The sequence below is a fragment of the Pristiophorus japonicus genome, chromosome 27 (assembly GCF_044704955.1).
Source record: "Pristiophorus japonicus isolate sPriJap1 chromosome 27, sPriJap1.hap1, whole genome shotgun sequence".
NCBI classification, from domain to species: Eukaryota; Metazoa; Chordata; class Chondrichthyes; family Pristiophoridae; genus Pristiophorus; species Pristiophorus japonicus.
In genome coordinates, this window is record NC_092003.1 from 9,215,545 (window position 1) to 9,359,723 (window position 144,179).

Consider the following 144,179-nt stretch of genomic DNA (forward strand, 5'->3'; position numbering starts at 1 on the left):
ATCCCTAGGAGTGTGTCTGTATTTATAGGGGGTCCCCGGGAATGTGTCAGTATTTACAGGGGGACCCCGGGAGTGTGTCAATATTTACAGGGTATTGCTGGGAGTGTGTCAGTATTTACAGGGTATCCCTGGGAGTGTGTCTGTATTTACAGGGGGTCCCCGGGAGTGTGTCAGTATTTACAGGGGGTTCCCGGGAGTGTGTCAGTATTTACAGGGGTTCCCCCAAGTGTGTCAGTATTTACAGGGGGTCGCCGGAAGTGTGTTCATATTTACTGGGGGTCCCCAGGAGTGTGTCAATATTTACAGGGGTTCCCTGGGTGTGTGTCAGTATTTACAGGGGGTCGCTGGGACTGTGTTAGTATTTACAGGGGGTCCCCGGGAGTGTGTCAGTATTTACAGGGGGTCCCCGGGAGTGTGTCAGTATTTACAGGGGGTCCCCGGGAGTGTGTCAGTATTTACAGGGTATTGCTGGGAGTGTATCAGTATTTACAGGGGGTCCCCGGGAGTGTGTCAGTATTTACAGGGTATTGCTGGGAGTGTGTCAGTATTTACAGGGTATTGCTGGGAGTGTGTCAGTATTTACAGGGGGTCCCCGGGAGTGTGTCAGTATTTACAGGGTATTGCTGGGAGTGTGTCAGTATTTACAGGGTATCCCTGGGAGTGTGTCTGTATTTACAGGGGGTCCCCGGGAGTGTGTCAGTATTTATCAGGAACGACACTAAACGCTCCCCACTACCTCCCCCTGAAGGTGCTGACTGTAACTGGGCTCTGGGTTCAAGATTCACTCGACCAAATGATCATTCTTGGGCCAAGAGAATGATGGTTGGCTATTGGACCATGGAGGGCAACACAGCCTAGCCCGATGCGATGCTCACCAACATACAAAGCTCTCGCATTGGAGGAGCACAGGGAGAGGAGGAGGCCATTCAGCCTCTCGAGCCTCTTCTGCCATTCAATCAGATCACAGCAAGATTGACGTGTGAGCAATTGGGATGGGGACAAAAGCGAGGGGCACTGGGGCTAATATTAGCAGCCCTGACCACCCGACAGTACTGTTTGATGGGACGGTCTCTCTGCATTATAACAGTCCAGTCACCATCCTGTTCCAGAGATACAGATCAGTCGAGTCAGCACATACCAGGGGATATGAATTTGTGAAATAAGCACTTTCATGAATGTTTAAGGGATTTACAATCTCTCTTTGTGGTCATTAATCTTAGTCTTCATGTTTCTTCGACACTGACAGCTCCACAGTTCTTATTGAGGCATCCTGCCCACAACACACTTCCTGAAATGAGCTCCACTGTATCCACTGCCAGGGGAACAAATAAATGAACGGACTGGAACCCAGCCCACACACTATCTCACAAATGAAAATCTTGCCGTGTCTGGACAATTTCTTACAATCCTGCCTTTAATGGCAGAGCTTTAAGTAGTTGGTTCACTGTGTATTGTTAACAGAAACTCCAGTGAATTACCCGTCCCTGAATAAACAGTGACTCTGTACAGTTACACAGTGAGTGACCCTTACCCTGAATAAACAGTGACTCTGTACAGTTACAGTGAGTGACCCTTACCCTGAATAAACAGTGACTCTGTACAGTTACACAGTGAGTGATCCTTACCCTGAATAAACAGTGATTCTGTACAGTTACACAGTGAGTGACCCTTACCCTGAATAAACAGTGACTCTGTACAGTTACAGTGAATGACCCTTGCCCTGAATAAACAGTGACTCTGTACAGTTACAGTGAGTGACCCTTACCCTGAATAAACAGTGACTCTGTACAGTTACAGTGAGTGACCCTTACCCTGCTGAATAAATAGTGACTCTGTACAGTTACAGTGAGTGACCCTTACCTTGAATAAACAGTGACTCTGTACAGTTACACAGTGAGTGACCCTTACCCTGAATAAACAGTGACTCTGTACAGTTAGTGTGTGACCCTTACCCTGAATAAACAGTGACTCTGTACAGTTACAGTGAGAGACCCTTACCCTGAATAAACAGTGACTCTGTACAGTTACAGTGAGTGACCCTTACCCTGAATAAACAGTGACTCTATACAGTGACAGTGAGTGACCCTTACCCTGAATAAACAGTGACTCTGTACAGTGACAGTGAGTGACCCTTACCCTGAATAAACAGTGACTCTGTACAGTTACAGTGAGTGACCCTTACCTTGAATAAACAGTGATTCTGTACAGTTACACAGTGAGTGACCCTTACCCTGAATAAACAGTGACTCTGTACAGTTAGTGTGTGACCCTTACCCTGAATAAACAGTGACTCTGTACAGTTACAGTGAGTGACCCTTACCCTGAATAAACAGTGACTCTATACAGTGACAGTGAGTGACCCTTACCCTGAATAAACAGTGACTCTATACAGTGACAGTGAGTGACCCTTACCCTGAATAAACAGTGACTCTGTACAGTGACAGTGAGTGACCCTTACCCTGAATGAACAGTGACTCTGTACAGTTACACAGTGAGTGACCCTTACCTTGAATAAACAGTGACTCTGTACAGTTACACAATGAGTGACCCTTACCCTGAATAAACAGCGACTCTGTAAGTTACACAGTGAGTGACCCTTACCCTGAATAAACAGTGACTCTGTACAGTTACAGTCAGTGACCCTTACCCTGCTGAATAAATAGTGACTCTGTACAGTTACAGTGAGTGACCCTTACCTTAAATAAACAGTGACTCTGTACAGTTACACAGTGAGTGACCCTTACCCTGAATAAACAGTGACTCTGTACAGTTACAGTGAGTGACCCTTACCCTGAATAAACAGTGACTCTGTACAGTTACAGTGAGTGACCCTTACCCTGCTGAATAAATAGTGACTCTGTACAGTTACAGTGAGTGACCCTTACCTTGAATAAACAGTGACTCTGTACAGTTACACAGTGAGTGACCCTTACCCTGAATAAACAGTGACTCTGTACAGTGACAGTGAGTGACCCTTACCCTGAATAAACAGTGACTCTGTACAGTTACAGTGAGTGACCCTTACCTTGAATAAACAGTGATTCTGTACAGTTACACAGTGAGTGACCCTTACCCTGAATAAACAGTGACTCTGTACAGTTAGTGTGTGACCCTTACCCTGAATAAACAGTGACTCTGTACAGTTACAGTGAGTGACCCTTACCCTGAATAAACAGTGACTCTATACAGTGACAGTGAGTGACCCTTACCCTGAATAAACAGTGACTATATACAGTGACAGTGAGTGACCCTTACCCTGAATAAACAGTGACTCTGTACAGTGACAGTGAGTGACCCTTACCCTGAATAAACAGTGACTCTGTACAGTTACACAGTGAGTGACCCTTACCTTGAATAAACAGTGACTCTGTACAGTTACACAGTGAGTGACCCTTACCCTGAATAAACAGCGACTCTGTAAGTTACACAGTGAGTGACCCTTACCCTGAATAAACAGTGACTCTGTACAGTTACAGTCAGTGACCCTTACCCTGCTGAATAAATAGTGACTCTGTACAGTTACAGTGAGTGACCCTTACCTTAAATAAACAGTGACTCTGTACAGTTACACAGTGAGTGACCCTTACCCTGAATAAACAGTGACTCAGTACAGTTACAGTGAGTGACCCTTACCCTGAATAAACAGTGACTCTGTACAGTTACACAGTGAGTGACCGTTACCTCAATAAACAGTGACTCTGTACAGTTACACAGTGAGTGACCCTTACCCTGAATAAACAGTGACTCTGTACAGTTACAGTGAGTGACCCTTACCCTGAATAAACAGTGACTCTGTAAGTTACACAGTGAGTGACCCTTACTCTGAATAAACAGTGACTCTGTACAGCTACAGTGAATGACCCTTACCCTGAATAAACAGTGACTCTGTACAGTTACAGTGAGTGACCCTTACCCTGAATAAACAGTGACTCTGTACAGTTACACAGTGAGTGACACTTACCCTGAATAAACAGTGACTCTGTACAGTTAGTGTGTGACCCTTACCCTGCTGAATAAATAGTGACTCTGTACAGTTACAGTGAGTGACACTTACCCTGAATAAACAGTGACTCTGTACAGTTACAGTGAGTGACCCTTACCCTGAATAAACAGTGACTCTGTAAGTTACACAGTGAGTGACCCTTACCCTGAATAAACAGTGACTCTGTACAGTTACAGTGAGAGACCCTTACCCTGAATAAACAGTGACTCTGTACAGTGACAGTGAGTGACCCTTACCCTGAATAAACAGTGACTCTGTAAGTTACACAGTGAGTGACCCTTACCCTGAATAAACAGTGATTCTGTACAGTTACACAGTGAGTGACCCTTACCCTGAATAAACAGTGACTCTGTACAGTTAGTGTGTGACCCTTACCCTGAATAAACAGTGACTCTGTACAGTTACAGTGAGAGACCCTTACCCTGAATAAACAGTGACTCTATACAGTGACAGTGAGTGACCCTTACCCTGAATAAACAGTGACTCTATACAGTGACAGTGAGTGACCCTTACCCTGAATAAACAGTGACTCTGTACAGTGACAGTGAGTGACCCTTACCCTGAATAAACAGTGACTCTGTACAGTTACAGTGAGTGACCCTTACCCTGAATAAACAGTGACTCTGTACAGTTACACAGTGAGTGACCGTTACCTCAATAAACAGTGACTCTGTACAGTTACACAGTGAGTGACCCTTACCCTGAATAAACAGTGACTCTGTACAGTTACAGTGAGTGACCCTTACCCTGAATAAACAGTGACTCTGTAAGTTACACAGTGAGTGACCCTTACTCTGAATAAACAGTGACTCTGTACAGCTACAGTGAATGACCCTTACCCTGAATAAACAGTGACTCTGTACAGTTACAGTGAGTGACCCTTACCCTGAATAAACAGTGACTCTGTACAGTTACACAGTGAGTGACACTTACCCTGAATAAACAGTGACTCTGTACAGTTAGTGTGTGACCCTTACCCTGCTGAATAAATAGTGACTCTGTACAGTTACAGTGAGTGACACTTACCCTGAATAAACAGTGATTCTGTACAGTTACAGTGAGTGACCCTTACCCTGAATAAACAGTGACTCTGTAAGTTACACAGTGAGTGACCCTTACCCTGAATAAACAGTGACTCTGTACAGTTACAGTGAGAGACCCTTACCCTGAATAAACAGTGACTCTGTACAGTGACAGTGAGTGACCCTTACCCTGAATAAACAGTGACTCTGTAAGTTACACAGTGAGTGACCCTTACCCTGAATAAACAGTGACTCTGTACAGTTACAGTGAGTGACCCTTACCCTGAATAAAAGTGACTCTGTACAGTTACAGTGAGTGACCCTTACCCTGCTGAATAAATAGTGACTCTGTACAGTTACAGTGAGTGACCCTTACCTTAAATAAACTGTGACTCTGTACAGTTACACAGTGAGTGACCCTTATCCTGAATAAACAGTGACTCTGTACAGTTACACAGTGAGTGACCCTTACCCTGAATAAACAGTGACTCTGTACAGTTACAGTGAGTGACCCTTACCCTGCTGAATAAATAGTGACTCTGTACAGTTACAGTGAGTGACCCTTACCCTGAATAAACAGTGACTCTGTACAGTTACAGTGAGTGTCCCTTACCCTGAATAAACAGTGACTCTGTACAGTTACACAGTGAGTGACCCTTACCCTGAATAAACAGTGACTCTGTACAGTTACACAGTGAGTGACCCTTACCTCAATAAACAGTGACTCTGTACAGTTACACAGTGAGTGACCCTTACCTCAATAAACAGTGACTCTGTACAGTTGCGCAGTGAGTGACCCTTACCCTGATTAAACAGTGACTCTGTACAGTTACAGTGAGTGACCCTTACCCTGAATAAACAGTGACTCTGTACAGTTACACAGTGAGTGACCCTTACCCTGAATAAACAGTGACTCTGTACAGTTACACAGTGAGTGACCCTTACCCTGAATAAACAGTGACTCTGTACAGTTACAGTGAGTGACCCTTACCCTGAATAAACAGTGACTCTGTACAGTTACACAGTGAGTGACCCTTACCCTGAATAAACAGTGACTCTGTACAGTTACAATGAGTGACCCTTACCCTGAATAAACAGTGACTCTGTACAGTTACACAGTGAGTGACCCTTACCCTGAATAAACAGTGACTCTGTACAGTTACAATGAGTGACCCTTACCCTGCTGAATAAACAGCACGCTCTGTGACTGGCCCTGTCTCTGTTTTCCGGCTGTACTCTCAGGGGATAATTCATGGGTCATTCTGGGAGTATCTGTGTCGTGCTTTACTTTGTGTTGTCCTCAAATCTGGTTCTTGCTCTTCCTGCCTTAGGTGGTCCCTCTCACTGACTGGTTAATCTGCCCCGCTCCGTGGCGATGATGTATTCTGGGGTGGCCGGTCGACTTCGCAAGCAGAGGCAGAAGGAGCTTGGGGCAGGCAAGCACGACCAGGCGTTCAAGTACCTCGGGCAGGACTACGAGGTGCTCCGCGACGACTGCCTGGGCCGAGGAGCTGTGTTCGAGGATCAGCACTTCCCTGCGGGCCCCTCCATCATCGGGTTCAAGGAGCTGGGGCCTCAGTCCTCGAAAACCTTCGGAATCAAGTGGAGAAGGCCGTTGGTGAGTGTGGGCAGGTGACGGAGTGTGGGCAGGAGACGGAGCGTGGGCAGGAGACCGAGTGTGGGCATAGAGCGTGGGCAGGAGACGGAGTGTGGCCAGGAGATAGAGTGTGGGCAGGAGACGGAGCGCGGGCATAGAGCATGGGCAGGAGACGGAGTGTGGGCATAGAGCGTGGGCTGGAGACGGAGTGTGGGCATAGAGCATGGGCAGGAGACGGAGCGTGGGCAGGAGACGGAGCGTGGGCAGGAGACCGAGTGTGGGCATAGAGCATGTGCAGGAGACGGAGCGTGGGCAGGAGACGGAGCGTGGGCAGGAGACGGAGTGTGGGCAGGGCACGGAGTGTGGGCACGGAGCGTGGTGCAGGAGATGGAGTGTGGGCAGGAGACGGAGCGTGGGCAGGAGACGGAGCGTGGGCAGGAGACGGAGTGTGGCCAAGAGATAGAGTGTGGGCAGGAGACGGAGCGCGGGCAGGAGACGGAGTGTGGGCAGGGCACGGAGTGTGGGCACGGAGCGTGGTGCAGGAGATGGAGTGTGGGCAGGAGACGGAGCGTGGGCAGGAGACGGAGCGTGGGCAGGAGACCGAGTGTGGCCAGGAGACAGAGTGTGGCCAAGAGATAGAGTGTGGGCAGGAGACGGAGCGCGGGCAGGAGACCGAGTGTGGGCAGGGCACGGAGCGTGGGCACGGAGCGTGGTGCAGGAGATGGAGTGTGGGCAGGAGACGGAGCGTGGGCAGGAGACGGAGCGTGGGCAGGACACGGAGTGTGGGCACAGAGCGTGGGCAGGAGACAGAGTGTGGGCAGGAGACGGAGTGCGGGCAGGAGACGGAGTGTGGTCAGGAGACGGAGCGTGGGCAGGAGACGGAATGTGGGCATAGAGCGTGGGCAGGAGACGGAGTGTGGCCAGGAGATAGAGTGTGGGCAGGAGACGGAGCGTGGTCAGGAGACGGAGTGTGGGCAGGGCACGGAGTGTGGGCACAGAGCGTGGGCAGGAGACGGAGCGTGGGCAGGACACGGAGTGTGGGCACAAAGTGTGGGCAGGAGACGGAGCGTAGGCAGGAGACGGAGCGTGGGCAGGACATGGAGTGTGGGCACAGAGCGTGGGCAGGAGACGGAGCGTGGGCAGGAGACGGAGCGTGGGCAGGAGACGGAGCGTGGGCAGGACCACTCTCGCACATGCACTCTCACACTACCCCAAGCTGATGTGGCTGCCCATGTCCGGTATGAACCGCACGTTGTTTGTGAGCAGGTATCCTTGGCTTGGCATCACAGAACTTTACAGCCCATTGTTCCTCTGCCTCTCTCTCTGAACGAAGAGAGAAAGATGTGCATTTTGCCCCCAAAGTGGATAACCTCACATTTATCCACATTATACTGCATCTGCCATGTATTTGCCCACTCACCTAACCTGTCCAAGTCACCCTGCAGCCTCTTAGCATCCTCCTCACAGCTCACACCGCCACCCAGTTTAGTGTCATCTGCAAACTTGGAGATATTACACTCAATTCCTTCATCTAAATCATTAATGTATATTGTAAATAGCTGGGGTCCCAGCACTGAGCCCTGCGGCACTCCACTAGTCACTGCCTGCCATTCAGAAAAGGTCCCGTTTATCCCTACTCTCTGCTTTCTGTCTGCCAACCAGTTCTCTATCCATTTAAATACATTACCCCAATACCATGTGCTTTGATTTTGCACACCAATCTCTTGTGTGGGACCTTGTCAAAAGCCTTTTGAAAGTCCAAATACACCACATCCACTGGTTCTCCCTTGTCCACTCAACTAGTTACATCCTCAAAAAATTCCAGAAGATTTGTCAAGATTTGTCAAGATTTCCTTTTCATAAATCCATGCTGACTTGGACCGATCCTGTCACTGCTTTCCAAATGTGCTGCTATTTCATCTTTAATAATTGATTCCAACATTTTCCCCACTACTGATGTCAGGCTAACCGGTCTATAATTACTCGCTTTCTCTCTCCCTCCTTTTTTAAAAGTGGTGTTACATTAGCTACCCTCCAGCCCATGGGAACTGATCCAGAGTCGATAGACTGCTGGAAAATGATCACCAATGCATCCACTATTTCTAGGGCCAATTCCTTAAGTACTCTGGGATGTAGACTATCAGGCCCTGGGGATTTATCGGCCTTCAATCCCATCAATTTCCCTAACATAATTTCCCGCCTAATAAGGATATCCTTCAGTTCCTCCTTCTCACTAGACCCTCGGTCCCCTAGTACATCGGGAAGGTTATTTGTGTCTTCCTTCGTGAGGCCACACCTGGAATATTGTGTTCAGTTTTTGTCTCCTAATCTGAGGTAGGACGTTCTTGCTATTGAGGGAGTGCAGCGAAGGTTCACCAGACTGATTCCAGGGATGGCTGGACTGACATATGAGAAGAGACTGGATCAACTGGGCCTTTATACACTGGAGTTTAGAAGGATGAGAGGGGATCTCATAGAAACCTGTAAGATTCTGATGGGACTGGACAGGTTAGATGCGGGAAGTATGTTCCCGATGTTGGGGAAGTCCAGAACCAGGAGACACAATCTTAGGATAAGGGGCAGGTCATTTAGGACCGAGATGAGGAGAAACTTCTTCACTCAGAGAGTTGTTAACCTGTGGAATTCCCTGCCGCAGAGAGTTGTTGAGGACAGTTCATTGGATATATTTAAGAGGGTGTTAGATGTGGCCCTTACAGCTAAAGGGATCAAGGGGTATGGAGAGAAAGCAGGAAAGGGGTACTGAAGGAATGATCAGCCATGATCTTATTGAATGGTGGTGCAGGCTCGAAGGGCCGAATGGCCTACTCCTGCACCTATTTTCTATGTTTCTATATTTCTATTTCTACAGTGCCTTTCAAGACCATGGGATGTTCCAAAGCGCTTTACAGCCAATGAAGTACTTTTTGAGATGTAGTCGCTGTTGTAATGTGGGAAACACGGTAGCCAATTAGCGCACAGCAAGCTCCACAAACAGCAATATGATAATGAACAGATTTTAGTGATGTTGATTGAGAGATAAATATTGGCCCCAGGACAACAGGGAGAACTCCCCCTGCTTTTCTTCAAAATAGTGGCCATGGGATCTTTTACATCCACTTAAACTGAGGCCCCATCTGCTCTCTTAACGTCTCACCCGAAAGACTGCCCCTCCGACAGTGCGGCGCTCCCTCAGTACTGCCCCTCCGACACTGCAGCACTCCCTCAGTACTGCCCCTCCGACACTGCAGCACTCCCTCAGTACTGCCCCTCCGACACTGCAGCACTCCCTCAGTACTGCCCCTCCGACACTGCAGCACTCCCTCAGTACTGCCCCTCCGACACTGCAGCACTCCCTCAGTACTGCCCCTTCGATAGTGCGGCGCTCCCTCAGTACCGCCCCTCTGACAGTGCAGCACTCCCTCAGTACTGCCCCTCCGACAGTGCGGCGCTCCCTCAGTACTGCCCCTTCGATAGTGCGGCGCTCCCTCAGTACCGCCCCTCTGACAGTGCAGCACTCCCTCAGTACTGCCCCTCCGACAGTGCGGCGCTCCCTCAGTACTGCCCCTCTGACAGTGCGGCGCTTCCTCAGTACTGCCCCTCCAACAGTGTGGCGCTCCCTCAGTACTGCCCCTCCAACAGTGTGGCGCTCCCTCAGTACTGCCCCTCCAACAGTGTGCAGTGTGGCACTCCCTCAGCACTGCCCCTCCGACAGTGCGGCACACCCTCAGTACCGCCCCTCCGACAGCGCGGCGCTCCCTCAGCACTGCACTGGGAGTGTCGGCCTGGATATTTGTGCTCGGATCCCTGGAGTGGGACTTGAACCTACAACCTTCTGACTCCGAATTGAGGGTGCTAGCCACTGAGCCACTGGTAGACACAAGAGCTCTCCTCTTTGTCCCCAATCTCCGTCCTGTCCCCATTCGCCCCATTGTTCCTGTGCCCTCTCTCCGACAGAGATTTCCCCTTTGTCCCATTGTCCGACCGGTTCCCATACCCCTTTAAAATTTTCACCAAATTGATCGACTTCCCTTTTAAAAGCAGTTGTTGAATCTGCTTCTCCCAGTGTTCCTGGCCGGCCATTCCTAGTCCTAATGGCCCTGAATTGATAGCCCTTTGTTGGGTATTAAGAGATGCAGTGAAGGTACAGAGTAGCCCTGATCGCTTTGAATGGCGGAACAGGCTTGAAGGGCTGAATGGCCTCCTCCTGTCCCTGTGTTCCTGTAATCCTAAGCTCTCCCTTTTTTCTTGAGGTGTTGACCTTTAATGGACAGCTCACGGACTGATAAAAATAGTTATATTGATCACTCAGCCAACAGTCACTAAAACAGAAGATCTGGGCCATTATCACATTTGTGGGAGCTTGCTGTGCGCAAATTGGCCGCCGCCTTTCCTGCGTTACAACAGCGACCACACTTTAAAAAGTGCTTCATTGGCTGTAAAGAGCTTTGGGGCGTCCTGAGATGGTGAAAGGCGCTATAGAAATGCAAGACCTTTCTTAATTGCCCCACCGTCTCCTCAAACACCCACCGACTGGTTTAGTATGGAGGGGGTGGGTCTTGTATCAGGGGCAGGATCCTAACTCCACTCCGCCTGTTACACACAGACCCCGACTCCCCCTGAACTCCATGGCCAGATCTCAATGCCCAGACGTGCCGTGAAGGAGGGTCCTGGGGGTTTCCATGCACCCAGGGCATCCTACCCCCCCACCCCCCCTCACTCCCTCCGAGGAAGGACAAACAGGACTCTGCCCTGTTTGCTTAACCGGGAGCCGATGTAGGTCAGTGAGCACAGGTGGTGATGGGTGAGCGGGACTCGGTGCGAGTTAGGACACGGGGCAGCGAGCACAGGGGGTGATGGGTGAGCGGGACTCGGTGCGAGTTAGGACACGGGGCAGCGAGCACAGGGGGTGATGGGTGAGCGGGACTCGGTGCGAGTTAGGACACGGGGTCAGTGAGCACAGGGGGTGATGGGTGAGCGGGACTCGGTGCGAGTTAGGACACGGGGCAGCGAGCACAGGGGGTGATGGGTGAGCGGGACTCGGTGCGAGTTAGGACACGGGGCAGCAAGCACAAGGGGTGATGGGTGAGCGGGACTCGGGGCGGGGGTGATGGGTGAGCGGGACTCGGTGCGAGTTAGGAAGCGGGGGCGGCCAAGTTTTGGATTGGCTCGGCTTGACGGAGGTGACAAGTTCTCCCCGGCCTTTCTTCAAACCTACCAAGTCTTCACCTCTTCAGCTACCTCCAGGTCAGCTCCAGCAGAGTCCTGTACTGCAGTATGCTGGTGGGCTGGAGCTGACCTGGAGGTAGCTGAAGAGGTGAAGACTTGGTACATCCCCAGCATCGAAGCACTGACCACACTCGACCAGCTCCGCTGGGCAGGGCCACATTGTCCGCATGCCCCAGACACGAGACTCCCAAAGCAAGCGCTCTACTCGGAACTCCTTCACGCCAAGCGAGCCCCAGGTGGGCAAAGGAAACGTTACAGGGACACCCTCAAAACCTCCCTGATAAAGTGCAACATCCCCACTGACACCTGGGAGTCCCTGGCCCAAAGACCAGACCGCCCTAAGTGGAGGAAGTGCATCCGGGAGGGTGCTGAGCACCACGAGTAAATGGCTGACAATGTGGGACTGATGGACACTACAAATGGCTGACAGTGGGGACTGATGGACACTACAAATGGCTGACAGTGGGGACTGATGGACACTACAAATGGCTGACAGTGTGGGACTGATGGACACTACAAATGGCTGACAGTGTGGGACTGATGGACACTACAAATGGCTGACAGTGTGGGGACTGATGGACACTACAAATGGCTGACAGTGGGGACTGATGGACACTACAAATGGCTGACAGTGTGGGACTGATGAACACTGCAAATGGCTGACAGTGTGGGACTGATGGACAATACAAATGGCTGACAGTGGGGACTGATGGACACTACAAATGGCTGACAGTGGGGACTGATGGACACTACAAATGGCTGACAGTGTGGGACTGATGGACACTACAAGTGGCTGACAGTGTGGGACTGATGGACACTACAAATGGCTGACAGTGTGGGACTGATGGACACAACAAATGGCTGACAGTGGGGACTGATGGACACTACAAATGGCTGACAGTGGGGACTGATGGACACTACAAGTGGCTGACAGTGTGGGACTGATGGACACTACAAATGGCTGACAGTGTGGGACTGATGGACACAACAAATGGCTGACAGTGTGGGACTGATGGACACAACAAATGGCTGACAGTGTGGGACTGATGGACACTACAAATGGCTGATAGTGGGGACTGATGGACACTACAAATGGCTGACAGTGTGGGGACTGATGGACACTACAAATGGCTGACAGTGTGGGATTGATGGACACTACAAATGGCTGACAGTGTGGGACTGATGGACACTACAAATGGCTGACAGTGGGGACTGATGGACACTACAAATGGCTGACAGTGTGGGGACTGATGGACACTACAAATGGCTGACAGTGGGGACTGATGGACACTACAAATGGCTGACAGTGTGGGGACTGATGGACACTACAAATGGCTGACAGTGGGGACTGATGGACACTACAAATGGCTGACAGTGGGGACTGATGGACACTACAAATGGCTGACAGTGTGGGGAATGATGGACACTACAAATGGCTGACAGTGGGGACTGATGGACACTACAAATGGTCTGGTGAAGGTTTGTCCAGGGACTAGGTGCATAATTGTTCAGTTAAATGTGCAAAATATTAACTGCCGTTTTTTGTTCCCACAGGAGATATGTTCCAACCCGCAGTTTATACTGGATGGAGCAACTCGCACTGACATCTGCCAAGGAGCTTTGGGTGAGAATGCGGTTCTTTTTGCGGGAGAGGGCGAGGTTGTTCGTTAAAGGATCGAGTTCCTCCCTAATACCCTTCCACTTCTCACAAAGTCCTTGCTTCTGGTTCCCATGTACTGGCAGCACCTATCTATCCATTCACCTCCTCACACACATACCCCTTTACGCGACACTGTGTAATACAGCGCTCACAGTGCTGGCCATTTCTGTCGCTTCACTAACCACTGCCATTCCATCCACAGTGTTGTTTGAGACATAAACATTGATCCCAAGACACTGGGTAGAAATCCCCCTACTCTTTCTCAAATAGTGCCGTGGGATCTTTTATGCCCACCTGACAGAGCAGACAGGGCCTCAGTTTAACGTCTCATCCAAAAGATGGCACCTCCGACAGTGCGGCGCTCCCTCAGTACTGCCCCTCCGACAGTGCGGCGCTCCCTCAGTACCGCCCCTCGGACAGTGCGGCGCTCCCTCAGTACCGCCCCTCCGACAGTGCGGCGCTCCCTCAGTACTGCCCCTCCGACAGTGCGGCGCTCCCTCAGTACCGCCCCTCCGACAGTGCGGCGCTCCCTCAGTACCGCCCCTCGGACAGTGCGGCGCTCCCTCAGTACCGCCCCTCCGACAGTGCGGCGCTCTTTCAGTACCGCCCCTCCGACTGTGCGGCGCTCCCTCAGTACTGCCCCTCCGACTGTGCGGCGCTCCCTCAGTACCGCCCCTCCGACAGTGCGGCGCTCCCTCAGTACTGCCCCTCCAACAGTGCAGCGCTCCCTCTGTACCGCCCCTCTGACGTTATGGCGCTCCCTCAGTACCGCCCCTCCGACAGTGCGGCGCTCCCTCAGTACTGCCCCTCCAACAGTGCAGCGCTCCCTCTGTACCGCCCCTCCGACAGTGCGGCGCTCCCTCAGTACGGCATTAGATGGAACATAAGAGAAATGGAGAAATAAACAGGGCCCTGAGTGACATCACCCACACAAACCCATCGGCAAAACTCCGTCAGTGACGAAGACTGCCCCAACCCGGCCCCCTCCCCAGGTAGTGGGGTCTCAAAGGACACTAGTGCCAGACTCGGCTTCTCTGCCCGTTAGAGCAGCTCACGGCCATGAATGCAAAGCCCCAAGTCTGAGGCCATTGTTTCGCCTGTTTGCTTCACCTCGATTTCTGTGTGAATCAGTCCTGTACCTTGTACAACAATTTCCACAGCATCTTTTTATTGCCTCATTCGGACAAGCAACGGGTTTGGTTGTCAGTTTCCTTTGCGACAGCCTGACTTGACTTCCGCCTCGCTCTGTGTTCAGTCCGACAAAGTGGTTTCCCCACCCTCGGCTCAGCTGTGGCACAGTGGGCAGCACACTCGCCTCGGAGTCTGAAGGTTGTGGGTTCAAGTCCCATTCCAGTGACTTGGGCACGTAATCCAGGCTGACACTCCCAGTGCAGTGCTGAGGGAGCGCCGCGCTGTCGGAGGGGCAGTACTGAGGGAGCGCCGCGCTGTCGGAGGGGCAGTACTGAGGGAGTGCCGCACTGTCGGAGGGGCAGTACTGAGGGAGGGCCGCACTGTCGGAGGGGCAGTGCTGAGGGAGCGCCGCGCTGTCGGAGGGGCAGTACTGAGGGAGCGCCGCACTGTCGGAGGGGCAGTACTGAGGGAGCGCCGCACTGTCGGAGGGGCAGTACTGAGGGAGCGCCGCGCTGTCGGAGGGGCAGTACTGAGGGAGTGTCGGAGGGGCAGTGCTGAGGGAGTGCCGCACTGTCGGAGGGGCAGTACTGAGGGAGCACCGCACTGTCGGAGGGGCAGTACTGAGGGAGCGCCGCACTGTCGGAGGGGCAGTACTGAGGGAGCGACGCACTGTCGGAGGGGCAGTACTGAGGGAGCGCCGCACTGTCGGAGGGGCAGTACTGAGGGAGCGCCGCACTGTCGGAGGGGCAGTACTGAGGGAGCGCCGCACTGTCGGGGGGGCAGTACTGAGGGAGCGCCGCACTGTCGGAGGGGCAGTGCTGAGGGAGCGCCGCACTGTCGGAGGGGCAGTACTGAGGGAGCGCCGCACTGTCGGAGGGGCAGTACTGAGGGAGCGCCGCGCTGTCGGAGGGGTGGTACTGAGGGAGCGGCGCACTGTCGGAGGTGCTGTCTTTCGGATGAGACATTAAACCGAGGCCCCGTCTGCTCTCTCGGGTGGATGTAAAAGATCCCACGGCCAGTATTTTGAAGTTGATTTCGGTGTCCTGGGGCCAATATTTATCCTACAACCAACATCACTAAAACAGACGATCTGGGTCATTATCACATTGCTGTGTGTGGGAGCTTGCTGTGCGCAAATTGGCTGCCGCGTTTCCCACATTACAACAGTGACTGCACTTCAAAAAGTACTTCATTGGCTGTGAGGTGCTTTGAGACGTCCGGTGGTTGTGAAAGGCGCTATATAAATGCAAGTCTTTGTTTCTGATGAAGGTTGAACTCCGCCCCCTCCCCCACCCCACTCTGCACTTAGTTCAGCCCAGGAAGCTGCTTGCCCATTGGTTGCTTGTTGTTTTGGTCGCTGCTGGATCTTGGCGTGGGGGGGGGGGGGGGTGTTGTGCAGCCGGACAGTTTTCCAGAGAGTTTGGGCCCAGGGCCACAATCACAGCGTCATTCTCGGGCTGGCAGCACCTTCCTCAACTCTGGGCCCCTTTGATTAAGGAGACCCGACATTCCTGATCTCGCCCTTCAGGCACTTGGACAATGCATTCCTGCAGGATCTGGGCACCCAGCACTGCAGGCAGTCCACAGAGGTGTCAGCAGGACGGTGTGAATGCAACGCTTTGTGCTAAAATCCTCACGCTGGGTTCATCATCGCGGGCAGTCCCTCGCAATCGAGGAAGACTTGCTTCCACTCCTGAAGTGAGTCCTTAGGTGGCTGAACAGTCCAATACGGGAACCACAGTCCCTGTCACAGGTGGGACAGACAGTGGTTGAGGGAAGGGGAGGGTGGGACTGGTTTGCCGCACGCTCCTTCCGCTGCCTGCGCTTGGTCTCTGCACGCTCTCGGCGACGAGACTCGAGGTGCTCAGCGCCCTCCCGGATGCACTTCCTCCACTTAGGGCGGACTGGTCTTTGGGCCCAGGGACTCCCAGGTGTCGGTGGGTGATGTCGCACTTTATCCGGGAGGCTTTGAGGGTGGTCCCTTGTAACGTTTCCTCTGCCCACCTGGGGCTCGCTTGCCGTGAAGGAGTTCCGAGTAGAGCGCTTGCTTTGGGAGTCTCGTGTCTGGGGGGCATGCGGACAATGTGGCCCCGCCCAGCGGAGCTGATCGAGTGTGGGTCAGTGCTTCGATGCTGGAGAAACTCTCAGCCCTCCAACTACACGTGTCGCTCTCCCAGAGCTGGGCTGTGTCTGGAGATCTCTGATGTGGTCCAGGAACGCCTGAATTGTAAAATTCTCATCTTCAAATCCCTCTTTGTCCCCCCCCCCCCGCTCGATCTGTATAACATCCTCCGGCCCCACAACTCCCCGAGATCTCTGCGCTCCTCCAATTCTGGCCTCTTGCCCATCCCCCCCCCCGATTTCCATCGCTCCGCCATTGGTGGTTGCCTGGGCCCCGAGCTCTGGAACTCCCTCCCTAAACCTCTCCGCCTCTCTCTCCTCCTTTAAGACGCTCCTTAAAACCCACCTCTTTGACCCAGCCTTTGGTCACCTGTCCCTATTATCTGCTCATGTGGCTCGGTGCCAGATTCTGTTTGATAACGCTCCTGTGAAGGACCTTGGGACGTTTTACTCCGTTAAAGGCGTCATATAAATGCAAGTTGCTGTTGAATACACGGCTTCCATTTGTGGGACATTTTCGCTGGAGAATTTGCGATCATGTCGACACATTGTCAGTGGGTTCAGGACAGAGACAGGGACTCGGCTAAATGACCCATCTGAAAGATGGCCCCTCCGTCAGTGCATCACTCCCTCAGCACTGCCCCTCCGACAGTGCGGCACTCCCTCAGTACTGCCCCTCCAATGGTGCAGCACTCCATCAGTACTGCCCCTCTGACAGTGCGGCGCTCCCTCAGTCCTGCCCCTCCGACAGTGCGGCACTCCCTCAGTCCTGCCCCTCCGACAGTGCGGCACTCCCTCAGCACTGCCCCTCTGACAGTGCGGCGCTCCCTCAGTACTGCCCCTCCGACAGTGCGGCGCTCCCTCAGTACTGCCCCTCCGACAGTGCGGCGCTCCCTCAGTACTGCCCCTCCGACAGTGCGGCGCTCCCTCAGTACTGCCCCTCCGACAGTGCGGCGCTCCCTCAGTACTGCCCCTCCGACAGTGCGGCGCTCCCTCAGTACTGCCCCTCCGACAGTGCGGCGCTCCCTCAGTACTGCCCCTCCGACAGTGTGGCGCTCCCTCAGTACTGCCCCTCCGACAGTGCGGCGCTCCCTCAGTACTGCCCCTCCGACAGTGCGGCGCTCCCTCAGTACTGTCCCTCCGACAGTGCGGCGCTCCCTCAGTACTGCCCCTCCGACAGTGCGGCGCTCCCTCAGTACTGCCCCTCCGACAGTGCGGCGCTCCCTCAGTACTGCCCCTCCGACAGTGCGGCGCTCCCTCAGTACTGCCCCTCCGACAGTGCGGCGCTCCCTCAGTACTGCCCCTCCGACAGTGCGGCGCTCCCTCAGTACTGCCCCTCCGACAGTGCGGCGCTCCCTCAGTACTGCCCCTCTGACAGTGCGCCGCTCCCTCAGTACTGCCCCTCTGACAGTGCGGCACTCCCTCAGTACTGCCCCTCCGACAGTGCGGCGCTCCCTCAGTACTGCCCCTCTGACAGTGCACCGCTCCCTCAGTACTGCCCCTCCGACAGTGCGGCACTACCCACTGAGCCACGGCTGACAACTTGATCGGGTCCCCAGTCGGTGATGTCTTGAGCTGTGGCAGCAGGTGGCAGGCCGCGGGGCCCTGGGGGGGGGGGGTTGAGGGAGATGGGACGGGGCCCGGGTTCCCGCTCCTGATCCGGATTCAGCGGGCCCTGCTGTGAAGGGTGGGTGTCGGGGTGGGGGCAGGATCAGGGGGCGATGACCCGCTGGCACTCAGCGTCTGGAGAATCTGCTGCCTTTAGAATCACAGAAATTTACAGCACGGAAGGAGGCCATTCGGCCCATCGTGTCCACTCCGGCCGACCAAGAGCTACCCGGCCTAATCCCACTTTCCCGCTCTGGGTCCGTAGCCCTGTAGGTTACAAGCGCACATCCAAGTACTTTTTAAATGTGGTGAGGGTTTCTGCCTCTACCACCCTTTCAGGCAGTGAGTTCCGCCCCAGACCCCCACCACCCTCTGGGTGAAGACATTTCACCACAAATCCCCTCTAAACCTCCCCCCGATTACTTTAAATCTGTGCCCCCTGGTTGTTGACCCCTCTGCCAAGGGAAACAGGTCTGTCCTATCCACTCTATCCAGGCCCCTCATCATTTTATACACCTCAATCAGGTCTCTCCTCTGTTCCAAAGAAAACAACCCCAGCCTATCCAATCTTTCCTCACAGCTAAAATTCTCCAGTCCTTAGAGGGGCCGTCCTCCTGAAGTTCAGTTATTTCTCAAGTGATTTGGGAGTTGGCTCCGCACCAGATTCTCAGCCCTATGTTGTGGCGGTTTTGCAACGATCGTTTCAAACAGAAAGGGGCGGCCCCTGTGATCCTCTCGGCCTGGAGGGGGTAAGGCCTGTCTTGTGGGCAGAACCGCAGCCTGGCGCTCTCTCTCTCTGACTGGAGAACCTGGGCTGTGAGGCCTAGGCCGAAGCCTGAGGCCTACTGGTGTGTGTGTGTGTGTGTGTCGGGGGGAGGGGGAGGGGAGGGGGAGTCAGGCACCTGTTGTCACAGGCTGGACTCAGGCCAGGCAACGCAGCCCGACTTGGACCTGGCATGGCCTGTTCCGTTCCCTTATTTGTTTGCTTGGCAAGTTTCTTTTTAATTTTCAGTCAGCGTTGAGGGAAGGAACACCCCCCCGGGGCAGGTACAGGGGGTTAGATACAGAGTAAAGCTCCCTCTACACTGTCCCCATCAAACACTCCCAGGGCAGGTACAGCACGGGGTTAGATACAGAGTAAAGCTCCCACTACACTGTCCCATCAAACACTCCCAGGACAAGTACAGCACGGGGTTAGATACAGAGTAAAGCTCCCTCTACACTATCCCCATCAAACACTCCCAGGGCAGGTACAGGGGGTTAGATACAGAGTAAAGCTCCCTCTACACTGTCCCCATCACACACTCCCAGGGCAGGTACAGGGGGTTAGATACAGAGTAAAGCTCCCTCTACACTGTCCCATCAAACACTCCCAGGACAAGTACAGCACGGGGTTAGATACAGAGTAAAGCTCCCTCTACACTATCCCCATCAAACACTCCCAGGGCAGGTACAGGGGGTTAGATACAGAGTAAAGCTCCCTCTACACTGTCCCATCAAACACTCCCAGGGCAGGTACAGGGGGTTAGATACAGAGTAAAGCTCCCTCTACAATGTCCCATCAAACACTCCCAGGGCAGGTACAGGGGGTTAGATACAGAGTAAAGCTCCCTCTACACTGTCCCATCAAACACTCCCAGGGCAGGTACAGGGGGTTAGATACAGAGTAACGCTCCCTCTACACTGTCCCATCAAACACTCCCAGGGCAGGGACAGCACGGGGTTAGATACAGAGTAAAGCTCCCTCTACACTGTCCCATCAAACACTCCCAGGGCAGGTACAGGGGGTTAGATACAGAGTAAAGCTCCCTCTACACTGTCCCATCAAACACTCCCAGGGCAGGTACAGGGGGTTAGATACAGAGTAAAGCTCCCTCTACACTGTCCCATCAAACACTCCCAGGGCAGGTACAGGGGGTTAGATACAGAGTAAAGCTCCCTCTACACTGTCCCATCAAACACTCCCAGGGCAGGTACAGGGGGTTAGATACAGAGTAAAGCTCCCTTTACACTGTCCCATCAAACACACCCAGGGCAGGTACAGGGGGTTAGATACAGAGTAAAGCTCCCTCTACACTGTCCCATCAAACACTCCCAGGGCAGGTACAGGGGGTTAGATACAGAGTAAAGCTCCCTCTACACTGTCCCATCAAACACTCCCAGGGCAGGTACAGCACAGGGTTAGATACAAAGTAAAGCTCCCTCTACACTGTCCCATAAGCTGCTTGCTTTGTCGATGTGTGGCAGGGGGAGTTTTTTAAGTCATTCATGGGATGGCATCGCTGGCATTTATTGCCCATCCCTAATTGCCCCGAGAATATGGTGGTGAGCCGCCTTCTTGAACCTTGGTGTCGTGGTTTGGAACAACTGAGTGTCTCGCTGGGCCATTTCAGAGGGGCAGATAAGAGTCAACCACATTGCTGATGTCTGGAGTCACATAGCGGCCAGACCGGGTAAGGGCGGCAGATTTCCTCCCTTCAAGTTCATTAGTGAACCAGATGGGTGTTATTCTCACTTTTACTGAGGGCGGGTTTGTTTTGTGCCAGTTCTAGCAGCTCCGCCTCTCCCTGGGCTGAGCAATGCTGGCCCAGCCCAGGGCAGGTCCATCCTGAGGCCTTCTGTCCACTCCAGGCCCGTGGAGCAGCCACTGCCTGGTGTCCAGGCCCGCTCACAACGGGACAAAGACACTGTCGGCCTTTCTCTCTGTACACCTCGCTCGCCCGCCGTGGTTCTCTGAGGAGAGCGGTGGCCCTCACAGGCTGGGCCTGGCTCAATGGAGGAACCCAGGGTTACACAGGCCACAGGCTGGGCCTGGCTCAGTGGAGGAACCCAGGGTAACACAGGCCACAGGCTGGGCCTGGCTCAATGGAGGAACCCAGAGTAACACAGGCCACAGGCTGGGCTTGGCTCAATGGAGGAACCCAGGGTAACACAGGCCACAGGCTGGGCCTGGCTCAATGGAGGAACCCAGGGTAACACAGGCCATAGGCTGGGCCTGGCTCAATGGAGGAACCCAAGGTAACACAGGCCACAGACTGAGCCTGGCTCAATGGAGGAACCCAGGGTAACACAGGCCACAGGCTGGGCCTGGCTCAATGGAGGAACCCAGGGTAACACAGGCCACAGACTGAGCCTGGCTCAATGGAGGAACCCAGGGTAACACAGGCCACAGGCTGGGCCTGGCTCAATGGAGGAACCCAGGGTAACACAGGGCCTAGGCTGGGCCTGGCTCAATGGAGGAACCCAGGGTAACACAGGCCACAGACTGAGCCTGGCTCAGTCAGGATTTATCAGCAACCTGTTGCCGTTAGTAACACAGGCCGAGAACAGGAGCCCGAGGAGGACAGCCCCGGGCTTAGAGTGAGACACACACAGTGACGCTGGGACAGACTCCCCTACCTCACGCACCCTCCTCTCGTCTCCCCTCCCCCCATCCCTCCACCCACCCCTCCCCCATGCCCCACCCCTCCCCTGACCCCATCCCACACATCCTCCTCTTGCCTCCCCTGCACCCACCCCCTACCCCTCTCCTCGCCCTCCTCCATCTGCTTCCCCGTCTCCAACCATCCCCTTGACCCCACCCCCTCCCCTCTCCCACAATTGCCGCTGCCCCTCCCATCCAAACACCCCCTGCCCACCCCCCACTTCCCATCTCCCCATCTCCCCTCTCCCATCCACACACCTCCCCCTCACTCCCCCCGCCCGGTCCCTGACCCGCCTGCTCTGTTTTCCAGGGGACTGCTGGCTGTTGGCGGCCATTGCCTCGCTGACCCTGAACGAGAAGATCCTCCATCGAGTGGTGCCCCACGGGCAGAGCTTCCAGAACCGGTACTGCGGCATCTTCCACTTCCAGGTAGGCTGGGGGGCGGGGAGGATGGTGGGGGTGGTGTGTGAGAGTGGGGGGAGAAATGGAGGGCGCGGGGGGGGGTGGGGGTGGGGGAAAGGAGTGGGGAGGAGGTGTGAAGGGGAGGTGGTGGGGGTGCTGGGGGAAGGGGTTGGGGTGCTGGTGGAGGGGGTGTGGGGGTGCTGGCGAGGGGGTGGGAGTGCTGGGGGGAAGGGGTTGGGGTGCTGGTGGAGGGGGTGTGGGTGCTGCGGGAGGGGGATTGGGGAGGGGGGAGTGGGGTTGGGGTGCTGGGGGAGGGGGTGTGGGGGTGCTAGGGAAGGGGGTGGGAGTGCTGGGGGTTGGGGTGCTGGGGGAGGGGGTGTGGGGGTGCTGGGGGAGGGGGGTGTGGGTGCTGCGGGAGGGGGTGGGAGTGCTGGGGGAGGGGGTATGGGGTGGGGGAGGGGAGAGTGGGGATTGGGGGGTAAATCCTGTCAGCTCCCGGTCGGTTTGAAGGGGAAGATGTGCATCATTACTGTTACGTATGTAAACATTGTAACTGTGTAATACTTGCCACCAGAGGGCGCAACTGTTGGAGGCCCAAGGGTCACCTGCACGCCCCGAGCAAGGGAGTATAGAAGGTTGTCTCCCAGGCGCTCTGGAGTTGTATTAAAGAGACGAGGGTCACATCAGTTTTAGCTCACGGTACTCAGTCTTGTGGAGTTGTTTTGTACTCACCACCTCCCCTCTCGCCCTCCCTCTCTCTCTCTCTCTCTCCCCCCGCAGTTCTGGCAGTTTGGTGAGTGGCTGGATGTGGTGATCGATGACCGGCTCCCGGTGAAGGACGGGAAGCTGGTGTTTGTGCACTCTGCCGCGAGGAACGAGTTCTGGAGCGCGCTGCTCGAGAAAGCCTACGCCAAGTGAGTCCGTGCGCTCTCCTCCTCCCCCTCGCCCCCTCCTCATCCCCCTCCCCCCTCACTCTCCTCTTCCCCCTCCCCCCCTCTCCTCCATCCCTCCCCCCTCCTCCACCTCCACCGCCCCTCCCCCCTCCCTCTCCCTCTCTCACTCCCCCTCTCCCTCTCTCACTCCCCCCTCACTCTCCTCTTCCCCCTCCCCCCCTCTCGTCCACCCCTCCCCCCTCCTCCACCTCCACCGCCCCCTCCCCCTCTCCCTCTCCCTCACTATCCTCTTCCCCCTCCCCCCCTCTCCTCCACCCCTCCCCTCTCCTCCACCTCCCCCTCTCCCTCTCTCACTCCCCCTCTCCCTCTCTCACCCCCCCTCGCCCTCTCTCACTCCCCCCTCACTCTCCTCTTCCCCCTCCCCCCCTCTCCTCCACCCCCTCCCCCCATCTCCACCTCCCCCTCCCCCTCTCTCACTCCCCCCTCCCTCTCTCACTCCCCCCTCACTCTCCTCTTCCCCCTCCCCCCCCCTCTCCTCCACCCCCTCCCCCTCCACCACCTCCCTCTCTCTCCCTCCCCCTCCCCCTTTCCCCCTCCCTCTCTTACTCTCCCTCGCTCACTCCCCCTCCCCCCTCCCCTTCTCCCACTCCCCCTCGGCCTCTCTCTCCCTCTCCCCCTCCCGCTCTCGCTGTCCCTCTCTCCACCTCTCTCCCTGGAGAATTTTAGCGATGAGGAAAGATTGGATAGGCTGGGTTTGTTTTCTTTGGAACAGAGGAGGCTGAGGGGAGACCTGATTGAGGTGTATAAAATGATGAGGGGCCTGGATAGAGTGGATAGGACGGACCTGTTTCCCTTGGCAGAGGGGTCAACAACCAGGGGGCACAGATTTAAAGTAATTGGGGGGGGAGGTTTAGAGGGGATTTGAGGGGAAATGTCTTCACCCAGAGGGTGGTGGGGGTCTGGGGTGGAACTCGCTGCCTGAAAGGGTGGTAGAGGCAGAAACCCTCACCACATTTGAACAGTACTTGGATGTGCGCTTGTAACCTACAGGGCTACGGACCGAGAGCGGGAAAGTGGGATTAGGCCGGGTGGCTCTCGGTCGGCCGGAGTGGACACGATGGGCCGAAATGGCCTCCTTCCGTGCTGTAAATTTCTGTGATTCTGTCCAGACACCTCATGATTTTGAACTCCTTGGAGCAGAGAAGGCCAAGAGGAGATTGGATAGAGATGTTCAAAATCATCTTCTCCAGACTGTCCACGTAACTACAGTCCCTCATCCGCGGAACTATTCTGGTCAATCTCTTCTGTGTCCTCTCCAAACTGCGTCCAGTTGTGGGCCCCGCGCCCCAGGAAGGATATATCGGCTTTGTAACGGGTGCAGTGCAGATTCACCTGAAGAATACCGGGGTGGGAGGACAGACAAACCAACGTCAGCGTCCTCGACCAGGCCAACATCCCCAGCATCGAAGCACTGACCACACTCGACCAGCTCCGCTGGGCAGGGCCACATTGTCCGCACGCCCCCAGACACGAGACTCCCAAAGCAAGCGCTCTACTCGGAACTCCTTCACGGCAAGCGAGCCCCAGGTGGGCAGAGGGAACGTTACAAGGGACCACCCTCAAAGCCTCCCTGATAAAGTGCAACATCCCCACCGACACCTGGGAGTCCCTGGCCCAAAGACCAGTCCGCCCTAAGTGGAGGAAGTGCATCCGGGAGGGCGCTGAGCACCTCGAGTCTCGTCGCCGAGAGCGTGCAGAGACCAAGCGCAGGCAGCGGAAGGAGCGTGCGGCAAACCAGTCCCACCCTCCCCTTCCCTCAACCACTGTCTGTCCCACCTGTGACAGGGACTGTGGTTCCTGTATTGGACTGTTCAACCACCTAAGGACTGATTTGGAGTGGAAGCAAGTCTTCCTCGATTCCGAGGGACTGCCTATGATGATGACTAATGTGGGCTCTAAAAGGGTTAAATTATGAGGACAGGTTAACCCAGCTCGCAAGTAATAAACTGTCTTTTAATAGCTCATATTACCTGCACTAACGAGCTGGAGCACAAACAAAGCATAATCACGAACAAGTCCATTTAAAAGGTGCAAGTGGGCAGAGAGAGGGAGCGGAGAGAAGGGAACTGAGCTTCACTGTACACTGACTTCTGCAATCTGCTGGAACAATCTGCCGGTGATGTGATGTGCCTCTTGTTTTCGCGGCCTGCTTGCAAGAATGCAGCAGTTGTCCTCGATTGGGGAACCATTTAGTCACTGACGTTTTTTCACTTTCATGTCAACTATAATTACTCATTTCAGTAAGTCCCCATCATCACACATCCGCTTTCCTGCAAGACAAGGATCAAGAGGTGTGAAGGGGCAGGATGTGGGCGTCGCTGGCAAGGCCCAGCGTTTATCGCCCATCCCCAATCGCCCCTCGAGAAGGTGGGGGTGAGCCGCCTTCTTGAACCGCTGCAGTCCCGTGTGGTGAAGGTGCTCCCACAGTGCTGTTAGGGAGGGAGTTCCAGGATTATTATCCAGCGACGATGAAGGAACGGCCGATATATTCCCAAGTCGGGATGGTGTGTGTGTGTGTGAGACTGGGAGGGGAACGTGGAGGTGGTGGTGTTCCCATGCGCCTGTTGCCCTTGTCCTTCGAGGCGGGTAGAGGTCGCGGGTTTGGGAAGCCTTGGCGAGTTGCTGCAGTGCGTCTTGTAGACGGTGCACACTGCAGCCAGGGGGCGCCGGTGGTGGAGGGAGCGAGTGTTGAAGGTGGTGCTGATCTCGCGGAACATATACTATTTATACTTTAAGACAGTGCATCATGACTTTAACTTGGGCGTCCAAACTGCCCCTCGAAATTGCTGATAATTTCGCCCCTGAGCCTGGAGTCAAACATCGATTGAATCTCCCGTCGAGCGTGACAGGCATAAAATCATCGAGTGTGTTTGCAAACCGATACCTGCGGCCTACAGATGCAAATAGAATCCAGCCCAATCTGTTGTGCCCTGTGGACCTGAGAGATTAGTGATAACAAGGGGAGTAATACCTCACTCTGGCTCATCACAGTCCCCAGATCTATAACTGCAACTTCCTCAATGTGTCAGTTGTCTAGAACTTCAAGAATGAGTTTTTTCTATGTCTCTCTCTCTCTCTCTCCCTCTCCCTCTGCCCCTGACTCTCTGACACTGACGTTCTCACCCTCTCTCTCCCTCCCGCTCTCTGTCTCTCTCTCTCTCTTCCTCTCTCTCCACCCTTCTCTCTCTCTCTCTGACCCTGACTTTCACTTCCCCCCCGTTTCTCTCTCACTCTCCCTCTGCCCATCTCTCTCTCTCTCTGCCCTCTGTTTCTCTCTCTCTCTCTGCCCCCTTCTCTCTCTCTCTCTGCCCTTCTCTCTCTGCCCATCTCTCTCTCTCTCGGCCCTTATCTCTCTCTGCCCTCCTCGCGCTCTCTCTCTCTGCCCCCCTCGCTCGCTCTCTCTCTCTCTCTCTCTCTGTCCGTTTCTCTCTCTTTGCCCCCTCGCTCTCTCTCTCTGCCCCCCTCACTCACTCTCTCTCTCTGCCCGTTTCTCTCTCTCCCACTGCCCGTCTCGCTCTCTCTCTGCCCTTCTCTCTCTCTCTCTCCCTCTGCCCCTGACTCTCTCTCTCTCTCTGCCCCGTTTCTCTCTCTCTTTGCCCCCCTCGCTCTCTCTCTCTCTGCCCCTGACTCACTCTCTCTCTCTCTCTCTCTGCCCTGTTTCTCACTCTCTCTCTGCCCTGTTTCTCTCGCTCTCTCTCTCTCTCTGCCCTGTTTCTCTCTCTCTCTCCGTCTGCCCATCTCTCTCTCTCTCTCCCTCTGCCCATTTCTCTCTCTCTCTGCCCCCCTCGCTCTCTCTCTCTCTGCCCTGTTTCTCTCTCTCTCTCTCTCTGCCCTGTTTCTCTCTTTCTCTCCCTCTGCCCATCTCTCTCTCTCTCTGCCCATCTCTCTCTCTCTCTCTCTGCCCATCTCTCTCTCTCTCTCTGCCCTGTTTCTCTCTCTCTCTCCGTCTGCCCATCTCTCTCTCTCTCTCTGCCCATCTCTCTCTCTCTCTCTCTGCCCCGACTCACTCTCTCTCTCTCTGCCCACCTCTCTCTCTCTCTCTCTCTCGCACACTCTCCCCACCCCCACAGGTTGAACGGCTGCTATGAAGCCCTCTCGGGTGGAAGCACATCGGAAGGCTTTGAAGATTTCACAGGAGGGGTGACGGAGATGTACGACCTCAGAAAATCCCCTCCGGAGCTGTACGGAATCATCCAGAAGGCACTGGAGCGAGGGTCCCTCATGGGCTGTTCCATCGATGTAAGTGCCAGGTCCGATTTACGTACCTGGGCAGACTCGGGAACGTTTGCGATGTTCCTGCTCTGAGTCCCGATTCCCAGGAGTTCGCAGTCTGTGATTACCGCCACCACGCTCGGAGATCACCTTAGGGACCCGCCAACTATTTAGCAACTGTTCCATATTATACAATAATAAATAATATTGTTTCACTCCCACAGCCTCTTCCTGCTCCCTGTACCCGGAGTTAGAATCTGAGCAGTGTAGGGAGAGAAAGACTTGCATTTATATAGCGCCTTTCACCCCCTCAGGACGTCCCAAAGTGCTTTACAGCCAATGAAGTACTTTTGGAGTGTAGTCGCTGTTGTAATGTGGGAAACGCCAATTTGCGCACAGCAAGCTCCCACACACAGCAATGTGATAATGACCCAGATCATCTGTTTTAGTGATGTTGGTTGAGGGATAAATATTGGCCCCAGGACACCGGGGAGAACTCCCCTGCTCTTCTTCCAATAGTGGCCCCGGGATCTTTTACATCCACCTGAGAGGGCCTCGGTTTAACGTCTCATCTGAAAGACGGCACCTCCGACAGTGCGGCGCTCCCTCAGTACTGCCCCTCCGACAGTACGGCGCTCCCTCAGTACTGCCCCTCCGACAGTGCGGCACTCCCTCAGTACTGCCCCTCCGACAGTACGCCGCTCCCCCAGCACTGCCCCTCCGACAGTGCGGCGCTCCCTCAGTACTGCCCCTCCGACAGTGCGGCGCTCCCTCAGTACTGCCCCTCCGACAGTGCGGTGCTCCCTCATCCCATGAATGAATTAAAAGGAAGAATCAGCCGGGGTTCCTGCTCCTGATTTCTATCACTCACCCCCTGCTGGGGGTCGGGTGAGGGTGAGTTGGGCCGACGACCGACACAGCGATGCCCGACCCCTGAGCTCGCCGAGGGGTCGGGGAGGTACCCTGCGACCTCGGATACAAAGGGGTTTCGGCCTCTCAAACCCGGCACAGACCCGGCTCTCTGCACCTCTCGGTGAATCGCCCCCCGGTAATCCCAGCTGCTGATTTGTCCCTGTGTTTCCCCCCCAGATAACCAGCATGTTCGACATGGAAGCCGTGACTTTCAAGAAACTGGTCAAAGGTCACGCCTACTCCCTCACCGGGGCCAAGGAGGTCAGACTCTACCTGCTACACCTATCATAGGCATCGACACACAGACTGACACTCACACACATATACACAGTAACACACTCACTCACTCACTCGCTCACACTGACACACACACTCACTCACACTGACACACACACTCACTCACTCACTCACACTGACACACACACTCACTCACTCAATCACACTCACTCACTTACACACTCACTCACTCACTCACTCACTCACTCACACTGACACACACACTCACTCACTCAATCACACTCACTCACTTACACACTCACTCACTCACTCACTCACTCGCTCACACTGACACACTCACTCACTCACTCACACTGACACTCACTCACTCACTCACACTGACACACACACTCACTCACTCAATCACACTCACTCACTCACATACTCACAGACTCACTCACTCACACACTGACACACTCACTCACTCACTCCCCTCAGTACTGCCCCTCCGACAGTGCGGCGCTCCCTCACACTGACACACTCACTCACTCACTCACTCGCTCACACTGACACACTCACTCACTCACTCACTCACACTGACACACTCACTCACTCACTCACTCACACTGACACACACACTCACTCACTCAATCACACTCACTCACTCACATACTCACTCACTCACACACTGACACTCACTCACTCACTCACTCACTCACTCACTCACTCACTCACTCACTCACACACTGACACACACTCACTCACTCAGTCACACTCACTCACTCACATACTCACAGACTCACTCACTCACAGACTCACTCACTCACTCACACTGACACACACACTCACTCACTCAATCACAGACACACTCACTCACATACTCACTCACATACTCACTCACATACTCACTCACAGACTCACTCACTCACTCAGACACACTCACTCACTCACAGACACACTCACTCACAGACTCACTCACTCACACTCTCACTCACTCTCACACACTCTCACTTACTCACACACTCACTCATTCACAGACACACTCACTCCCTCACTCTCACACACACTCACACACTCACAGACACACTCACAGACTCACTCACACATTCACTCACACTCACTCACTCACTCTCGCACACACTCACTCACAGACACACTCACACACTCACTCACTCACAGAGTCACTCACTCACAGATTCACTCACTCACAGACACACTCGCTCACACTCACTCACTCACACTCACACTCACTCACTCTCTCATACACACACACAGACTCACACACACACACACACACACACACGGGTTTGGGGTTGTGTGCGGTTTATCAGGACTGGCTCACGACCCTCTCTCCTCATTCCCAGGTGTATCACCGAGGAGCTTTGGTGAAACTGGTGCGTGTGCGAAATCCCTGGGGGGAGGTGGAGTGGACAGGAGCCTGGAGTGACAGGTAGGTGGGACTCCCAGCGATGAGCCCGTCAGGTTAGAGCACAGTGTGTGGCCTCACGCTGATGGAAGGCATGACCGACTCCACTGATTGAGCGCCGGTGATGAAAAAACATCAACGTGTATTTATATAGCGCCTTTAACGTAGTGAAACGTCCTGATGCGCGTCCTTCTCTGCCGCTCGAGCGCCTCTGGCAGCAGACAATCGGGGTTCACAATCGTACCTTCAGTTTCTAATTCCAACCTTGGAGCTCGTAGCGAAGGCAAAGTTGTTATCATCACAGTCTCTGCCCTTGGAGAACAGCGAAATAGTGGATGGAACTACATCGAATACAGGGCGTAGGAGCAGGCGTTTATACACAACAGCCTCCTCCTATTCCGTTTACTTCATCTCAGTATTCCACCATAACCCTCTATTCCTCTCTCCCTCATGTGTTTATCCATCGCATCGATACTGTTCGCCTCAACCCCTCCCTGTGGCAGCGAGCTCCACATTCTCACCCCTCTCCGAGTAACTAAAATCCCTCCTTACTTCCCTGGGGGATTTATTAGTAACAATCTTATTTATGTCCCATGGTTTTGGCTTTGCCGGGCCGATTAGCAGTCTGGTAAGGTTGTTGATTTTGTATCTTTATACTCTTAGAATGAGACAGCACAGGAGGCCATTCAGCCCCATCGTGCCTGTACCAGCTCTGTGACCGAGCGATCCGATTATCCCCATACACTCCCCCACGCTCTTTCCCCAGTACCCTGCCAATTTTTTCCCTTCCGGTATTTATCCAATCCCCGTTTGGAAGTTTCCATTGAATCTGCTCCCACCGCCCTTTCAGGCAGCGCGTTCCCGATCACAACAACTCGCTGCGTACAATAACTGTTTCCTCGTCTCCCCCTCTGGTTCTTTTGCCAGTGACCTTTAATCTGTGTCCTCTGGTTACCGGCACTCTGCCAATAGGAACAGTTATTTACTCTATCCAAATCGTTTATGATTTTGAACCCCTCGATCAAATCTCCTCTCAACCTTCTCTGCTCCAAGGAGAACAACCCCGGCTTCTCCCAGTCTCTCCACGTAACTACAGTCCCTCATCCCCGGGACCATTCTGGTCAATCTCCCTCTGCACCCTCTCCGAGGCCTTCACATCCTTCCTAAAGTGCGGTGCCCTGAATTGACATTACTCCAGCTGAGGCCGAACCAGTGTAAAGGTCTAGAAACATAGAAACATAGAAAATAGGTGCAGGAGTAGGCCATTCGGCCCTTCGAACCTGCACCGCCATTCAATAAGATCATGGCTGATCATGCAACTTCAGTACCCCATTCCTGCTTTCTCTCCATACCCCGTGATCCCTTTAGCCATAAGGGCCACATTTAACTCCCTTTTGAATATATCTAACGAACTGGTCTCAACAACTTTCTGCGGTAGGGTATTCCACAGGTTCACAATTCTCTGAGTGAAGAAGTTTCCCCTCATCTCGGTCCTAAATGCCTTACCCCTTATCCTTAGACTGTGACCCCTGGTTCTGGACTTCCCCAACATCGGGAACATTCTTCCTGCATCCAACCTGTCCAATCCCGTCAGAATTTTATATGTTTCTATGAGATCCCCTCTCATTCTTCTAAATTCCAGTGAATATAAGCCTAGTCGATCCAGTCTTTCTTCATATGTCAGTCCTGTCATCCAAAGTTTAACATAAATATCGCAGCTTTAATGTAGTGAAATGTCTCAAGGGGCGATTATCAGACAAAAATTGACACCGAGCTACAGAAGGCGATATTAGGGACAGGTGACCAAAAGCTGGGTCAAAGAGGTGGGTTTTAAGGAGTGTCTCAAAGGAGGAGAGAGAGAGGCGGAGAGGTTTAGGGAGGGAGTTCCAGAGCTTGGGGCCCAGGCAGCTGAAGGCACGGCCACCGATGGTGGAGCGATTATAATCAGGGATGCTCAGGAGGGCAGAGTTAGAGGAGCGCAGAGATCTCGGGGGGTTGTGGGACTGGAGGAGATTACAGAGATAGGGAGGGGGGCGAGGGCCATGGAGGGATTTGTAAACAAGGATGGGAATTTTAAACTCGAGGCGTTGTCGGACAGCGTTTGACGTGAGAAGACGAGGCCGTCTGTTGGCTCGCAGGGCGAAATCGCACGGTTCTGCCTCGCGACCGAGAGCTTCATTAACCAGAAGATCAAGGTCTTGAACCCACCTCTCCGCTCGTTCAAACCTCAGTCCCCTTTCAGATGCAAGACCGCGTTTGGTTCCTTCTGGGGGACCCTTCCAGTTTGACCTTTGACCTGGCAGTTTGCGCCATGGTGGGGGTGGGGGGGGGGGGGGGAGGGCGGGAAAACCATTTCCCGTCAGGCGAGGGGTTAGCGTGAGCTCCACCTTGCGCTCGGCGCTTCCCCCCAAGTCCGAGCAGCAGAGACCAGGGTCTTGGGACGGATGGCTGGGCTTTTCATAGCACGCCGCCGCCACCTGGTGGCAGAAAGAAATATAGACGCGAATCAGCCAGGGAAGTGGGAGACTGACTGGGGACTCGGTATTAACCCCACCATCACCGGCGGGAGCTGGGGGGGGGATTGAAGACTTCAATATGGGGAATCACTCCCCCGCCCACCCACCGCCCTATGATCTTTTGACGGCCACGGAGGGGGAGCAGCGCAGATTCCCCAGAACGATACCGGGGTTTACAAAGGGTTAAATTACGAAACAATTTCTTCTGGTGGGGGGGAGGGGGGGGGAGTCCAGAACAAGGGGGTGTCACCGGAAAATTAGAGCCAGGCTGTTCAGGGGTCATGTCAGGAAGCACTTCTTCACAAAGGGTGCTGGGAATCTGGAATTCTCTCCCCCCTCAAAGCCATTGAGCCTGGGGGTCAGTTGGAAATTTCATAACTAAGATTTTTGTTGGGCGAGGGTATTAAAGGTTACGGGTCAAGGCGGGTGCGTGGAGTTAAGATACAGATCCGCCGTGATCTGGTTGAATGGAGAAACGGGCTCGAGGGGCCGAATGGCCTGTGATCCTAATGCATCCACTGCTGTTATGTAGTCATGCGGAATAGATAATTTGCACATGGTACAATCCCACAAACAGCTGTTTCTTGAGTCTGTTTTTGGTGGAGTTGGTTGAGGGATAAATATTGGCCCGGGGGGAACTCTCCACTTTTTCTTCCAATAGTGGCCGAGGGATCTTCAACATCCACCTAAACAGGCAGACAGGGCCTCGGTTTAACGCCTCATCTGAAAGACAGCACCTCCGACACTGCAGCACTCCCTCAGTACTGCCCCTCCGACAGTGCGGCGCTCCCTCAGTACGGCCCCTCCGACAGTGCGGCGCTCCCTCAGTACTGCCCCTCCGACAGTGCGGCACTCCCTCAGTACTGCCTCTCCGACAGTGCGGCACTCCCTCAGTACTGCCCCTCCAACAGTGCGGCACTCCCTCAGTACTGCCCCTCCGACAGTGCGGCGCTCCCTCAGTACTGCCCCTCCGACAGTGCGGCGCTCCCTCAGTACTGCCCCTCCGACAGTGCGGTGCTCCCTCAGTACTGCCCCTCCGACAGTGCGGTGCTCCCTCAGTACTGCCCCTTCGACAGTGCGGTGCTCGCTCAGTACTGCCCCACCGACAGTGCGCCGTTCCCTCAGTACTGCCCCTCCGACAGTGCGGCGCTCCCTCAGTACTGCCCCTCCGACAGTGCGGCGCTCCCTCAGTACTGCCCCTCCGACAGTGCGGCTCTCCCTCAGTACGGCCCCTCCGACAGTACGGCGCTCCCTCAGTACTGTCCCTCCGATAGCGTGGCGCTCCCTCAGTACTGCCCCTCCGACAATGCAACACTCCTTCAGTACTGCCCCTCCGACAGTGTGGCGCTCCCTCAGTAGTGTCAGCCTGGATTACATGCTCAAGTCTCTGGAGTGAGACTCGAACCCACGACCTCCTGACTCAGAGGCGAGAGTAGATTTTTAATTAATTCCCGGGATGTGGGCGTCGCTGGCAAGGCCCAGCATTTATTGCCCGTCCCTAATCGCCCCTTGAGAAGGTGGTGGTGAGCCGCCTTCTTGAACCGCTGCAGTCCGTGTGGTGAAGGTGCTCCCATAGTGCTGTTCGGGAAGGAGTTCCAGGATTGTGACCCAGCGACGATGAAGGAACGGCCGATATATTTCCAAGTGGGGATGGTGTGTGTGTGTGTGACTGGGAGGGGAACGTGGAAGTGCTGGTGTTCCCATGCGCCTGCTGCCCTCATGGTGACGGCTGTGACCAGTTTTGAACCAGTTACACTGCAGTGACCGTGTACTTGCCTCTTGTTTTTGTGCAGTGCAAATGAATGGAACCAGGTGGACTCTGCCCAGTGCAGCCAGATGCGTGTGAAACTGGAAGATGGCGAGTTCTGGTGAGTGTCCTGTGTGACGGAGGGGGTGGATCCATGGGACGCTTTTTCAATTTGAGGGGCTGTCATGAAGCGCAAATGAGTGTCTCTTATTATGAATCGTTCTTTCCAGTTTCGTCCAAGTCAGTCCCAATGCACCTGGCCCTTGAGCGCGTCTTCGATCGCTCTCTGTGATCCCAGATATACGACCATGAGGGCCCTCACCCTATTATCCCACACAAGCACCTCATCCCGAACCCCAGGGGACATGCAGACTAATTGTAATGCGTGACGTTCCCTCTACACTGTCCCATCAAACACTCCCAGGGCAGGTACAGCACGGGGTTAGATACAGAGTAAAGCTCCCTCTACACTGTCCCATCAAACACTCCCAGGGCAGGTACAGCACGGGGTTAGATACAGAGTAAAGCTCCCTCTACACTGTCCCATCAAACACTCCCAGGGCAGGTACAGGGGGTTAGATACAGAGTAAAGCTCCCTCTACACTATCCCATCAAACACTCCCAGGGCAGGTACAGGGGGTTAGATACAGAGTAAAGCTCCCTCTACACTGTCCCATCAAACACTCCCAGGGCAGGTACAGGGGGTTAGATACAGAGTAAAGCTCCCTCTACACTATCCCCATCAAACACTCCCAGGGCAGGTACAGGGGGTTAGATACAGAGTAAAGCTCCCTCTACACTATCCCCATCAAACACCCCCAGGGCAGGTACAGGGGGTTAGATACAGAGTAAAGCTCCCTCTACACTGTCCCATCAAACACTCCCAGGGCAGGTACAGGGGGTTAGATACAGAGTAAAGCTCCCTCTACACTGTCCCATCACACACTCCCAGGGCAGGTACAGGGGGTTAGATACAGAGTAAAGCTCCCTCTACACTGTCCCATCAAACACTCCCAGGGCAGGTACAGCACAGGGTTAGATACAGAGTAACGCTCCCTCTACACTGTCCCATCAAACACTCCCAGGGCAGGTACAGGGGGTTAGATACAGAGTAAAGCTCCCTCTACAGTGTCCTGTCAAATAGTCAGATACCGGGCGGTGACAACACAGTGAGGGATGGAAGTTGGCGGGAGGTGGGGGAGCGGGGGAGGGGGGGTCGCGGAGACACCGCTGCGATGACGTCATCACGGCCCCTTCACTTAAAGGGGAGAGCCTCTGCGATTTTGAAACATCGGCCTACTGGGCTAACAGGGAGGGTTTCAGCCGGTCCAGCGGCCTGGCACCCAGCGGCTGAACCCCGGGGACATAATTGTCGGGCCGACCTGGCAGTGGGCCGGCAAAAAAAAAAAAACATGGCAGCAGGGGCAGTGCGCCCTCCCCTTTCAGGGCCGCTGCAGAAGGCCACAGCCTCACTGGACCGCCGGGGAAAAGCTTGTTTTGGCACCGCGCGGTGGACCGAACATTTCCCCAGGGGAATGTCGCTGTCTGGTGGCGGGGATCGGGTGGTTAGATCAGCGGTGCGCACAGTGATGACGCGATTGAGACGGATTGGCCGTAGAGGAGCGGTAAGGTGGGGGGAGCGGGGGTGACCGGGGTGGGGGGGAGCGGGGGTGACCGGGGTGGGGGGGAGCGGGGGTGACCGGGGTGGGGGGAATCGGGGCACCGCTGGTAAACCTCGGAAAGGTTGTTGGACCAGCAGCGGCCATTCCACCAAACTTCAACGGTCACGCCACTCCGCAGCCTGGCCGCTGATTTGCGGTGGCAACAGGCCTTAAGGAAAGGAGCAATTTTGGCCCCAGTCTTGCGGCAATTACACAGGGCCTTGGTGAGACCACACCTGGAGTACTGTGCACCGTTTTGGTCTTCTTCTCTGGGAGGGAATGCGACAAAGGTTCACTAGATCAGGGATTGTGGAGAATGGGCCAATACTCTTTGGAGTTTAGGAGAATGAGAGGTGATCTGAGGGGGCTTGACAGGGTAGATGCAGGGAGGGTGTTTCCCCCCCCCCCCCCCCGAGGCTGGGGAGTCTGGAACCAGGGGGTCACACAGTCTCAGGATAAGGGGGTCGGCCACTTAGGACTGAGATGAGGAGGGATTTCTTCACTCAGAGGGTGGTGAATCTTTGGAACTCTCTGCCCCCAGAGGGCTGTGGAGGCTCAGTCGTTGAGTGTATTCAAGGCTGAGACCGGTAGATAAGAAAATCAGAAATAGGAGCAGGAGTAGGCCATACAGCCCCTCGAGCCTGCTCCGCCATTTAATACTGATGGCTGATCCGATCATGGGCTCAGCTCCACTTCCCCGCCCGCTCCCCATAACCCCTTATTCCCTTATCGGTTAAGAAGCTGTCTATCTCTTGTCTTAAATATATTCAATGTCCCAGCCTCCACAGCTCTCTGAGGCAGCGAATTCCACAGATTTACAACCCTCTGAGAGAAGAAATTCCTCCTCATCTCAGTTTTAAATGGGCGGCCCCTTATTCTAAGATCATGCCCCCTAGTTCTAGTCTCCCCCATCAGTGGGAACATCCTCTCTGCATCCACCTTGTCAAGCCCCCTCATAATCTTATACGCTTCAATAAGATCATCTCTCATTCTTCTGAATTCCAATGAGTGGAGGCCCAACCTCCTCAACCTTTCCTCATAAGTCAACCCCCCTCATCTCTGGCCCAGTGACGTTACCACTATACTACCGCGCCCCCCTCTGAATGTGATCAGAACTCTCGGGGAATCAAGACAATGGGGAACGGGCAGGGAAGTGGAGTTGAGATCGAAGATCAGCCAGGATCATATTGAATGGCGGAGCAGGCTCGAGGGGCCGAATGGCCGACTCCTGCTCCTACTCCTGATGTACTTGTGTTAACCTTCCCCACACATTCTTCCTCCCAGGATGTCCTTCTCTGACTTCCGAAGAGAATTTAACCGTTTGGAAATCTGTAACCTGACAGCAGACACGCTAAAGGCGGATAAGGTGCGTAAATGGAGCACCGCGCTGTACGAGGGAGCCTGGAGACGGGGCAGCACCGCGGGAGGCTGCCGGAACTTTCCAGGTAGGGGCTCGTTGATGAGCGACAGTCACATCGGGCTACTCGGCCCAAAGGATTCATGCTAGCATTAACCCTCCGCCCAAACAAGTCGTCCTGATCACATTCAGAGGGGGGACGGCAGCATATTAGTAACGTTACTGAGCCAGTAATCCAGAGATCTCGGGGGCTTTGGGGCTGGAGGAGATTACAGAGCTAGGGAGGGGGCGAGGGCCATGGAGGGTTTTGAAAATAAGAATGAGAATTTTGAAATTGAGGCGTTGCTTATACGGAAGCAAATGTAAGTCATCGAGCACAGGGGGTGATGGGTGAGTGGGACTCGGTGCGAGTTAGGACACGGGGCAGTGAGCACAGGGGGTGATGGGTGAACGGGACTCAGTGCGAGTTAGGACACGGGGCAGCGAGCACAGGGGGTGATGGGTGAGCGGGACTCGGTGCGAGTTAGGACATGGGGCAGCGAGCACAGGGGTTGATGAGTGAGTGGGACTCGGTGCGAGTTAGGACACGGGGCAGTGAGCACAGGGGGTGATGGGTGAGCGGGACTCGGTGCGAGTTAGGACATGGGGCAGCGAGCACAGGGGGTGATGGGTGAGCGGGACTCGGTGCGAGTTAGGACATGGGGCAGCGAGCACAGGGGTTGATGAGTGAGTGGGACTCGGTGCGAGTTAGGACACGGGGCAGTGAGCACAGGGGGTGATGGGTGAGCGGGACTCGGTGCGAGTTAGGACACGGGGCAGTGAGCACAGGGGGTGATGGGTGAACGGGACTCAGTGCGAGTTAGGACATGGGGCAGCGAGCACAGGGGGTGATGGGTGAGCGGGACTCGGTGCGAGTTAGGACATGGGGCAGCGAGCACAGGGGTTGATGAGTGAGTGGGACTCGGTGCGAGTTAGGACACGGGGCAGCGAGCACAGGGGGTGATGGGTGAGTGGGACTCGGTGCGAGTTAGGAGACGGGGCAGTGAGCACAGGGGGTGATGGGTGAGCGGGACTCGGTGTGAGTTAGGACATGGGTCTGTGAGCACAGGGGGTGATAGGTGAGCGGGACTCGGTGCGAGTTAGGACACGGGGCAGCGAGCACAGGGGGTGATGGGTGAGCAGGACTCGGTGCGAGTTAGGACACGGGGGCAGCGAGCACAGGGGTTGATGGGTGAGCGGGACTCGGTGCGAGTTAGGACACGGGGCAGTGAGCACAGGGGGTGATGGGTGAGCGGGACTCGGTGCGAGTTAGGACACGGGGCAGCGAGCACAGGGGGTGATGGGTGAGTGGGACTCGGTGCGAGTTAGGACACGGGGCAGCGAGCACAGGGGGTGATGGGTGAGCGGGACTCGGTGCGAGTTAGGACACGGGGCAGCCAAGTTTTGGATCACCTCTAGTTTACGTCGGGTAGAATGTGGGAGGCCAGCCAGGAATGCATTGAAGTAATCGAGTCTAGAGGTAACGAAGGCATGGATGAGGGTTTCAGCAGCGGATGAGCTGAGGCAGGGGCGGAGACGGGCGATGTTATGGAGGTGGAAATAGGCGGGTCTTGGTTATGCTGCGGATATGTGACCGGAACCTCATTTCAGGGTCAAATATGATGCTAAGGTTGTGAACAGTCTGGTTGGGGAGAGGGATGGAGTCGGGCGATAGGGAACGGTGTTTGTGGCGGGGGCCGGAAACAATGGCTTCGGTCTTCCCAATATTCAATTGGAGGAAAGTTCTGCTCATCCAGAACTGGATGTCGGACAGGCAGTCTGACAATTTAGAGACCGTGGAGGGGTCGAGAGAAGCGGGGGAGAGGTAGAGCTGGGTGTCGTCAGTGTACATGTGGAAACTGACTCTGTGTTTTCGGATGATATCGCCAAGGGGCAACATGTAGATGAGAAATAGGAGGGGGCCAAGGACAGATCCTTGGGGGAACACCAGAGGTAACAATACGGGTGTGGGAATATCTCAGCCTTGAATATACTCAGAGACTGAGCCTCCACAGCCCTCTGGGGCAGAGAATTCCAAAGATTCACCCCCCCTCTGAATGAAGAAATTCCTCCTCATCTCAGTCCTCAATGGCCGACCCCTTATCCTGAAACTGCGTGACCCCTGGTATTTGTCAACCTGAGGTGTTGCCTTTAATATCTCCCCAAAATCCCACTGATCAGGTTTTCCCCCTCCCTTCCTCGGGAATATTGAGTCCACTTGTGCAGCCACTCTCGCCCTGTACTGTTACTGGTGGGCTGTCAGTGTCCGGCTGATAGATTTGGTTGAGTGCAGTTACCAAGCAGGCCAGCAGAGGGAGCCAACGTCACTGTTTAAGTTGCCTTATCTCCTTCACTTCACATCTTCAAAACACTTTCTATTGAAAGAAAGACTTGCATTTATACAGCATAACCTCAGGATGTCCCAAAGTGCTTTACAGCCAATGAAGTACTTTCTGAAGTGTAGTCACTGTTGTAATGTTGGAAACTTGGCAGCCAATTTGCGCACAGCAAGCTCCCACAAACAGCAATGTGATGACGATTTGATTAGCTGAGATAATTATTGGCCCCAGGACAACGGAGCGAACTCCCCCTGCTCTTCTTCCAGTAGTGGCCGTAGGATCTTTTATGCCCACCTGAGAGGGCAGACGGGGCCTCGGTTTAACGTCTTATCGAAAAGGTGGCACCTCCGACAGTGCGGCGCTCCCTCAGTACTGCCCCTCCGACAGTGCGGCGCTCCCTCAGTACTGCCCCTCCGACAGTGCGGAGCTCCCTCAGTACTGCCCCTCCGACAGTGCGGCGCTCCCTCAGTACTGCCCCTCCGACAGTGCGGCGCTCCCTCAGTACTGCCCCTCCGACAGTGCGGCGCTCCCTCAGTACTGCCCCTCCGAAAGTGCGGCGCTCCCTCAGTACTGCCCCTCCGACAGTGCGGAGCTCCCTCAGTACTGCCCCTCCGACAGTGCAGCGCTCCCTCAATACTGTCCCTCCGACAGTGCAGAGCTCCCTCAATACTGTCCCTCCGACAGTGCAGAGCTCCCTCAATACTGTCCCTCCGACAGTGCAGCGCTCCCTCAATACTGTCCCTCCGACAGTGCAGAGCTCCCTCAATACTGTCCCTCCGACAGTGCAGAGCTCCCTCAATACTGTCCCTCCGACAGTGCAGCGCTCCCTCAATACTGTCCCTCCGACAGTGCAGAGCTCCCTCAATACTGTCCCTCCGACATTGCAGAGCTCCCTCAATACTGTCCCTCCGACAGTGCAGCGCTCCCTCAATACTGTCCCTCCGACAGTGCAGCGCTCCCTCAATACTGTCCCTCCGACAGTGCAGAGCTCCCTCAATACTGTCCCTCCGACAGTGCAGAGCTCCCTCAATACTGTCCCTCCGACAGTGCAGAGCTCCCTCAATACTGCCCCTCCGACAGCGCGGAGCTCCCTCAATACTGTCCCTCCGACAGTGCAGCGCTCCCTCAATACTGTCCCTCCGACAGTGCAGAGCTCCCTCAATACTGTCCCTCCGACAGTGCAGAGCTCCCTCAATACTGCCCCTCCGACAGCGCGGAGCTCCCTCAATACTGTCCCTCCGACAGTGCAGAGCTCCCTCAATACTGTCCCTCCGACAGTGCAGAGCTCCCTCAATACTGCCCCTCCGACAGCGCGGAGCTCCCTCAGTACTGCCCCTCCGACAGAGCGGTGGAAGATTCTGGGCTGTATTCGCTGATCTGAATAGAGACACTTCAGTTGGCCTGTCGGGGAGAGTAGCGAAAATAATTCTTGTGTTTATATATAATATTGTCATTCATCCTTCACCTGCAATACAAGTTCGAGAAATAGATAACATTGAAATGTCTGCTGAATACTCTTTATTAAATCAAATCAATTATGTAATAAAACAGAACCTCTTACTTACAATGCGTATGAGATCATTATTGATTATAACTCACTTGCAAAGGGCTCTTCATAACATTTCATCTTGATTGCTGCATCAGTGCAAGTTCAAAGCTTCCCCAAGGAGCTCCAATATCGTTTATATGAAGTTCAACACAGATAAGTGTGAGGTATTACATTTTGGTCGGGAGAATAGGGAAGGTCACTTATTACTGGGAGGGAGCGAGTCTCGGTGGGACAGAGGAACAAAGGGATCTCGGAGTACAGATACACCAATCGCTAAAAGTTGCGACACGGGTTAGCAAGGCCATAAAAAAAGCAAACCAAGAACTAGGGTTTATTTCCAGCGGGATAGAATTGAAACGTACAGAAGTTCCGCTGAACCTATATCGAACCTTGGAGCACTGCGTACAGTTCTGGTCACCGTATTATCAAAAGGATATCGAGGCACTGGAGAGGGTGCAGAGAAGATTTACAAGGATGATACCAGAAATGTGAGGGTATACCCATCAGGAAAGGGTGAACAGGCTGGGTCTCTTTTCTCTTGAAAAAACAAGGCTGAGGGGTGACCTAATAGAGGTCTTTAAAATGAGGAAAGGTTTTGATAGAGTGGATACAGAGAGAATGTTCCCACTTGTGGGGAAGGGAATAACTAAGTGTAATGTATGCACCTATGAGTATGCTCACAGGCTGGTTCACCACCTTGCCGTCGGAGGAGGTGGGGGTCCCCAGTGGAGTGCCCTCTACGCGGGAGTCCTCCCACTATTTATCGGGGACTTGGCCTGGAGGGTGGTGCACGGGGCAGTCCCCATGCAATAAGTTTTTAAGTCGGGTCACGGGCTCCCAGGCCGTCTGGAGGAGTCCGTGTTCCACGTGTATGTTCGGTGTGTGAGGGTTGCAGCCCCCTCTTCCAGTATCTGAAGGGACTGCTCCTCAAATTCTGGCTGCACTTCAGTCCCACGCTCCTGATCTTTGGGCACCCTGTGCGGAGGGGAGCGGGCAGGTCCGAGGGCCTCCTCGTGGGACGGCTCCTGGGGCCTGGCCAAGGGGGCCATCAGCCGGTCCAGGCAGCGGGCGGTGGAGGGGAGTCGTTCAGCCCGACTGCCTGCCTCTCTACCGCGATTACATCCGAGCCCGGGTGTCCCTGGAGATGGAGCACGCGGTGTCCACTGGTACGCTCGCGGCCTTCCGCGAGAGGTGGGCACCGGAGGGACTGGAGTGCGCCATCACCCCCGGCAACCAAATTTTAATTTGATCCTTTTAATGTCAAAAGTTTAATTTGTTTAATGTGTCGGTTTTAGTGCCCCCTTTAATCAAGGGGCACTTGATTATTGGGTGGGACTCTGGGGCAGTGGGCGGGGCCCTGGGGCTGTGGGCGGGGCTGCCCTGGGGCTGTGGGTGGGCCCTGAGGCAGTGGGCGGATGCTGTGGGCGGGGCTGCCCTGGGGCTGTGGGCGGGCCCTGGGGCTGTGGGTGGAGCCCTGGGGCTGTGGGCGGGGCTGCCCTGGGGCTGTGGGCGGGGCTTCCCTGGGGCTGTGAGTGGGACCCTGGGGCGGTGGTTGGGTCCCTCGGGCTGTGGGCGGGGCTGTCCTGGGGCTGTGGGTGGGCCCTGAGGCAGTGGGCGGGTGCTTTGGGCGGGGCTGCCCTGGGGCTGTAGGCGGGGCTTCCCTGGGGCTGTGGGTGGGACCCTGGGGCGGTGGGCGGGTGCTGTTGGCAGGGCTGTCCTGGGGTAGTGGGCAGGGCCTGCCCTGGGGCGGTGGGCGGAGCCCTAAGGTTATGGGCGGGGCTGCCCTGGGGCAGTGGGTGGGGCTCCTGGTTGACTGACGGCTGCTGTCGTTCCTCCAGCCACTTTCTGGATAAACCCGCAGTTCAAGATCCACCTGAAGGAGGAGGACGATGAGCGGGATGATGTGGACTCGGGCTGCAGTTTTCTGGTGGCCCTGATGCAGAAGGACCGCCGCAAGCTGCGCACCGCGGGGCAGGACATGGAGACGATCGGCTTTGCCATCTACGAGGTAGGGAGGCCGGGGCGGGGGAGAGGCGGGGGGGAGGAGGGAGGAGGGAGCGGTTTCTATGCCAACGGAGGGTTGTCTGTCTGTTGGCTGCCCTCCCCTGATTGGCCGACTCTCGCGGGGTGCCTCGCGCCACCCAGCCCGAGCCTCGCTTTCGTCATGTGCAGGCCGGCCATTTGACCACAGAAGGAATCACGGCCCAGTCCCATCCCATCCTCGCCCGACAGCCACACACCCCCACGTCTCCCAGCGGGAAGTCACTGCGGAGGGAAGAGGAGCAGGGACACCCTGGCCCAATTCTATCGACTTCAAGCGAGCTGGTGAGGCTAATTGGATAAGCATAGGTTATATTGACAGTGAGATGAAGTAAGGGGTGCACAAACACCAGCCTGGTCCTGACGGGCTGTAAATCCTCTGGCTGAAGTCAGCTAACTTGGCACGGATTGAACGTGGGCCTCCACTCGGTCTGTGGGACTCTGGTCCCCCGAGCCATTGGGGGAGGGGGAGTTGCCGCAAGGGACTGAGGGAATAGAATGGGCCTGGGCACACAGCAGGGTCGTCTTGTACTGCGGCAATTGAGAAGCTGCCAGCCCGGTTTGCATTGTTGGGGTGATCTTGGGGCATGCATTTATTTTCCTGTCATCGTAAACTCTTTTCCTGTTTCTCTGCAGGTCCCAAATGAGGTAAGTCCGTCCTTGCAGTTGCCGAGAACAGGTAAAGATCCCACAGCATCTGTTGTGGGGGGGGTGGGGAGGATGGTGGGAAGGTTCAGAGTGTGGGGGAAGGGGGTAGAGTGAGGGGGTTATAGAGTGAGGAGTATTGGGTGAGGGGGTTATAGGGTGAGAGGGTTATAGGGTGAGGGGGTTATTGGGTGAGGGGTATAGGGTAAGGGGGTTATTGGGTGAGGGGGTTATTGGGTGAGGGGGTATAGGGTGAGGGGGTATAGGGTGAGGGGGTATTGGGTGAGGGGGGTATAGGCTGAGGTGGGTATAGGGTGAGGGGGTATTGGGTGAGGGGGGTATAGGCTGAGGTGGGTATATGGTGAGGGGGTTATTGGGTGAGGGGGTATAGGGTGAGGGGGGTATTGGGTAAGGGGTTATAGGGTGAGGGGGGTATAGGGTGAGGGGGGTATTGGGTGAGGGGGTATTGCGTGAGGGGGGTATTGCGTGAGGGGGTATTGGGTGAGGGGGTATTGGGTAAGGGGTTATAGGGTGAGGGGGTTATAGGGTGAGGAGGTATTGGGTGAGGGGGGTTATAGGGTGAGGGGGGTTATAGGGTGAGGGGGGTTATAGGGTGAGGGGGGTTATAGGGTGAAGGGGGTTATAGGGAGAGGGGGTTATAGGGTAAGGGGGTATAGGGTGAGGGTATAGGGTGAGGGGTGTCTCAGTCCCGTTGCTAAGAGGTGATGGGCCCCAGAGCACAGAACTTATTACAGAGCGGCACTAGTTAACAGTTTCATTCAGTGAAGAATGTGGGAAACGGGATAATGTCACACTGCTGCTGCCCAGGGAGTTTTTTTCGGAGACTGAGGCTGAGGCCCATTGGCCAAGGTCGGGACACGAGGCCAGACTACGCGTGGTGTCCAACGACCAAAGCGTGAGTGGCTGGAGAGAGAGCGGAGAAAGCGCGGAGAGTAGCGTGTTGGAGCCGGGGGCGGTCCAGGGTACAGTGTCAGTATTTTATGGACAAATACTCAAGTTGCTCCAAGGTCAATGCCGCTCACCCACACTGCCATCGCTGGAAACCAGGGAGAGAGGACCTGAGGGAGGGAGGAAGGCAGTCAGTTGGAACATGTGTGTGTGTGGGTGTGTATTGGGCCCATGCAGCAGAGCTGGTCTCCAGTCGTCCTGGTTAACCCTTGCCACTGGACCAAGACCTCGCTCTGTCAAGCCCCGTGTGGTGGCTGGTGTGCAACGGTCACCCCGCGTTAAAAAAAACCCACCCACAGGCGTCTCCCACCCTTTAAAATGAAGTCGGGACCTGGCCCTCATTGGTCTCCTCAGTCACCTTAGAACTCATGTTAGTGGGGAAGCACGTCATCCTCGGCTGCAGGGGGCTGCCTAAAAGCAGAAGAATAGTCAGGTGCAACAAGGTCAAAGGGCAAGCGGTAATCGGACCAGGCCGAACAGGCATGATTCATCCCCCATTTTACAAACAGACGCTCTGTCCTTACTTTGTACGCTAGTTATATTTTTATCGGATCATTTAGTTAAGCAGCGAAACTGACAGGAATGTGGGTGGAGTCGGACTGGGTTAGAGGAAAGGCTAAGGAACTAGGAGAAGCAAAATGAAGCGCTATAGCACCGCCACAGGCTGGAGGGTGTAATTGCAACATGACACGCTTACATAGGAAATTTCAATGATAAATGTGGACATGATAACGGAATCCACGGACAGCTGGGTTTGGTAGATCAGAGTCTCACGAGTACAGGCGTAAGATTTTAAAAGTATATATTATAGATGCTTTTATATGTAATTTCTCCTCCACGTCTCCTGATTCTTGCGGGGTCTGATTCCACAGGCACTCTTCCCAAGTGGCTCTCCTGCACGTCTGGGCCAATAATGGCCAGCTATTGGGGCATGGGGGGCATCACAACTGAACCCGATCCTTTCCTCACCCAATCTCCATTGGTGCACGCTTTTCCAGCAAAGAAAGAACCCACTGGATAGCAGTGAGAAGTGGGAGCCTCCCTGCTAATTTCATTCCCTCCCGCTGGTTTGGAGGTGTCCCCATGAAGTTTAGGAACCTTGAACGAGGCCAGCACTGGAGGCCAAGACCTCCCTGGTGTGTACGGCTTGGACTTATCGACCGCCAGTGAACCCGAGGTGCGGAGTATGGTGGGTGTTAGTGACTGAATCGTACAGCACAGAAATTGCAAAATGCTACAGTACAGCGGGACCTGGGGGTACTTGTGCATGAAACACAAAAGGTTAGTATGCAGGTACAGCAAGTGATCAGGAAGGTCAATGGTATCTTGGCCTTTATTGTAAAGGGGATGGAGTACAAAAGCAGGGAAGTCTTGCTCCAGTTATACAGGGTATTGGTGAGGCCACACCTGGAGTACTGGTGAGGCCACACCTGGAGTACTGTGTGCAGTTTTGGTTTCCATATTTACGAAAGGATATACTTTCTTTGGAGGCAGTTCAGAGAAGGTTCACTCGGTACTTATTGGAATTCAGAAGAATGAGGGGTGATCTTATTGAAATGTATAAGATTATGAGGGGGCTTGACAAGGTGGATGCAGAGAGGATGTTTCCACTGATGGAGGAGACTAGAACTAGGGGGCACGATCTTAGAATAAGGGGCCGCCCATTTAAAACTGAGATGAGGAGGAATTTCTTCTCTCAGAGGGTTGTAAATCTGTGGAATTCGCTGCCTCAGAGAGCTGTGGAAGCTGGGACATTGAATATATTTAAGACAAGAGATAGACAGCTTCTTAACCGATAAGGGAATAAGGGGTTCTGGGGAGTGGGTGGGGAAGTGGAGCTGAGTCCATGATCGGATCAGCCATGATCGTATTAAATGGCGGAGCAGGCTCGAGGGGCCATGTGGCCGACTCCTGCTCCTATTTCTTATGTAAGGAGGCCATTCATCCCATTGTGCCTGTGCTAGTTCTTCGAAAGAGCTCTCCAATCTGCCTGCTCTTTCCCTAAAGTCTTACAAATATTCCCCTTCAAGTATTTTTCCAATTCAGTTTTGATAGTTACTATTGAATCTGCTTCAGGCAGCGCGTTCCCGATCACAACTCGCTGTGCATAAACCATTTCTCCCCCTCTGGTTGGTTCCTTTTCCAATTATCTTCAATCTGTGACCTCTGGTTACCGACCCTCCTGCCACTGGAAACCGTTTCTCCTGATTTACTCTATCCGAACCCCTATTAAATCTCCTCGCAACCTTCTCTGCTCCAAGGAGAACAACTCCAGCTTCTCCAGGTAACTGAAGTCCCTTGGTCCTGGTTCCATTCTGGTTAATCCCCTGCTATATTGACTATTATGTCTGTAATGTACCTATGAATGACTCCACGAGGCAATGTGTTGTACCCAAACTGTAGTGACTTTGGTCCTTTAGTCGTAGCTCCAGAGTGAGGCAGGCACATGGTGGCTGCCCTTTTATACAGCCCCTGCCACCAGGGCAGGAAACCCTGGTCTCCACCAGTTGCACCCTCTAGTGGTGCCGGCATAGTATATACACAGTGTAAACCTTATTGATAGTACATCAGGTAACAAGTCTCCATCTTATACAACTATACAGTGACTACACAGAGAGAATATCTATGGTCTGCATATATAACACTGATCTACATCGGCTCCCGGTTAAGCAACACCTCGGTTTCAAAATTCTCATCCTTGTTTACAAATCCCTCTGTGGCTCTCGCCCCTCCCTATCTCTGTAATCTCTTTCAGCCTCACAATCTCCCCGAGATGTCTGCGCTCCTCAAATTCTGCCCTCCTGAGCATCCCTGATTATAATCGCTCCACCATCGGTGGCCGTGCCTTCTGTTGCCTGGGCCCCGAGCTCTGGAACTCCCTCCCTAAACCCCTCCGGCTCTCTCTCCTCCTTTAAGACGCCCCTTAAAACCGACCTCTCTGACCCAGCTTTTGGTCTCCTGCGTTTCTTCTTATGTGGCTCGGAGTCAAATTTATTTGTTTTGTCTTGCAACACTGCTGTGAAGCACCTTGGGACGTTTTATTTTGTTAAGGGCGCTATACAAATACAAGTTGTTGTTGTTGTATTATTCGGTGCTCTGGCTGTGTTGCAGTGCGTCGGACAGTCTGCGATCCACTTGAAGCGCGATTTCTTCCTATCGCACGGCTCGAGAGCCCGGTCCGAGCTGTTCATCAACCTGAGGGAAGTCAGCAGTCGCTTCAAGCTGCCCCCCGGCGAATACATCATCGTCCCGTCGACCTTCGAGCCCAACAAGGAGGCCAACTTCTGCCTGCGGGTCTTCTCGGAAAAGCACGCCGACTCTGAGTAAGTAACGGCCTGAAAGGAGACAACCCAGTGTGAAAGGAAAATCCTTGCATTTATACGTCAGCGCCTCATCCTGCCTCGTCAAGGCAATGACCGACAATGACGTGCTTTGAAGGGCAGCCATTTTCCATTGGACGTGCAAAGCACTGTCCCGTGATGTGAGATGAGTTTCTGATGGTGAAGTGGACCCAGGATACCACCCTGCTCTTTGAGTAGTGCTGTGGGCTGTCGAGCGCCCTTTGGAGGAGGCAGATGAGGGCCTAGGCTTAACAACTCCTCCAAAGCTCTGACCGTGCCGCACTCGCTCAGCACCGGAGGAGAACTCGCGGCCGATGTCAAAACCTGGCAACGGACTGGGTGACCTGGGCCAGATTAAGCGCAGAAGTTCTGGAGTGGGGAACGCAGGAGGAATGGGCCGGATTCATCCGTGGCTCAGTGGGTTGCACTCTGTCGCCTCTGAATCAGAAGGTTGTGGGTTCGAGACTTGAGCTCATAATTCAGGCCGACACTCCCAGTGCAGCACTGAGGGAGCTCTGCGCTGTCGGAGGGGCAGTACTGAGGGAGCTCTGCGCTGTCGGAGGGGCAGTACTGAGGGAGCTCTGCGCTGTCGGAGGGGCAGCACTGAGGGAGCTCCGCACTGTTGGAGGGGCAGTACTGAGGGAGCTCCGCACTGTCGGAGGGGCAGTACTGAGGGAGCTCCGCACTGTCGGAGGGGCAGTACTGAGGGAGCGCCGCACTGTCGGAGGGGCAGTACTGAGGGAGCGCCGCACTGTCGGAAGGGCAGTACTGAGGGAGCGCCGCACTGTCGGAGGGGCAGTACTCCTCTTCCGCGGAGCTCCCTCAGTACTGCCCCTCCGACAGCGCAGAGCTCCCTCAGTCCTGCCCCTCCGACAGTGCAGCGCTCCCTCAGTACTGCCCCTCCGACAGTGCAGCGCTCCCTCAGTACTGCCCCTCCGACAGTGCAGCGCTCCCTCAGTACTGCCCCTCCGACAGTGCAGCGCTCCCTCAGTACTGCCCCTCCGACAGTGCGGCGATCCCTCAGTACTGCCCCTCCGACAGTGCGGCGATCCCTCAGTACTGCCCCTCCAGGCAGCACAGAGCAATAACAGAGAGGCCGCTCCTTCGCACGTGGAGGCTCCCTGTGTTTCCTGGGCTCTGCTGCTTGTGGTTGTAACCCGCTTCACGTCTAGTTCCCCAATGTGCTGGTGCCCAAATTCGAGCCGTAGGTAACTGCACGCCGGTGAGTTCATCTGGTGGTCAGTTATTTGGCTTTACTCTCCTTCAATGGTGTAATATATGCACCTGTGACTAGGCTCACAGGTTTGTAGAGCTGTTCCTCTTCCGCGGTTACATCCGAGCCAGGGTGTCCCTGGAGATGGAGCACGTGGTGTCCACCGGTACGTTCGCGGCCTTCCGCGAGAGGTGGGCACTGGAGGGGCTGGAGTGCATCATCACCCCCGGCAACCAAATTTTAATTTGACCATAGATTTTCAAAGGTATCATTTGATTATTTGTCGGTTTTAGTGCCTCTTTAACAAGGGGGCACTTGATTTAAAGTTTACTTTAAATAGTTGTGGAGCTGTTGCATTATGAGTGGCTTAGCTAGTCACGTGATGTTCACAATACTCAATAAAACCCCAGCCAGTTGGGTTTGGGGGATCCACGATGAAGTATGCAGTTGTGAGCCAAGTGGATGAACCGGTAATGTGTCGTGTGATTGTTAGAAGTTTTGCTAAGAAACCAACTAGTTCTTAACAGCAATGTGTTGCTATGAATTCTTAAGCAAAGAACCCGTGAAGCGAGTGCATTACAAGTGGGTTATCTGAGCAAATGGCCACCATGTGGGCCACAGGAGCCATAGCCTTCGAGACAGGAGGGCAGAGATTGGCAGGGGGACTGGTTACCCTGCGGACGGTATTCCCATCCGCAGACTGGGAGCAGTGACCGTTTCCAACCTCGTCTTTTACAGGGAACTTGATGACGAAATCAGCGCTGACCTGGGCGTGGAGGTAAGATGTCAGCGGTTTAAAGGTGGAGTTTGTTGGGGTCAACAGACTATTACTGCCCACGCTCCCTTCCTTCCCATTGTATGGTGTTTGCAATCCTGAGGCTGAAGGATGTCAGGGGAATGCTGCACTTCCAAACCTAATGTCAGCATCATGCACCCTACAGCACAGGGTTAGATACCGAGTAACGCTCCCTCTACACTGTCCCATCACACACTCCCAGGGCAGGTACAGGGGGTTAGATACAGAGTAAAGCTCCCTCTACATGTCCCATCACACACTCCCAGGGCAGGGTTAGATACCGAGTAACGCTCCCTCTACACTGTCCCATCACACACTCCCAGGGCAGGTACAGCACGGGGTTAGATACAGAGTAAAGCTCCCTCTACACTGTCCCATCAAACACTCCCAGGGCAGGTACAGGGGGTTAGATACAGAGTAAAGCTCCCTCTACACTGTCCCATCAAACACTCCCAGGGCAGGTACAGCACGGGGTTAGATACAGAGTAAAGCTCCCTCTACACTGTCCCATCAAACACTCCCAGGGCAGGTACAGCACGGGGTTAGATACAGAGTAAAGCTCCCTCTACACTGTCCCATCAAACACTCCCAGGGCAGGTACAGCACAGGGTTAGATACCGAGTAATGCTCCCTCTACACTGTCCCATCAAACACTCCCAGGGCAGGTACAGCACGGGGTTAGATACAGAGTAAAGCTCCCTCTACACTGTCCCATCACACACTCCCAGGTCAGTACAGGGGGTTAGATACAGAGTAAAGCTCCCTCTACACTGTCCCATCAAACACTCCCAGGGCAGGGTTAGATACCGAGTAACGCTCCCTCTACACTGTCCCATCACACACTCCCAGGGCAGGTACAGGGGGTTAGATACAGAGTAAAGCTCCCTCTACACTGTCCCATCAAACACTCCCAGGGCAGGGTTAGATACCGAGTAACGCTCCCTCTACACTGTCCCATCAAACACTCCCAGGGCAGGTATAGCACAGGGTTAGATACCGAGTAATGCTCCCTCTACACTGTCCCATCAAACACTCCCAGGGCAGGTACAGCACGGGGTTAGATACAGGGTAAAGCTCCCTCTACACTGTCCCATCACACACTCCCAGGGCAGGTACAGCACGGGGTTAGATACCGAGTAACGCTCCCTCTACACTGTCCCATCAAACACTCCCAGGGCAGGAACAGCACGGGGTTAGATACAGAGTAAAGCTCCCTCTACACTGTCCCATCAAACACTCCCAGGGCAGGTATAGCACAGGATTAGATACAGAGTAAAGCTTCCTCTACACTGTCCCATCAAACACTCCCAGGGCAGGTACAGCACGGGGTTAGATACAGAGTAAAGCTCCGTCTACATTGTCCCATCAAACACTCCCAGGGCAGGTACAGCACGGGTTAGATACAGAGTAAAGCTCCGTCTACATTGTCCCATCACACACTCCCAGGGCAGGTACAGCACGGGGTTAGATACAGAGTAAAGCTCCCTCTACACTGTCCCATCAAACACTCCCAGGGCAGGTACAGGGGGTTAGATACAGAGTAAAGCTCCCTCTACACTGTCCCATCAAACACTCCCAGGGCAGGTACAGCACGGGGTTAGATACAGAGTAAAGCTCCCTCTACACTGTCCCATCAAACACTCCCAGGGCAGGTACAGCACGGGGTTAGATACAGAGTAAAGCTCCCTCTACATTGTCCCATCAAACACTCCCAGGGCAGGTACAGCACGGGTTAGATACAGAGTAAAGCTCCGTCTACATTGTCCCATCACACACTCCCAGGGCAGGTACAGCACGGGGTTAGATACAGAGTAAAGCTCCCTCTACACTGTCCCATCAAACACTCCCAGGGCAGGTACAGGGGGTTAGATACAGAGTAAAGCTCCCTCTACACTGTCCCATCAAACACTCCCAGGGCAGGTACAGCACGGGGTTAGATACAGAGTAAAGCTCCCTCTACACTGTCCCATCAAACACTCCCAGGGCAGGTACAGCACGGGGTTAGATACAGAGTAAAGCTCCCTCTACACTGTCCCATCAAACACTCCCAGGGCAGGTACAGCACAGGGTTAGATACCGAGTAATGCTCCCTCTACACTGTCCCATCAAACACTCCCAGGGCAGGTACAGCACGGGGTTAGATACAGAGTAAAGCTCCCTCTACACTGTCCCATCACACACTCCCAGGTCAGTACAGGGGGTTAGATACAGAGTAAAGCTCCCTCTACACTGTCCCATCAAACACTCCCAGGGCAGGGTTAGATACCGAGTAACGCTCCCTCTACACTGTCCCATCACACACTCCCAGGGCAGGTACAGGGGGTTAGATACAGAGTAAAGCTCCCTCTACACTGTCCCATCAAACACTCCCAGGGCAGGGTTAGATACCGAGTAACGCTCCCTCTACACTGTCCCATCAAACACTCCCAGGGCAGGTATAGCACAGGGTTAGATACCGAGTAATGCTCCCTCTACACTGTCCCATCAAACACTCCCAGGGCAGGTACAGCACGGGGTTAGATACAGGGTAAAGCTCCCTCTACACTGTCCCATCACACACTCCCAGGGCAGGTACAGCACGGGGTTAGATACCGAGTAACGCTTCCTCTACACTGTCCCATCAAACACTCCCAGGGCAGGAACAGCACGGGGTTAGATACAGAGTAAAGCTCCCTCTACACTGTCCCATCAAACACTCCCAGGGCAGGTATAGCACAGGATTAGATACAGAGTAAAGCTTCCTCTACACTGTCCCATCAAACACTCCCAGGGCAGGTACAGCACGGGGTTAGATACAGAGTAAAGCTCCGTCTACATTGTCCCATCAAACACTCCCAGGGCAGGTACAGCACGGGTTAGATACAGAGTAACACTCTCTCTACACTGTCCCATCAAACACTCCCAGGGCAGGTACAGCACGGGGTTAGATACAGAGTAAAGCTCCGTCTACATTGTCCCATCAAACACTCCCAGGGCAGGTACAGCACGGGGTTAGATACAGAGTAAAGCTCCCTCTACACTGTCCCATCAAACACTCCCAGGGCAGGTACAGCACGGGGTTAGATACAGAGTAAAGCTCCCTCTACACTGTCCCATCAAACACTCCCAGGGCAGGTATAGCACGGGGTTAGATATAGAGTAAAGCTCCCTCTACACTGTCCCATCAAACACTCCCAGGGCAGGTACAGCACGGGGTTAGATACAGAGTAAAGCTCCTTCTACACTGTCCCATCAAACACTCCCAGGGCAGGCACAGCACGGGATTAGATACAGAGTAAAGCTCCCTCTACACTGTCCCATCAAACACTCCCAGGGCAGGTACAGGGGGTTAGATACAGAGTAAAGCTCCCTCTACACTGTCTCATCAAACACTCCCAGGGCAGGTACAGGATAGATTAGAGAGAGAGAGGGAGTTGGCAATGTAGGTGTGTGTTTTACTGAGTGGGTTTAGGAAAAAATTGCGTAATTGTTTAATATTTCTTTCTTGTATCTCCCTCAGGAGGATGTACCCGAAGATGAAATTGATGAAAAATTCAAGAGCCTCTTCAAGCAGCTGGCTGGAGCAGTGAGCATGCGGGTCTGAGCGTGTGGGTCTGAGAGTGTGGGTCTGAGCGTGTGGGTCTGAGCGTGTGGGTCTGAGAGTGTGGGTCTGAGAGTGTGGGTCTGAGAGTGTGGGTCTGAGAGTGTGGGTCTGAGAGTGTGGGTCTGAGAGTGTGGGTCTGAGAGTGTGGGTCTGAGAGTGTGGGTCTGAGAGTGTGGGTCTGAGCGTGTGGGTCTGAGAGTGTGGGTCTGAGAGTGTGGGTCTGAGAGTGTGGGTCTGAGAGTGTGGGTCTGAGCGTGTGGGTCTGAGAGTGTGGGTCTGAGAGTGTGGGTCTGAGCGTGTGGGTCTGAGCGTGTGGGTCTGAGAGTGTGGGTCTGAGAGTGTGGGTCTGAGAGTGTGGGTCTGAGAGTATGGGTCTGAGAGTGTGGGTCTGAGAGTGTGGGTCTGAGAGTGTGGGTCTGAGAGTGTGGGTCTGAGAGTGTGGGTCTGAGAGTGTGGGTCTGAGCGTGTGGGTCTGAGCGTGTGGGTCTGAGCGTGTGGGTCTGAGCGTGTGGGTCTGAGCGTGTGGGTCTGAGAGTGTGGGTCTGAGCGTGTGGGTCTGAGCGTGTGGGTCTGAGAGTGTGGGTCTGAGAGTGTGGGTCTGAGAGTGTGGGTCTGAGAGTGTGGGTCTGAGAGTGTGGGTCTGAGCGTGTGGGTCTGAGCGTGTGGGTCTGAGCGTGTGGGGTGTGGTTCTGAGCGTGTGGTTCTGAGCGTGTGGGTGTGGGTCTGAGCGTGTGGGTCTGAGCGTGTGGTTCTGAGCGTGTGGTTCTGAGCGTGTGGATCTGAGCGTGTGGGTCTGAGAGTGTGGGTCTGAGCGTGTGGAGTGTGGGTCTGAGCGTGTGGGTCTGAGCGTGTGGTTCTGAGCGTGTGGGTGTGGGTCTGAGCGTGTGGGTCTGAGCGTGTGGGTCTGAGCGTGTGGTTCTGAGCGTGTGGGTCTGAGCGTGTGGGTCTGAGCGTGTGGGTCTGAGCGTGTGGTTCTGAGCGTGTGGTTCTGAGCGTGTGGGTCTGAGCGTGTGGTTCTGAGCGTGTGGGTCTGAGCGTGTGGGTCTGAGCGTGTGGGTCTGAGCGTGTGGTTCTGAGCGTGTGGGTCTGAGCGTGTGGGTGTGGGTCTGAGCGTGTGGGTCTGAGCGTGTGGGTGTGGGTCTGAGCGTGTGGTTCTGAGCGTGTGGTTCTGAGCGTGTGGGTCTGAGCGTGTGGTTCTGAGCGTGTGGGTCTGAGCGTGTGGGTCTGAGCGTGTGGGTCTGAGCGTGTGGTTCTGAGCGTGTGGGTCTGAGCGTGTGGGTGTGGGTCTGAGCGTGTGGGTCTGAGCGTGTGGGTGTGGGTCTGAGCGTGTGGGTCTGAGCGTGTGGTTCTGAGCGTGTGGGTGTGGGTCTGAGCGTGTGGGTCTGAGCGTGTGGGTCTGAGCGTGTGGTTCTGAGCGTGTGGGTGTGGGTCTGAGCGTGTGGGTCTGAGCGTGTGGGTCTGAGCGTGTGGGTGTGGGTCTGAGCGTGTGGGTCTGAGCGTGTGGTTCTGAGCGTGTGGGTGTGGTTCTGAGCGTGTGGTTCTGAGCGTGTGGTTCTGAGCGTGTGGGTCTGAGCGTGTGGGTGTGGGTCTGAGCGTGTGGTTCTGAGCGTGTGGGTCTGAGTGTGTGGGTGTGGGTCTGAGCGTGTGGTTCTGAGCGTGTGGGTGTGGGTCTGAGCGTGTGGGTCTGAGCGTGTGGTTCTGAGCGTGTGGTTCTGAGCGTGTGGTTCTGAGCGTGTGGTTCTGAGCGTGTGGGTGTGGGTCTGAGCGTGTGGTTCTGAGCGTGTGGTTCTGAGCGTGTGGTTCTGAGCGTGTGGGTGTGGGTCTGAGCGTGTGGATCTGAGCGTGTGGGGTGTGGGTGTGTGGGTGTGGGTCTGAGCGTGTGGGTCTGAGCGTGTGGGTCTGAGCGTGTGGGTCTTGTGGGTCTGAGCGTGTGGTTCTGAGCGTGTGGGTCTTGTGGGTCTGAGCGTGTGGTTCTGAGCGTGTGGGGTGTGGGTGTGTGGGTCTGAGCGTGTGAGTCTTGTGGGTCTGAGCGTGTGGTTCTGAGCGTGTGGGGTGTGGGTGTGTGGGTGTGGGTCTGAGCGTGTGGGTCTTGTGGGTCTGAGCGTGTGGGTCTGAGCGTGTGGGGTGTGGGTGTGTGGGTGTGGGTCTGAGCGTGTGGGTCTGAGCGTGTGGGTCTTGTGGGTCTGAGCGTGTGGTTCTGAGCGTGTGGGGTGTGGGTGTGTGGGTGTGGGTCTGAGCGTGTGGTTCTGAGCGTGTGGTTCTGAGCGTGTGGGGTGTGGGTGTGTGGGTGTGGGTCTGAGCGTGTGGTTCTGAGCGTGTGGTTCTGAGCGTGTGGGGTGTGGGTGTGTGGGTGTGGGTCTGAGCGTGTGGTTCTGAGCGTGTGGTTCTGAGCGTGTGATTCTGAGCGTGTGGGTCTGAGCGTGTGGTTCTGAGCGTGTGGTTCTGAGCGTGTGGTTCTGAGCGTGTGGGGTGTGGGTGTGTGGGTGTGGGTCTGAGCGTGTGGTTCTGAGCGTGTGGTTCTGAGCGTGTGGTTCTGAGCGTGTGGTTCTGAGCGTGTGGGTCTGAGCGTGTGGGTCTGAGCGTGTGGTTCTGAGCGTGTGGTTCTGAGCGTGTGGGTCTGAGCGTGTGGTTCTGAGCGTGTGGTTCTGAGCGTGTGGGTCTGAGCGTGTGGTTCTGAGCGTGTGGGTCTGAGCGTGTGGGTGTGGGTCTGAGTGTGTGGTTCTGAGCGTGTGGGTCTGAGCGTGTGGTTCTGAGCGTGTGGGTCTGAGCGTGTGGTTCTGAGCGTGTGGTTCTGAGCGTGTGGGTCTGAGCGTGTGGTTCTGAGCGTGTGGGTGTGAGTCTGAGTGTGTGTGTCCGAGCGTGTGGATCAGAGTTTGTGACCCCCTGTGAGCTGCCTGGTTTGAAACAAACCTACCTCTCTGAGAGAGGTCCTTCTCCTGAGGAATCTCACACCATTGTGACAGAGAGGCGTTAGCACTGACTGGTTCGCAGCAGCTGTGGGACCCAGTTGCCCGCTGGTACTGGTACTGCTACTGCCGTGAGGACCCATGCATCAGCTGTGCTGTCTGCAGCTGGATGCAGCGGTCGGATTCTGAATTTTATTTCCTCCCTTCTTGTTTAGAAGTGTCGACTCTTGCTGGTGTGTACAACAGCAACCATTTTCATTTATATAGCGCCTTTAACATAGTAAAGCATCCCAAGGGCGTAATCGACAAAAATTGTCACCAAGCCACATAAAGAGACATTAAGGCAGGTGACCAAAAGCTTGGTCAAAGAGGGAGGTTTTAAGGCGCGTCTTAAAGGAGCAGAGAGAGAGAGAGGCGGAGAGGTTTAGGAGGGAGTTCCAGAGGTTGGGGTCCAGGCAGCTGAAGACACGGCCACCAATAGTGGAGCAATGGAAATCGGGGGATGCTCAAGAGGCCAGAATTGGAGGAGCGCAGAGATCTCGGAGGGTTGTGGGGATGGAGGAGTTTACAGAGATAGGGAGGGGTCGCACACCATATTGATGCTTGTTCCTTGTCGCAGTGAAAAAGACCCATTTCCCTGGGTTTATCAGCAATTAAGGTGACTGGATATTCAGGGTGCCTAAAGCTCTCCCTAACCAAATGATGAGATGTACATTTTTTTTGGGTCTTTCCGCAGAACATGCAGATCACGGTGAAGGAGCTTCAAACAATTCTTAACCGAGTAGTGGGCAAACGTAAGCATCACGCCCACTTCTGTCGCCCGCAGTCACTTTCGGAGCCAACGTTCAGGTGCCACTCACCCATAACCAACCGCTCTGTTGTGTCTTGTTTCTAGACAAAGATCTGAAGACAGATGGGTTCAGTATGGAGTCCTGTCGCTGCATGGTCAACCTCATGGACGTATCCTCATAAAGAACGCCTCATGTAACACAAGTTACACGTTGCGGGTCTGCAATAGATATTCCCTTGGGTTCAGTGTCACACATGTAAATAAAGAGAAACTGTTTTCAATGGCTGAAGGGTCGGTAACCAGAGGGCACAGATTTAAGATGATTGGCAAAAGGCGACATGAGGAAAAACTATATTATGCAGCAAGTGGTTAGGATTTGGAATGCGTTGCCTGAGAGGGTGGTGGAGGCAGACTCAATAGTCGTCTTCAAAAGGGTTAGTTGGATAAATACTTGGAGAAAAAAGTGCAGGGATATGGGAACGAGCCGGGGTGGGGGGGGGGGGGGGGGAGGGAAGTGAGACTAACTGGAACGCTCTTCGAATGAGCTGGCGCAGATTCGATGGGCTGAATGGCCTCCTTCTATGCTGTATTGTTCTCTGATTCTATGCAAGCGAGCATCTGAGGGTGGGTGAAGTGGCCTCCAGGTGTGGGAGCTGGAGGTCGGATGTGTACAGTTGTGAGGCCTGGGATTGAGAAACTGCACATTGTCAATTCAGAAGTGCAAGGACTGGGGAGCAGGTGGCATCATTTGGTCCATATTGGACATCCAAATAATCCTACAGTTTTCCTTAAATGTTGTTGCTGTAAACAGCGAGATGGAGACGCAAAGCTCGGTCTTAAGGAGTTCAACGTGCTGTGGAATAAGATACGCAAGTGGCTGGTAAGAGTTTATTTTCAGCACTTTTCCCGAAATTCCCCCCTCCCCTCTTGAGGGTGCTGACTCTTGCTGGGGTGCAAGTCACCATTGGTGGCCGTGCCTTCATCTGCTGGGGCCCTAAGCTCTGGAACTCCCTTCTTCATCCTTTGAGACTCTCCTTAAAACCTACTTCTTTGACCAAGCTTTTGGTCACCTGTCCTAATATCTCCTTATGTGGCTCGGTGTCCAATTTCTGTCTGATAACATCTTGGGATAGTTGTCTTTTGGATGAGACGTTAAACTGAGGCCCCATCTGCCCTCTCAGGGGGACGAGAAAGATCACAGGGCCACTATTCGAAGAAGTTCTCCCTGATGTCCTGGCACTATTTTGAAGAAGAGCAGGGGGAAGTTCTCCCCGGTGTCCTGGGACCAATATTTATCCCTCAACCAACCTCACTAAAACAGATGATCTGATCATGATCACATTGCTGTTTGTGGGAGCTTGCTGTGCGCAAATTGGCTGCCGCGTTTCCCACATTACAACAGTGACTACACTTCAAAAGGTACTTCACTGGCTGTAAAGTGCTTTGGGACAGCCTGAGGTTGCAAAAGACGCTATATAAATGCAAATCTTTCTTTTACTACGTTAACGGCACTGCATAGATGCAGGTTGTAGTTCCTCCAAGCGCCCTCTGGTATCTCGTCCAAAGGGCCCCTCTTCATACGTGAGCCCAGCCTGTCTTCACCCAGCATCTACACAGTGCATTCTCCAGTAGGGGGGTTAGTGGATGGTGAACAGGAGTAGGAATAATGGGCGATAGTTTCCCCTTCCTTATCCCCAGGTCTGAGCTGACGTGATCAACACAGACCTGGGGATCGAACCTGTAATCCAGTCCCGCACAAGTGGTGCACTTGCCCACTAAGCCATCGGTCGCGGAGGGGAACGTTGATAATAAACGGAGATTTGGCTATTTTTCCGCAGGGAGTTTTCAGACAGTTCGATTTAGATAAATCTGGAACGATGAATGCCTACGAGATGAGACTGGCCTTGGAGTCTGCAGGTACTGCTCCGCACACAGATTCGCACTGTCAATGTTGCAGCATGATCTTTTACAGGTTGCCTTTCGAAGGAAGGCCTTGATTTTTTTCCATTCATTCTTGAGAAGGTGGTGGTGGGCAATTAGGGACGGGCAATAAATGCCGTGAACTGCGAACGGTTTGATGCGACTGAACGTCTTGCAAGACCGCTTAGTTTAGAGTCAATCACTTTGGTGGAGGACTGGAGTCACCTATAGGCCCAGACCAGGTAAGGACAGCAGGTTTCCTTCCTGACGGGACATCAGTGAACATCAGTTGGGTTTTTACTCAAATTCTCAAACTGATACTGTGGGATTTGAACTTACATTCTCTGGAATATTAGTCCAGGGCAATTACCTGTAGTAGTAATATAACCACTACACTACCATAGCCTGCAGGCCTGTAACACCATATTCAGTAACTCACTGAGTCTCCTTTTTAAAATCACCTTCTCCAAACTCCTTTCTGAAAGTGCAGACATCTGTTAGGATACAACAGAGGTCCTGGGGAACCCTGGAGTTGTACTCGGCTCATGACTGTCTGACTGGAGCTACTAGCATAAGATGAGGTAAGGAGTGGTGAGAGATTGCAGAGCGACGTGATCGGGGCCCAGGAGAGGCGTGAGTTCGGGGACCCAGCAGAGGCGAGGGGCCCAGGGGCAGCACGGGCCCAGCCCACACTGTGCGATATGTGCGCGCACTAGGCCCGTGCAGCAGAGCTGGTCTCCAGTCGTCCTGGTTAACCCTTGCTACTGGACCAAGACCCAAGATCTGTCAAGCCCGTGTGGTAGCATGGTCGCCAGCATTGAAGTACTGACCACACTCGACCAGCTCCGCTGGGCAGGGTCACATTGTCCGCATGCCTGATACGAGACTCCCAAAGCAAGCGCTCTACTCGGAACTCCTTCACGGCAAACGAGCCAAAGGCGGGCAGAGGAAACGTTACAAGGGACACCCTCAAAGCCTCCCTGATAAAGTGCAACATCCCCACCGACACCTGGGAGTCCCTGGCCAAAGACCGCCCTAAATGGAGGAAGAGCATCCGGGAGGGTGCTGAGCACCTCGAGTCTCGTCGCCGAGTGCGTGCAGAAACCAAGCGCAGGCAGCGGAAGGAGCGTGCGGCAAACCAGTCCCACCCACCCCTTCCCTCAACGACTATCTGTCTTACCTGTGACAGGGACTGTGGTTCCTGTATTGGACTGTTCAGCCGCCTGAGGACTCATGTTAAGAGTGGAAGCAAGTCTTCCTCGATTCCGAGGGACTGCCGATGATGATGATGAATCACTTCCAGCCACAAAACCCCCCGACATTTCTGTGCTCCTCTAATTCTGCCCTCTTAAGCATCCCTGATTATAAGAAGAACATAAGAAATCAGAGCAGGAGTAGGCCATACAGCCCATCGAGCTTGCTCTGCCATTTAATACGATCATGGCTGCCCGCTCCCCATAACCCCTTAATCCCTTATCGGTTAAGAAACTGTCTATCTCTGTCTTAAACTTATTCAATGTCCCAGCTTCCACAGCTCTCTGAGGCAGCGAATTCCACAGATTTACAACCCTCTGAAGAAGAAATTCCTCCTCCGTTTTAAATGGGCAGTCCCTTATTCTAAGATTATGCCCCCTAGTTCTAGTCTCCCCCATCAGTGGAAACATTCTCTCTGCATCCATCTTGTCAAGCCCCCCTCATAATCTTATACATTTCGATAAGATCACCTCTCATTCTTCTGAATTCCAATAATCGCTCCACCATCGGTGGCCGTGCCTTCTGTTGCCTGGGCCCCAAGCTCTGGAAATCCTTGCCTAGACTTCTCCGCCTCTCTTTCCTCCTTCAAGACACTCCTTTTTAACCTACCACTTTGACCAAGCTGCTGGTCACCTGCCCTAATTTCTCCTTATGTGTCTCGGTGTCAAATTTTTAAGATCTCTTAATACTCCTGTGAAGCGCCGTGGGACGTTTCACTCCGTTAAAGGCACTATATAAATACAAGTTGTTGTTGAAATGTTAACATCTACCTGTTCAATGGACGTTAAAAATGCCGCAGTACGATTAGAAGAGCAAGGACGTTCTCCCGGTGTCCTGGCCAACATTCCTCTCTCAACCAACACCACCAAATAAAACAGATCGTTCACCTCATTTGTTGCTTGCAGGATCTTGCTGTGTGCAAGATGGCTGTACAACAGTGACTGCACTTCACAGCAATGTGTAGTATGTGAGGTGCTTTGAGACGTCGCTGAGGGATGTGAGAAGGTGCTATATAAATGCAGATTCTTTCTTGTATATCTGGTGGCTGTTGCATCCAGGGTTCAAAATCTAGCAATTCAGCCCAGAACCGTCCTAACATAAGAAATAGGAGCAGGAGTAGGCCATATGGCCCCTCGAGCCTGCTCCGCCATTTATGGCTGTTATGTTTAGAATAACTCCACAAGACTGAGTACTGTATGCTTAAACTGATGTGATCTTAGTCTCTTTAATAAAACTCCAGAGTGCCAAAGCAGCATGGCAGACAGCCTTTTGTACTCGCATGAGATGTGCAGGTGACCCTTGGACCTCCAACAGGTACGCCCTCTGGTGGCAAGTCTTACACAGTCATAATGTTTATATGCATATAATGGCTGATCCAACCATGGACTCAGGTCCACTTCCCCGCCCGCTCCCCTTATTCCCTTATCAGTTAAGAAACTGTCTATCTCTGTCTTAAATTTATTCAATGTCCCGGGTTCCACAGCTCTCTGGGGCAGCGAATTCCACAGATTTACAACCCTCAGAGAGAAAAAATTTCTCCTCATCTCAGTTTTAAATGGGTGGCCCCTTATTCTAAGACCATGCCCCCTAGTTCTAGTCTCCCCCATCAGTGGAAACATCCTCTCTGCATCCACCTTGTCGAGCCCCCTCATAATCTTACACGTTTCGATAAGATCACCTCTCATTCTTCTGAATTCCAATGAGTAGAGGCCCAACCTACTCAACCTATCTTCATACGTCAACCCTCTCATCCCCGGAATCAACCGAGTGAACCTTCTCTGAACTGCGCCTTTTATTGTTTAATGAAGCGGAATTGTGTGGAAAGCTTTGGGATGCCTTTCGGAGACATGATAAGGTGCCATGTAATTGGACGTTCTTAATGAGCACAGGCTAGTTTTCATAGTGATCGCGATGAGGCTGCGGGCCAGATGTAGGGCCCGGCCAGACAGGAGCTTGACCTCAATTGGCCTGCGGGCCTACTCGCCGAGGCTCCACGCCGGGACTGCAGCCTCGAGGAATTCAAACTTTCATCTTCCATACCAGGACATTTGGTTGAGGAACAGCAGGGTCCCACTTGACTCGGTATCCTGTTTTGTGTTTACTGTGTGTGTGTGTGTGTGTGTGCATGTCTCACCGGTTTCATTTGATTGTTTTCTCTCTCTCTCTCTCTCTCTCAGGGTTTAAACTAAACAACCACATGCACAATCTGCTCATCACGCGATACTCGGAGCCGGACCTCGCCATCACCTTCGATAACTTTATCTGCTGTCTAATCCGTTTGGAGAGCATGTATAGTGAGTCCCGCATCGGCACTGCTTTATTGTTGTGTTTCACAAGTTCTGACTCTCTCTCCCCCCCGCCCCCCCGGCCACTGTTCCCGTGATGCGGCCTCCTCTGGTACCTTGCCCACGTACCATTCTGTGAGCCGAATAGCGAGTATGGCTGGTCCATTTGAGAATCCAATCCAATTCAATTCCACGGTTCACAGCATGAGTCAATGGATGGAATTCAGGAGCGGGATACCCCGGCTGATTTCATTCCCCTCCACCGAGGCTCAGTTGGTAACACCCTTCCCTCTGAGTCAGAAGGTTGTGGGTACAAGTCCCACTCCAGGGACTCGAGCACATAAATCTAGGCTGACACGCCAGTGCTGTACTGTCGGAGGTGCCGTCTTTTGGATGAGACGTTAAACCGAGGCCCCATCTGCTCTCTCAGATGGATGTAAAATCTCCCGTGCCACTATTGGAAGAAGAATTCTCCCCGGTGTCCTGGGGCCAATATTTATCCCTCAACCAACCTCACTAAAACAGACGATCTGGCCATTATCACATTGCTGTTTGTGGGAACTTGCAGTGTGCAAATTGGCGTTTCCTACATTACACCAGTGACTATACTTCAACAAGTGCTTCATTGGCTGTATAGTACTTTGGGATGTCGGTGTTCGTGGAAGGCGTTGCAGAAATGCAAGTATTTTTTTTCCACAGCCCAATAACACTGAAGCCCGTTCTTATCCCCTACCTTGCCTGAGGTCAGCTAACACAGCATAGACTTGGGTCTTGCTGGCCTGTGTGTATTTACCCATTGATGGGGAGCTATGGCTTTCATGTGGAGGGTTTGCTCAAGAACCATTCTCAGGAACACTTTGCTCCTTGCTTTCTAAAAAGACGGGGAGGTGTGTGTGTGTCTCACAGTCTGCTGACAACTAGGTCCTAAATCTTGGGGTTTATAATTTGAGCAATTTCAGTTAACGAGCTACTTTCTCGCTACAGGATCCTTCTTAATGCTGGATACAGACCGGGACGGTGTTGTGACCTTTGATGTGTTTCAGGTGAGCGTTGATAGTCTCCCTAATCTCTCCCTATAATCACTGTCTATGTAATCTCTCTCTCTCTAATACAGCTCCCACCACTTAAAATGGTCATGTTTAAAACGGACAGTCGCTTATATCAGCCAGAAAGCGCTAACCATTATCCATTTGCATTAACGTCAATTGCTGGTTATGGAATCTTACGTGTTCCCATTTATCTCGAGCAGAAACTGAAATGCTGTTTCTTTCTTGCTGGTCTAAATGTATTTTTTTATTCAATCCGATACCCTCCAAGAAAAGCAAAATGCAATCATTTCACCAATTCAGTGTTAATGTTTGATAGACGTTCTAAGAACATAAGAAATAGGAGCAGGAGTGGGCCCTACGGCCCCTCGAGCCTGTTCCGCCATTCAGTGAGTTCACGGCTGATCATCGACCTCAACTCCACTTTCCCGCCCGATCCCCATATCCCTTGATTCCCCTAGACTCCAAGAATCTATCTATCTCAGCCTTGAATATATTCAGAGACTCAGCCTCCACAGCCCTCTGAGGCAGAGAATTCCAAAGATTCACCACCCTCGGAGTGAAGAAATTCCTCCTCATCTCAGTCCTCAATGGCCGACCCCTTATCCTGAGACTGTGTGCCCCCTGGTTCTTGGCACTCCAGCCCGGGGGAAACAACCTCTCAGCATCTACCTTGTCAATCCCCTTCAGAATCTTGTATGTTTCAATGAGATCGCCTCTCGTTTTTCTAAATTCCAGAGAGTATCGGCCCATTCTACACAATCTCTCCTCATAGGAAAACCCTCTCATCCCAGGAATCAGTCTGGTGAACCTTTGTTGCACCGTCTCCAAGGCAAGTACATCCTTCCTTAGATACGGAGACCAAAACTGTGCACAGTACTCCAGGTGTGGTCTCACCAGGGCCCTGTACAGTTGTAGCAAGACTTCCTTACTCTTATACTCCAACCCCCTTGCAATAAAGGCCAACATACCATTTGCGTTCCTTATTGCTTGTTGTACCTGCGTGCTCGCTTTCTGTGTTTCTTGCACAAGGGACACCCAAATCTCTCCGAACACCAACATTTAAACTGTTCTCACCATTTAAAAAATATTGTTTTTCTATTCTTACTACCAAAGTGAATAACCTCACATTTCCCCACATTATACTCCAGGTGCCACCTTACTGCCCACTCTCTTAGTCTATCTATATCCCTTTGCAGACGTTTTGGGGCCGAAATTCACATCTGCAAGAGAGCTGGCACACCTCCCGACTTTTTGGGGCCACCACTGCCGAAATATTTTCAGCCGGCCCCCGATCAAAATTCACCCAAAAAAATGGGTCCCTGCGCTAATGAGCGGCTGAAAACTCGGTACCTCCTTTCTAAACCTGAGCCTTCGCAGGCATTGCTCATCACTGAGCTCCAGGAAGGAGAAGTGACGTCTGTAGACCCTTTGACGGTAGGGCCTCCATCCCCCATCATCATCATGGGCGGTCCCTCGAATGAGGATGACTTGCTGCCACATGAGTTCACGGATGTTTCAATGAAGGGCCCGATGTTCGAGTTCTGAACTCCAGTTGAGGGGGTGGAAGATGCCTGTGGGTGGATTTTTTTAACGTGGGGTGACCGTTGCACAATCAGCCACCACACGGGCTTGACAGAGCGAGGTCTTGGTCCAGAGGCAAGGGTTAACCAGGATGCCTGGAGACCAGCTCTGCTGCACGGAGCTAGTGTGCACACACACATATCGCACAGTGTGGGCTGGGCCCGTGCTGCCCCTGGGCCCTCGGCTCTTCTGGGCCCCCGTACCCTCATTCGCCGCACCTCCGCCACGATCTCTCGCCGCTCCTCCGCCGCAAACGTTCGCCAAACCTCAGTCACGATCACCCACCAAATCTCAGCCACGATCCCTCACCGCTCCTCCGCCTCGATCACTCGTTGCAAGTCCGCCACGACCTTCCCGCTCCTCTGCCGTACCAGGGCCCCGCCGATGCTCCTGCACACGCTCCAAACGGCCACCTGGGTCCTGGTGACCTCACCCCGTCGCCCACCTCGAAGCCGCCGCACATTTGTGTCAGCTCGCGCTGGGAAGCTGCAGTGGCATGCTCCTTCCCCCCCGCCCCCCCGGTCTGTGCTGGCTACCTCCCATGGCAGCTGGATGATCGCCTTCTCCCTCTTCCTCCTCATGTTCGGGAGCCTCCGCAGGCTGTTGCTGGCAAGGCTCCTGGCCCAGAATGTGGTGTGGGGGGGGGTCAGCGTACCTGACCCTACTCCTCATGCCATCGCCCTCCTGGCCACCCTCGCTACGTGGAGGCCTGCGCGCATCTGCAGGCCCTTCTGGATGTGCTGCAGCCATGGCTGCTGCCTCCCTTTGCCCGCTGCCTCTCTGCACGTTGCTGACGGGCGACGCCTTGTCCTGCGTCTGACAAGGTGTACAAGGCGTTCCCCTGCCAACACTGATCCCATTGTGTGTGAAGGTTGCATCCTGACACGCAGGCCTCTGTGGAGCACAGTATGAGGCCTACAGGCCTCCACTGAGCAACCAGAGCTGAAAGTCCTGAAAACTCTCGCCAAACTGATAAACATGACTCCGCAGCTTACCCAAATGCACGAAAGTACCAGCAAAAGTTTGCACCAAAAACACCCCCGATCGCGGGAATCCTCCATTCTCCTCCTCCAGCGGTGTCGAGTAGCACGGCAAAGTGTACAGACCCAAAAAGCTGGCGGGGGGGCACTGTCAAAGAAAAACCTCACCTTTTACAGGTGAAATTGGGTGGCGTGGCCACGAAGCAGCGGTGCCCCCTGATGATGCCCCCACGGCAGCAAGCCCCTTACCACGGTGGAAGTCGGAAGTCCTCACCACTGAAAAAAACCCCACGCTGAATATGCGTCGCGGGGGGGTGGGGGGCAATGGATCGGAACATGGCGGCCAGTCAATTTTGCAGAATGGCCGCCGAAAACCCTCAGTCACGGTCCTTCCCCGGACCCTGAATTTCAGCCCTTTTGTGTTCTCCTCACAGCTTACTGTCCCACCTAGCTTTGTATCGGCAGCAAACTTGGCTACATTATACTCGGTCCCTTCATCTAGGTCATTAATATAGATGGTAAATAGCTGAGGCCCCAGCACTGATTCTTGTGGCACCCACTAGATACAGCCTGCCAACCTGAAAAAGACCCGTTTATCCCTACTCTCTGTTTCCTGTCCATTAACCAATCCACAATCCATGCTTAATACATTACTTCTAATACTATGAGCCCTATTTTTGTGTTCTGACTTTTCATGAGTTGTCACTGCCCGAAGGACATTAAAGCCTGGAGCTAGGTATAATCATAGCCGCCGGAGCTTTCTACTCTGACTTGCAAGTCACTGTGAGTGCCTGTAGCAGATGGCATCATGAAAGAAACGGTTGATTTACCATTGTGCAAATTATGCCGGCATGAATTTGCACAGTTGGATGTGCGGTGGCAGTTCTCGATAAAGTACTTGCTGATCCCTAAAGGATGGGGTCTGTCCCAGGAATAAGGATTGGGGGAAATTCACAGACTTGCCTTGCCTATAAAGTTTGTTTAATGAGTCGCTCTCCAGACCCGACAATCTGGGAGCAATTTAGATGAGTTGCTGAGGGGGAGATCTCATTGAGCCGTATAAAATTATGAGGGGCCTAGATATAATGGATAGAAAGGACCTATTTCCCTTAGCAGAGGGGCCAACAGCCAGAGGGCATAAATTTAGAGTAGTTGGTAGAAGGTTTAGAGGGGATTTGAGGGGAAATTTCTTCACAAACACACAGGATTGTGGGGGTCTGGAACTCACTGCCTGAAAGGGTGGTAGAGGCAGAAACCCTTACCACATTTAAAAAGTACTTGGATGTGCACCTGAAGTACTGTAACCTGCAGGGTTACGGACGGTAGAACTGGAAAGTGGGAATAGGCCGGATAGCCTCTTGTTGGCCGGCATGGACACTATGGGCCAAAATGGCCTCCTTCTGTGCTGTAAACTTCTATGATTCTATGATTCTAAGAATCAACTCTTTCAACATCCCACTGTGCAAATTATATCTGGCATAATTTGCACAATGCTAAATCAACTGTTTCTTTTATTATGTCATCTGTTGCAAGCACTTTACAGTGCTTGTGTGTACAAAGCAGAAACCTCTGCCAGCTATGACTACACCTAGTTGTCGGCTTAAATGTCCTTCAGACAATAACGTCTTATGCAAACCAGTGCTCATCTGCCATAACGTCTGTCAAACGTAAACACTGAACTGGTGAAAGAATTCCTTTTTGCTTTTCTCGGATTTAATTATGTCGTCGCAGGCAAACCCAGTCTTGTCTTCTTCTGACATCCAGAGGCAAGCACTTTGCACCAGACATCATTGGATAGAAGTAATCCAACTTAGATTTTTTTCTCCCTCTTCCCGAACTCAGAGGCTAATTGTAGCCCAGCTAACTGATTAGTGAATTGAACCTGGGGCCTTCCAGTATGGCCGCACATTTCCCAACTCAGCCTCCATCTGTCATGGCTCAGTAGGTCACAAGCTCGCCTCTGACTCAGTAGGTCATGGATTCAAGTCCCACCCCAGAGACTTGAGCACCAAACAGTGACCGACAGTTTCAGTGCAGTGCTGAGGGAGCGCCGCACTGTTGGAGGGGCAGTACTGAGGGAGCGCCGCACTGTCGCAGGGGCAGTACTGAGGGAGCGCCGCACTGTTGGAGGGGCAGTACTGAAGGAGTGCCGCACTGTCGGAGGGGCAGTACTGAGGGAGCGCCGCACTGTCGGAGGGGCAGGACTGAGGGAGCGCCGCACTGTCGGAGGGGCAGTACTGAGGGAGCGCCGCACTGTCGGAGGGGCAGTACTGAAGGAGCGCTTCACTGTCGGAGGGGCAATACTGAGGGAGCGCCGCACTGTCGCAGGGGCAGTGCTGAGGGAGCGGCACACTGTCGGAGGGGCAGTACTGAGGGAGCGGCGCACTGTCGGAGGGGCAGTACTGAGGGAGCGCCACACAATAGGGGGGGCGGTACTGAGGGAGCGCCGTACTGTCAGAAGGACGGTACTAAGGGAACGTGCACTGTAGGAGGGACAGTACTGAGGGACTGTTGGACGGGCAGTACTGAGGGAGCGTCGCACTGACGTAAAAGATCCCATGGCCGCTATTGGAAGAAGAGCAGGGGAGTTTTCCCTGGTGTCCTGAGGCCAATATTTATCCTTCAACCAACAGCTATAAAAACATGATCTGGTCATTATCACATTGTTGTTTGTGGGAGCTTGCTGTGCATAATTTTCTGCCGCATTTGCATAAAAACATAGAAAATAGGTGCAGGAGTAGGCCATTCGGCCCTTCGAGCCTGCACCGCCATTCAATGAGTTCATGGCTGAACATGCAACTTCAGTACCCCATTCCAGCTTTCTCGCTGTACCCCTTGATCCCCCGAGTAGTAAGGACTTCATCTAACTCCTTTTTGAATATATTTAGTGAATTGGCCTCAATTACTTTCTGTGGTAGAGAATTCCACAGGTTCACCACTCTCTGGGTGAAGAAGTTTCTCCTCATCTCGGTCCTAAATGGCTTACCCCTTATCCTAGACTGTGACCCCTGGTTCTGGACTTCCCCAACATCGGGAACATTCTTCCTGTATCTAACCTGTCTAAACCCGTCAGAATTTTAAACGTTTCTATGAGATCCCCTCTCATTCTTCTGAACTCCAGTGAATACAAGCCCAGTTGATCCAGTCTTTCTTGATAGGTCAGTCCCGCCATCCCTGGAATCAGTCTGGTGAACCTTCGCTGCACTCTCTCAATAGCAAGAATGTCCTTCCTCAAGTTAGGAGACCAAAACTGTACACAATACTCCAGGTGTGGCCTCACCAAGGCCCTGTACAACTGTAATAACACCTCCCTGAACCTATCCAAGTCACTCTGCAGCCTCATAGCATCCTCCTCGCAGCTCACACTGCCACCCAACTTTGTGTCATCCGCAAATTTGGAGATACTACATTTAATCCCCTCGTCTAAATCATTAATATACAGTGTAAACAGCTGGGGCCCCAGCACAGAACCTTGCGGTACCCCACTAGTCACTGCCTGCCATTCTGAAAAGTCCCCATTTACTCCTACTCTTTGCTTCCTGTCTGCCAACCAGTTCTCAATCCACGTCAGCACACTATCCCCAATCCCATGTGCTTTAACTTTGCACATTAATCTCTTGTGTGGGACCTTGTCGAAAGCCTTCTGAAAGTCCAAATACACCACATCAACTGGTTCTCCCTTGTCCACTCTACCGGAAACATCCTCAAAAAATTCCAGAAGATTTGTCAAGCATGATTTCCCTTTCACAAATCCATGCTGACTTGGACCTATCATGTCACCTCTTTCCAAATGCGCTGCGATGACATCCTTAATAATTGATTCCATCATTTTACCCACTACCGATGTCGGGCTGACCGGTCTATACATTGCACCAGTGACCACACTTCGAAAACGACTTCATTGACTGTAAAGTGTTTTGCGATGCCCTGAGGTGGTGAAAGGTACCAATGCAAGTCTTCCTTTGTGTGGAGCAGACCGCTGCTGCTGATTGCTGTAACATGTAAAACTGTCCATCCCCTGTTCGTGAACTCTAACCTTGTTTTCCTGTTGTTCCCACAGTGGCTCACAATGACCATGTTTGCTTGAATGACATGACGTGCCATGCCCCAGCTCTTGCTGACACTTCCTCTGCCCGCTTTCCACGTCCAAGTGCCTTTGCTGTTCAGACGACGGACACATATCCACTTCTCTTGCGGGCGGTAGCCTTACGCAACCGTAACAGACCTCCTCCCACCAACCTTCCCGCCAATGCCACCTACCTAGAGCTGTTTTATGTTGGATTCGGTGACATCGCATGCCGGCTGAGCTGTGTTTGAGGACGCTGTTTTAAGATTATGTATGTGTTTTTTTTTATTATTTCTGAAGGGCTGCCAAACTTTTTAATGGGAAATAAAAAAAAACATAATCAAAAAAGGTTGAAATGCTTGTAGTGTTCTTTGGCGTCAGTGACCTCTAACCTGTCTCCTTGTGCCCAACACCCTCTGCATTTCGCAAAGGATTCCCTTAAATTTTACGTAACAATGTAGCAAGCTGCGTGGGGAGAAGGAATCTGGGCAGGAAGTAGGGGAAGATGATGGGGTCAGTCACGAAGGGATGAAGAGGCTTTCGAACATGGGGAGACATGTAGCAAGGTGGAAGGGATTTAGGGAAGCTGCACGAGGCTACGGTGTGTCAAGGTGTGACTGATGGCGGGCGGGAGGGAATGTGCAGACTGAGCTGTTCCCCCACAGGGTGAGGTGGATCCTTCTCTCTGTTCCCCCACAGGGTGAGGTGGATCCTTCTCTCTGTTCCCGCACAGGGTGAGGTGGATCCTTCTCTCTGTTCCCCCACAGGGTGAGGTAGATCCCTGTTCCCCCACAGGGTGAGGTGGATCCTTCTCTCTGTTCCCGCACAGGGTGAGGTGGATCCTTCTCTCTGTTCCCCCACAGGGTGAGGTAGATCCCTGTTCCCCCACAGGGTGAGGTGGATCCTTCTCTCTGTTCCCCCACAGGGTGAGGTGGATCCTTCTCTCTGTTCCCCCACAGGGTGAGGTGGATCCTTCTCTCTGTTCCCCCACAGGGTGAGGTGGATCCCTGTTCCCCCACAGGGTGAGGTGGATCCTTCTCTCTGTTCCCCCACAGGGTGAGGTGGATCCTTCTCTCTGTTCCCCCACAGGGTGAGGTGGATCCTTCTCTCTGTTCCCCCACAGGGTGAGGTGGATCCCTGTTCCCCCACAGGGTGAGGTGGATCCTTCTCTCTGTTCCCCCACAGGGTGAGGTGGATCCTTCTCTCTGTTCCCCCACAGGGTGAGGTGGATCCTTCTCTCTGTTCCCCCACAGGGTGAGGTAGATCCCTGTTCCCCCACAGGGTGAGGTGGATCCTTCTCTCTGTTCCCCCACAGGGTGAGGTGGATCCTTCTCTCTGTTCCCCCACAGGGTGAAGTGGATCCCTGTTCCCCCACAGAGTGAGGTGGATCCTTCTCTCGGTTCCCCCACAGAGTGAGGTGGATCCTTCTCTCTGTTCCCCCACAGGGTGAGGTGGATCCCTGTTCCCCCACAGAGTGAGGTGGATCCCTGTTCCCCCACAGGGTGAGGTGGATCCTTCTCTCGGTTCCCCCACAGAGTGAGGTGGATCCCTGTTCCCCCACAGGGTGAGGTGGATCCTTCTCTCTGTTCCCCCACAGGGTGAGGTAGATCCCTGTTCCCCCACAGGGTGAGGTGGATCCTTCTCTCTGTTCCCCCACAGGGTGAGGTGGATCCTTCTCTCTGTTCCCCCACAGGGTGAGGTGGATCCTTCTCTCTGTTCCCCCACAAGGTGAGGTGGATCCCTGTTCCCCCACAGGGTGAGGTGGATCCTTCTCTCGGTTCCCCCACAGGGTGAGGTGGATCCTTCTCTCTGTTCCCCCACAGGGTGAGGTGGATCCCTGTTCCCCCACAGGGTGAGGTGGATCCCTGTTCCCCCACAGGGTGAGGTGGATCCTTCTCTCTGTTCCCCCACAGGGTGAGGTGGATCCTTCTCTCGGTTCCCCCACAGGGTGAGGTGGATCCCTGTTCCCCCACAGGGTGAGGTGGATCCTTCTCTCTGTTCCCCCACAGGGTGAGGTGGATCCCTGTTCCCCCACAGGGTGAGGTGGATCCTTCTCTCGGTTCCCCCACAGAGTGAGGTGGATCCTTCTCTCTGTTCCCCCACAGGGTGAGGTGGATCCTTCTCTCTGTTCCCCCACAAGGTGAGGTGGATCCCTGTTCCCCCACAGGGTGAGGTGGATCCTTCTCTCGGTTCCCCCACAGAGTGAGGTGGATCCTTCTCTCTGTTCCCCCACAGGGTGAGGTGGATCCTTCTCTCTCTTCCCCCACAGAGTGAGGTGGATCCTTCTCTCTGTTCCCCCACAGAGTGAGTGGATTCCTCTCTCTGTTCCCCCACAGGGTGAGTGGATCCTTCTCTCTGTTCCCCCACAGGGTGAGTGGATTCTTCTCTCAGGAGGGCATCTCGACCTTACCCTTAGCCCACGTTCACTTTCCACTTCATCATCTGCAGCGTGTTTTTCCAGTGGGGAGGCGGGGTGGGGGGGTTTGCATGAAAGGGCTCAGGAGCATGATCCATCTCCTCCTTTAATCTTGGCTGTATCATTGTAGCACCCACTACCATTCCCCGACTGATGCCTGCTAACTCAGCATGGCTCGGGGATCAGGCCTGGGGCCTTCCTGCTCTGTGTTGTTCAGCTACTCACTGGGTAAACTCACGGAACCATAGGTGCGGGGGTGGGGGCAGCTAAAAATGTTCTTTTACACAGCCGCTTAGTTGGATTGGCAGCTGTGAGCTCAGTGAGGGGCTGCTGGCCCCCTCCATTGGTGAAGTGACATTTAATAAATCGCTCATTAACAAAAATACTGAAGCCCAAGGAGTCATCCCCGTCACCCAGAGAGGGATTTAACTTACCCAACATTATGTTCTGCTACATAATCTGTTAGAGAATAAACTTTTTTCCAGGATTGTTCACAAGGGAGCGACTGTAACAGGAATGTCACTGCTGCCTAGGTTATAAATTAATCAGCTGCTGGAGAGATTCCGTGATGAGCTGTAACATATTTTTCTGCTCGTTCACAAGGCCGCAGACTGCTCTCGTGTCTTCAAATCTCTCCTAATTTGCGCTGAAGGAGATGGGGGCATGGGCACTTCCAATCGTGGGCACTTGGCCTGAATGTGCGAGTCTTGGCAGTGAGTGCCCACAAGCTGAGCTTCACTGGTACCCACACGCTTGTAGCCACAATAAACAACCATAGCTGTCCCTCTCATTCTGCAGCTTTTTTCAGCAAGGGTCAGCTATTTATGGTTGGGGGCTGCAGGGACTGAGGGTAACCTTCACCCTTGTCTCTGCACGGCTGAATTGGCACAATGGAGAATAAGTTACAGTTTGCTGGTCTTGTTTTGACATGCTGTGTTTCTTATTCCATCAGTGTCGGTTAAAGTGCCCACACCTACAGCGTGCGGGGTGATTCTGTGACCCCTGCAAGAGCCAGATCACGGTATCGCCCCCCCTCATTGGCTCTTTTACACTGAAGCAGTGCAGACACAACCCATTGGCCTCGGTATGTTGGCCATCTTCCTGGTTAACGCATTGTTCCGCCTCGCTCTCCGAACAGCCTACTTCTGGCGATAATGATGGGCGAACGCATAATGCGTTCGTGTGGCATTGTTGTCTATCATATTTTAAGCAAAGCATAACTCATTTAAAAATAAACAGGTTAGCGCTGTTATATATGTGGACTTGTATTTACTCTGTACAGCCACCAGAGGGCTCATCCCCCGAAGTCCCAAGGGATCCCATAATCCCTTGGGAGCACAGGTATTTAAGAAGGCTTCACAGGTTGGAGAAGCACTCTGGAGTAAAAGACTAAGGTCACACTTTACTTTGAGCTCACAGTGTTCAGTCTGACTCTTCATACACAACAACTGGCGACGAGATACAGATAGCGAACACAAAGATGCAGAGAACAGTGGGCATCCTGGAGAAATTTTCGGAGGAAGATGATTGGGAAATTTTAGTGGAGCGACTCGACCAATACTTTGTGGCCAATGAGCTGGATGGGGAAGAGAGCGCTGCCAAACGAAGGGCGATCCTCCTCACTGTCTGTGGGGCACCAATGTATGGCCTCATGAAGAATCTGCTCACTCCAGCGAAACCTACGGAGAAATCGTACGACGATTTGTGCACACTGATCTGAGAGCATTTGAACCCGAAGGAAAGCGTTCTGATGGCGTGGTACCGGTTCTACACCTACAAAAGGTCTGAAGGCCAGGAAGTGGCGAGTTATGTCGCCGAGCTAAGACACCTTGCAGGACATTGTGAATTTGAAGGACATTTGGAGAACATGCTCAGACTTTTTTGTACTTGGCATTGGCCACGAAACCATACTTCGCACACTTTTGACTGTAGAGACCCCAACCTTGAATAAGGCCATAGCGATAGCTCACACATTCATTGCCACCAGTGACAATACTAAGCAAATTTCTCAGCACACAAGTGCTGCTACAAGTACTGTGAACAGAGTGATGTTGTTTTTGAATCGTACAGGGCAGGTCACACATACCTGCAGTTACACGTCCGCAGATGACTCAGAGTCCACCATCAAGGGTGATAAATGCAAGGCCATTAACACCTTGTTGGCGCTGCGGGGGTGATCATCGTTTCCATTCATGCCGATTCAAAGAGTACGTTTGCAAGGGCTGTGGAACAATGGGACACCTCCAACGAGTGTGCAGGCAAGCTGCAAAGCCTGTTAAACCTGCAAACCACTATGTTGCAGAGGAGGACAGATCCATGGAGGATCACAATGAACCAGAGCCTGATACCAATGAGGCAGAGGTACATAGGGTGCACACATTCACCACAAATTGTCCCCCGATAATGCTGAATGTTGAACTAAATGGACTTCTGGTGTCAATGGAGCTGGGCACAAGGGCGAGCCAGTCCATCATGGGCAAAAAGACTTTTGAAAGGTTGTGGTGCAACAAGGCCTCAAGGCCAGTCTTAACTCCAGTTCGCACGAAACTAAACTTAAACGAAAGAACTGATTTCTGTAATCGGCAGTACTACCGTAAAGGTCTCCTACGATGGAGCGGTGCATAAGCTACCACTCTGGGTGGTACCGGGCGATGGTCCCACGCTGCTCGGCAGGAGCTGGCTGGAAAAGATACGCTGGAACTGGGACGACGTCCGAGCGCTATCGCCCGCTGTCGACATTTCGTGTGCCCAGGTCTTAAACAAACTTCCTTCGCTGTTCGAACCAGGCATTGGGAAATTCCAAGGAGCAATAGTGTAGATCCACCTAATTCCGGGGGCGAGACCCATCCATCACAAGGTGAGAGCAGTACCGTACATGATGAGAGAAAGGGTAGAGATTGAGCAAGACCGGCTGCAACGAGAGGGCATCATTTCACCGATCGAGTTCAGCGAGTGGACCAGTCCTATTGTCCCTGTCCTCAAGGGAGACGGCATCGTCAGAATCTGTGGCGATTACAAAGTAACTATCAATCGTTTCTCCTTGCAGGACCAATACCCACTACCAAAAGCCGACAACCTCTTTGCAATGCTGGCGGGAGGAAAGATGTTCACGAAGCTGGATCTGACTTCAGCCTACATGACGCAGAAACTGGAGGAATAATCGAAGGCCCTTACCTGCATCAACACACACAAAGGTCTCTTTGTTTATAACAGATGCCCATTTGGAATCCGATCAGCACTGGCGATATTCCAGAGAAACATGGAAAGTTTACTGAAGTCGGTCCCACACACCATGGTCTTCCAGGATGACATCTTGGTCACAGGTGGGAACACAGTCGAGCATCTGCAGCACCTGGAGGAAATTCTTAGTCGACTCAACCGCGTGGGGCTCAGGTTAAAACGCCCGAAGTGTATTTTCCTGGTGCCTGAAGTGGAGTTCCTGGGAAGGAGGATTGCGGCGGACAGCATCAGGCCCACCAACGTGAAGACGGAGGCAATTGAAAACGCACCGAGGCCACAGAACGTGACGGAGCTGCGGTCGTTTCTGGGACTCTTGAACTACTTTGGTAACTTCTTACCGGGTCTCAGCACACTGCTAGAACCCACTACATGTCTTACTACGAAAAGGAGGCAAATGGGTTTGGGGCAAAAGCCAAGAAAATGCCTTTGTAAAAGCGAGAAAATTGTTATGCTCAAACAAATTGCTTATGTTGTATGATCCATGTAAGCGTTTGGTACTAGCATGTGATGCGTCGTCATATGGTGTCAGGTGTGTATTGCAACAAGCTAATGATTTTGCGAAACTGCAACCGTTTGCTTATGCATCCAGGAGTCTGTCTAAGGCTGAGAGAGCCTACAGCATGATTGAAAAAGAAGCGTTAGCGTGTGTCTATGAGGTAAAGAGAATGCAACAATACCTGTTTGGCCTAAAATTCGAATTGAAAACTGACCATAAGCCACTTATATCCCTGTTTTCCGAGAGTAAATGGATAAATACCAACGCATTGGCCTGCATCCAGAGATGGGCACTCATGTTGTCCACATACAACTACGCCATCCGCCACAGGCCAGGCACAGAAAACTGCGCCCATGCTCTCAGTAGGCTGCCATTGCCCACCACGGGAGTGGAAGTGGCGCAGCCCGCAGATCTAGCCATGGTTATGGAAGCATTTGAGAGTGAGCAATCACCCGTCACTGCCCGGCAGATCAAAACCTGGACAAGCCAGGACCCCTTATTATCTCTAGTCAAAAGCTGTGTGCTTCACGGGAGCTGGTCCAGTGTCCCAGTGGAAATGTAGGAAGAGATAAAGCCGTTCCAGCGGCACAAAGATGAAATGTCTATTCAGGCAGACTGCCGTCTGTGGGGCAATCGAGTAGTGGTCCCCAAGAAGGGCAGAGACACCTTCATCAATGACCTCCACAATACACCCAGGCATCGTAATGATAAAAGCGATAGCCAGATCCCACGTGTGGTGGCCCGGTATCGATGCGAACTTAAGAGTCCTGCGTTCACAGATGTAATGCATGCTCGCAGTTAAACAATGTGCCCAGGGAGGCGCCGCTAAGTTTATGGTCTTGGCCCTCCAAACCGTGGTCTAGGGTTTACATTGACTATGCAGGCCCGTTCTTGGGTAAAATGTTCCTTGTGGTTGTAGACACGTACTCCAAGTGGATTGAATGTGAGATAATGTTGGCTAGCACCTCTGCTGCCACTACTGAAAGCCTGCGGGCCATGTTTGCCACACACGGCTTACCCGATGTCCTGGTGAGCGACAACAGGCCATGTTTTACCAGTGCTGAGTTCAAAGAATTCATGACCCGTAACGGGATCAAACATGTCACATCTGCCCCGTTTAAACCAGCGTCTAATGGTCAGGCAGAGAGAGCAGTGCAAACCATCAAGCAAGGCTTGAAGAGGGTAACTGAAGGCTCACTGCAGACTCGCCTATCCCGAGTCCTGCTTAGCTACCGCACGAGACCCCACTCACTCACTGGGATCCCATCTGCTAAACTGCTCATGAAAAGAGCACTTAAGACAAGGCTCTCGTTAGTTCACCCTGATCTACATGAACAGGTAGAGAGCAGGCGGCTTCAACAAAGTGCATACCATGATAGCGCAAATGTGTCACGCGAGATTGGAATCAATGATCCTGTATTTATATTAAATTATGGACAAGGTCCCAAGTGGCTTCCCGGCACTGTCGTGACCAAAGTGGGGAGCAGGGTGTTTTGGGTCAAACTTTCAAATGGACTCATTCACCGGAAACACTTGGACCAAATCAAACTCAAATTCACGGACTATCCTGAGCAACCCACCTTGGACCCTACCTTTTTTGATCCTCCAACATACACACCAGTGGCAACCGGCACCACGGTTGACCACAAAGCAGAACCCATCATCCACAGCAGCCCTGCAGGGCTCAACATACCAGACAGCCCAGCAAGGCCAGCTGCACAGCAGCCCAGTGAGGGCCCAACAAATGATTCAACAACACCAGCTTTCACACCGAGACGATAAACCAGGTCAAGAAGGGCCCCAGATCGACTCACATTGTAAATAGTTATACTATTGACTTTGGCGGGGGGGGGCGTTGGGAGGGGGGTAGTGTTGTTATATATGTGGACTTGTATTTACTCTGTACAACCACCAGAGGGCTCATCCCCTGGAGTCCCAAGGGATCCCATAATCCCTTGGGAGCACAGGTATTTAAGGAGGCTTCACAGGTTGGAGAGGCATTCTGGAGACCTGCAATAAAAGACTAAGGTCACACTTTACTTTGAGTTCACAGTGTTCAGTCTGACTCTTTCTCCATACACAACAAGCGCCTCTCCATGGGGCCAACAACACCTTGCATTTATATAGCACCTTTAACATAATAAAATGTCCCAGGGCACTTCAAAACCAAAACCCGAGCTACGTAAGGAGATATCAGGACAGGAGTCCAAAAGCTTGGCCAAAGAGGTAGGTTTTAAGGAGCGTCTTCAAGGAGGATAGAGAGGTGGAGAGACTTAAGGAGGGAATTCCAGAGCTTAGGGCCCAGGCAGCTGCAGGCACAGCCGCCAATGGTGGAGCGATTAAAATTGGGGATTCACAAGAGGACAGCTTTGGAGAAGCACAGAGATCTGGGCGGGTTGCAGTGGTCTGGAGGCTGTGCAGGCTGCTCAACAGCTTTTAAATGGAAAAAAACGCGCCTGCGCGGAAATCTGAATGGGTCGCGCAGCCCGTTAAAGAGACCGGGTACCCCTCAAAAAGTTAGAAGGAACATTTGGTTGTAGGGCTGGAGGAGATTACAGAGATAGGGAGAGGTGAGACCATGGAGGGAACCAAGAATCACAACATTAAAACTGAGGAGTTGCTACACTGGGAGCCAATGGAGGTCAGCGAGCAGACCAAAAGAAGGGCAAGAAAATCAGGCTCAGCCTGACCCTGTCGGTTACCTGGTGAACCCCTCCCCAGTTATGTCGTCAACCCTCCAGGATTGTCCTGGAGTCTCCAGGAATGAAAGATTAATCTCCTGCATGTAACCCAGACTAAAAGCCATTGGGCCATTAAAAATGGTGTGCTTTTTCTTTGAATACTCTTGTTTATTGGTTATAAAATTATTGGAGATGGGGATGGTTTGACTGGGCGCGGCGGTTGGACGCAGAAGGCCATTGTAATGAAACCTCCAGGAATAGGTCCAACTGGAATTGGCAACCCTGCTGCCCAACCGCCAGTAGTACCAACTCCTGGAGGGAGGCAAAAGAAAACCGGCAGGCAACTTCGGCAAAAACTCTGGCAAATCGCTCCCTGGGTCCCTCAGATAAGGAATTCATCAGCATCATAGGCCGTCCCTCGGAATCGAGGAAGACTTGCTTCCACTCTAAAAATGAGTTCTTAGGTGGCTGACCAGTCCAATACAAGAACCACAGGTGGGACAGACAGTGGTTGAGGGAAGGGGAGGGTGGGACTGGTTTGCCGCACGCTCCTTCCGCTGCCTGCGCTTGGTCTCTGCACGCTCTCGGCAATGAGACTCAAGGTGCTCAGCGCTCTCCCAGATGCACTTCCTCCACTTAGGGCGGACTGGCCTTTGGCCAGGGACTCCCAGGTGGCAGTGGGGATGTTGCACTTTATCAGGGAGGCTTTGCGGGTGTCCGTGTAACGTTTCCTCTGCCCACCTTTGGCTCGTTTGCTGTGAAGGAGTTCCGAGTAGAGCGCTTGCTTTGGGAGTCTCGTGTCTGGCATGTGAACAATGTGGCCTGCCCAGCGGAGCTGATCAAATGTGGTCAGTGCTTCAATGCTGGGGATGTTGGCCTGGTCGAGGACGCTAACGTTGGTGCGTCTGTCCTCCCAGGGGATTTGCAGGATCTTGTGTTGGTGGTATTTCTCCAGCGACTTGAGGTGTCTACTGTACATGGTCCATGTCTCTGAGCCATACAGGAGGGCGGATATTACTGCAACCCTGTAGACCATGAGCTTGGTGGCAGATTTGAGGGCCTGGTCTTCGAACATTCTTTTCCTCAGGCAGCCAAAGGCTGCACTGGCGCACTGGAGGCAGTGTTGAATCTCGTCGTCAATGTCTGCTCCCGAGATAAGGGAAGTGATCCACATTGTCCAGGGCTGCGTTGTGGATCTTGATGACTGGGGGGCAGTGCTGAGCGGCGAGGACAGGCTGGTGGAGGACCTTTGTCTTACAGATGTTTAGTGTAAGGCCCATGCTTTCGTATGCTCCAGGTTGCCAGCGGCGGGTTAACCGAGAACCAAAGACCCGTGAAAATCTCAGTCTACTATTCTGCTGTTGGGTTAAGCTTTGCTTCTTACAGCAAAGGGGAGCTCGTCCTGGGCGAGGGAGCGGGAGAATTAGCTATCTGGGACTCTGTGGGGACCGGCTTCTGAAGCAAGTGTAAAATGTGGAGTGAGAGTAGCACAAAAGTTGCTGTCACGAAGCGGGAGTAATGACCTGATAAATGTCACAGTGCCTTGTGCCCCAGTAAACTTTTCCCTGGTTCAAGAGTGCTGTACACCTGTAAATGTTTCACCAGTGCGTGCTCTCTCCCTGCATGTTTAATGCTTGGAGTGTGTTCGGTTTAGTTCTACAGGACTTTTATAGCTTGCAACGATCATATCTTGGCAATAGTAGGAACAATTATACGAACAATGACTGACAGATAAAGACCCTTTGGTCCATCCAGCATGTTCCACATAATCATGATATCTTGCGTATCACAGGATATTCACTCTCCACTGTAATATATACAGCTCCACCCAGTGGACTACTGTGACATTGCAGCCATTGCTGTTTACAACAATAATGAGGGAGTTACCTGATTGGCTCCCTATAGTTATCAGCTATCTTAAAGCCTATGTTTCTTTGCGAGGTCATACCGAAAACATAACATCCATCCCATCCAAAACCATGTGATCTCCGGGAGAGGCAAAAAAACAGGTAAAAAGCCAGGACGAAATGGAGGGGGGGGGAAATCTTGGCGATCGAAACTAGACCAAGAGATCACTCTAGCCCTGAATTCCCTGCAGTGTCCACCTTCTGTAAGAGGTGATCTCAGCCCCAGCCAGAAACAGGTCCAGCTCTCGCTTGAAGGAACTCAGCGAATCATCGTCCACTGTTTTCTGGGTGAAGAATCACCTTCTGACATCTAACCTAGATCTAGCCTTATACAACTTAAAATTGTGATCCCTTGTCCTCCTTAACCTATTTAATTGAAACAAACTGTCAGCTAGAGCACAATCTATACCCTTTATTATCTTGTAAACCTCAATCAGATCACCTCTAAGTCTACGCTTTTGTAAAGTGTAGTGTCCCAACTCTTTTGGCCTGTCTTGATAACTAAGATACTTTAAACTGAGAATTAGTCCAGTGACCCTCCTCTGTACCCTTTCCAGAGTCTCAATATCACGTACCATATGAGACCAAAACTGGACACAGTATTCCAAGTAAGGCCTGATGAAGGTCTTGTACAAGGACAAAATTGTAAGCCTTGTCTTATAATCAATTGTCATAGGAATGCACCCCAACACCCTATTCGCTCTAGCTATTGCTTTACGGCATTCATTGCTCATGCACGTTTAGAGATGTACGCACCAGAATGCCCAGGTCTCTTTCTTTAATGCTTTTCCCTGCAGGGTGTATGAATGTTGAGCATTTGCCCTGCCAACATGCATTACACTGCATTGATCCACATTAATCACTATTTGCCACACAAGCCTAATCTGCCAACACATCAAGATCTGCCTGAAGCCGTGAGCATCGCCTGGAGTCCTAACACTCACACAGATCTTAGTATCATCTGCAACACCTACAGCCAGATCATTCATAAAAATAGTTAAACAGCAACGGACCCAACACCGATCCCTGCAGGATGCCACTGATGACCGATCTCCAAATAGATCCAAATCCATCTATAGCTATTTGTTGCCTATGTCCTTCCAGTCAATTCTCAATCCAGCTCAATATATTACTACTAATACCCGAGGCTTCAATCTCGTGCAGTAGCTTAACAAAAGCTTTTTGGAAGTCTAAGTAGACAATGTCTACTGGGCTTCCCTCATTCATCATCTTGGTGACTTCTTCAAAAAATACAATTAGATTTGTAAGACATGACCTTTTTTATGGAGCCATGTTGGGTGTCCCTCTCTATCCAAGCAAATCATATATTACATCACTAATGATTTTCTCAAGCATCTTGCCTATTACTGATGTCAAACTAATGGGCCTATAGTTACCCAAGTCCGTCTTGTCACCTTTTTTGAAGATGGGGACTACATTAGCCTCCTTCCGGTCTACGGGAACACTCTCAGAGTGAAGCGAGCTAATAAAAATACGGGCTAGGTTCTCACACACTACATGTTCCATCTCCCTGAGGACCCTCGTGGGATAGTATCCAACCTGGCTGCTCTATCTATTTTCAAGTACTCATTTAATATTTCCACCATACCCAGTTTGAAATCTGTCCTTGAACATCTTTCAATGACCCAAAATAGTCTTTGATAGTCCTCTGGCTTCACATAACTGAAGAAGCTGTTCCCATTATTTCTATAATTGTCTACAATCCTCTTTTCCATTAACCTTTTCACTGATCTAATAGCAGCTTTCGTTTTCTTTCGCTGTTCCTTGTACTCAATTCTGTTTAGTTGAGTATTAGATGCTTTTAATTTGCAGAAACATTTTTGTTAACATCCTATTTGTCTTTGTACATAATTAGTCAGCCACCTTGACTTTTTCTTACCACGCTCCCTTCTTTTGACATATTTGTTTTCTACATTTTTACATTTCTTCTTAAAAACTTTCCGTTTATATTCTACATCGGTCTCTACACCACCTAGTAGGATTAGCTAATTTACCTGTTCCAAATCACCTGCCATTTTAGTGAAGTTTGCTTTTCTGAAATCTGGTACAAGTTGTAGATTCTCCAATACCTTTAATTGTCCCAGCCAATTGAAACCCTATGTTGTGGTCACTGTTGCCCAGGTGTTCCCCCACATGGTGGCCTGATACGGGGTCAGGCTCACTACTGAACAGCAACAGTGTACTTTCACCACAGCCGATGAGAATTGGCAGTTCACAAAGCTTCAGCCCTGACAGGCCCTTGTTCCCAGCCATCCACAGGCCAGTGGTTGTGCTATATTGGCAGTCTGACATCTACGGATCTTGCTCAGTACTTGTGCTGTTGGAATCACCTAGCAATATCCCATTGAAACCGGATCTTTCAGATAAGGCGTTGTTCCGCTGGCTGGTCTTCGACCTCAACTCCACTTTCCTGCCTGATCCCCATATCCGTTGATTCCCCTAGAGTCCAAAAATCTATCGATCTCAGCCTTGAATATACTCAACTGAGTGCCTGACCTGCTGAGCATTTCCAGCATTTTCTGTTTCAGATTTCCAGCATCCGCAGTATTTGGCTTGTGTTGTTGTAGGTCATGGTGTGTGCAGGTTCCTGATTTACATATTTTGTTATATAATAAGCATAGTTTAGAGAAAACCATCTTGCAATTTTTGCACATTTTTTGTAATCCGAGGATGAATTTGAAGGAACCGAGGATGCGATGTCACATCTGGCTATTGTCAGTGGCACTTAAAACCAGATGTTCAGGGAAAGTGAACGGAGCCTTTGGTTGTCATTTCTATCTTTTAACTTAAGCAGGATTTTACTTCCAAAAAAGAATATTTATTCATTAACCACGTCATTACTTGTAATGATACCAGTTATTTTAGGAAAAACATTTTTTAACAAAGAGAATCAGCTAACTTGAAATTTGTGATTAGAAGCTGCCCCGTATCCGGCAGGGGTTAACTGTTCTCTCCGAGGAACAAACAATTTAACATGTACACTGCAAAAAGGGGCAAGAAGTTGGTTTAAAGTATTTAGCCGAGTCCCGTGCTTTTGAATCGGTTCCGTGCTCTGTGCCTAGTGGGATGATTTTTTTAATAGCTGGTCATAAATGGGATAGTTAAAGATTGTAAAACCTGATTGATTGGTAAAGTACTGCTGCCCGTGGTCCAAGGTCAGAAGGTATCACTTGGGAGATTATTACAGAAGATTAAGGGGTATGCAAATAGCGGGAGGATAGCAAACTGGATTAAAGTGAGTTCAAAGAGAATAAACAGAAGCTACGATTTGAGGGCAGTTTTCAGAGTGGTTGGAGCTTAAGTGGGTAACGGTGTCCACAGGGTTCAGTTAAGAACATAAGAATTAGGAGCAGGAGTAAGCCCTATGGCCCCTCGAGCCTGCTCCGCCATTCAATAAGATCATGGCTGATCATCGACCTCAACTCCACTTTCTCGCCCGATCCCCATATCCCTTAATTCCCCTAGACTCCAAAAATCTTTGTATCTCAGCCTTGAATATATTCAGAGACTCAGCATCCACAACCCTCAGGGGCAGAGAATTCCACAGATTCACAACCCTCTGAATGAAGAAATTCCTCCTCAACTCTGTCTTAAATGGCCTACCCCTTATCCTGAGACTGTGACCCCTGGTTCTAGACACTCCAGCCCGGGGAAACAACCTCTCAGCATCTACCCTGTCAATCCCCCTCAGGCTCTTGCCTGTTTCAATGAGATCACCTCTCATTCTTCTAAACTCCAGAGAGTATCGGCCCATTCTACACAATCTCTCATCATAAGACAGCCCTCTCATCCCAGGAATCAATCTAGTGAATCCCCGTTGCACTAGATTCTTGGGTCACCTCTGTTCAATGTGCACATCAATTATTTCTAGAGGTCTAGGTCTCGTAATTAGCCGCTGATACCAACATAGGAGGTATTGTTAATTCTTCAGAAGACCAAAGGGATATTGCTAATTTTTTTTTGGGGGGGGGGGGTGGCTAAAAAGAGACAGATGGAATTCAAATGTCAGTAAGTGATACATTTGGTTAACAAAAAAGCCCTCAGTAATTATACGGTGAAAGGAAATAGGCTCGGTGTTGTGGAGAGCAAGTTTACGGGACATTAAAGGAGGCACCACTGGCCAATGAGGCTGTAAGAAGAAGCGAATGAAATTCAAATTTTTATCACAAGCGGTATAAAATATAAAAGCCGGAAGAAAATGATGACCTTATATAAAACTGTAATAAGATCTCCATTAAGAATACCATGCGCAGTACAATCCCCACCATGTAAACCGGTCAGTCGCTTATATCGGCCTAAAAGTGGTAACCATTTGCATTGGCGTCAATTTTAAAGTTACCGGTTATAGCTTCTTAAAGGTTCCGTTTATTTCAGGCGAAAACAGCTGTGATTACTCACTAGTTCTCACCTCGCAGGCTTGAGCTACAACATCCTTGGTACATGTTTGTGTGCTACACACATCTTCAGGGTCGGGCACTCATTGCATAACAAATTGAATGGTTCATGTCAAAAGAGCAAAATAAGTATGTGTAAGAACTGTGCCATATTCGGTGGTTTCTCCCACATTGCTGGTGACAATCTGCTGACTTGTGGCATCCCTCAGGCTCCCTGACTGCACTTCAGGCCCTCCGAGCGGACCATCAATTACATGCTCTGTGCTCTACTTTGTTGCATTGATAACATTTATTAAAATCAATCCTTTGTGATTTGTTGGGTTATAAAGTCTAACTGGCTATTAGCCAATCACTCAGTTCGGCGATGCACCAACCCAACGACAGCTGTGAGATATCAGGATCCTCATCTTCTCATTGGAATTCTGGTGTTTGTGAAGCTGAATAATGCTTGGCTTGTTCAAGCATCAGACTTGGGGTCCTACTTTCTTGGTCAAGCAAACATATCCTCAAGTCAAACGCAAAATACTGCTAGCTACACTACAAATGGTTTTCAGTGGTGGACTAATAGGTACACTGCAAATGATTGACAGTGGTGGAGTAATAGGTACACTGCAAATGGCCGACAGCGATGGAGTAATAGGTACTGTCATGTATGTAGACCATGAATACTAACTGTATAGTCACATAAGGTGTGCCACCAGAGGGCACTGCGGTGGGAGACCTGAGGGTCACCTGCATATGTGTGCAGGGCCCAGTATAAAAGACTGCCCACCATGCTTGTGCCTCACTCTGGAGTTACAGTAAATGGGACTAAGGTCACAACAGCTCAAGTACAATACTAGACCTGGTGGAGTCATTCATAAGAGCATTAAAGACTTAACAACTGGCAATGAGGTTATGAACTTTCACGCAAAAATGACTAACATTGGTGCATTAGAAAAGTTCTCAGAGGGTGAAGATAGGGAAGCCTTTACGGAGCGGCTTGACTAATATTTCGTAGCAAACAACCTGGTAAGTACAGAGCTATCCTGTTGACCAGTTGTGGGCCCGGGGTCTATGGTCTCATTAGGGACTTGCTTGCACCAGAGAAAACAACGACCAAGTCATACGAGGAGCTGGAAGTGCTAATTCGGGACCAACTCAAACCGAAGGAGAGCATCCTCATGGCCATGCATTGATTTTATACACACCGCTGCCCCAAGGGCCAGGAAATCGCGAAGTAAGCTGCCAACCTCAGGAGGCTGGCAGGACCGTGTGAATTCGACGCATCCCTCGCCAATGCGTTGTGGGGCGTCTTCATAATTGGCATCGGTCATGAGGCCCTTCTTCACAGGCTACTGTCTGCCAAAACCACCGTCACTCTGCAGAAGGCCATCAGCCTCAGCCAGGCGTTCATGACCTCAAGCTGCAGCTCCAAGCAAATGATGACTCACTCTCGGGACTCAAACCCAACAAGTCCTGTAAATAGAATGGTGCCTTTCACAGGCAGAACTGTTGAACCTGAATCTGCCCAGGGCAGAGCGTACAGGCCACCGAATCCTTTAACTCAGAGTCCGCCGAGGGGTGCAAACAAAAGTTGAGCAGCACCATGCTGGCGTTGCGGAGGTAATCACAGGGCTCATCAGTGTCGGTTCAGAGACTGTGTGAGCGAAGTCTGCAGCACAAAGGGCCATCTCCAGCGAATGTGCAAAAGGGCTGTGACTCACCACGTGGAATAGGAGTCAGCAGATGGCCGTGAATCCAGCGCGGATTACAAGCAGATGGTTAGAGAGGCAGCTCAGTCCCAGGACGAAGTGCATGGAGTATACACCTGCACCACAGATTGTCTTCCAGTGATAATGGAAGTCGAGATAAATGGCGTTCCAGTCTTTATGGAAGTGGACATGGGGGCGAGTCAGTCAGTAATGAGCCAGGAAGCCTTTGAGAGGCTATGGAACAATCAAGCTGAACAACCCAAGCTGATCCCGGTTCAGGCAAAGCTGCGCACCTACACCAAGGAACTGATATCAGTTGTTGGTAGTGCGGATGTAAGTGTATTCCATGATGGCGCGGTGCACAATTTACCATTGTGGATTGTTTCAGATGATGGACCAACGCTACTTGGAAGAAGATGGATGGGGAAGATTCATTGGAACTGGGAAGACTTCATCCATCCAGCGATCGTCCCCCATGCTCAGAGGCAGAGCAAGCCCCCACCTTCGGTTGGACCAGGTACTGGAGAGCAGATCCGCCCAGCCCCCGAAGCACAGACTGCTCATCACGACTGCGTGGTGATGATCCGGCCGAGGCGGCCCGAACGCATCTTCCCGGATTCAGTGGCAGGACTCCTGGGGAGGAAGGTTGGATCCGAGGGCGCCTTCCCAGCTTCAGTGGCAGAATCCCTGGGAAAGAAAATCGCGGCGGTCGACAGCATGGACAGGGAAAATATGGCGTCCAAACCACGAGGTGCAGCGCCAATGGGGCAACGACACGTGGTTCCACGCAAGGAAGACCATTGGGGCAAAAGTAGTAAGGCCATTTTAAAGGAGGCCAGCAACCCGCCATTTTTGAATGAGCTGCTTGAAATTGGTAACCAATGTAAAAGTCCAGCTGTAACGAGCAAAATGTTGTTGAGCGATGTCGGGTGCAAATTGCAATTAGCCAATGTAGCGGGCGAACACCTAACGGTCGTATACAGGTCCAGCGGGTAACCCAATGCTGTAGCCTGCGTCCCCGGTAACAGAACTATGTACCACAGCTGACAGAAGAAGACAAGCCACAGAGTAAACGATCCCCGGAGATCAGAGGCACCGGTAACGATACCCTGCCTCAGATCGGTTTAACATTGCAGGCACCCGATGGCATGAACTACCACGGGCCAGAAACAGTAAACTGTGCCTATGCTCGCAGTCGCCCACCATCTGGGTGGAAAAGGCGCAGCCCACAAACCCACCACGGCAATGTCCAAGAGCGAAGGGTCACCTGCAACGGCTCCTCCGAATGGGACCTGGACCAGCCAGGATCCCAAACTAGAGAGTGCTCACAATGGTGCCCTCAAAGAAAGTGAGTCAGCAGTCCCCTGCGAACTGTTAGATAAGACAAGGCAGCCCCACCGTCGCTTAGATGAAACGCTCAATCGTTCAGACTACTTCCCAGGGAGCAGCAGCGACACTGTGCAAATGAAAAGGACAGGGAGGTCACAGACACATCAGTTGTCTTTGGGCCTGCCCAACACTAGAAGTAACGGCAAGAGCCCCGAGCTCCAGCAACTCGAGCAAAATGAGCTCACCTCGCCCACAGACCCACCAGACGACCCGGATCTGATCCGGCCGTGCTGGAACTAGACTGTCCTTGAGTACCTGTACTGATATACCTGTACTGATCATGTAAATGTACCACACAAAAAGAAACGCAACTGTAATCCACCCAACAAATGTACCAAGATGTAAATGTAAAACCCATGTGATGAACTTGAATACAATTTGCATGCAACGGGCCATTAGCATGATCACTGTGTGGGGGGGGGGGGGGTGCGGAGAATGGAGTAGTCATGGACTCACAACCAGAAACCACGGGGACCTCCATTGGCAACAAATCTCACTACCAACCACCCAAGTTAGAAACGACCCTCCAATGGTCAACCAGGAAGAGCAAAACCCAGGTCACCGTCAATGTACGAGTCAATTTGCATTAAAGACTTGGGGGGGGGGGGAAGTGATGTCATGTATGTAGACCATGTATAGTCACATAAGATGTGCCACCAGAGGGCACTGCGGTGGTAGACCTGAGGGTCACCTGTATAGGTGTGCTGGGCCCAGTACAAAAGGCTGCCCACCATACTTGTGCCTCACTCTGGAGTTACAGTAAATGGGACTAAGGTCACAATAGCTCAAGTACAATACTGGACCTCGTGGAGTCATTCAGAAGAGTATTAAAGATATAACAGGTACACTGCAAATGGCTGACAGTGATGGAATAATAGGTACACTGCAAATGGCCGACAGTGATGGAATAATAGGTACACTGCTAATGGCCAACAGCAATGGAGTAATAGATACACTGCAAATGGCCGACAGTGAAGGAATAGGTACACTGCAAATGGCCGATAGGGATGGAGTAATAGGTTTTCAGGATCATAGGCAGTCCCTCGGAATCGAGGAAGACTTGCTTCCACTCTTAAAATGAGTCCTTAGGTGGCTGAACAGTCCAATACGAGAACCACAGTCCCTGTCACAGGTGGGACAGATAGTCATTGAGGGAAGGGGTGGGTGGGACTGGTTTGCCGCACGCTCCTTCTGCTGCCTGCGCTTGGTTTCTGCACGCTCTCGGCGACGAGACTCGAGGTGCTCAGCGCCCTCCCGGATGCACTTCCTCCACTTAGGGCGGTCTTTGGCCAGGGACTCCCAGGTGTCGGTGGGATTGTTGCACTTTATCAGGGAGGCTTTGAGGGTGTCCCTTGTAACGTTTCCTCTGCCCACCTTTGGCTCGTTTGCCGTGAAGGAGTTCCGAGTAGAGCGCTTGCTTTGGGAGTCTTTGGGAGGCATGCGGATAATGTGGCCCTGCCCAGCGGAGCTGATTGAGTGTGGTCAGTGCTTCGATGCTGGGGATGTTGGCCTGGTCGAGGACGCTAATGTTGGTGCGTCTGTCCTCCCAGGGGATTTGTAGGATCTTGCGGAGACATCGCTGGTGGTATTTCTCCAGCGACTTGAGGTGTCTACTGTACATGGTCCATGTCTCTGAGGGTGTGTATTACTACAGCCCTGTAGACCATGAGCTTGGTGGCAGTTTTGAGCGCCTGGTCTTCAAACACTCTTTTCCTCAGGCGGCCAAAGGCTGCACTGGAGGCGGTGTTGAATCTCGTCGTCAATGTCTGCTCTTGTTGATAAGAGGCTCCTGAGGTATGGGAAATGATCCACGTTGTCCAGGGCCGCGCTGTGGATCTTAATGACTGGGGGGCAGTGCTGTGCGGTGAGGACAGGCTGGTGGAGGACCTTTGTCTTACGGATGTTAGGCGTAAGGCCCATGCTTTTGTACGCCTCAGTAAATACGTCAACTATGTCCTGGAGTTCAGCTTTTGTATGTGCGCAGACTGTAGCTCGACGACAGAGGTTGGGGTGGTCTTGGACCTGGCCTGGAGATGGCGAAGGTTGAACAGGTTCCCACTGGTTCTGTAGTTTAGTTCCACTCCAGCGGGGAACTTGTTGACTGTGAGGTGGAGCATGGCGGCGAGGAAGATTGAGAAGAAGGTTGGGGCGATGACGCAGCCCTATTTGACCCCGGTCCGGACGTGGATTGGGTCTGTAATGGATCCATTGGTAAGGATCACAGCCTGCATGTTGTCGTGGAGCAGGCAGAGGATGGTGATGAACCTTTGGGGGCATCTGAAACGGAGGAGGATGCTCCATAGACCCTCGTGGTTGACAGTATCAAAGGCCTTTGTAAGGTTGAAAAAGGCCATGTATAAGGGCTGGTGCTGCTCCCTGCATTTTTTCTGTAGCTGTCGTGCTGCAAAAATCATGTCCATTGTGCCCCGTAGGGGCCGAAATCCGCACTGTGACTCTGGGAGGAGCTCCTCGGCCACAGGGAGAAGACGGTTGAGGAGGACTCTAGTGATGACCTTCCCAGTGGCTGATAGCAGGGAGATTTCCCTGTAGTTACCGCAATCGGACTTGTCCCCCTTTTTAAAAATGATCACGATCACTGCATCTCTGAGATCTCCCGGCATGCTCTCCTCTCTCCAGATGAGAGAGATGAGGTCATATATCTGCGCCAACAGTGCCTCTCCGCCATACTTCAGTGCCTCAGCAGGGATTCCATCCGTTCCCTTAGCCTTGTTGTTCTTAAGCTGTCTTATGGCTTTTTCTACCTCATGCAGTGTTGGGGTTTTACTGAGGTGGAGTTGAGAACACTCGAGTCAAAGGCCAAGTCTCGATTGAGGAGATCTTCGAAGTGCTCCTTCCAGCGGGCCCTGACTGCCTCGGTGTCCTTGATGAGTGTTTCCCTGTTCTTGGCCAGGAGTGGGTTTGGACCGTAGGTGGCCTTGACTGCGATGAAGAATCCTCGCACATCATGGCTGTCGGGCAGCTGCTGTATCTCCTGTGCTTTCTCCATCCACCACCTGTTCTTTAGGTCCCGAGTTGTTTGTTGGACCTCAGCCTTGGGCCGTCTGTAATGCTGCTTTGCTGCTCCATGTTATTTAAGGCTCAGAAATGCCCTGTGCTTGTGCTCTATTAACTCTTGATCATTCTCATCAAACCAGTCCTGGTGTTTCCTGGTTGAGTGAGCGAGCATCTCTTTGCAGGCACTGGTTATGGAGGCCTGGAGGGCAGACCAAGCGCTGTGGGCATTCTGTGTCTCAGGTCACGGCAGGTTAGCTGTGAAGCGCTGACTGTATAGGGCTCTCTTAGCTGGTACACTTAGTAATAGGTACACTGCAAATAGCCAACAGCGATGGAGTAATAGGTACAATGTGAATGGCTGACAGCGATGGAGTAATAGGTACAATGTGAATGGCTGACAGCGATGGAGTAATAGGTACACTGCAAATAGCCAACAGCGATGGAGTAATAGGTACACTGCAAATAGCCAACAGCGATGGAGTAATAGGTACAATGTGAATGGCTGACAGCGATGGAGTAATAGGTACAATGTGAATGGCTGACAGCGATGGAGTAATAGGTACAATGTGAATGGCTGACAGCGATGGAGTAATAGGTACAATGTGAATGGCTGACAGCGATGGAGTAATAGGTACAATGTGAATGGCTGACAGCGATGGAGTAATAGGTACAATGTGAATGGCTGACAGCGATGGAGTAATAGGTACAATGTGAATGGCTGACAGCGATGGAGTAATAGGTACAATGTGAATGGCTGCTCGTCTGACCTGCTGGTCTGTTCTGTGTCCACAAGTCTGGTTTAGGAAGTGTTAACTGCTCAGTGGGAGATAATATTAAGGATTAATACATTCCTGTTTCCTTTCATTAGTCCAATTTAAATCCTGATTATGATGTTGCTATGGTTATTTTGCAAACTGCTTCAATTAATTAACCCCATCACAGATGCACAACCTTCACTGACTGTATGCAGATTTCATGTATGGCCACAAATGCCTGGTTTGCACTTACCAGATCCATGCGAATGAGACTGGCTAAAATCACTATGTTGTTCTCTTCCAATTCTCTCTTCCTGAAGATGTCGACTTGTCCTGGGGCGCAGTTCCATGGGCCCAGGCAGTACCTTGCCTGAACCTGTGAGTCTCGGCAGTTGGTATAGGCCAGGTAATCGTCCATGTTAGGCATCAGTGTGGCCTCACTCTGCCTTGGCCAATGGCCACACACACACACACACACACATACTTACCACCACGGATCACTAGATAGCAATCAGCAGCAGGAACCCTGGCTGAATTTTCCCTTTGTGCTCACAATGTTGAGCTCAATTATAGAGATCCAACTGCAGTTCCAGCTGAGAACAGCTTAATGTGGAAATGTCCAACATGCTGTTCATGGGGCCCCTTTCGTTCAGGTGGTTTCAACTAAGAGATTGTGTAGAATGAGCCTATATTCCCTGAAGTTTAGCAGAATGAGAGGCGATCTTATTGAAACGTGTAATAACAACAAATTCAATGCCCTTCTTGTTGCTGTATAAAATTCTTAGAGGGCCTGACAGGGTAGATGCTGAGAGGCTGTTTCCCCTGGCTGGGGAGGTTAGAACTAGTGGGGGTGGGGGGCATAGTCTCAGACTAAAGGGTCGGCCATTTAGGATTAAGATGAGGAGGAATTTCTTTACTCAAGAGGGTTGTGAATCTTTGGAATTCTCTACCCCAGTGGGGTGTGCATGCTCAGTCTGTGAGTTTATTCAAGGCTGAGCTAGAGAGATTTTTGGGCACTAAGGGTACCAAGGGATATGGGGATCGGGCAGGAAAGTGGAGTTGAGGTAGAAGATCAGCCATGATCGTATTGAATGATGGAGCAGGCTCGAGGGGCCGTATGGCCTACTCCTGCTCCTAATTCTTATGTTCAACTACAGTTCGTTTCACTGGGAGCTGAAACTATCCTTGGCTGAAAGCAGCTTAGCGTGAGTAGAAGCTGTAGCTGGATGGCAGGGTCAGCTGCAGCCCTTGAAACATAGTGGACGACAAAAGGCTGCTGCTTGATTGGTGGATTTAGACCAACCAAAGAACAGCCATTTTCCAGGAAGTTTAAGGAGTTGAGGTGGAAGCGTTCCAGTCTTCCCGCTCTGAGAGGGGATGGGTGGGAGTGAGGACGGGGTGGGCAGCAGGCAAGGATGGAAGTGAGGATGGGGGAAAGGATGGGGTAAGGGAAGAGAAGGATGGAAGTGTAGAGGTGGAGAGCTGGATGGGTAAATTGGTAGGATGAGAAGGATGGGGGCAGAGAGAACGATGGCAGTGAGGATGAGGGAAAGAGGTGGGGAGAAGAATGGAAGTGAAGAGGGTGGGAGAGATGGATGGGGAAAGGATAGCGTAGCGAGAAGGCTGGGGGGAAAGAATGAGGTCGGGGAGAAGGATAGGGCGAGGATAAGGAAAAGAATGAATGAGATGAGGGTGGGAGAGATGGATGGGGGAAGGACAAGGTAGAGGAGAGGGGAAGAATGGGGTAGGGGAGAGAAGATTGAAAGTGGAGGGGGAGAGATAGATGACAGAAGGATTCAGCACAGAGAAGAATGGGAGTGAGGATGAAGGAATGAATGGGTTGGGAAGAACAGGGTGAGGATAATGGGAAGGAGTTGAATATTTTGTGTATGAAGCTTTTGTGCACAGGGTCTTGCTTTCTGTGTCTGGTCTTGTGTGTGTGGGTGATGCATTTGTGAGTATAAGAGTCCTGTTTGTATTTTGGCAATGGGATGGTGGTGGGGAGGTTTGCAATGTTTGTGTATGGACGAGATTGAATTTTTAGTGTATCGGGACTCACCAGCCCACTCACTGGATTTGACTTATGAATATTTGGTCCCCAGCTCTAAACGAACCCCTGGCTCAAGCAATTACAGCACAGGCTAAATAAAGCCAGGCGGCTGGTGAAAATCCTTTGGGTGCCTCTCAGTTAAATCCATAAGCAATACTTTTTGAACATTGAGACTATGGGGGTGATTTTAACCTCACTCGCCAGGCGAGAAACCCACAGGATCAGGTGGTATGCTGACATTACACTCTGCCAATATTGTTCTCAGTCTCCCTCTTTCCCCCCCCCCCCCCCGACTGTTCCCGGTGCATCAGCTGGTCCCAGTTCCCTCCTTTTTCCCCCCCACTCAAATGGAGAGTAAAACCAGGAGGGGTGTAAAACCAGTGTTGCACCTGATCTCGTCAATCTCCTGATGGGCGGGTTATGTTAAAGTTGTCCCTTATGTCAGGGGTTCTCAACCTTCTTGCTTCTGAGGCCCGCCTCTCATGTTATGAAATCCCATGGGCCCCTTGTAAAGCCTTTTTCCTGCGTAAAAATTCTCTCAGCACCATTCCCACTCACCATGTTACTTCTGCTATTGCTATTCCAGCACTGCACTGGTCCCTCTGCCCATCCCACTCCCTCGTTCCCTTCACATCAGCCCCAATCACATGACCCCCAGTCTCCCTCTTTCCCCCCCCCCCCCCCCCGACTGTTCCCGGTGCATCAGCTGGTCCCAGTTCCCTCCTTTTTTCCCCCCCCATCTCCAATATTTTCATAACAAACAAAAATGTACAATGAAAATGAAAAAAAATCCACAATTTTTTAATGATTTTTCTCCCAAATTGCTCGCAGCCATGTCCAGATTAATGTTTTATTCCTGACAACTCCAGCTCAATCCTGGAAGGCTGAAATCCTAGCTGGAGGCCAGCACTGGGTGTGAACAACTGGGTTTCCCACATTACAACAGTGACTACACTCCAAAAGTACTTCATTGGCTGTAAAGCGCTTCGAGACGTCCGGTGGTCATGAAAGGCGCTATATAAATCCAAGTCTTTCTTTCAGGTCTGTTTGTGATGCCCTCCTTGGTAGAACAAGACTGCCAACACTCGCAGGTGAAGAATGAATGAGCTTAGGCACTAAAGAGCAGCCAGCACCCTTGTAACTATACTACAGTGTGCGTCAATATGCTTGCTAAAATCTGTCGGCTAACCAGGAGTTTCCGAAATCGCACAGAGTAAGTTAAGGGTGCAGTTGGATGTTTTTGGTCACGAATCTAGATGTTGAATCGGTTGCACCCGTAGGTGGTTCCAGTTTGCTCAGCTCAATCCCACTTTTAAGCAATGGTGTATTGTTATTTTTTTTAAATCTTGGAGGTTATTTGTGGTGGACACCCTGAAACCCTCTTGCAGACCCCTAGAGGGCCATGGATCCCTGGTTGAGAACCCCTGCCTTTGTGTCATTTAATGCAGGGGTACAGAACCTAACCTCACTCTGGTATCGACGGTCTTCCTGATTCCACCTGCCCCTCATCGCTCCACATTCCTCTCCGTACAGTCAAATATTTTGGAAAAAAATGTTTAATGCAAATCCTTTTTGCTGGCACACTGAAAGGCTGTTAATAGGTGCCAAAGCCCAGATGGTAACGTGCCACAGTTGAAGTGGTAGGAGAGAAGATAAGTGCATTTAGAGGACACCAGGTTTAGAGTCCAATAGCACACTCATTGAGATCAGGTGACTCAGCACAGATCAGGGATGAAGTTTGTTGTGTTGTTTGTCTGTTTGGCTAAGTACTGGGGGCAGGCAGTAAGGAAAGGAGGGGCAAGGGAGTGCATTTATGCATCATTCGGGATGCTCATGCCTCAACTTTCTGGCATTTACGTGGCCGCCCATCTGAGAATTGACTGGCTAACTCAGAAGTGATATTGGAATGGAGAGACAGACAGCCAGTTGCGTTGTATCTTTCTTGGCTATTTGAGTCATAGAGAGTTGCCTGCGAAAAAAGACTTGGGGGCCGAAATTGACCCTTTTTTTAAGGCCTTTTAAGGCCTTTCCGTCCCATCCACCACCTTAAACACTCACTCCCTCCACCACCGGCGCACCGTGGCTGCAGTGTGCACCGTCTACAAGATACACTGCAGCAACTCGTCAAGGCTTCTTCGGCAGCACCTCCCAAACACGCGACCTCTACCACCTAGAAGGACAAGGTCAGCAGGCGCATGGGAACACCACCACCTCCACGTTCCCCTCCGAGTCACACACCATCCCGACTTGGAAATATATCGCCGTTCCTTTATCGTCGCCAGGTCAAAATCCTGGAACTCCCTCCCTAACAGAACTGTGGGAGCACCTTCACCACATGGACTGCAGCGGTTCAAGAAGGCGGCTCACCATCATCTTCTTAAGGGCAATTAGGGACGGTCAATTGCCTTGCTGGCCTTGCTGGGGGAGGAACATATTATGTAACATGAAAATGCATTTGGCTACTTTAGATATTATACAAAATGTCTACTGTTACAATAGTCTCTGCGTTAGTAAGGCTCAGTCAGTTTGCTGGGAGCGAATGCTAGCAATGGGCTTCTCTGATCTCCTGGAGAAGGTGGGAAGCTGAGGAAAATCCCACATCATACAAGCTGCTTTGCTGGCTATCCCACTTTGTGTGCTGGCGTGCCACAACCTGCTCCAGAACTTCACCGGGGCCACACCCGGCCACCACTGTGGGGTTCAGCCGGAATCGAATGGCTGAAGGGACGATGAGCCGCAAGCGAAGGAGCTTCTCTGGTTTTCATCCCTCTGGACCGCAAGCAACATCCAGAGAAATGCCGTGTGTATTCCTCGCCTCAGTGGCCCCTTCTGGATCTCAATGTGACACAGGATTCCGAGACTGATTATGATATGGAACTGTGCACAGACGGATGGACGTATGACACCTCAGAGTTTCCGTCAACCATTGTTACAGAGGTATGGGTGAAAAATCTGTTTGGGCCTGAATATTTCCTCTCCTTCCAGCTTTTTCCCTTCCCTTCCTGAAGGCGCTGAGTGATTGCTTAGAAGTTACAGCACGGGAACAGGCCATTTGGCCCAACAGGCCTATGCCGGTGTTTATGCTCCACACGAGTCTCCTCCCACCTTACTTCATCTCACACTATCAACATATCCTTCTATTCCTTTCTCCCTCATGTCATAAGAACATAAGAACACAAGAATTAGGAACAGGAGTAGGCCATCTAGCCCCTCGAGTCTGCTCTGCCATTCAACAAGATCATGGCTGATCTGGCCGTGGACTCAGCTTCATTTACCCGCCTATCCTTACCTAGCTTCCCCTTAAATGCATCTATGCTATTTGCCTCACCACTCCCTGTGGTAGTATGTTCCACATTCTCACCACTCTCTGGGTAAAATCATTTCTCCTGAATTCCTTATTGGATTTATTAGTGACTATCTTATATTTATGGCCCCGAGTTTTGGTCTCCCCCACAAGCGGAAACATATTCTCCCTACGTCCAACCTATCAAACCCTTTCATAATCTTAATGCTATCTATTAGGTTCCTCACCCCCCACCACCCCAGCCTTCTCTGGAGAAAGGAGGTATATCCTCTCAGCTCTGCTATAATCCTTGTAAATCCCTTTTGCACCTTCTCCAGTGCCTCAATATTCTTTTTGTAATATGTTACGACATGCCCATTTTTTCCTAATCTATACCTAGATGAGTGGTGGGATGGGGGTGAATCCACTGATATCCACATTGAGATGACAGGCAGTTTGTGTAAGCCTAGTTGAAATTTAATTCAATGTGTAACTGTTCTGCAATTTCAGTGTTTGTTTTGAACTGTGTTGGCTTATGTTCCCTCCTGTTGGACCTTGAAGCTTTCACTCAATAATATAATGCTTTGACAATTTTGTCTGCAATGTGCGGGATGAGAAAACAAACCATAGCAGATTCAATTCATTTTCAGAATGGCTCTCCCTTCAGTGATTCTCCTCTTAACCCTCGTCTCCTTCTCCAATGCCAGATATCTAGCTCCAATTTCTTCATCTTGCTTTACATCTTGTTGTATATTCTCAGTGTTGAAGATGGTAAGTAATGAAATATTATGTATATACCTGTATAGGTAAAGAAATATATATGTAAAAGCCACTCGTTTATGGCTTTCACGCAATAATGGTTAAGAGTCAGAGAATTTGATCACCAGAGAACCGTGTCATGAAAACAGAATTTCACTTCTTCAGTCCCTGTAAAATCAATGGCCCTACATGGCATAACCATTCCTACTGTTGTAAAACAGCCTATCCATCCACTTATGGCAAGCAATGGCATGGGACATCTACTTGTAATATAAGTCCCGCATATAATCCTTCACACTTTCCCCTTTGTACTCCGTTGATTATAAAACGTCTTTCGGATGAGATGTTAAACCGAGGTCCACTCTGCTCTCTCAAGTGAACGTAAAAGATCACACGGCACTATTTCGAAGAAGAGCAAGGGGAATTATCCCCGGTGTCCTGGCTAATATTTATCCCTCAATCAACATAAAAACAGATTATCTGGCATTATCACTTTGTGGGAGCTTGCTGTGCGCAAATTGGCTGCTGCTTTTCCCACAGTACAACAGCGACTACACTCCAAAAGTACTTAATTGGCTGTAAAGCGCTTTGAGACATCCGGTGGTGGTGAAAGGCGCTATATAAATCCAAGTCTTTCTTTCTAACCACGAGATCTGCCAGTGTGTAATATGTACACACACGGCACATTTACCTCACCGACTTCCTGCCCTCCCCTCCAGCAGGCACTGACTGTAATATATATAGCTCCAGTTGTGGACTCCTGTAGCACCGCAGCCAGTGCTGTTTATAATAAAGGGAACAGGTCACCTGACTGGTGACTTCTGGAATGTTCTGCCATCTTAAGGTGTGTGTTTCTGTGAGTACTGAAAATATCTCATTGACTCATTGCTTGGATATGACTGCAGTGCCATCAGGGGCCCTCTGGTACCTCACCCAAGCGGCCAATATTTACACCTGTGAGCTGTGGCAGTAAGAACCAGCAGGCTGGTTGATCGCAAATGAGTCACATCTGAACCCCAACCCATCCTCAACCAATGCCGAACAGGGACAGGATAACGATCAGAAGCTAGAAACCTGTCTGCTTTCCCCCTCCCTTGCCCAGAGTTACTGAATGCAATTTAGAGCTCCAAGTAAGTCCTCGTTGGTCAGGGATTGAACCTGGGATTTTCGGGTTCATGTGGCTCAGCTACTCCCCGGATAAGCTCGCTGAACCACTATTTGGTGTTACATGGTTAAGACACAGCATTTAATGGTTAAACATGGACGCTATCGAGCTGAGGTTTGGTTTTTGGGTAATAACGCGATGACTTTGAAGAAAGTGATGCTTCTCATCTGAGACGAGATTTCAAAGAACAGTATCACAATTACAAAGTATTACATAGTACTTGCAGCACAGAAACAGGCCATTCGGCCCAGCAGGTCAATGCCAGCGTTTATGCTCCACACGAGCCTCCTCCCAACTATCCTCAAGAACATCTCTTTCTATTTATTTCTCCCTCATATGCTTATCCAGCTTTTTCTTAAATGCATCGATACTATTCGCCTCAACCACTCCCTGTGGTAGCGAGTTCCACACTCTCAACAAGTGGAAGCATCTTCTCTACGTCTACCCTTCCATAATCTTAAAGACCTCCATCAGGTCACCCCTCAGCCTTCTCTTTTCTAGAGCAAAGAGCCCCAGCCTGTTCAATCTTTCCTGGTGGGTATAACCTCTCAGTTCTGATTCAAAGAATAACTGAGGATCGAAACGTAACAAGAGAATGGCCAAAGGGGCCTGAAGGTTAGCAAAAGCCAAGTTCACATTTTTTATGCCCCTAAAGGTGAGGGATATTATTGCTGGGGAATAGAATGAGTCCCCCTACTGCCACCTAGTGTCAGCAGCAGTAGTTACATTTGGAGAAAGAAGAATAAAGGAACTTGCATTCATATTGCGCCTTTCACGACCTCCGGACGCCCCAATGCACTTGTCAGCCAACTAATTACATTTGATTTGCAGCCACTGTTGTTGTGTAGGGAGACGTGGCAGCCGCTTTGCACACATAAAATCCCACGAGCAACAAATGAGAGGAGCAACCAGTTAATTATCAGTTTTAGTTGAGGAAGGAATATTGTCCAGGACAATGGGTGAACTCACTGCTCTGCCTTTGAACAGTGCCGCGGAATCTTTTACCTCCACCTGAGCACGCAGACCAGGCCTCAGTTTAGCGTCTCATCCAAAAGGTGTGACAGTGCAGCACTGCCTCAGTACTGCACTGGAGTGTCGTCCTAAGTTATGTGCTCAAGTTTCTGGAGTGGGGCTTCCAAGCACAACCTCTGACCTCTACCAGTAAGCCAAGGTGACATGTCAAGAGAAAAGGCCTCCCTCTGCTCTACACCAACATTGTGCCTCAGTCTCAACCTGTGAAGAGCACCAACGTGAGATGTTATTCCATCAACCACAGCAACCATCCTGCGGCCTCGCTCAGCGAGATTACCCATTTGTATTCAACTCGGGGCAGTTTTGCATTTGGGTCTATGCCAGTCCTCCGCAGGGGTAGAGAGATTTTCCTCCATCAGTCTAGTCTGGATTGGAAGCCAGATTCCAGAGGTGAGTAGCAGATTTAAATTTTCCATCTTCTTCCGACAATACATCTGTAAAACAGTACGACTCCCACACACTTCCCATCCAAACACATCATCTTACCCCTCCCATTGCACAAAGTTCCAGATCTAATCACAACACAATGTAAATTCAGAGCTCAGGAAGTTACATTTTTACTTTCTTTAACGGTCATTTTATTTTTATCCAGCCCTTTTCTTCCTACCTCCTCCTCCCTTGGCCTCATCGTCATCATAGGCAGTCCCTCGGAATCGAGGAAGACTTGCTCCCACTCTTACCATTAGTTCTTAGGTGACTGAACAGTCCAATATGGCAACCACAGTTCCTGTCACAGGTGGGACAGACAGTGGTTGAGGGAAGGGGAGGGTGGGACAGGTTTGCCGCACGTTCTTTCCGCTGCCTGCGCTTGGTCTCTGCACGCTCTCGGCGACGAGACTCGAGGTGCTCAGCGCCCTCCCGGATAAACTTCCTCCACTTGGGGCGGACTGGTCTTTGGCCCAGGGACTCCCAGGTGTCAGTGGGGATGTCGCACTTTATCAGGGAGGCCCTGAGGATGTCCCTTGTAATGTTTCCTCTGCCCACCTTTGGCTCGTTTGCCGTGGACGAGTTCCAAGTAGAGAGCTTGCTTTGGGAGTCTCGTGTCTGGCATACGAACAATGTGGCCTGCCCAGCGGAGTTGGGCGAGTGTGGTCAGTGCTTCGATGCTGGGGATGTTGGCCTGGTCGAGGACGCTAACGTTGGTGCATCTGTCCTCCCAGGGGATTTGTAGGATCTTGCGGAGACATCATTGGTGGTATTTCTCCAGCGACTTGAGGTGTCTACTGTACATGATCCATGTCTGTGAGCCATACAGGAGGGCGGGTATCACTATGACCCTGTAGACCATGAGCTTGGTGACTGTTTTGAGGGCCTGATCTTTAAACACACTTTTCCTCAGGCGGCCAAAGGCTGCACTGGAGGTGGTGTTGGATCCCGTTGTCAATGCCTGCTCTTGTTGATAGGAGGCTCCCAAGATAGGGGAAGTGGTCCACGTTGTCCAGGGCCGCGCCGTGGATCTTGATGACTGGGGGCAGAGTTGTGCGGTGAGGACAGGCTGGTGGAGGACCTTTGTCTTACTAATGTTTAGCGTAAGGCCCCTGCTTTCGTACACCTCAGTTAATACGTCGTCCGCATATTGTAGCTCGACGACAGAGGTTGGGGTGGTCTTGGACCGGGCCTGGAGATGACGAAGGTTGAACAGGTTCCCACTGTAGTTTAGTTCCACTCCAGCGGGGCCTACTGTTCCATTGGGAACGAACCGTTCTCCAGTACCTCACCCAAGTGGTCATTCTTTACGTATGGGCCTAGAAAGTGCATGTTGGCAGAGTAGTCGGTGGTGTAGGACACTGCTGCCAAGCCTGTTACTGTCCTCACCCATGATCAGGAGCAGGAACCATAGCTGATTTTCCTCTCTCTAATCCAAATATGTTGAGCTCAACTGCAGTGCTCCAACAATGATCCCAGCTGAGATCAGGACTGTATCCTGCAGCCCAACAAGCCTTCGACATCTCTGCGTTCCTCCAATTCTGGCCTCTTGCGCATCCCCGATTTTAATCGCTCCATCATTGGCCTGGGCTCTAAGCTCTGGCATTTTATCCCTAAACCTCTCAGCCTCTCTCTCATCCTTTAAGATGCGCCTTAAAACCTACATCTTTGGCCAAGCTTTTGGTCATCTGTCCTCATATCTCCTTATGTGGCTCGGTGTCAAACTTTGATTGATAACGCTCCTGTGAAGCGCCTTGGGACGTTTTGCTATGTTAAAAGCGCTATATAAATGCAAGTTGTTGTTGTATGGCTCATTGGGGAGTGCACCTATTATATTTCGACACTCTTGTTCAGTGTGAACTCTTGTGCAGTGCACACTTGAGCTTTGATGGAGATACTTAACTGGCCAGGAATTGCAGTCATTCCAACATAAATCTTCTTGCCCCTGTAGTGGGACCTGGTTTGCGACAAGAAGTCTCTGAAACCGATGACGCAGTCTGTCTACATGGGTGGTATGTTAGTGGGATACCTGGTCCTTGGTGGTCTTTCGGACAGGTAAGAAGCTCAGATGAAGATAAATCTTATTGGCTCCTCTGCTGGTTTCGTGAGTTTATTCAGTGAATTGTTGAGCTAGAGAGACCGATGAGTTGCCAGGTATGAATCTTGGCCTGTGCTGAGTTGGCTGATCTCAGTTGGGGTACTACGATTACCCTGGTCTGCGAAAGAGAAAGTCAGCCAGGTTTGCTCTCCTGTCCACTGGCCACGTGTGGACACCAAGTGAGGACAGGATTGGTCAAGGTCTCCCACAGTTGAATTGTCAGTTGACACTTACAGGGGAGGTGGAAGAGGGTATGATAGTACCAGTGCAGTCAACACCTTTAAAAGAGAGGAAAAGATAAATCTCAAATCATTCTTCTGATGGCTCTTCTGTTGTATATTTTTGTCTATACATTTTCCAGCCTTCTTCCCAAGCCCAGCAGTATTCTCTAGGGAGATAGGGTTATATTTATGTACATTTGTATATATAAAAGTCTTGAGGTGAGCTAAGAAAGATAGTATGAAAAAAGAAAGATTTACATAGCGTCTTTTACAACCTCAGGATATGCCAAAACACTTTGCAGCCAATGTAGTAATTTTGAAACACTGTTGTTATGTAGGGAAATGTGGCAGCTAATTTGCACACAGCAAGCTCTCACAAACAGCAATCAGAGAATGACCAGATAATCTGCTTTAGTAATGTTGGTTAAAGGTTAAATTGGCCAGGACACTGGGGAGAATTCCCCTGCTCCTTTTTGTCCACCAGAGAGAGCAGACGAGGCCTCGGATTAATGTCTCATCTGAAAGACAGCCTCTCCGACAGTGCGGCACTCCCTCAGTACTGCCCCTCCGACAGTGCGGCGCTCCTTCAGTACTGCCCCTCCGACAGTGCGGCGCTCCCTCAGTACTGCCCCTCCGACAGTGCAGCGCTCCCTCAGTACTGCCCCTCCGACAGTGCGGGGCTCCCTCAGTACCGCCCCTCCGACAGTGCGGCGCTCCCTCAGTACTGCCCCTCCGACAGTGCGGCGCTCCCTCAGTACTGCCCCTCCGACAGTGCGGCGCTCCCTCAGTACTGCCCCTCCGACAGTGCGGCGCTCCCTCAGTACTGCCCCTCCGACAGTACGGGGCTCCCTCAGTACCGCCTCTCCGACAGTGCGGCGCTCCCTCAGTACTGCCCCTCCGACAGTGCGGGGCTCCCTCAGTACCGCCCCTCCGACAGTGCGGTGCTCCCTCAGTACTGCCCCCCTGACATTGCAGTGCTCCCCCAGTACTAGCACTGGGAGTGCCCGCCTAGATTATATGCTCAAGCCTCCAGCATGATACTTGAACTCACTACCTTCTGACTCAGAGACGAGAGTGCTACCGCTGAGCTAAGGCTGACACCCAATTAAGGAATACATTCTTGTCTTCCCTGTGCCTCCAATTTTCTTATTTCCTCCCCTGAAGTAGGTGGCTCATGCTGGGGTACAGTTCCACATGTACCAGCCTAGACAGCCTGGCCTAGAAATTGGGTCCTTTAACGCCGGCCATTAGGGCCAGCTTTGAAGAAAAGATGGTGCCACCTTGCTTCTGCCCACTTCCAGCGTGGAACGTGGCAGCTGCCATATTGGGCAGGTCGGCAGCGCTGCCGTTGCCTGCACTCACCTCAAATATGTTAATGATCACGATCGTAACGTCAATCGGCATGCAATGCCGGCGTGACGCATGCTGAGCAATTTTGGGTATCGCTGTTCCTTTTCACATCCTCTCCAAAGCGCGCCCATGCAAGCAGCTGTTGTGTCGATACGGGAGAAATCTATCGATCTTTGAGTCTTCAGTAACTGTGCAGAATATGTGCAGCCCTGCCGAACCCAGACTCTGTGACAGGTTTGCATTCTTAACTGATCATGGTTCAAATAATGTTGACATTGTTTGAACTAGATAATGTAATCAGGAATTTGATGACACATGTAGCAAGAGTTTTCATTACCAAGTATTTGGAATCTCAAACTGCTGGAATGATTCCACCCAAATTCCAGTGATTTAATCAGTTATTGATGACTTTTTTTGATGAATAATTGTACTTGACAAATTAGCCGGCTAAATATTTGAGAGTGTCAGCAGTTGAATTAAACATAGATTTCAGCTCAACTGCAGGTTGCATTGTTAAAAATCGGACAGCTTAGTGTACTTTTAGGCTTTGATTTATCTTGTATACCTATGAGTGTTTTCAGTTTGCTGTCAACCTATAAAACACGAGAAACATAACAAAAAAATTCCACTTCAGTTTCATAAAGCTTGATTTCCTGATCACACAGCACAGATAGTTAGACCAGACCATCGGCCTCCGGCTGAGCACACCGCCTGAACCAGCTTGTTACACGATGGCTTATGCACTGCGCTGATTTAAATCAGCAGGCAGCACCAGAATAACCGTGCCGCCTGTGCTGTTTTTACAGGCGCGAGTTAACCTCGCCCGTTTTCAGGCTTTAGTGAATTTTTAGGCCTCAACGTCAGCAGGGAATTACAGCTAAGCCTGGTCTGCTCCTCGTTTGACACCAATGTATGTATATTCTCCAGCATTGGGTAACAAACAGGAGCAGGAGCCCTGGCTGACCTTTCTCCTCACTAGCCCAAGAGCATTGAGGCCAATTACCACCTTGACTAATATTAGGTAAATAGGTACAGACCAGGGCTTGAACCTAGGTACTTTTGGTCTAGTGACCACCCAACGTAATGCCTTTGCCCACCAAACCTTCGGGCAAGTTATTTCTGCATGACTTTGACATCAATGTTGTTCTGCATTGAGCCAGCAGCAGGTCTTCAAACCAATGGGCGGGGCATACCGGCCAGGATTCTACCCCACAATCCTGCCCAAAATCGGGCAGGATCATGGCAGAGATTGATGGAAAATTTGGGCAGTGAGGCCTACAGTTGCCTCACCACCACCACAACTGGGATTTCCCTGCCCTTGCTGGGACTTCCACTGGAGGCTCCTTCCTTGCCTGCTGTGTGCAAATGGTGGTGAGGGGGGCTGTGGCCCGGGTCGCTGGTGGGTTTTCCTCCCGTCCGCCCCACTTACTGCCGCTGCCTGGGGCTGGCATGGATAAGGTGACAGTAAGCCCTGGGAAGAGGTGATAATGCCCCTGAGGTCCCGTCCTGGTGGGAGAGAATCATGTAGCAGCTTCTTCCCCCCTCTATATAGGCTTCCAGGAGGACCACTCAAATGCTGATCTTCCGGCACTTTTACCCCATAACTGTCGCTTCTGGTGCTGCAGTGTCAGTCCCGCTGGGGTTTTGCAGTCAACCAAATGTGAGCTCCCACTTGGCAGAGGAAATCCCACCAGCAGCCCATCATGTATTGGGAGTGAAATCTGGCCCAGGATACTGGGGCAGCGTTCCGGTCATGTCAGATGGGTGAATGAAGATCCCATCCCGTCGGAAGACTGCCGTTGGGAGAATAGCAGCTGGAGAGCAGCTTTGTACATGATGCTCACTCCACCTAGGGCCCGGTCGTCTCCGAGGGGGCCCCGAACGTCTGGGCGCCGCCGGGGAGAGGTCTGGACACCGCCGGGGAGAGGTCTGGACACCGCCGGAGGCCTGGTGCATCGTGGGAGTGCACTCAGCAGCTTCTGTCCCTGGCCGAAGTGACCTCGTACCGGCCGCTTCTGTCCCTGGCCGAAGGGGCTCCGTACCGGCCGCTTCTGTCCCTGGTCGTAGGGCCCGGGCCAAAGGACTCTGCACCGGATTCGGGGGACGTCTAACCGGCCGATGGGACTCCGGGACGACCTGCCAAGGGGACCCGAGGACATGGAACTGGCTGAAGGGACTCCAAGGCCGACGCTGAACCAGCTGAAGGGACTGAGGCATGGCGTCGTCTTGTACCCACAACCAACTTTTAATTCATTTTTAAACTTTTAACCAACTTTTAAACTTATTAAACAATCTGGGAGAACTTTTAAAACTTACATTTTAGACTCTCAATCGAAATACTATTAAATATCTATTATTAATCTACATCTTTGACTTTTAACAACTTTTAGAAACTTTTTAAATTGGGGAAACTTTTATAATCTATTATTGATTTACAGCTTAGATTTTTAACAACTCTTGAAATAAATTGGGAATCTTTATCAACTTTTAACTTTTAAAATAACTTTGGAAGTCACCTTCCGAATGCCGGCCCCCAGCCTAGCCTCGGGCCATCTACCATCAATGGCGCTACTCGGTGTCGAGCTTGCGGCCAACACTTCGCCGTAAGGCAATTAGGCTTATAGTGCTGTGCCTGGTCTCCAGTTGTCTTGGACCCCCCCTTGCCACTGGACCAAGACCTTGTTCAGCTAAGCCCGTGTGGTTGCCGGTGTGCAGTGGCCACCCCATGTTAAAAGAACTCACGTACAGACATCTTCCACTTCGTCAGTATGAAGTTCAAGACCTGGAACGTCAGGACCCTCACGGACAATCCCAACAGCGACAGGCCGGAACGCCGCACCGCCATAGTTGCCCAGGAACTCAGACATTTTGACATCCACATCGCCGCCCTAAGCGAGACCCGGCAGGCAAGGGGAAGTCAGTTGAAGGAACATAGATTTTACACCTTCTTCTGGAAAGGGAAACCAGAGGCAGAATGCCGCCTTCATGGAGTCAGCTTTGCCGTCAAGAATGAGCTGGTCGACCGCCTCAAAGACTCCCCTTGTGGGGTCAACGAACGCCTCATGACTCTCCGTATCACCCTATCTCAGAACCAATGTGCCACAGTCATCATTGCGTACGCCCCTACACTCGATGCAACGGAAGAGGCTAAAGAGGGATTTTATTCCAACCTCGAGACATCCTCGTCCCGCGTCCCCACGGGCGACAAATTGATCCTCCTGGGTGATTTTAATGCCAGAATTGGCAAAGACACAGCCCTCTGGGGAGGCGTGATTGGCAGAGATGGGTTAGAGAAGGCCAACTCCAGTGGTACCCTACTCCTGGCAAAATGTCTAGAACATGAACTCCTCATCACCAACACCCTGTTCCGCCAGAGGGACAAATACAAGGCATCGTGGCAACACCCTCGCTCCAAACACTGGCACCTGCTTCACTATGTCATTGTCCGAACCAGGGATCGCAAGGATGTAAACATCACCCGCGCCATGACAGGAGCTGATGACTGCTGAACGGACCACCGCCTAATCCGATCAATCATCAACATTAACATTGCCCCAAAGCAGAGGGGATAGCAGAAGCAGTTCCACAAAAAAGTTAATGCCGGGTCACTTAGAGACCCAGCTAAGAGAGCCCTATACAGCCAGCACCTCACAGCCAATCTGGCGTGCCTTGATGACCCTGAGATGCTGAATGCCCACAGCGCTTGGTCTGCCCTCCAGGCCTCTGTAACCAGTACCTGTGAAGAGACACTTGGTCACTCAACCAGAAAACACCAGGAATGGTTTGATGAAAATGATCAGGAGATCAAAGAACTAATAGATCGCAAGCGCAAAGCATTTCTGAGCCTCAAGCAACAACCCAACTCGGGAGCTGCAAAACAACATTACAGACGGCTCACGGCTCAGGTCCAACAAAAAATTCGGGACCTAAAGAACAGGTGGTGGGTGGAGAAAGCACTGGAGATACAACAACTGGCCGACAGCCACGATATACGAGGATTCTTCACTGCAGTCAAGGCCACCTACGGTCCAAACTCCCAAGGCCCAACCCCACTCCTGGCCAAGAATGGTGTAAGGTTCTGCAACACCAACCACGGAGACAAGTGGCAGGGAGAATGGGAAGATGCCATGTTTAAAATGACCAACTGCAGCCAACAGCCTGTAAACCGCGGAGGATGATGGGACTCTGGCCATCCTGTACAGTACCAGACAGTACTGCAGGGGCACAGAACCGGACGGGGGATGAGCCAGCTACCGTAAGGGGGAAGAGTGTACATTCGGTTCTTCCAAGAAAATGGATACAAGGCAACTTTATATTTTAAAAGGACATTTCTCCAGCTTTTCATGTAAAACCCTCACAGAAGAGGCTACATGCCCAGGCAAAATCTCCCCAGTATTACACAAGGCAACACAAAGGGTATCAGTTTGAATAATTAAACAAAGGCCCACAGGTCTGAGGCAATCATTTTGGCCAGCCCAGACAGAGTGGCACCTCTGTCGAGATAGTGAACAATCCTCTTCATTCACCCCATCAGCGAGCGACAGGATACAGGAGGTGTGGCTAATCTCCCATTCCAGACAGATCGATACACATCGAACTGCCATTCACACCCCATTTTATTCAAGGAAGACCCAAGACAATGACATGCAATTTTGGCGCGAAGATGAACGGACTATAAGAAAAAGCTGCAAAAACACACGAAGAGGTTGGAGGTTGGAGGTTTTGGAGGTTGGAGGTTGGAGTCAGCTTTTGCATTGAGTTGTAGAGTTGAGTTAAGAAGGTGGGAGTCAGTTTTTCGTTGTGGTTGAGTTGAGTTAAAGGGGAGTTGAGTCAGCTTTTCACAGGGCCCTCGCTCTGGGGAAGGGGTGCTTAATTCCAGCAGCTTTTTGCTTCGGAGCCAACTGAGAGGCAAATAGAAGAAACCGACACAACATCGAGGAGGAAAACCGAACCGACCGACAACGTAAAACCCACCCCAGAGGGACCCCGAGCTGAAATAAGTGCCCCCAGAACCCCGGAGTTGATAGGATTGTGAGTACAGCACAAACCCCCTCACAGACTCAATTTAAGATAGGAATTGGTAAGAAGGGTGGAAGTGGGAGGTGGGGTTGTGTGTGAGTGAAATGTTTCAACCTCTTATCTTCCCCTTCCCTGTTGCGAGGATTTTTCGTGTTGTTGAGTGAGATTGTGCCATTACTGCTATTTACGACCTCTTCCTATGCCCTCTATCTTTGTGTTTACTATTCTAAATAAACAACATTAGTCATTTTGCACTCTTACCCACTGTGTCTGGTGCCTCATTACTCACTCATCCTCATAAATCACACGTACAGAACCTCAGGGGAGTGTGGATTCGAATCCACACCCCAAGCTCCCCTTACAATGACACTCCCGGTGCAGTACTGAGGGAGCGCCGCAATGTTGGAGGGGCAGTACTGAGGGAGCGCCGCACTGTCGGAGGGGCAGTACTGAGGGAGTGCCGCACTGTCGGAGGGGCCATACTGAGGGAGCGCCGCACTGTCGGAGGGGCAGTACTGAGGGAGCGCCGCAATGTTGGAGGGGCCGTACTGAGGGAGCGCCGCACTGTCGGAGGGGCCATACTGAGGGAGCGCCGCACTATCAGAGGGGCGGTACTGAGGAAACGCCACACTGTCGGAGGGGCTGCACTGAGGGAGCTCCACACTATCGGAGGGGCAGTACTGAGGGAGCGCCGCACTGTTGGAGGGGCAGTACTAAGGGGGCGCTGCACTGTCGGAGGGGTAGTACTGAGGGAGCGCCGCACTATCGGAGGGGCAGTACTGAGGGAGCGCCGCACTGTTGGAGATGCCGTCCTTCGGATGAGACGTTAAACCTAGGCCCCGTCTGCTCTCTCAGGTAGACATAAAAGATCCCATGACACTATTTCGAGGAAGAGCAGGGGAGTTATCTATATTGTCCCGGCCAATAATTATCCAACAACATCACAAATAGATCATCTAGTCACTTAATTCATTGCTGTTTGTGGGAGCTTGCTGTGCACCAACTTAGCTGTAGCGTTTCCCACATTACAACAGTGACTACACTTTAGAAGTACTTCATTGGCTGCAAAGTGCTTTGGGACGTCCTGAGATTGTGAAAAACGCTATATAAATGCAAGTCTTTCTTTTAATCCTGGTCACCGTGTCAGCTTCTCTCCACAAGTTAGTGAAGGTGAGGAGTGTGCCTGGGAGCATTTGACTTGGAGGAGTCGGGGGGGTTGTGGGGGCAAGGATTTGAGTACTGAAATTGTAACTGGATGATTGATTGCTGGGAATGGGTCTATTGGGATTTAAGTGATGTGATAATGTCTGACATTGCTGGTCGGGAGTGGGTCTGGTGGGGGCTACTCAGATTGGAACCTGAGATGACAGAATTTATAGTTTTTTTGTCTCCTTTCTTTGGAAAGCATTACTTAATTTGATGTGACTAAATTGACTTTTGCCAGATTGTAAGAAGGTAGCTGACAAAAATTTTACCAGGCTATTTTGAGCAGTGTATCAAAAGGTGAGAGAAGAGATTGAGGGGTTTGGTGAGAAGGCAGGTTCATAGAACCATAGAAACATAGACAATAAGTGCAGGAGTAGGGCATTTGGCCCTTCGAGCCTGCACCGCCATTCAATGAGTTCATGGCTGAACATGCAATTTCAGTACCCCCTTCCTGCTTTCTCACCATAACCCTTGATCCCCCTAATAGTAAGGACTACATCTAACTCCTTTTTGAATATATTTAGTGAATTGGCCTCAACAACTTTCTGTGGTAGAGAATTCCACAGGTTCACCACTCTCTGGGTGAAGAAGTTTCTCCTCATCTCGGTCCTACATGGCTTACCCCTTATCCTTAGACTGTGACCCTGGTTCTGGACTTCCCCAACATTAATAAGAATATAAGAACATAAGAACATAAGAATTAGGAACAGGAGTAGGCCATCTAGCCCCTCGAGCCTGCTCCGCCATTCAACAAGATCATGGCTGATCTGGCCGTGGACTCAGCTCCACTTACCCGCCCGCTCCCCGTAACCCTTAATTCCCTTATTGGTTAAAAATCTATCTATCTGTGATTTGAATATATTCAATGAGCTAGCCTCAACTGCTTCCTTGGGCAGAGAATTCCACAGATTCACAACCCTCTGGGAGAAGAAATTCCTTCTCAACTCGGTTTTAAATTGGCTCCCCCGTATTTTGAGGCTGTGCCCCCCTAGTTCTAATCTCCCCGACCAGTGGAAACAACCTCTCTGCCTCTATCCTGTCTATCCCCTTCATTATTTTAAATGTTTCTATAAGATCACCCCTCATCCTTCTGAACTCCAACGAGTAAAGACCCAGTCTACAATCTATCATCATAAGGTAACCCCCTCATCTCCGGAATCAGCCTAGTGAATCGTCTCTGTATCCCTTCCAAAGCTAGTATATCCTTCCTTAAGTAAGGTGACCAAAACTGCACGCAGTACTCCAGGTGCGGCCTCACCAATACCCTGTACAGTTGCAGCAGGACCTCCCTGCTTTTGTATTCCATCCCTCTCGCAATGAAGGCCAACATTCCATTCGCCTTCCTGATTACTTGCTGCACCTGCAAACTAACCTTTTGGGATTCATGCACAAGGACCCCCAGGTCCCTCTGCACCGCAGCATGTTGTAATTTCTCCCCATTCAAATAATATTCCCTTTTACTGTTTTTTTTCCCCAAGGTGGATGACCTCACATTTTCCTCATTGTATTCCATCTGCCAAACCTTAGCCCATTCGCTTAACCTATCCAAATCTCCTTGCAGTCTCTCTGAGTCCTCTACACAACCCGCTTTCCCACTAATCTTTGTGTCATCTGCAAATTTTGTTACATTATACTCTGTCCTCTCTTCCAGGTCATCTATGTATATTGTAAACAGTTGTGGTCCCAGCAGCGATCCGTGTGGCACACCACTAACCACCGATTTCCAACCCGAAAAGGACCCATTTATCCCGACTCCCTGCTTTCTGTTAGCCAGCCAATTCTCGATCCATGCTAATACATTTCCTCTGACTCCGCATTCCTTTATCTTCTGCAGTAACCTTTTGTGTGGCACCTTATCGAATGCCTTTTGGAAATCTAAATACACCACATCCATCGGTACACCTCTATCCACCATGCTCGTTATATCCTCAAAGAATTTCAGTAAATTAGTTACACATGATTTCCCCTTCATGAATCCATGTTGCGTCTGCTTGATTGCACTATTCCTATCTAGATGTCCTGCTATTTCTTCCTTAATGATAGCTTCAAGCATTTTCCCCACGACAGATGTTAAACTAACCGGCCTATAGATACCTGCCTTTTGTCTGCCCCTTTTTTTAAACAGAGGCGTTACATTAGCTGCTTTCCAATGATACCTCCCCAGAGTCCAGAGAATTTTGGTAAATTATAACAAATGCATCTGCTATAACTTCCGCCATCTCTTTTAATACTCTGGGATGCATTTCATCAGGACCAGGAGACTTGTCTACCTTGAGTCCCATTACCCTGTCCAGCACTACCCCCCCTAGTGATAGTGATTGTCTCAAGGTCCTCCCTTCCCACATTCCCGTGACCCACAATTTTTGGCATGGTTTTTGTGTCTTCCACTGTGAAGACCGAAGCAAAATAATTGTTTAAGGTCTCAGCCATTTCCACATTTCCCATTATTAAATCCCCCTTCTCATCTTCTAAGGGACCAACATTTACTTTAGTCACTCTTTTCCGTTTTATATATCGGTAAAAGCTTTTACTATCTGTTTTTATGGTTTGCGCAAGTTTACTTTCGTAATCTATCTTTCCTTTCTTTATTGCTTTCTTAGTCATTCCTTGCTGTCGTTTAAAAATTTCCCACTCTTCTAGTTTCCCACTAACCTTGGCCACCTTATACGCATTGGTTTTTAATTTGATACTCTCCTTTATTTCCTTGGTTATCCACGGCTGGTTATCCCTTCTCTTACCACCCTTCTTTTTCACTGGAATATATTTTTGTTGAGCACTATGAAAGAGCTCCTTAAAAGTCCTCCACTGTTCCTCAATTGTGCCACCGTTTAGTCTGTGTTCCCAGTCTTTAGCCAATTCTGCCCTCATCCCACTGTAGTTCCCTTTGTTTAAGCATAGTACGCTCGTTTGAGACACTACTTCCTCACCCTCAATCTGTATTACAAATTCAACCATACTGTGATCACTCATTCCGAGAGGATCTTTTACTAGCAGATCGTTTATTATTCCTGTCTCATTACACAGGACCAGATCTAAGATAGCTTGCTCCCTTGTAGGTTCTGTAACATACTGTTCTAAGAAACAATCCCGTATGTATTCTATGAATTCCTCCTCAAGGCAACCCCGTGCGATTTGATTTGACCAATCGATATGTAGGTTAAAATCCCCCATGATTCCTGCCGTTCCTTTTTCACATGCCTCCATTATTCCCGTGATTATTGTCCGCCCCACCGTGAAGTTATTATTTGGGGGCCTATAAACTACGCCCACCAGTGACTTTTTCCCCTTACTATCTCTAATCTCCACCCACAATGATTCAACATTTTGTTCATTAGAGCCAATATCATCTCTCACAACTGCCCTGATATCATCCTTTATTAACAGAGCTACCCCACCTCCTTTCCCTTCTTGTCTATCTTTCCGAATTTCAGATACCCCTGTATGTTTAATTCCCAGTCATGGCCACTCTGCAACCACGTTTCAGTAATGGCCACCAAGTCATACCCATTTGTAATGATTTGTGCCGTCAACTCATTTACTTTGTTTCAAATGCTGCGTGCGTTTAGGTAAAGTGTTTTAATACTAGTTTTTAAACCATGATTTTTAGTTTTGATCCCTCTTGCAGCCCCTTTTATATTCATACTTATTGTCCCTTCCTATCACCTTGTGGTTTACACTTACCCCAGTGCTACTCTGCTCTGTTGCCTCCTGCCTTTGGCATTCTTTCTTGGGGTTCTGTTCATCTGAGCTCTCACCCACTCTAACTAGCTCAGAGCTCTCTCCTGGGTTCCCATCCCCCTGCCAAGCAATTTCAAAGCCCTCCAAACCACACTATCAAAACCACCCGCGAGAACATTGGACCCGTCTCTGCTGAGGTGCAACCCGTCCGACCGGCACAGGTCTCACCCTCCCCAGAAGCAGCCCCAATTGTTCAGGAAACCAAAGCCCTCCTTCCTACACCAACGGGAGAGTGGAGAGCACCATTTCCAACTGTCACAGGACAGAGAGTGGAGAGCACCAGTTCCCACTGTCACAGGACGGGAGAGTGGAGAGCACCAGTTCCCACTGTCACAGGATGGGAGGGTGGAGAGCACCAGTTCCAACTGTCACAGGACAGAGAGTGGAGAGCACCAGTTCCCACTGTCACAGGACAGAGAGTGGAGCGCACCAGTTCCCACTGTCACAGGACAGAGAGCGGAGAGCACCAGTTCCCACTGTCACAGGACGGGAGGGTGGAGAGCACCAGTTCCAACTGTCACAGGACAGGAGAGTGGAGAGCACCAGTTCCCACTGTCACAGGACAGAGTGGAGAGTACCAGTTCCCACTGTCACAGGACGGGAGAGTGGAGAGCACCAGTTCAAACTGTCACAGGACGGGAGAGTGGAGAGCACCAGTTCCCACTGTCACAGGACAGAGAGTGGCGAGCACCAGTTCCCACTGTCACATGACAGAGAGTGGAGAGCACCAGTTCCCACTGTCACAGGACGGGAGAGTGGAGAGCACCAGTTCCCACTGTCACAGGACAGAGAGTGGAGAGCACCAGTTCCAACTGTCACAGGACAGAGAGTGGAGAGCACCAGTTCCCACTGTCACAGGACAGAGAGTGGAGAGCACCAGTTCCCACTGTCACAGGACAGAGAGTGGAGAGCACCAGTTCCCACTGTCACAGGATGGGAGAGTGGAGAGCACCAGTTCCCACTGTCACAGGACAGAGATTGGAGAGCACCAGTTCAAACTGTCACAGGACAGAGAGTGGAGAGCACCAGTTCCCACTGTCACAGGACGGGAGAGTGGAGAGCACCAGTTCCCACTGTCACAGGATGGGAGAGTGGAGAGCACCAGTTCCCACTGTCACAGGACGGGAGAGTGGAGAGCACCAGTTCCCACTGTCACAGGACAGAGAGTGGCGAGCACCAGTTCCCACTGTCACAGGACAGAGAGTGGAGAGCACCAGTTCCCACTGTCACAGGACAGAGAGTGGAGAGCACCAGTTCCCACTGTCACAGGACAGAGAGTGGAGAGCACCAGTTCCCACTGTCACAGGACGGGAGAGTGGAGAGCACCAGTTCCCACTGTCACAGGACAGAGAGTGGAGAGCACCAGTTCCCACTGTCACAGGACAGAGAGTGGAGAGCACCAGTTCCCACTGTCACAGGACAGAGATTGGAGAGCACCAGTTCTCACTGTCACAGGACAGAGAGTGGAGAGCACCAGTTCCCACTGTCACAGGACGGGAGAGTGGAGAGCACCAGTTCCCATTGTCACAGGATGGGAGAGTGGAGAGCCCCAGTTCCCACTGTCACAGGACGGGAGAGTGGAGAGCACCAGTTCCCATTGTCACAGGACAGAGAGTGGCGAGCACCAGTTCCCACTGTCACGGGACAGAGAGTGGAGAGCACCAGTTCCCACTGTCACAGGACGGGAGAGTGGAGAGCACCAGTTCCCACTGTCACAGGACAGAGAGTGGAGAGCACCAGTTCCAACTGTCACAGGACAGAGAGTGGAGAGCACCAGTTCCCACTGTCACAGGACAGAGAGTGGAGAGCACCAGTTCCCACTGTCACAGGACAGAGAGTGGAGAGCACCAGTTCAAACTGTCACAGGACAGAGAGTGGAGAGCACCAGTTCCCACTGTCACAGGACAGAGAATGGAGAGCACCAGTTCCCGCTGTCACAGGACAGAGAGTGGAGAGCACCAGTTCAAACTGTCACAGGACAGAGAGTGGAGAGCACCAGTTCCCACTGTCACAGGACGGGAGAGTGGAGAGCACCAGTTCCCACTGTCACAGGATGGGAGAGTGGAGAGCACCAGTTCCCACTGTCACAGGACGGGACACTGGAGAGCACCAGTTCCCACTGTTACAGGACAGAGAGTGGAGAGCACCAGTTCCAAATGTCACAGGAGAGAGAGTGGAGTGCACCAGTTCAAACTGTCACAGGACAGAGAGTGGAGAGCACCAGTTCCCACTGTCACAGGACAGAGATTGGAGAGCACCAGTTCTCACTGTCACAGGACAGAGAGTGGAGAGCACCAGTTCCCACTGTCACAGGACGGGAGAGTGGAGAGCACCAGTTCCCATTGTCACAGGATGGGAGAGTGGAGAGCACCAGTTCCCACTGTCACAGGACGGGAGAGTGGAGAGCACCAGTTCCCACTGTCACAGGACAGAGAGTGGAGAGCACCAGTTCCCACTGTCACAGGACAGAGAGTGGAGAGCACCAGTTCCCACTGTCACAGGACAGAGATTGGAGAGCACCAGTTCTCACTGTCACAGGACAGAGAGTGGAGAGCACCAGTTCCCACTGTCACAGGACGGGAGAGTGGAGAGCACCAGTTCCCATTGTCACAGGATGGGAGAGTGGAGAGCACCAGTTCCCACTGTCACAGGACGGGAGAGTGGAGAGCACCAGTTCCCATTGTCACAGGACAGAGAGTGGCGAGCACCAGTTCCCACTGTCACATGACAGAGAGTGGAGAGCACCAGTTCCCACTGTCACAGGACGGGAGAGTGGAGAGCACCAGTTCCCACTGTCACAGGACAGAGAGTGGAGAGCACCAGTTCCAACTGTCACAGGACAGAGAGTGGAGAGCACCAGTTCCCACTGTCACAGGACAGAGAGTGGAGAGCACCAGTTCCCACTGTCACAGGACAGAGAGTGGAGAGCACCAGTTCCCACTGTCACAGGATGGGAGAGTGGAGAGCACCAGTTCCCACTGTCACAGGACAGAGATTGGAGAGCACCAGTTCAAACTGTCACAGGACAGAGAGTGGAGAGCACCAGTTCCCACTGTCACAGGACGGGAGAGTGGAGAGCACCAGTTCCCACTGTCACAGGATGGGAGAGTGGAGAGCACCAGTTCCCACTGTCACAGGACGGGAGAGTGGAGAGCACCAGTTCCCACTGTCACAGGACAGAGAGTGGCGAGCACCAGTTCCCACTGTCACAGGACAGAGAGTGGAGAGCACCAGTTCCCACTGTCACAGGACAGAGAGTGGAGAGCACCAGTTCCCACTGTCACAGGACAGAGAGTGGAGAGCACCAGTTCCCACTGTCACAGGACGGGAGAGTGGAGAGCACCAGTTCCCACTGTCACAGGACAGAGAGTGGAGAGCACCAGTTCCCACTGTCACAGGACAGAGAGTGGAGAGCACCAGTTCCCACTGTCACAGGACAGAGATTGGAGAGCACCAGTTCTCACTGTCACAGGACAGAGAGTGGAGAGCACCAGTTCCCACTGTCACAGGACGGGAGAGTGGAGAGCACCAGTTCCCATTGTCACAGGATGGGAGAGTGGAGAGCACCAGTTCCCACTGTCACAGGACGGGAGAGTGGAGAGCACCAGTTCCCATTGTCACAGGACAGAGAGTGGCGAGCACCAGTTCCCACTGTCACAGGACAGAGAGTGGAGAGCACCAGTTCCCACTGTCACAGGACGGGAGAGTGGAGAGCACCAGTTCCCACTGTCACAGGACAGAGAGTGGAGAGCACCAGTTCCAACTGTCACAGGACAGAGAGTGGAGAGCACCAGTTCCCACTGTCACAGGACAGAGAGTGGAGAGCACCAGTTCCCACTGTCACAGGACAGAGAGTGGAGAGCACCAGTTCAAACTGTCACAGGACAGAGAGTGGAGAGCACCAGTTCCCACTGTCACAGGACAGAGAATGGAGAGCACCAGTTCCCGCTGTCACAGGACAGAGAGTGGAGAGCACCAGTTCAAACTGTCACAGGACAGAGAGTGGAGAGCACCAGTTCCCACTGTCACAGGACGGGAGAGTGGAGAGCACCAGTTCCCACTGTCACAGGATGGGAGAGTGGAGAGCACCAGTTCCCACTGTCACAGGACGGGACACTGGAGAGCACCAGTTCCCACTGTTACAGGACAGAGAGTGGAGAGCACCAGTTCCAAATGTCACAGGAGAGAGAGTGGAGTGCACCAGTTCAAACTGTCACAGGACAGAGAGTGGAGAGCACCAGTTCTCACTGTCACAGGACAGAGAGTGGAGAGCACCAGTTCCAACTGTCACAGAACAGAGAGTGGAGAGCAACAGTGCCCACTGTCACAGGACAGAGAGTGGAGCGCACCAGTTCCCACTGTCACAGGACAGAGAGCGGAGAGCACCAGTTCCCACTGTCACAGGACGGGAGGGTGGAGAGCACCAGTTCCAACTGTCACAGGACGGGAGAGTAAAGAGCACCAGTTCCAACTGTCACAGGATAGGAGAGTGGAGAGCACCAGTTCCCACTGTCACAGGACAGAGAGTGGAGATCACCAGTTCCCACTGTCACAGGACAGAGAGCGGAGAGCACCAGTTCCCACTGTCACAGGACGGGAGAGTGGAGAGCACCAGTTCAAACTGTCACAGGACGGGAGAGTGGAGAGCACCAGTTCCAACTGTCACAGGACAGAGAGTGGAGAGCACCAGTTCCCACTATCACAGGACAGAGAGTGGAGAGCACCAGTTCCCACTGTCACAGGACAGAGAGTGGAGAGCACCAGTTCCCACTGTCACAGGACAGAGAGTGGAGAGCACCAGTTCTCACTGTCACAGGACAGAGAGTGGAGAGCACCAGTTCCAACTGTCACAGAACAGAGAGTGGAGAGCAACAGTGCCCACTGTCACAGGACAGAGAGTGGAGCGCACCAGTTCCCACTGTCACAGGACAGAGAGCGGAGAGCACCAGTTCCCACTGTCACAGGACGGGAGGGTGGAGAGCACCAGTTCCAACTGTCACAGGACGGGAGAGTAAAGAGCACCAGTTCCAACTGTCACAGGATAGGAGAGTGGAGAGCACCAGTTCCCACTGTCACAGGACAGAGAGTGGAGATCACCAGTTCCCACTGTCACAGGACAGAGAGCGGAGAGCACCAGTTCCCACTGTCACAGGACGGGAGAGTGGAGAGCACCAGTTCAAACTGTCACAGGACGGGAGAGTGGAGAGCACCAGTTCCAACTGTCACAGGACAGAGAGTGGAGAGCACCAGTTCCCACTGTCACAGGACAGAGAGTGGAGCGCACCAGTTCCCACTGTCACAGGACAGAGAGCGGAGAGCACCAGTTCCCACTGTCACAGGACGGGAGGGTGGAGAGCACCAGTTCCAACTGTCACAGGACGGGAGAGTAAAGAGCACCAGTTCCAACTGTCACAGGATAGGAGAGTGGAGAGCACCAGTTCCCACTGTCACAGGACAGAGAGTGGAGATCACCAGTTCCCACTGTCACAGGACAGAGAGCGGAGAGCACCAGTTCCCACTGTCACAGGACGGGAGAGTGGAGAGCACCAGTTCAAACTGTCACAGGACGGGAGAGTGGAGAGCACCAGTTCCAACTGTCACAGGACAGAGAGTGGAGAGCACCAGTTCCCACTATCACAGGACAGAGAGTGGAGAGCACCAGTTCCCACTGTCACAGGACAGAGAGTGGAGAGCACCAGTTCCCACTGTCACAGGACAGAGAGTGGAGAGCACCAGTTCCCACTGTCACAGGAGAGAGATTGGAGAGCACCAGTTCAAACTGTCACAGGTCAGAGAGTGGAGAGCACCAGTTCCCACTGTCACAGGACGGGAGAGTGGAGAGCACCAGTTCCCACTGTCACAGGATGGGAGAGTGGAGAGCACCAGTTCCCACTGTCACAGGACGGGAGAGTGGAGAGCACCAGTTCCCACTGTCACTGGACAGAGAGTGGCGAGCACCAGTTCCACTGTCACAGGACAGAGAGTGGAGAGCACCAGTTCAAACTGTCACAGGACGGGAGAGTGGAGAGCACCAGTTCCCACTGTCACAGGATGGAAGAGTGGAGAGCACCAGTTCCCACTGTCACAGGACGGGAGAGTGGAGAGCACCAGTTCCCACTGTCACAGGACAGAGAGTGGCGAGCACCAGTTCCCACTGTCACAGGACAGAGAGTGGAGAGCACCAGTTCCCACTGTCACAGGACGGGAGAGTGGAGAGCACCAGTTCCCATTGTCACAGGACAGAGAGTGGCGAGCACCAGTTCCCACTGTCACAGGACAGAGAGTGGAGAGCACCAGTTCCCACTGTCACAGGACGGGAGAGTGGAGAGCACCAGTTCCCACTGTCACAGGACAGAGAGTGGAGAGCACCAGTTCCAACTGTCACAGGACAGAGAGTGGAGAGCACCAGTTCAAACTGTCACAGGACAGAGAGTGGAGAGCACCAGTTCCCACTGTCACAGGACAGAGAGTGGAGAGCACCAGTTCCCACTGTCACAGGATGGGAGAGTGGAGAGCACCAGTTCCCACTGTCACAGGACAGAGATTGGAGAGCACCAGTTCAAACTGTCACAGGACAGAGAGTGGAGAGCACCAGTTCCCACTGTCACAGGACGGGAGAGTGGAGAGCACCAGTTCCCACTGTCACAGGATGGGAGAGTGGAGAGCACCAGTTCCCACTGTCACAGGACGGGAGAGTGGAGAGCACCAGTTCCCACTGTCACAGGACAGAGAGTGGCGAGCACCAGTTCCCACTGTCACAGGACAGAGAGTGGAGAGCACCAGTTCCCACTGTCACAGGACAGAGAGTGGAGAGCACCAGTTCCCACTGTCACAGGACAGAGAGTGGAGAGCACCAGTTCCCACTGTCACAGGACGGGAGAGTGGAGAGCACCAGTTCCCACTGTCACAGGACAGAGAGTGGAGAGCACCAGTTCCCACTGTCACAGGACAGAGAGTGGAGAGCACCAGTTCCCACTGTCACAGGACAGAGATTGGAGAGCACCAGTTCTCACTGTCACAGGACAGAGAGTGGAGAGCACCAGTTCCCACTGTCACAGGACGGGAGAGTGGAGAGCACCAGTTCCCATTGTCACAGGATGGGAGCGTGGAGAGCACCAGTTCCCACTGTCACAGGACGGGAGAGTGGAGAGCACCAGTTCCCATTGTCACAGGACAGAGAGTGGCGAGCACCAGTTCCCACTGTCACAGGACAGAGAGTGGAGAGCACCAGTTCCCACTGTCACAGGACGGGAGAGTGGAGAGCACCAGTTCCCACTGTCACAGGACAGAGAGTGGAGAGCACCAGTTCCAACTGTCACAGGACAGAGAGTGGAGAGCACCAGTTCCCACTGTCACAGGACAGAGAGTGGAGAGCACCAGTTCCCACTGTCACAGGACAGAGAGTGGAGAGCACCAGTTCAAACTGTCACAGGACAGAGAGTGGAGAGCACCAGTTCCCACTGTCACAGGACAGAGAGTGGAGAGCACCAGTTCCCGCTGTCACAGGACAGAGAGTGGAGAGCACCAGTTCAAACTGTCACAGGACAGAGAGTGGAGAGCACCAGTTCCCACTGTCACAGGACAGAGAGTGGAGAGCACCAGTTCCCACTGTCACAGGACGGGACACTGGAGAGCACCAGTTCCCACTGTTACAGGACAGAGAGTGGAGAGCACCAGTTCCAAATGTCACAGGAGAGAGAGTGGAGTGCACCAGTTCAAACTGTCACAGGACAGAGAGTGGAGAGCACCAGTTCTCACTGTCACAGGACAGAGAGTGGAGAGCACCAGTTCCAACTGTCACAGAACAGAGAGTGGAGAGCAACAGTGCCCAATGTCACAGGACAGAGAGTGGAGCGCACCAGTTCCCACTGTCACAGGACAGAGAGCGGAGAGCACCAGTTCCCACTGTCACAGGACGGGAGGGTGGAGAGCACCAGTTCCAACTGTCACAGGACGGGAGAGTAAAGAGCACCAGTTCCAACTGTCACAGGATAGGAGAGTGGAGAGCACCAGTTCCCACTGTCACAGGACAGAGAGTGGAGAGCACCAGTTCCCACTGTCACAGGACAGAGAGCGGAGAGAACCAGTTCCCACTGTCACAGGACGGGAGAGTGGAGAGCACCAGTTCAAACTGTCACAGGACGGGAGAGTGGAGAGCACCAGTTCCAACTGTCACAGGACAGAGAGTGGAGAGCACCAGTTCCCACTATCACAGGACAGAGAGTGGAGAGCACCAGTTCCCACTGTCACAGGACAGAGAGTGGAGAGCACCAGTTCCCACTGTCACAGGACAGAGAGTGGAGAGCACCAGTTCCCACTGTCACAGCAGAGAGATTGGAGAGCACCAGTTCCAACTGTCACAGGACAGGAGAGTGGAGAGCACCAGTTCCCACTGTCACAGGACGGGAGAGTGGAGAGCACCAGTTCCCACTGTCACAGGATGGGAGAGTGGAGAGCACCAGTTCCCACTGTCACAGGACGGGAGAGTGGAGAGCACCAGTTCCCACTGTCACTGGACAGAGAGTGGCGAGCACCAGTTCCACTGTCACAGGACAGAGAGTGGAGAGCACCAGTTCAAACTGTCACAGGACGGGAGAGTGGAGAGCACCAGTTCCCACTGTCACAGGATGGAAGAGTGGAGAGCACCAGTTCCCACTGTCACAGGACGGGAGAGTGGAGAGCACCAGTTCCCACTGTCACAGGACAGAGAGTGGCGAGCACCAGTTCCCACTGTCACAGGACAGAGAGTGGAGAGCACCAGTTCCCACTGTCACAGGACGGGAGAGTGGAGAGCACCAGTTCCCACTGTCACAGGACAGAGAGTGGAGAGCACCAGTTCCAACTGTCACAGGACAGAGAGTGGAGAGCACCAGTTCCCACTGTCACAGGACAGAGAGTGGAGAGCACCAGTTCCCACTGTCACAGGACAGAGAGTGGAGAGCACCAGTTCCCACTGTCACAGGATGGGAGAGTGGAGAGCACCAGTTCCCACTGTCACAGGACGGGACACTGGAGAGCACCAGTTCCCACTGTTACAGGACAGAGAGTGGAGAGCACCAGTTCCAAATGTCACAGGAGAGAGAGTGGAGTGCACCAGTTCAAACTGTCACAGGACAGAGAGTGGAGAGCACCAGTTCTCACTGTCACAGGACAGAGAGTGGAGAGCACCAGTTCCAACTGTCACAGGACAGAGAGTGGAGAGCAACAGTGCCCACTGTCACAGGACAGAGAGTGGAGCGCACCAGTTCCCACTGTCACAGGTCAGAGAGCGGAGAGCACCAGTTCCCACTGTCACAGGACGGGAGGGTGGAGAGCACCAGTTCCAACTGTCACAGGACAGGAGAGTGGAGAGCACCAGTTCCAACTGTCACAGGACAGAGAGTGGAGAGCACCAGTTCCTACTGTCACAGGACAGAGAGTGGAGAGCACCAGTTCCCACTGTCACAGGACAGAGAGTGGAGAGCACCAGTTCCCACTGTCACAGGACGGGAGAGTGGAGAGCACCAGTTCCCACTGTCACAGGACAGAGAGTGGAGAGCACCAGTTCCCACTGTCACAGGACAGAGAGTGGAGAGCACCAGTTCCCACTGTCACAGGACAGAGATTGGAGAGCACCAGTTCTCACTGTCACAGGACAGAGAGTGGAGAGCACCAGTTCCCACTGTCACAGGACGGGAGAGTGGAGAGCACCAGTTCCCATTGTCACAGGATGGGAGAGTGGAGAGCACCAGTTCCCACTGTCACAGGACGGGAGAGTGGAGAGCACCAGTTCCCATTGTCACAGGACAGAGAGTGGCGAGCACCAGTTCCCACTGTCACAGGACAGAGAGTGGAGAGCACCAGTTCCCACTGTCACAGGACGGGAGAGTGGAGAGCACCAGTTCCCACTGTCACAGGACAGAGAGTGGAGAGCACCAGTTCCAACTGTCACAGGACAGAGAGTGGAGAGCACCAGTTCCCACTGTCACAGGACAGAGAGTGGAGAGCACCAGTTCCCACTGTCACAGGACAGAGAGTGGAGAGCACCAGTTCAAACTGTCACAGGACAGAGAGTGGAGAGCACCAGTTCCCACTGTCACAGGACAGAGAATGGAGAGCACCAGTTCCCGCTGTCACAGGACAGAGAGTGGAGAGCACCAGTTCAAACTGTCACAGGACAGAGAGTGGAGAGCACCAGTTCCCACTGTCACAGGACGGGAGAGTGGAGAGCACCAGTTCCCACTGTCACAGGATGGGAGAGTGGAGAGCACCAGTTCCCACTGTCACAGGACGGGACACTGGAGAGCACCAGTTCCCACTGTTACAGGACAGAGAGTGGAGAGCACCAGTTCCAAATGTCACAGGAGAGAGAGTGGAGTGCACCAGTTCAAACTGTCACAGGACAGAGAGTGGAGAGCACCAGTTCTCACTGTCACAGGACAGAGAGTGGAGAGCACCAGTTCCAACTGTCACAGAACAGAGAGTGGAGAGCAACAGTGCCCACTGTCACAGGACAGAGAGTGGAGCGCACCAGTTCCCACTGTCACAGGACAGAGAGCGGAGAGCACCAGTTCCCACTGTCACAGGACGGGAGGGTGGAGAGCACCAGTTCCAACTGTCACAGGACGGGAGAGTAAAGAGCACCAGTTCCAACTGTCACAGGATAGGAGAGTGGAGAGCACCAGTTCCCACTGTCACAGGACAGAGAGTGGAGATCACCAGTTCCCACTGTCACAGGACAGAGAGCGGAGAGCACCAGTTCCCACTGTCACAGGACGGGAGAGTGGAGAGCACCAGTTCAAACTGTCACAGGACGGGAGAGTGGAGAGCACCAGTTCCAACTGTCACAGGACAGAGAGTGGAGAGCACCAGTTCACACTATCACAGGACAGAGAGTGGAGAGCACCAGTTCCCACTGTCACAGGACAGAGAGTGGAGAGCACCAGTTCCCACTGTCACAGGACAGAGAGTGGAGAGCACCAGTTCTCACTGTCACAGGACAGAGAGTGGAGAGCACCAGTTCCAACTGTCACAGAACAGAGAGTGGAGAGCAACAGTGCCCACTGTCACAGGACAGAGAGTGGAGCGCACCAGTTCCCACTGTCACAGGACAGAGAGCGGAGAGCACCAGTTCCCACTGTCACAGGACGGGAGGGTGGAGAGCACCAGTTCCAACTGTCACAGGACGGGAGAGTAAAGAGCACCAGTTCCAACTGTCACAGGATAGGAGAGTGGAGAGCACCAGTTCCCACTGTCACAGGACAGAGAGTGGAGATCACCAGTTCCCACTGTCACAGGACAGAGAGCGGAGAGCACCAGTTCCCACTGTCACAGGACGGGAGAGTGGAGAGCACCAGTTCAAACTGTCACAGGACGGGAGAGTGGAGAGCACCAGTTCCAACTGTCACAGGACAGAGAGTGGAGAGCACCAGTTCCCACTGTCACAGGACAGAGAGTGGAGCGCACCAGTTCCCACTGTCACAGGACAGAGAGCGGAGAGCACCAGTTCCCACTGTCACAGGACGGGAGGGTGGAGAGCACCAGTTCCAACTGTCACAGGACGGGAGAGTAAAGAGCACCAGTTCCAACTGTCACAGGATAGGAGAGTGGAGAGCACCAGTTCCCACTGTCACAGGACAGAGAGTGGAGATCACCAGTTCCCACTGTCACAGGACAGAGAGCGGAGAGCACCAGTTCCCACTGTCACAGGACGGGAGAGTGGAGAGCACCAGTTCAAACTGTCACAGGACGGGAGAGTGGAGAGCACCAGTTCCAACTGTCACAGGACAGAGAGTGGAGAGCACCAGTTCCCACTATCACAGGACAGAGAGTGGAGAGCACCAGTTCCCACTGTCACAGGACAGAGAGTGGAGAGCACCAGTTCCCACTGTCACAGGACAGAGAGTGGAGAGCACCAGTTCCCACTGTCACAGGAGAGAGATTGGAGAGCACCAGTTCAAACTGTCACAGGTCAGAGAGTGGAGAGCACCAGTTCCCACTGTCACAGGACGGGAGAGTGGAGAGCACCAGTTCCCACTGTCACAGGATGGGAGAGTGGAGAGCACCAGTTCCCACTGTCACAGGACGGGAGAGTGGAGAGCACCAGTTCCCACTGTCACTGGACAGAGAGTGGCGAGCACCAGTTCCACTGTCACAGGACAGAGAGTGGAGAGCACCAGTTCCCACTGTCACAGGACAGAGAGTGGCGAGCACCAGTTCCCACTGTCACAGGACAGAGAGTGGAGAGCACCAGTTCCCACTGTCACAGAACGGGAGAGTGGAGAGCACCAGTTCCCATTGTCACAGGACAGAGAGTGGCGAGCACCAGTTCCCACTGTCACAGGACAGAGAGTGGAGAGCACCAGTTCCCACTGTCACAGGACGGGAGAGTGGAGAGCACCAGTTCCCACTGTCACAGGACAGAGAGTGGAGAGCACCAGTTCCAACTGTCACAGGACAGAGAGTGGAGAGCACCAGTTCAAACTGTCACAGGACAGAGAGTGGAGAGCACCAGTTCCCACTGTCACAGGACAGAGAGTGGAGAGCACCAGTTCCCACTGTCACAGGATGGGAGAGTGGAGAGCACCAGTTCCCACTGTCACAGGACAGAGATTGGAGAGCACCAGTTCAAACTGTCACAGGACAGAGAGTGGAGAGCACCAGTTCCCACTGTCACAGGACGGGAGAGTGGAGAGCACCAGTTCCCACTGTCACAGGATGGGAGAGTGGAGAGCACCAGTTCCCACTGTCACAGGACGGGAGAGTGGAGAGCACCAGTTCCCACTGTCACAGGACAGAGAGTGGCGAGCACCAGTTCCCACTGTCACAGGACAGAGAGTGGAGAGCACCAGTTCCCACTGTCACAGGACAGAGAGTGGAGAGCACCAGTTCCCACTGTCACAGGACAGAGAGTGGAGAGCACCAGTTCCCACTGTCACAGGACGGGAGAGTGGAGAGCACCAGTTCCCACTGTCACAGGACAGAGAGTGGAGAGCACCAGTTCCCACTGTCACAGGACAGAGAGTGGAGAGCACCAGTTCCCACTGTCACAGGACAGAGATTGGAGAGCACCAGTTCTCACTGTCACAGGACAGAGAGTGGAGAGCACCAGTTCCCACTGTCACAGGACGGGAGAGTGGAGAGCACCAGTTCCCATTGTCACAGGATGGGAGCGTGGAGAGCACCAGTTCCCACTGTCACAGGACGGGAGAGTGGAGAGCACCAGTTCCCATTGTCACAGGACAGAGAGTGGCGAGCACCAGTTCCCACTGTCACAGGACAGAGAGTGGAGAGCACCAGTTCCCACTGTCACAGGACGGGAGAGTGGAGAGCACCAGTTCCCACTGTCACAGGACAGAGAGTGGAGAGCACCAGTTCCAACTGTCACAGGACAGAGAGTGGAGAGCACCAGTTCCCACTGTCACAGGACAGAGAGTGGAGAGCACCAGTTCCCACTGTCACAGGACAGAGAGTGGAGAGCACCAGTTCAAACTGTCACAGGACAGAGAGTGGAGAGCACCAGTTCCCACTGTCACAGGACAGAGAGTGGAGAGCACCAGTTCCCGCTGTCACAGGACAGAGAGTGGAGAGCACCAGTTCAAACTGTCACAGGACAGAGAGTGGAGAGCACCAGTTCCCACTGTCACAGGACGGGAGAGTGGAGAGCACCAGTTCCCACTGTCACAGGATGGGAGAGTGGAGAGCACCAGTTCCCACTGTCACAGGACGGGACACTGGAGAGCACCAGTTCCCACTGTTACAGGACAGAGAGTGGAGAGCACCAGTTCCAAATGTCACAGGAGAGAGAGTGGAGTGCACCAGTTCAAACTGTCACAGGACAGAGAGTGGAGAGCACCAGTTCTCACTGTCACAGGACAGAGAGTGGAGAGCACCAGTTCCAACTGTCACAGAACAGAGAGTGGAGAGCAACAGTGCCCAATGTCACAGGACAGAGAGTGGAGCGCACCAGTTCCCACTGTCACAGGACAGAGAGCGGAGAGCACCAGTTCCCACTGTCACAGGACGGGAGGGTGGAGAGCACCAGTTCCAACTGTCACAGGACGGGAGAGTAAAGAGCACCAGTTCCAACTGTCACAGGATAGGAGAGTGGAGAGCACCAGTTCCCACTGTCACAGGACAGAGAGTGGAGAGCACCAGTTCCCACTGTCACAGGACAGAGAGCGGAGAGAACCAGTTCCCACTGTCACAGGACGGGAGAGTGGAGAGCACCAGTTCAAACTGTCACAGGACGGGAGAGTGGAGAGCACCAGTTCCAACTGTCACAGGACAGAGAGTGGAGAGCACCAGTTCCCACTATCACAGGACAGAGAGTGGAGAGCACCAGTTCCCACTGTCACAGGACAGAGAGTGGAGAGCACCAGTTCCCACTGTCACAGGACAGAGAGTGGAGAGCACCAGTTCCCACTGTCACAGGAGAGAGATTGGAGAGCACCAGTTCAAACTGTCACAGGTCAGAGAGTGGAGAGCACCAGTTCCCACTGTCACAGGACGGGAGAGTGGAGAGCACCAGTTCCCACTGTCACAGGATGGGAGAGTGGAGAGCACCAGTTCCCACTGTCACAGGACGGGAGAGTGGAGAGCACCAGTTCCCACTGTCACTGGACAGAGAGTGGCGAGCACCAGTTCCACTGTCACAGGACAGAGAGTGGAGAGCACCAGTTCAAACTGTCACAGGACGGGAGAGTGGAGAGCACCAGTTCCCACTGTCACAGGATGGAAGAGTGGAGAGCACCAGTTCCCACTGTCACAGGACGGGAGAGTGGAGAGCACCAGTTCCCACTGTCACAGGACAGAGAGTGGCGAGCACCAGTTCCCACTGTCACAGGACAGAGAGTGGAGAGCACCAGTTCCCACTGTCACAGGACGGGAGAGTGGAGAGCACCAGTTCCCACTGTCACAGGACAGAGAGTGGAGAGCACCAGTTCCAACTGTCACAGGACAGAGAGTGGAGAGCACCAGTTCCCACTGTCACAGGACAGAGAGTGGAGAGCACCAGTTCCCACTGTCACAGGACAGAGAGTGGAGAGCACCAGTTCCCACTGTCACAGGATGGGAGAGTGGAGAGCACCAGTTCCCACTGTCACAGGACGGGACACTGGAGAGCACCAGTTCCCACTGTTACAGGACAGAGAGTGGAGAGCACCAGTTCCAAATGTCACAGGAGAGAGAGTGGAGTGCACCAGTTCAAACTGTCACAGGACAGAGAGTGGAGAGCACCAGTTCTCACTGTCACAGGACAGAGAGTGGAGAGCACCAGTTCCAACTGTCACAGGACAGAGAGTGGAGAGCAACAGTGCCCACTGTCACAGGACAGAGAGTGGAGCGCACCAGTTCCCACTGTCACAGGTCAGAGAGCGGAGAGCACCAGTTCCCACTGTCACAGGACGGGAGGGTGGAGAGCACCAGTTCCAACTGTCACAGGACAGGAGAGTGGAGAGCACCAGTTCCAACTGTCACAGGACAGAGAGTGGAGAGCACCAGTTCCTACTGTCACAGGACAGAGAGTGGAGAGCACCAGTTCCCACTGTCACAGGACAGAGTGGAGAGCACCAGTTCCCACTGTCACAGGACAGAGAGTGGAGAGCACCAGTTCCCACTGTCACAGGACAGAGAGTGGAGAGCACCAGTTCCCACTGTCACAGGAGAGAGATTGGAGAGCACCAGTTCTCACTGTCACAGGACAGAGAGTGGAGAGCACCAGTTCCAACTGTCACAGGACAGAGAGTGGAGAGCAACAGTGCCCACTGTCACAGGACAGAGAGTGGAGCGCACCAGTTCCCACTGTCACAGGTCAGAGAGCGGAGAGCACCAGTTCCCACTGTCACAGGACGGGAGGGTGGAGAGCACCAGTTCCAACTGTCACAGGACAGGAGAGTGGAGAGCACCAGTTCCAACTGTCACAGGACAGAGAGTGGAGAGCACCAGTTCTCACTGTCACAGGACAGAGAGTGGAGAGCACCAGTTCTCACTGTCACAGGACAGAGAGTGGAGAGCACCAGTTCCAACTGTCACAGAACAGAGAGTGGAGAGCAACAGTGCCCACTGTCACAGGACAGAGAGTGGAGCGCACCAGTTCCCACTGTCACAGGACAGAGAGCGGAGAGCACCAGTTCCCACTGTCACAGGACGGGAGGGTGGAGAGCACCAGTTCCAACTGTCACAGGACGGGAGAGTAAAGAGCACCAGTTCCAACTGTCACAGGATAGGAGAGTGGAGAGCACCAGTTCCCACTGTCACAGGACAGAGAGTGGAGAGCACCAGTTCCCACTGTCACAGGACAGAGAGCGGAGAGCACCAGTTCCCACTGTCACAGGACGGGAGAGTGGAGAGCACCAGTTCAAACTGTCACAGGACGGGAGAGTGGAGAGCACCAGTTCCAACTGTCACAGGACAGAGAGTGGAGAGCACCAGTTCCCACTATCACAGGACAGAGAGTGGAGAGCACCAGTTCCCACTGTCACAGGACAGAGAGTGGAGAGCACCAGTTCCCACTGTCACAGGACAGAGAGTGGAGAGCACCAGTTCCCACTGTCACAGGAGAGAGATTGGAGAGCACCAGTTCAAACTGTCACAGGTCAGAGAGTGGAGAGCACCAGTTCCCACTGTCACAGGACGGGAGAGTGGAGAGCACCAGTTCCCACTGTCACAGGATGGGAGAGTGGAGAGCACCAGTTCCCACTGTCACAGGACGGGAGAGTGGAGAGCACCAGTTCCCACTGTCACTGGACAGAGAGTGGCGAGCACCAGTTCCACTGTCACAGGACAGAGAGTGGAGAGCACCAGTTCAAACTGTCACAGGACGGGAGAGTGGAGAGCACCAGTTCCCACTGTCACAGGATGGAAGAGTGGAGAGCACCAGTTCCCACTGTCACAGGACGGGAGAGTGGAGAGCACCAGTTCCCACTGTCACAGGACAGAGAGTGGCGAGCACCAGTTCCCACTGTCACAGGACAGAGAGTGGAGAGCACCAGTTCCCACTGTCACAGGACAGAGAGTGGAGAGCACCAGTTCCAACTGTCACAGGACAGAGAGTGAAGAGCACCAGTTCCCACTGTCACAGGACAGAGAGTGGAGAGCACCAGTTCCCACTGTCACAGGACAGAGAGTGGAGAGCACCAGTTCAAACTGTCACAGGACAGAGAGTGGAGAGCACCAGTTCCCACTGTCACAGGACAGAGAGTGGAGAGCACCAGTTCCCACTGTCACAGGACAGAGAGTGGAGAGCACCAGTTCAAACTGTCACAGGACAGAGAGTGGAGAGCACCAGTTCCCACTGTCACAGGATGGGAGAGTGGAGAGCACCAGTTCCCACTGTCACAGGACGGGACACTGGAGAGCACCAGTTCCCACTGTTACAGGACAGAGAGTGGAGAGCACCAGTTCCAAATGTCACAGGAGAGAGAGTGGAGTGCACCAGTTCAAACTGTCACAGGACAGAGAGTGGAGAGCACCAGTTCTCACTGTCACAGGACAGAGAGTGGAGAGCACCAGTTCCAACTGTCACAGGACAGAGAGTGGAGAGCAACAGTGCCCACTGTCACAGGACAGAGAGTGGAGCGCACCAGTTCCCACTGTCACAGGTCAGAGAGCGGAGAGCACCAGTTCCCACTGTCACAGGACGGGAGGGTGGAGAGCACCAGTTCCAACTGTCACAGGACAGGAGAGTGGAGAGCACCAGTTCCAACTGTCACAGGACAGAGAGTGGAGAGCACCAGTTCCCATTGTCACAGGACAGAGAGTGGAGAGCACCAGTTCCCACTGTCACAGGACGGGAGAGTGGAGAGCACCAGTTCCCACTGTCACAGGATGGGAGAGTGGAGAGCACCAGTTCCCACTGTCACAGGACGGGAGAGTGGAGAGCAGCAGTTCCCACTGTCACAGGACAGAGAGTGGCGAGCACCAGTTCCGACTGTCACAGGACAGAGAGTGGAGAGCACCAGTTCAAACTGTCACAGGACAGAGAGTGGAGAGCACCAGTTCCCACTGTCACAGGACGGGGGAGTGGAGAGCACCAGTTCCCACTGTCACAGGACGGGAGAGTGGAGAGCACCAGTTCCCACTGTCACAGGACAGAGAGTGGAGAGCACCAGTTCCCACTGTCACAGGACGGGAGAGTGGAGAGCACCAGTTCCCACTGTCACAGGACAGAGAGTGGAGAGCACCAGTTCCCACTGTCACAGGACAGAGAGTGGAGAGCACCAGTTCCCACTGTCACAGGACAGAGATTGGAGAGCACCAATTCAAACTGTCACAGGACAGAGAGTGGAGAGCACCAGTTCCCACTGTCACAGGACGGGAGAGTGGAGAGCACCAGTTCTCACTGTCACAGGATGGGAGAGTGCAGAGCACCAGTTCCCACTGTCACAGGACGGGAGAGTGGAGAGCACCAGTTCCCACTGTCACAGGACAGAGAGTGGAGAGCACCAGTTCCCACTGTCACAGGACAGAGAGTGGAGAGCACCAGTTCCCACTGTCACAGGACGGGAGAGCGGAGAGCACTAGTTCCCACTGTCACAGGACAGAGAGTGGAGAGCACCAGTTCCAACTGTCACAGGACGGGAGAGTGGAGAGCACCAGTTCCAACTGTCACAGGATAGGAGAGTGGAGAGCACCAGTTCCCACTGTCACAGGACAGAGAGTGGAGAGCACCAGTTCCGACTGTCACAGGACAGAGAGCGGAGAGCACCAGTTCCCACTGTCACAGGACGGAGAGTGGAGAGCACCAGTTCAAACTGTCACAGGACGGGAGAGTGGAGAGCACCAGTTCCAACTGTCACAGGACAGAGAGTGGAGAGCACCAGTTCCCACTGTCACAGGACAGAGAGTGGAGAGCACCAGTTCCCACTGTCACAGGATGGGAGAGTGGAGAGCACCAGTTCCCACTGTCACGGGACGGGAGAGTGGAGAGCACCAGTTCCCACTGTCACAGAACAGAGAGTGGAGAGCACCAGTTCCCACTGTCACAGGACAGAGAGTGGAGAGCACCAGTTCCAACTGTCACAGGACAGAGAGTGGAGAGCACCAGTTCCCACTGTCACAGGACAGAGAGTGGAGAGCACCAGTTCCCACTGTCACAGGACAGAGAGCGGAGAGCACCAGTTCCCACTGTCACAGGACGGGAGGGTGGAGAGCACCAGTTCCAACTGTCACAGGACGGGAGAGTGGAGAGCACCAGTTCCAACTGTCACAGGACAGAGAGTGGAGAGCACCAGTTCCCACTGTCACAGGACAGAGAGTGGAGAGCACAAGTTCCCACTGTCACAGGACAGAGAGCGGAGAGCACCAGTTCCCACTGTCACAGGACGGGAGAGTGGAGAGCACCAGTTCAAACTGTCACGGGACGGGAGAGTGGAGAGCACCAGTTCCAACTGTCACAGGACAGAGAGTGGAGAGCACCAGTTCCCACTATCACAGGACAGAGAGTGGAGAGCACCAGTTCCCACTGTCACAGGACAGAGAGTGCAGAGCACCAGTTCCCACTGTCACAGGACAGAGAGTGGAGAGCACCAGTTCCCACTGTCACAGGACAGAGAGTGGAGAGCACCAGTTCCCACTGTCACAGGACAGAGATTGGTGAGCACCAGATCAAACTGTCACAGGACAGAGAGTGGAGAGCACCAGTTCCCACTGTCACAGGACGGGAGAGTGGAGAGCACCAGTTCCCACTGTCACAGGACGGGAGAGTGGAGAGCACCAGTTCCCACTGTCACAGGACAGAGAGTGGCGAGCACCAGTTCCACTGTCACAGGACAGAGATTGGAGAGCACCTATTCAAACTGTCACAGGACAGAGAGTGGAGAGCACCAGTTCCCACTGTCACAGGACGGGAGAGTGGAGAGCACCAGTTCCCACTGTCACAGGATGGGAGAGTGGAGAGCACCAGTTACGACTGTCACAGGACGGGAGAGTGGAGAGCACCAGTTCCCACTGTTACAGGACAGAGAGTGGAGAGCACCAGTTCCAAATCTCACAGGAGAGAGAGTGGAGTGCACCAGTTCAAACTGTCACAGGACAGCGAGTGGAGAGCACCAGTTCCCAGTGTCACAGGACAGAGAGCGGAGAGCACCAGTTCCCACTGTCACAGGACGGGAGGGTGGAGAGCACCAGTTCCAACTGTCACAGGACGGGAGAGTGGAGAGCACCAGTTCCAACTGTCACAGGATAGGAGAGTGGAGAGCACCAGTTCCCACTGTCACAGGACAGAGAGTGGAGAGCACCAGTTCCCACTGTCACAGGACAGAGAGCGGAGAGCACCAGTTCCCACTGTCACAGGACGGAGAGTGGAGAGCACCAGTTCAAACTGTCACAGGACGGGAGAGTGGAGAGCACCAGTTCCAACTGTCACAGGACAGAGAGTGGAGAGCACCAGTTCCCACTGTCACAGGACAGAGAGTGGAGAGCACCAGTTCCCACTGTCACAGGACAGAGAGTGGAGAGCACCAGTTCCAACTGTCACAGGACAGAGAGTGAGAGCACCAGTTCCCACTGTCACAGGACAGAGAGTGGAGAGCACCAGTTCCTACTGTCACAGGACAGAGAGTGGAGAGCACCAGTTCCCACTGTCACAGGACAGAGAGTGGAGAGCACCAGTTCCCACTGTCACAGGACGGGAGAGTGGAGAGCACCAGTTCCCACTGTCACAGGAGAGAGAGTGGCGAGCACCAGTTCCCACTGTCACAGGACAGAGAGTGGAGAGCACCAGTTCAAACTGTCACAGGACAGAGAGTGGAGAGCACCAGTTCCCACTGTCACAGGACGGGAGAGTGGAGAGTACCAGTTCCCACTGTCACAGGACGGGAGAGTGGAGAGCACCAGTTCCCACTGTCACAGGACAGAGAGTGGAGAGCACCAGTTCCCACTGTCACAGGACAGAGAGTGGAGAGCACAAGTTCCCACTGTCACAGGACGGGAGAGCGGAGAGCACTAGTTCCCACTGTCACAGGACAGAGAGTGGAGAGCACCAGTTCCCACTGTCACAGGACAGAGAGTGGAGAGCACCAGTTCCTACTGTCACAGGACAGAGATTGGATAGCACCAATTCAAACTGTCACAGGACAGAGAGTGGAGAGCACCAGTTCCCACTGTCAGAGGACGGGAGAGTGGAGAGCACCAGTTCCCACTGTCACAGGATGGGAGAGTGGAGAGCACCAGTTCCCACTGTCACAGGACGGGAGAGTGGAGAGCACCAGTTCCCACTGTCACAGGACAGAGAGTGGCGAGCACCAGTTCCCACTGTCACAGGACAGAGAGTGGAGAGCACCAGTTCCCACTGTCACAGGACGGGAGAGTGGAGAGCACCAGTTCCCACTGTCACAGGACAGAGATTGGAGAGCACCAGTTCAAACTGTCACAGGTCAGAGAGTGGAGAGCACCAGTTCCCACTGTCACAGGACGGGAGAGTGGAGAGCACCAGTTCCCACTGTCACAGGATGGGAGAGTGGAGAGCACCAGTTCCCACTGTCACAGGACGGGAGAGTGGAGAGCACCAGTTCCCACTGTCACTGGACAGAGAGTGGCGAGCACCAGTTCCACTGTCACAGGACAGAGAGTGGAGAGCACCAGTTCAAACTGTCACAGGACGGGAGAGTGGAGAGCACCAGTTCCCACTGTCACAGGATGGAAGAGTGGAGAGCACCAGTTCCCACTGTCACAGGACGGGAGAGTGGAGAGCACCAGTTCCCACTGTCACAGGACAGAGAGTGGCGAGCACCAGTTCCCACTGTCACAGGACAGAGAGTGGAGAGCACCAGTTCCCACTGTCACAGGACAGAGAGTGGAGAGCACCAGTTCCAACTGTCACAGGACAGAGAGTGAAGAGCACCAGTTCCCACTGTCACAGGACAGAGAGTGGAGAGCACCAGTTCCCACTGTCACAGGACAGAGAGTGGAGAGCACCAGTTCAAACTGTCACAGGACAGAGAGTGGAGAGCACCAGTTCCCACTGTCACAGGACAGAGAGTGGAGAGCACCAGTTCCCACTGTCACAGGACAGAGAGTGGAGAGCACCAGTTCAAACTGTCACAGGACAGAGAGTGGAGAGCACCAGTTCCCACTGTCACAGGATGGGAGAGTGGAGAGCACCAGTTCCCACTGTCACAGGACGGGACACTGGAGAGCACCAGTTCCCACTGTTACAGGACAGAGAGTGGAGAGCACCAGTTCCAAATGTCACAGGAGAGAGAGTGGAGTGCACCAGTTCAAACTGTCACAGGACAGAGAGTGGAGAGCACCAGTTCTCACTGTCACAGGACAGAGAGTGGAGAGCACCAGTTCCAACTGTCACAGGACAGAGAGTGGAGAGCAACAGTGCCCACTGTCACAGGACAGAGAGTGGAGCGCACCAGTTCCCACTGTCACAGGTCAGAGAGCGGAGAGCACCAGTTCCCACTGTCACAGGACGGGAGGGTGGAGAGCACCAGTTCCAACTGTCACAGGACAGGAGAGTGGAGAGCACCAGTTCCAACTGTCACAGGACAGAGAGTGGAGAGCACCAGTTCCCATTGTCACAGGACAGAGAGTGGAGAGCACCAGTTCCCACTGTCACAGGACGGGAGAGTGGAGAGCACCAGTTCCCACTGTCACAGGATGGGAGAGTGGAGAGCACCAGTTCCCACTGTCACAGGACGGGAGAGTGGAGAGCAGCAGTTCCCACTGTCACAGGACAGAGAGTGGCGAGCACCAGTTCCGACTGTCACAGGACAGAGAGTGGAGAGCACCAGTTCAAACTGTCACAGGACAGAGAGTGGAGAGCACCAGTTCCCACTGTCACAGGACGGGGGAGTGGAGAGCACCAGTTCCCACTGTCACAGGACGGGAGAGTGGAGAGCACCAGTTCCCACTGTCACAGGACAGAGAGTGGAGAGCACCAGTTCCCACTGTCACAGGACGGGAGAGTGGAGAGCACCAGTTCCCACTGTCACAGGACAGAGAGTGGAGAGCACCAGTTCCCACTGTCACAGGACAGAGAGTGGAGAGCACCAGTTCCCACTGTCACAGGACAGAGATTGGAGAGCACCAATTCAAACTGTCACAGGACAGAGAGTGGAGAGCACCAGTTCCCACTGTCACAGGACGGGAGAGTGGAGAGCACCAGTTCTCACTGTCACAGGATGGGAGAGTGCAGAGCACCAGTTCCCACTGTCACAGGACGGGAGAGTGGAGAGCACCAGTTCCCACTGTCACAGGACAGAGAGTGGAGAGCACCAGTTCCCACTGTCACAGGACAGAGAGTGGAGAGCACCAGTTCCCACTGTCACAGGACGGGAGAGCGGAGAGCACTAGTTCCCACTGTCACAGGACAGAGAGTGGAGAGCACCAGTTCCAACTGTCACAGGACGGGAGAGTGGAGAGCACCAGTTCCAACTGTCACAGGATAGGAGAGTGGAGAGCACCAGTTCCCACTGTCACAGGACAGAGAGTGGAGAGCACCAGTTCCGACTGTCACAGGACAGAGAGCGGAGAGCACCAGTTCCCACTGTCACAGGACGGAGAGTGGAGAGCACCAGTTCAAACTGTCACAGGACGGGAGAGTGGAGAGCACCAGTTCCAACTGTCACAGGACAGAGAGTGGAGAGCACCAGTTCCCACTGTCACAGGACAGAGAGTGGAGAGCACCAGTTCCCACTGTCACAGGATGGGAGAGTGGAGAGCACCAGTTCCCACTGTCACGGGACGGGAGAGTGGAGAGCACCAGTTCCCACTGTCACAGAACAGAGAGTGGAGAGCACCAGTTCCCACTGTCACAGGACAGAGAGTGGAGAGCACCAGTTCCAACTGTCACAGGACAGAGAGTGGAGAGCACCAGTTCCCACTGTCACAGGACAGAGAGTGGAGAGCACCAGTTCCCACTGTCACAGGACAGAGAGCGGAGAGCACCAGTTCCCACTGTCACAGGACGGGAGGGTGGAGAGCACCAGTTCCAACTGTCACAGGACGGGAGAGTGGAGAGCACCAGTTCCAACTGTCACAGGACAGAGAGTGGAGAGCACCAGTTCCCACTGTCACAGGACAGAGAGTGGAGAGCACAAGTTCCCACTGTCACAGGACAGAGAGCGGAGAGCACCAGTTCCCACTGTCACAGGACGGGAGAGTGGAGAGCACCAGTTCAAACTGTCACGGGACGGGAGAGTGGAGAGCACCAGTTCCAACTGTCACAGGACAGAGAGTGGAGAGCACCAGTTCCCACTATCACAGGACAGAGAGTGGAGAGCACCAGTTCCCACTGTCACAGGACAGAGAGTGCAGAGCACCAGTTCCCACTGTCACAGGACAGAGAGTGGAGAGCACCAGTTCCCACTGTCACAGGACAGAGAGTGGAGAGCACCAGTTCCCACTGTCACAGGACAGAGATTGGTGAGCACCAGATCAAACTGTCACAGGACAGAGAGTGGAGAGCACCAGTTCCCACTGTCACAGGACGGGAGAGTGGAGAGCACCAGTTCCCACTGTCACAGGACGGGAGAGTGGAGAGCACCAGTTCCCACTGTCACAGGACAGAGAGTGGCGAGCACCAGTTCCACTGTCACAGGACAGAGATTGGAGAGCACCTATTCAAACTGTCACAGGACAGAGAGTGGAGAGCACCAGTTCCCACTGTCACAGGACGGGAGAGTGGAGAGCACCAGTTCCCACTGTCACAGGATGGGAGAGTGGAGAGCACCAGTTACGACTGTCACAGGACGGGAGAGTGGAGAGCACCAGTTCCCACTGTTACAGGACAGAGAGTGGAGAGCACCAGTTCCAAATCTCACAGGAGAGAGAGTGGAGTGCACCAGTTCAAACTGTCACAGGACAGCGAGTGGAGAGCACCAGTTCCCAGTGTCACAGGACAGAGAGCGGAGAGCACCAGTTCCCACTGTCACAGGACGGGAGGGTGGAGAGCACCAGTTCCAACTGTCACAGGACGGGAGAGTGGAGAGCACCAGTTCCAACTGTCACAGGACGGGAGAGTGGAGAGCACCAGTTCCAACTGTCACAGGACAGAGAGTGGAGAGCACCAGTTCCCACTATCACAGGACAGAGAGTGGAGAGCACCAGTTCCCACTGTCAAAGGACAGAGAGTGGAGAGCACCAGTTCCCACTGTCACAGGACAGAGAGTGGAGAGCACCAGTTCCCACTGTCACAGGACAGAGATTGGAGAGCACCAGTTCAAACTGTCACAGGACAGAGATTGGAGAGCACCAGTTCCCACTGTCACAGGACGGGAGAGTGGAGAGCACCAGTTCCCACTGTCACAGGATGGGAGAGTGGAGAGCACCAGTTCCCACTGTCACAGGACGGGAGAGTGGAGAGCACCAGTTCCCACTGTCACAGGACAGAGAGTGGCGAGCACCAGTTCCACTGTCACAGGACAGAGAGTGGAGAGCACCAGTTCAAACTGTCACAGGACAGAGAGTGGAGAGCACCAGTTCCCACTGTCACAGGACGGGAGAGTGGAGAGCACCAGTTCCCACTGTCACAGGACGGGAGAGTGGAGAGCACCAGTTCCCACTGTCACAGGACAGAGAGTGGAGAGCACCAATTCCCACAGTCACAGGACGGAAGAGTGGAGAGCACCAGTTCCCACTGTCACAGGGCAGAGAGTGGAGAGCACCAGTTCCCACTGTCACAGGACGGGAGAGCGGAAAGCACTACTTCCCACTGTCACAGGACAGAGAGTGGAGAGCACCAGTTCCCACTGTCACAGGATGGGAGAGTGGAGAGCACCAGTTCCCACTGTCACAGGACAGGAGAGTGGAGAGCACCAGTTCCTACTATCACAGGACAGAGAGTGGAGAGCACCAGTTCCAACTGTCACAGGACGGGAGAGTGGAGAGCACCAGTTCCCACTGTCACAGGACAGAGAGTGGAGAGCACCAGTTCCCACTGTCACAGGACGGGAGAGTGGAGAGCACCAGTTCCCACTGTCACAGGACAGAGAGTGGAGAGCACCAGTTCCCACTGTCACAGGACAGAGAGTGGAGAGCACCAATTCCCATTGTCACAGGACAGAGAGTGGAGAGCACCAGTTCCAACTGTCACAGGACAGAGAGTGGAGAGCACCAGTTCCCACTGTCACAGGACAGAGAGTGGAGAGCACCAGTTCCCACTGTCACAGGACAGGAGAGTGGAGAGCACCAGTTCCCACTGTCACAGGATGGGAGAGTGGAGAGTACCAGTTCCCACTGTCACAGGACAGAGAGTGGCGAGCACCAGTTCCACTATCACAGGACAGAGAGTGAAGAGCACCAGTTCAAACTGTCACAGGACAGAGAGTGGAGAGCACCAGTTCCCACTGTCACAGGACGGGAGAGTGGAGAGCACCAGTTCCCACTGTCACAGGACGGGAGAGTGGAGAGCACCAGTTCCCACTGTCACAGGACAGAGAGTGGAGAGCACCAGTTCCCACTGTCACAGGACGGAAGACTGGAGAGCACCAGTTCCCACTGTCACAGGGCAGAGAGTGGAGAGCACAGTTCCCACTGTCACAGGACGGGAGAGTGGAGAGCATCAGTTCCCACTGTCACAGGACAGAGAGTGGAGACCACCAGTTCCCACTGTCACAGGACAGAGAGTGGAGAGCACCAGTTCCCACTGTCACAGGACGGGAGAGCGGAGAGCACCAGTTCCCACTGTCACAGGACAGAGAGTGGAGAGCACCAGTTCCCACTGTCACAGGACAGAGAGTGGAGAGCACCAGTTCCCACTGTCACAGGACAGGAGAGTGGAGAGCACCAGTTCCCACTGTCACAGGACAGAGAGTGGAGAGCACCAGTTCCCACTGTCACAGGACAGAGATTGGAGAGCACCAATTCAAACTGTCACAGGACAGAGAGTGGAGAGCACCAGTTCCCACTGTCACAGGACGGGAGAGTGGAGCGCACCAGTTCCCACTGTCACAGGATGGGAGAGTGGAGAGCACCAGTTCCTACTGTCACAGGACGGGAGAGTGGAGAGCACCAGTTCCCACTGTTACAGGACAGAGAGTGGAGAGCACCAGTTCCAAATGTCACAGGAGAGAGAGTGGAGTGCACCAGTTCAAACTGTCACAGGACAGAGAGTGGAGAGCACCAGTTCTCACTGTCACAGGACAGAGAGTGGAGAGCAGCAGTTCCCACTGTCACAGGACAGAGAGCGGAGAGCACCAGTTCCCACTGTCACAGGACGGGAGAGTGGAGAGCACCAGTTCCAACTGTCACAGGACGGGAGAGTGGAGAGCACCAGTTCCAACTGTCACAGGATAGGAGAGTGGAGAGCACCAGTTCCCACTGTCACAGGACAGAGAGTGGAGAGCACCAGTTCCCACTGTCACAGGATGGGAGAGTGGAGAGCACCAGTTCCCACTGTCACAGGACGGGAGAGTGGAGAGCACCAGTTCCCACTGTTACAGGACAGAGAGTGGAGAGCACCAGTTCCAAATGTCACAGGAGAGAGAGTGGAGTGCACCAGTTCAAACTGTCACAGGACAGAGAGTGGAGAGCACCAGTTCTCACTGTCACAGGACAGAGAGTGGAGAGCACCAGTTCCAACTGTCACAGGACAGAGAGTGGAGAGCAACAGTGCCCACTGTCACAGGACAGAGAGTGGAGAGCACCAGTTCCCACTGTCACAGGACGGGAGGGTGGAGAGCACCAGTTCCAACTGTCACAGGACAGGAGAGTGGAGAGCACCAGTTCCAACTGTCACAGGACAGAGAGTGGAGAGCACCAGTTCCCACTGTCACAGGACAGAGAGTGGAGAGCACCAGTTCCCACTGTCACAGGACAGAGTGGAGAGCACCAGTTCCAACTGTCACAGGACAGAGAGTGGAGAGCACCAGTTCCCACTGTCACAGGACAGAGAGTGGAGAGCACCAGTTCCCACTGTCACAGGACAGAGAGTGGAGAGCACCAGTTCCCACTGTCACAGGACAGAGAGTGGAGAGCACCAGTTCCCACTGTCACAGGATGGGAGAGTGGAGAGCACCAGTTCCCACTGTCACAGGACAGAGAGTGGAGAGCACCAGTTCCCACTGTCACAGGACGGGAGAGTGGAGAGCACCAGTTCCCACTGTCACAGGATGGGAGAGTGGAGAGCACCAGTTCCCACTGTCACAGGACGGGAGAGTGGAGAGCAGCAGTTCCCACTGTCACAGGACAGAGAGTGGCGAGCACCAGTTCCGACTGTCACAGGACAGAGAGTGGAGAGCACCAGTTGAAACTGTCACAGGACAGAGAGTGGAGAGCAGCAGTTCCCACTGTCACAGGACAGAGAGCGGAGAGCACCAGTTCCCACTGTCACAGGACGGGAGAGTGGAGAGCACCAGTTCCAACTGTCACAGGACGGGAGAGTGGAGAGCACCAGTTCCAACTGTCACAGGATAGGAGAGTGGAGAGCACCAGTTCCCACTGTCACAGGACAGAGAGTGGAGAGCACCAGTTCCCACTGTCACAGGATGGGAGAGTGGAGAGCACCAGTTCCCACTGTCACAGGACGGGAGAGTGGAGAGCACCAGTTCCCACTGTTACAGGACAGAGAGTGGAGAGCACCAGTTCCAAATGTCACAGGAGAGAGAGTGGAGTGCACCAGTTCAAACTGTCACAGGACAGAGAGTGGAGAGCAACAGTTCTCACTGTCACAGGACAGAGAGTGGAGAGCACCAGTTCCAACTGTCACAGGACAGAGAGTGGAGAGCAACAGTGCCCACTGTCACAGGACAGAGAGTGGAGAGCACCAGTTCCCACTGTCACAGGACGGGAGGGTGGAGAGCACCAGTTCCAACTGTCACAGGACAGGAGAGTGGAGAGCACCAGTTCCAACTGTCACAGGACAGAGAGTGGAGAGCACCAGTTCCCACTGTCACAGGACAGAGAGTGGAGAGCACCAGTTCCCACTGTCACAGGACAGAGTGGAGAGCACCAGTTCCAACTGTCACAGGACAGAGAGTGGAGAGCACCAGTTCCCACTGTCACAGGACAGAGAGTGGAGAGCACCAGTTCCCACTGTCACAGGACAGAGAGTGGAGAGCACCAGTTCCCACTGTCACAGGACAGAGAGTGGAGAGCACCAGTTCCCACTGTCACAGGATGGGAGAGTGGAGAGCACCAGTTCCCACTGTCACAGGACAGAGAGTGGAGAGCACCAGTTCCCACTGTCACAGGACGGGAGAGTGGAGAGCACCAGTTCCCACTGTCACAGGATGGGAGAGTGGAGAGCACCAGTTCCCACTGTCACAGGACGGGAGAGTGGAGAGCAGCAGTTCCCACTGTCACAGGACAGAGAGTGGCGAGCACCAGTTCCGACTGTCACAGGACAGAGAGTGGAGAGC

General features: G+C 52.8%; 1 protein-coding gene across 1 annotated transcript; it reads left to right on the top strand.

The window, feature by feature from the left end:
- Positions 1-6,391: 6,391 nt before the first annotated feature.
- LOC139239474 (calpain-1 catalytic subunit-like) lies at positions 6,392-70,887 on the top strand. Its single transcript, XM_070868252.1, has 21 exons — positions 6,392-6,643; positions 13,403-13,472; positions 22,103-22,221; positions 22,975-23,108; positions 27,218-27,386; positions 28,449-28,532; positions 29,852-29,937; positions 34,223-34,297; positions 37,122-37,282; positions 42,960-43,129; positions 43,798-43,809; positions 47,887-48,098; positions 50,068-50,107; positions 53,625-53,690; positions 57,351-57,408; positions 57,510-57,574; positions 58,216-58,284; positions 59,243-59,321; positions 62,756-62,872; positions 63,848-63,906; positions 70,534-70,887. The coding sequence occupies exons 1-21, from the start codon at positions 6,401-6,403 to the stop codon at positions 70,558-70,560; spliced, it is 2,115 nt and encodes a 704-aa protein (XP_070724353.1). The 5' UTR covers positions 6,392-6,400; the 3' UTR covers positions 70,561-70,887.
- Positions 70,888-144,179: the final 73,292 nt, after the last annotated feature.

What these genes read in the sequence shown, in the direction of transcription:
- LOC139239474 (XM_070868252.1), top strand. Translation starts at nt 6,401, where the DNA reads ATGATGTATTCTGGGGTGGCCGGTCGACTTCGCAAGCAGAGGCAGAAG. An exon ending in TCAAGTGGAGAAGGCCGTTG is followed by an intron (nt 6,644 to 13,402) that starts GTGAGTGTGGGC and finishes TTGTTCCCACAG; the next exon opens with GAGATATGTTCCAACCCGCA. An exon ending in GCGCTGACCTGGGCGTGGAG is followed by an intron (nt 50,108 to 53,624) that starts GTAAGATGTCAG and finishes TATCTCCCTCAG; the next exon opens with GAGGATGTACCCGAAGATGA.